Source organism: Camelus bactrianus, chromosome 13 (assembly GCF_048773025.1).
Source record: "Camelus bactrianus isolate YW-2024 breed Bactrian camel chromosome 13, ASM4877302v1, whole genome shotgun sequence".
NCBI lineage: Eukaryota > Metazoa > Chordata > Mammalia > Artiodactyla > Camelidae > Camelus > Camelus bactrianus.
In genome coordinates this window covers 64084765-64228943 of record NC_133551.1, presented here as the reverse complement: position 1 = coordinate 64228943, position 144179 = coordinate 64084765, and the positions used below count along the sequence as shown (strand labels likewise).

The 144179-nt window shown below is 45.8% G+C and overlaps 1 protein-coding gene and 1 long non-coding RNA gene across 7 annotated transcripts; one reads left to right on the top strand and one right to left on the bottom strand.

Moving 5' to 3' along the window:
• Nucleotides 1-27140: 27140 nt before the first annotated feature.
• On the bottom strand, nt 27141-46194 carry LOC123617531 (uncharacterized). Of its 2 annotated transcripts, none has more exons than XR_006725676.2 (4): nt 46085-46194; nt 43307-43393; nt 36940-37016; nt 27141-36849 (listed from the first exon to the last, which is right to left on the bottom strand). It is a non-coding gene; the product is annotated as an uncharacterized LOC123617531 (long non-coding RNA). The 2 variants fall into 2 exon arrangements; XR_012511405.1 differs by lacking the exon at nt 46085-46194 and adding an exon at nt 45165-45251.
• Nucleotides 45380-114850, top strand: ZBTB40 (zinc finger and BTB domain containing 40). Of its 5 annotated transcripts, XR_012511404.1 has the most exons (19): nt 45382-45576; nt 78864-79615; nt 80070-80203; nt 87823-88015; nt 88637-88779; nt 92407-92602; nt 94302-94438; nt 94851-95052; nt 95420-95553; nt 97171-97339; nt 97653-98120; nt 98809-99015; nt 102484-102648; nt 105335-105549; nt 106780-106942; nt 107598-107684; nt 108889-109115; nt 110836-113728; nt 113896-114850. XR_012511404.1 is itself a non-coding variant. In XM_010957400.3 (18 exons), exons 2-18 carry the CDS (start codon nt 78937-78939, stop codon nt 111028-111030), a joined length of 3669 nt encoding a protein of 1222 aa, XP_010955702.1. In that variant the 5' UTR covers nt 45382-45576; nt 78864-78936; the 3' UTR covers nt 111031-114850. The 5 variants fall into 5 exon arrangements, 3 of the variants coding, with proteins under 3 accessions (XP_010955702.1, XP_010955701.1, XP_010955703.1); XM_010957400.3 differs by having other exon boundaries at nt 108889-109070; nt 110836-114850; XM_010957399.3 differs by having other exon boundaries at nt 110836-114850.
• The last annotated feature ends 29329 nt before the right edge of the window (nt 114851-144179 follow it).

The following is a 144179-nucleotide window of genomic DNA, read 5'->3' as shown; positions in this document are numbered from 1 at the left end:
CCTGACCCCTAGGACTGGGTTAGGTCTCCTGTGCTGTGGCCCCCCGCCAGCAGCTCCCACCTCCCCTGTGCACACTGTGATGATTTCATTACTTGTTTACTTTCTGGTTTTCCCGTGAGACTGTAAGTTTTGTGTCCCCAGGTCCCAGCACAGTGTGGAGCACAGAGCGGAGCCTCAGTGAATGTTTGCTGAGTGACTAGTTAGGCCCTCAGGGAACGTCTGTGGAACAAACGAGGAAAAGAGTGATGAGTAGTTGGGTGGGTCTGGGGTGTTGTTGGCATGGAAAGAAAGGCATTGAACAAAAACTGAGCAGAGATCTAGGGAAAAGCCATGTGAACAAGGCTGGAGCCTGAGGGGCAGAAGGAATTAAGAAAAGAGACGAAGGTGGGCGAAGATGTTCTGTGATGCGAGATCAGCCCAGGCGAAGGCTTGGAGTTGACACGTCACAGCTCGCCAGGGGAGTCGAGGAGAGACTGGCAGCTCCAAACGAGGCTCAGACACTGTCAACGAGTATTTACCCAGTGCCAGTCACACACCCAGAGCCCAGGGGAAGTTGCGGGAACTTTGGGCTCTTCCCACTAGTCTCCACACCACGTTTCCCCGCCCCACACATTCTCTGTCTCTGCCTTGTAAAGATCGATTCTGTATAGACAGTTTGTGTCTGCACCCAAACAGGCAGTGCACACAGCCCTGCTGGGGGGACCCGACGGCAACTGGATTGATGACTGCAACTTGAAGAATCCAGGCGGCCAAAATGCATCAGCCCTCCTGTGACTCCCAGCTTCTCCGAGATACACAGCTCCTGGTTGGAAAAGCAAAGATGGGTCCAGGAGGATGGGATCTGTCCAGTAAAGCAACTTTTACCAATGTCCACCCCATGCCAGCCTCTGAGGATATGGAGAAAAGTAAAACATCGTTCCTGCCATGTGTAGCCCTTAGACCAGCCAACAAACATGACCAAATCCCTTCCATGTGTATTCGATCATGTTTGTGGAGTTTTCGTTATTTAACAAACACTTACATAGTGCTTACTATGTGCCAGGAAATGTTCTAAGTACTTTACAAAGATTAACTCAGTTAATCCTAGAAACAGCCATTCTTATTCCCATTTTACCAAGGAGGAGACTGAAGCAGAGAAAGATGCGGAAACTTGCTGAAAGTCCCAGAGCTGGGAAGTAGCTGAGCCAGAGGACGGGCGCCAGCAGTGGGCGGTAGAGCCTGTGCTCACACTCCTGATGCGGTGCTGCGTTTATTTTCGCAGCTATAGAGCTTCCTTCATTCACTCAGCAAACATGTAATGAGTTCCAACTACGTATCAGGCATGGAGTGAGATGCCTACTATGTGTCTCAAGGGCAGGACCCTGTCTTGCTCACCTCTGGGCCAGGCATAGGGTGCAATACATTGTAGGGGCTTGACTGTTTGTTGAGTGACTAAAAGGGCCAGGTGTTGGAAAGAGTGCTGAACTTGGAGCCTGAGAACTTGGATCCCTCCTGCCAGGAAGAAAAATGTTTTGACATGTTCATCCACATTCAGGTATGTTACACATCCCCAGGGGCTTATACTAAAAGGGTGGAACTCAGATAAGGCATTAATATCTTCCAAAAGAATGAAGTATTAATGGTGGAATTTCAGGCATCCACAAAGGAGATAATTTGGTGGGTGGGTGGCCCCCAATCACACCCTGTCATTGATCTCCTCTTCTAAGGGCCTGGGAATGGGACAAACATTGTCTGCTAGGAGGTGCCAAGCACTCCACTTGGGGCTGTGAGTCACTGGCTGGTCACACTGGACCCTGCCGGGGAGGCGGGAGAGCAGACAGATATGTCCTCGGGGACAAGGCAGGGTCTGTGGGAGCAGAACGAGGGCCAAGCCATCGGAGGAGAAAGCTGCCAGCAGCCCCAGTCTTGTGCCTGGGCTGGGACTGGTGTGTCTTCTCTCTCAGCCCTCTGAAGCCTGGAGGGGCTCTCGGAGGATCTGGGACTGGAGTTGGAATCTGTATCCCCTAAGGCACTCCCAGGGTCCACCTCTAGAGTTTGTCCCCAGGCCCCAAGGCACCAGGGCAGCTGGCAGGGGTAGGCTCTTCCCAAATCCACTTGGCTAAGCCCAGAGGTGGGGCAGAGATGGGCCTCCTGTCCTTGTGAAAATGACACCTGCCGATAGTGAACTGTGTCCAGGTGTCCCTGACAAGTGGCACTTATTAATCCTCGCCTCAGCTCTACCATGTGGGCTGCTCCTTTTCCCTTTTATGGAGGGAGAACTGAGGCCCAGAGAGTGCAATCTGATGCCCAGGGTAGCTCAGTAGGGAGTCGTGGCCAGCTATGAACTCGCTTCATCCAAGTCTGGAGTCTGATCACAGAGCCACGGTGCCCTACTACCACCCACCAGGGACAGGGCCCAGTCCTCGCCTTCAGGCTGCCCGTCCCGGCCCTGGGTCTGGACTCTGGCATCAGTGGTGGCGTCCACACTGAGCCAAGCTTTGGCTGTCATGTCTGGCACTAAAACCCCTGCTAAAAACTCTTGTTGGATCAGAACCTTTAAGTGCAGCCCATAACAGAAGTCAGTTAATCCCTGACTCACCCCAACACACACACACACACACACTCACACACTCACTCACACACTCACTCACACACACTCAGGGTCAACCCTGCCCTCTGCTGGGTCTTTCCAACCTCACCCATGTCAGTTGCACTCCCCTTACCCTGCCCTGCCTTCGGGTGAGAGGCACTCCCTGCCTGGGAGGGACCCAGGAGTTCCCATCCAACTGACTGGGACATCATTAAACATGCCCCAACCTTCTCCGAGGCAGGAAGAGTGGTGCTTGAACTTCCACCATCAGCAGGTACACTATTTAGAGTGAAGCACTGCCCTTTTTTTCTATGGTGCCCTTTGCTTTTCCCTGCACATCTGGCAATGGTGACGGAAACAACCTCTGGGACAGCTCTGTTCCCTAGAGTCGAGCGAACGCTAGGCAGTGGTGGTGAGGGAGCCCCTGTGAGGCCAACACGACTAAATCTCTCATTAACAAGTGAGGAAACAAGGCCCAGCGAGGGTCAGGGATTGGACCCAAGTCATACGGCGATGTCTACCTAGGGCTAGAACCCAGCTCTGTCCAACCCCGATCTGGCTGGCGTGCTGCTTCCTGAAGTTGAGTCTCCAGAAGCACTGAGAGACCTTCGGCGCCCTCCAGCGCAGATGCCCGCCTCTAGGATCCGTTCCCATCCCCCGTGGAGGGCAGCTCCTGACAGACGCTCCCCCCGACGCCTGTCACTGTTCCTGTTCCTGTTCTTGGATGCCCGCTCTCCACACCGCTTCCTCCTGGGCCCATAACCAAAACAAACATTTCATTTCATCACCAAACAATAAAAGCAGACTTTTTCTTCCTTAATGGAAGTGTTAATTTATTCTCTATCTTGCCGGCCAGCTCGAGGGAGGTGAGACCGCCAAGGCGAGCGTGGAGGCCGGGCGGACAGCAGCTTTCCTGAAAGCCGGGACTGAGGTGTCTTCACTTTCATCCTGTCCAGCCAAGGAGGCAGGAGAGGAGCAGCTCAAACCACTTCCCTGTCTGGGCTGCAGCCAGCCGGGCCCCTGTCCTGACAGTCCTCTGGCTGGAAGACTTGACTTCTCCATGGGGCTGGGGTGGGGCACCCACCACCCACCCCACGGCAACAAATTAGCAGTGATAAAAAGCCCAATGTTGAAAAAAAAAAACAAAAACCAAAAACCCTGGAGCAGGCCTGGCCCTGCCAGCTGGTCAGCATCCAGCCATCCAGGGGTTGGCTGTCTGTCTTGGGGGCTCCATCACACGTGGGCACGTCATAGAAACACAGACCCCAGTAGGGAATTCTCACAGCTCTAAGAGCTCCCTTGTGACTCCCAATCGTTAGTCATTTTGAATTCCTCTTTCTCTCACTCCTTCCCAACAAGCAGTCCATCAAGCCCACTAGCTGTACCTTCCAAATCTACCTGGGATCTGTCCACTTCTTACCGTATGTACTGTTACACCCCTGCTCCAAGCCACCATCGTCTCTCACTTGCATTATTGCAACAGCCTCTCCCTGGGCTCCCCTCTGGCATTCTTGCCTCCCTATGGTCCATGTTCCGTGTAGCAGCTAAGGGGATGTTTAAAATGGACATCAGATCTCTTTCCTACCCTGCTTACACCCTCCAATGGAGAACAACTTCAAGTCCTCACCGTGGCCTACAAGGCCCTACTCCATCTGGCCACCACCTGTCATTCTCACTGCATCTCCCCTGGCTCTCCGCCTCGCTCATTTCACACCAGCCACACCAGCCTCTTTGTTACTCCCCACGCTTGCCTGAGACACTGACGCCTCAGGACCTTAGCATTTGTCATCCTCTCAGGTATTTCTAGGGCTCACTCTTTCTCTTAATTCAGATCACTTTAAAACATCCCCATTTCTGGCTATCCTAAAATAGCCCTCCTTGCCCTGCCACTCTCTGTCCCTGTCCCTGCTGTATTTTCCCTCCAAACACTAATCACTTCCGGACATTGTGTTTTATAGCATTTGTTTATGGGACTCTGTCCCTCTGGAATGTGAGTACCCTGAGGACAGAGGCTCTGTCTTGTTCCATCTCTGTGTCCCTAGTGCCTAGACAAGCACGTGGGGCACAGCAGAGGCTCGGTCACTGTTTGTTGAGTGAATGGATCTCCTGTTTTTGCACACCTTGTATTTGTAATATAGCAATGCTTCCCACTTAGATGATGTTCTTACTGAAGAAAGGCATTGTCCAACCCAAAAGCAATTCCCAAAGAGCTGTCCCAATTGCCTCCAAAAATAATGTTGTTGGTTTCAGTCAGGAATGGCAAGTAACAGACTCTGCCCTTCTACTCCCAGGATGGACATTACTTATAGATCATGCTTATAATCAGGCTTTTCCCAAATGAGGGTTTGAAATCTTAACTGGTGATGTTATGGACTGCATGTTTGTGTGCCCCCTCCTCCAAATTCCTATGTTGAAATCCTAACCCCTCCCAGGGGCTGGTATGAGAAGGTGGGGCTTTGGGGTGACTAGGTTTAGATGAGGTCCTAAGGCTGGAGCCCTACAGTGGGATTAGTGCCCTTATAAGAAGAGAAAGAGATTGAAACACTCTCTCTCCACCAGGTAGGGATACAGCAAGACTAATGTCCCCAAACCAGGAAGAGGGTCCCCGCCTGATACCAGATGTGTAGGCACCTTGATCGGACTTCCCAGGCTCCAGAACTGTGAGAAACAAGCATCTGCTGTTTAAGTAGCCCGGTCTATGCCAGCTGGTTCTAGTAGCCCAAACCGACCAAGACAGGTGAGGTTCTGCCGGGGCAACCCTCAGCCCAGAAAACACCCTGGCCACGAAAGTCTAGATATTTCCTTTGACATGACTCACAGGTGAAAGAGACCACAAATGGGGCAGAGGACAGAATGCCCAAAGGGGCTGGACTACTCAGTTGAAATTGACATAATGAAGTTCAAGCAAGTTCAATGTTGTCCTTCATTTAACTTCCCGAATGTCAAGCATTGCCATTTATCCTAAAGAAAAAAAAAATAGAATGTAGGTTGAGATTTATGTCTGAAGCTGTTTATCATGATCTTATTTGCATTAGTGGAAAAACAAGAAACAACGTCATTTCCAACAAGAAGGGATTGGAGACGTCGACTCTCGTAGGTGTACGTGATGGACTAGTAGACAGCAGGGTTCTCAGCCTTGGCGCAATCAATGTTTTGGGCTGGATAATTCTTTGTTGTGGGAGCTGGCCTGTGCTTTGTGGGATGTTTAGCAGCCAGTAGCAATGCCCCTCACTCCCATCAGTTGTGACAACCAAAAATGTCTTCAGGCCTTACCAAATTCCCCTGAGGGGGCAGTCACCCTCTGTTGAGAACCACTGCTGTACATCCAAGTAAAACAATACTTCTTAATGCCATGGGAAATGCTTATGCTATTACACTGGTTTAAAAAGAAAAAGATGGAACAATGTGTCTTCAACTATATTCATATATAAAATAGAGAAAAAGCTTGGAAGGAAACATACCAAGGTGCTAACAAGAATCTCTGATTAGTGAAATTATAGAAGATTTCCCTTTACTGCTTTATTTTTGTGTTTAAACATTCATTCATTCATTCAATAGGCATTTATTGATTGCATTCCACATGCCAGGCATTATTTTAGGCCCCAGGCAAAGGCTGTGTACAAGACAGACATAGGTATTACACAGAGCTCTGCCTTTACATAGGTTAAGTTCTGGGGTGGGGTTTGGGGGCGGATAGGCATTAAATCCAGAACCTAGAAAGAACAATATTCTGAGATGGGAGCCTATGAGGTCTGATGGGAGTGAGGCAGAGGAGAGAGCGCAGGCCTGACCCTTAGTGCCCACTCAGTAAAAATTTCCTGAATGAATGAAGAGCCCTTAAAAGCTTTTAAGTAGGGGAGTTAAATTATCTGATTTCCATTTAAAAATAATTCGTGTCCAAAAACTTCATTTTGAAAAATAATACATGTTTGTTCTTATAAAAATTCAAGAAGCATCAAGGAAAATACATAAGGGAGAAAGTGAAAGTCACATGAAATGCGACCACGTACAGAACGGCCACAGCCAACACTTAGGGAGCGTCTTTTCAGGCACCCTGCTCAGTCTCTCTCTTTGTGCTCCTGTCTATCTCTGATCTGCCTCTTTATAATATATAAAAATGTTTTATGCAAGTGGACTCTGACCATTCATGCTGATTTGTAACCTGCTCTTTTCCTGCTCTTTGTAATTTTACGCTCATTGTAAACTTTCCACAGTGGGCATATATTACTTTCATAATCTGGAACATAAAAAAAAAGCAAAAGACCACAAAAAATAAAGTGAAACCCACAAATGCAGGATGAGGGATGTCTAGCTGAGCAATAAGGCTGTGAAGAAAGGCAGTGGGGTTTAGGTGACCACAAACTCAGCAGGAGTTGACGGCATAGTGTGGTTTCTAATTTCAGTTCATGTTATCAGACAATTCTCCAGTTCCTAGTATGGGAAAAGCAAAGGGCACTATGAACAGCTTCTTTGGGCTCAGCTCAAAGAAACTCATTATCTGCTTAGTCCCCTGGCTTCTAGCTTTCAAAGCACCTACTATGTGGGAAACCAACATGATAACAGCTCATGTTTAATGAGCACTTACTCCGTGCCAGGCACTGTTTTAAGAGCTTTCCATACATTAATTCATTTAATCCTCCCAGCAACCCTTGGACATATGTAAATACCATGATTCTCATCTTACAGATGAAGAAACTGAAGCCCAGAGGAGATATGTCATTTGCCTGAGGTCACACAGTTTAGTAAATCATCATGAGAAATACCAAGAGCAACAAGTTCTGGGTCTGCCCTCAAGGAGCTGACAGTCAAAAAGACAACTACAACAACCTCACATTAATTCTTTCCACAAACATCACTGTGCGAGGGGTCCTACAAACAGATTCTCTCAGTCCAGCCTCGGTGGGTATTCATGTATTCAGTCATCCAACAAAGTTTCACTTAGCACCTACTATGCACCAGGCACAGTGTGAGGCCCTGAGGAGACAGGGGTGAACAAGACAAAGTCCTCACAGTTCAGCTTACAGTGGAGCAGGAGATAGAAACACTAGCCAAGCAAATAAGTACATGATCTCATTTGAAGTGGAAGTAAGTCCTATGTGGAGGAAGAAAGCAGGGCAAGGGCTAGAATAGACTGGGGTGTGGGTCTGAGCAGGAGAGCCAGTGTAGATCATTCAGAGAAGGCTGTTGGGAAAGGCCTCTCAGATAAGGTAGGTTTGAAAAAGTGATCTGAACAAAGTGAGGGAGGAAGTCTTGGAAACGAGTGTGACAGTGCAATCCAGGCCTGAAGAATGCATGTGCAAAGGTCCTATGGCATGAACAAGCTTAGAAAGGCCAAGAACTCCCAGGAGACCAGTGTGTCAGAGTGAGTCAGTGAGGAGGAATTGTAGGAGATGTGGGCTGTGAGGCAGTCAGGAGTCATCACACACATAGGGATTTGGCTGTCAGGTGGGACTGTATTACATCTAGGCTTTAAGTTTTAAGTGGGGAAGTGACAAGATCTGATGTCCACTTTTGAAAGACCACTGGGCTGTGATGTAGCAGGGAAAGAGGAAAGCAAGGAGACAGTAGGAGGCTAGTTCAGTGATCAGGGCACAGGCTGATGGGACAAGACCAGGGTGGCAGTGGGGTGCGAATGAGAGTCAAGGTTCATTATTCAGTGAGCACTGACCAGACCTGTGGATGGATTGGATGCAGGATGTGAGGGACAGAGAGGGGGCAGGATGGTTTCAAGGGGCGTGAGCAACCAGCAGTACCATTTACCTAGAAGCAGAGGACTGAGGTGAGCGGGTTTTAGGAACTCCATCTGCTTTGAGGAGTGGTGGGACTTCTCCAATTGGGAAGAGGGATGTAAGAGAGTGGGGCTAAGGGACATGTCTGGCCCGGAGCTGGACCTCTGGGAGACGTCAGCGTGCAGAGATTCTATCCACAACCTCAGACTGTATGAGACCACCTAGGGGGCAGGTGGGGAGGATCCCTGAGTCCTCCAACATTTATGGATATGGAGACAGATCCCAGAAGGGAGCCTGAGAAACTCTGAGTAGGGAAGAAGGAGGAAAACCTAGAGTGTGTAGCCTTGGAAGCCAGGGTTTAAGGCAGGAGGGAGAAAGCAGCTTTGACAAGGGCTGCAGAGAGGGTGAGGAAGATGAGGCTGAGATCACTTTGGCAGCCAGTTGCCAAACTATGTGTGACTCTATGTGAGGCTTCTTCTCTTTGGCATCTGGAGACCCAGAGTTCCCAATTCCCTGTTCCAGCCTCAGACCCACCAGCCCCTCCAATGACCTCTCCTCTGCTCACACAGGTGTCTGGCAAAGGGTCCCAGTAAAATATTGGCCAGTGTCTGAGCACAACCCTCACAGACCCCACCAGGCAGAGACTACCCTGCCCAGGACAAGCTGACACAAGCACGATGTGACTTCCTGAGGACCTACCTGCCCATACTGTCTACTTCCTCCACGTACCCCCAACCCTGATACCTGAGATGACAGCCCTACACCTAGGAGGAACAGCACCCTCCTCCAAAGATCGCTGTGAGGGCTAAAGAACCTGGGAGGAATCCTTGTGCCCCCAAAGGGGAGGTCACGTACGTTCTGTAATGAACGCTCTGACCTTGGTCATCAGAAATGAACTCCTCCTTCCAACTGCCTTCCCCTCCTTCCTGCTCATCCAGAACCCATCACCATCCACCTCTGCTCCCCCTGCCCCACCCAACTTAGCCATCTCTTTCTTCAAGGGTCTCTTTTTTGGTCTTGCAATTCACAGTTCTTCCATGTCTGCTCAGCCCTTCTCCCGTTTTCCTCATTGTCTCCTTCCCTCTGCTGAGAAGAAAACAGGGAAGGAGTAACAGAAGTTAGAGTCAGAGCTGATGCTGGGGATGGTGATGATGACAACGATGATGATGACGAATGCCCGTATCCCTTACCGAGCATCTCTCCACACCTGACCTCGTGAGACTTCTCATCTCATCTTCCCTGCAGCCATCGAGGTAGGTGCTCTCGTGGGGTAGTGGCCGTCCCTGACTTCAGCAGGACAATGGCAAAACCTACTATTTATTAAGCACTTACTATGTGTCCGCTGTGGGATAAGCACCCTCAGCTCATTCTCCCTTCAGTCTAACATCAATGGTAGGAGATAAATATTCTTATTACATCCATTTTGCAGGTGAGAAAAGGCTGAGTTAATTAAAAGAATAAGTTGTGGATCAGAATTCAAAATTGGGTTGGAAGGGAGGAAACAGAGGCAGAGAGACTCTGGAAGTGCCTGCTAACCATTATGCCAAGCTGAAAAATGCAGGTGCAGGGGTGTATTGTGTGTTGGATGGGGAGCGGGGAAATATACAGCTCGGCTTCCCTGCGGGTCCTGTCCTAGAGGAGAGATCTGGGTCTGTAGCTTGTGGCACTGGGTGGGCTCCTGCAGCACAGTGACCGGTCTGGGCACCAAAGATCCCGGTGACTTAAATGTGTCCCAGCAGGACTGTGGCAGCTTTTACATTTTTGTGGCATGAGGTGGAAATTTGAAACAATAAAGAAAGGGAGAAAAAGTGGCAGAAACAAGAAAGAAAGAAAGAAAGAAAAAGCGAGGAAACAATAAAATGTTACCATCTTGAAAGGCGCCAGGCTGGGCGATGAAACCGCTAATGAGCCCAGGGTTCGCAGAGCCCAGCGTCTAATTCAAACCAGACAGATAACAGCCCTGGAATGCCCCTGTCAGAGCTCCACCGAGAAAGCATCCTTGAGGCAGAGCTGGGGTGGGAGTCCCCTGCCCCCCTCATGCTGCCCATCCATTCACCCAGCAGCAGGGTGGAGGGGAGAGGTGGAGAAGTGAGAATATGCCCACCTGGTCCAGGGAGCTGTCCTGCTGCCTCCTCACTGAGGAATGGTCCCGAGCATCCCTGGAGGCCAGCTCACTCGCAGCTCCGCTGGCTCCCCATTTCAATCAACATTGCACGTTGGGGGATGCGGATCCTGCTAAACTTTTAGAGAGCTTTCCCCCTATTTTGCTGACTTTTGAACATTTTAAGGGTTTTAGTTTTAGCTCACTTTTCCTACAAGCACTTGTTCATTTGAACAATCAACTATAGCTGCATTTTGATCGGTATACTGTGAGTTTACTCCATTCCAAGTACTCTGACTCCCTTTTAGGTACGTTACAAGCAGGATGACATAGGGATACTGGAAAAGGGCGACCTGGGTTTAAATCCCAGCTCTACCAGTATTAGCTGCATGATCTTGGGCAAATAACTGAGCTCTCTGTGCCTCAGTTTCCCATCTTTAAAGTAGAGACAATGATAGTCTGTACCTCCTGAGGCCGTAGTTAGCATTAGATGAGATGATACAGGTAGAACACTTGGCACTGGGTAAGCACTCAGTGAACTCAGCTGTTTTGTCTGCTTTGATGCATTTTATTTATTTGTTTACTCAGGTGTTACTTGAGCATCTCCTGGAGTCAAGTACTGGGGTCAGAACTAGAGAGACAAAAGTGAATGTGACAGACAGGTCCCGGCCCTCATGGTGCTCCCTGCCCAGTAGGGAAGGCAGAACAGCAAAGAGGCAATTGCAACACAGTGTACTGGGAGCAAGGGAGCAGAGAACATAACAAAGGCATCTAGTCAGTGATAAGCAATCTAAGAAGGCTTCCTGGAGGAGGTGACACCCCAGGTAAGACTTGAAGGACAAGCAGGCATTAGGCAGTATAGAGGGGGTGGGTATCCCAGGTAGAGGGAACAGGGTTTGCAAAGGCTGAGAAGCGTAAAACGGCCAGATGCGCTCAGAGAACTGCAAACAGCCCTGGAAAGTTGAATGTGAGGGGACGAGACAGCTGATGAGGCTGTAGAGGGAGGCAGGTGCCAGGCCACAAGGGGCCTCCTAAGCCTCAGATGCTGGGCTGGGGCGTTTGAGCACTGTTTCGAGGTTGGTTTGAACCTTATTTTTGAGCTTCTACTTCCTCATTTATAAAACTAGGATAGCTTGCAGAGCTGCAGGGATGAAATGAAGTGATGCAGGTTCTGTGCTTTGCACAGGGTCTGCCACTGCAGAATTCTTATGAGGCTATAAGAGATAATGTAGGCAAACTTCTCAGCACATAGTCAGAGAGCATGGTTATTAAGAATTTGAGTTCTGGAGCCAGACTGCTTGGGTTCATATTCTGGGTGTACCACCCAACAATGGGCAAGTTACCTCATCTTTCTGAGCCTCAGTTTCCTTGTCTGTTAAATGGGGGCATTAACCTCATCAGTGCTGTGAGGATGAAGAACGCATGTAAAGTGCCTAAATGTTCCTGGCAGATGATAAAAACTCAGTGAAATTAAAAATCTGGCAATTATTAGTGCTTACTCATTACAATTAATATCTTTGCTTCTGCCACCAATTACACATAAGACTATCTGAATAAATGGTTTATTAGATGCCAGTTTTTTTCCCAGCTGGTGGAATAAATCAAATTCAAATTCCACTGCTTTTTCAAATTGTGTGAGGATCACAAACCCCATAAGGTTAGCGTGGAGTTAGTAGGGAAACAAACCTCTGCTAAATGCCAGGTCCTTGACATTCAGTATCAATGGTCCATGTTATTAACAATAAGCACCTGTCCTGCACCACACATGTAACAATGGGCTTTTGTATCCATCAAGATTTGAGGTAGGGGAGCATCCCCACTTTGTATTATGGAGATGGAGGCCTGGAGAGGTCACACTGGCAGCCAGCACTCAAACCCAAAGCCTGTGTCCTGAGTCAGGCTGAGTCAGGCTGTGTTCTCTCAGCAGACACTTTTCTGACCTGAGCGCCGATGCCTTGGGGGGCACGGTCTTATCCGCGCCCAGACCCACTTACCAGCCTCCCTCTCCCCTGTGGGTCTCCTCCTCATAAGGAAGTTACATTTCTCTGGGCTTCGAAGAGCACAGTCTGTCTTCCAAATTCTTCTCAGAGCCTCCCTTTGGGGATGGATTGGGTATTGCCTCTCCCCAGGTTCCTGCAGAAGCCCCAGTGACCTGGAGATCATGCCACTGGGCAGGAAACATCACCTACTACTCGGCTTTGAAGGCCCCTGTGCACACCAGAATCAACTGGAAATATTCCTCCCAGTATGTGAGGCGGGTGCTTGAGTCCACAGTGTAATGAAAGTGACAAAAGAAAGTACCGGACCAGCGGTTAACTCCTGACCTGCCGTGAAAGGTCACTGCCCTGCTCTGAGCATCAGTCCCCCATCTGGGAAATCAGGACATTCATGGGCTGCTCCGCCTTCTTCATAGGGGCCATAGGATAGGGTGACATTGTGTGACTTATAATAAACCTCAACGTACAATGTGCTGAAAGTCACCCAGCCATCTGAACACAGATAATAAAGGTATCTATATACTTTGTTGGGATGAAATCACAAGAATTTCTTCAACACCGAGGGCTACAATTCCTCACATTTCCTGAGCCACCATTGATCCGATGCTCCAGTTTCATCGCATTCTTTTGATTGTAAGTGGCAAACAACGAGGACTGAAAAGAAGGGAGCCAGCCAGAGGCAGACAAACACAGAGAAAAGAAAAATGCTGCGGGGAAAATGACAAGACGGGAGGGAGACGGAGGAACAGAGAGGGGCTTATGACAATTAGAGGGACTGAAAAACTACGCGTAAAGAGCAAAAGATGCCAGGAGAGAGTGGGGAGTGGGAGAGACAGCGGTGGGGACAGGAGCAGCTGAGAGTCGGGAAGCCGGGGGTGAAGGTGGCAGTCAGAACCCGACCAGGGCTGGACCACAGGGGCTCCGAGACATGACCCTGAGTGACGGGGGAGAGTCAGAGGGGTGAGTGGCCACAGGACCACGGCTGCAAGACTCCTTCAGCTGCACGGCTCTCAGTTGGGTGGAAGACAGAGTGATCTCCAGGCTCCACTGGAGAGAAGACTGTTTGGTTCCTGATGCCAGAGTCTCTTTTTTACCACCAGTCCTGTCCATAAAATCAGCACCTGTAGACCACTCAGATATTGACCTTTGTGCATTAGATTGATGGTTTCTAGAAGGTCACGAGGGCACAGAACCTCGAGGCCAGCTTGTCCAGCCCCCCTTCTCTCACTGTCCAAGCTTATTCAAAGAACAGAAGGTGGGAGAACTGTTTAAATCTAAAGGGAGACGTGACTGGAGGACATCTGTCCTGGCCCTGGAGGAGAAGGGCAGAGAACAGATGGGGATGGAGGGGAAGGGGAGGTCTCAGAGCTGGGAGGCTGGGGCAAGAGGGAGGCTAGGGAGAGGAGGAGGCTGGGATTGAAAGGATAGAGGCTGGGGGGAAAGGAGGGAGGAGGGACGTGTCCCCTCTGCCAAGACAATGTTCATGTTCACAGAAGGGTCCCCAGCACCTAGAAGAAGACCCGGCACATGAGAGGTATTTAATAAATATTTGTTTCGGACCCCAAGGCAAAGGAAAGCCATCTGGTGACCTTTCTGCCCTTGACCAGAGCATATCCCTGGCCAGCAGTGGGGCTCAGGGAGAGCTGGGGCTGAGGTTAGTACCGGGCATGGCATTGCTGGGAGCAGGATTCTGGCCTGGCTTAGGGTTGAGTTTTCAGATGGTTGTAGCTGCAGTGTGTCTGAGGTCAGGCCTGGGGTTGGCTGAGCTTGAGCTGAGCTCGGGTTAGAACTGACATCTGGTTGAACCGTGGGCAGAGCTGGGGCCAGGGCACTTACAGAGGTGCTCAGAGCTGGGGCTGCTGCCAGGTCTGAATGAGGGCTGAATGGGATTTTGAGGTGGATGTTAATGTCCAGGAATAATTGAAGCTGGTTTGGGAATGGCCCTGAGATTTGGGCTAAGGCTGGTTCTGGGGCTGTTGGAGGAATAGGACCGGGCCCCCTTCCTTCCACTCCTGGTCCCATGCCTCTCTCCACCAAGCCTGCCTAATGGGTTCTTCCTGGAGTCTTGACTGCAGCCCACTGGAGCCCAAGCAAAACACCACATTCTGACTGAGTCCTGGGGCCTGTGACACAGAGACATGGAGGTGCCCCAGGGCTGTGGGGTGGGGCCCCAGCTCCAGCTGGGACAGAGCATCCTTATAGCTCTGCTGGACCAGCCGCTAGTAACTGAGCCCCGCCATTTACTGCATTTTCACCAATGAAATACACCAAATGAGACTTTTTTTTTGAGGCAACAGTAAATATTTATCAGTGCTGTGGCTTCCTCAGTCCCTGATTTATAGGGGACCTGGGCTGTGGGGCAGAATTCTTCCTAGGGGCTGCCTGAACCCCTGAGCTCCTGTGTTAATGTAGGCCTGGTTTCTACCACTCAGGGCTTGGCGTGGAGGTGCTGATGGAGCCGAGCACAGCAGTCAGAACTCTGCCAGCTGGGAAGAGGGGAGACCTACCACCTGAGTCTCTGTTTCTACCTATAGACAGGATTTGCAGTCAGGCAGCCTCATTTAATCTCAGTTCTAGGACCTGAAAATAAGTTACCTCATCTCCCTGAGCCTCATTTTCATGTCTCTAAATTAGGGATAATCTCTCCCTCATAAAGCTGTTGAGAGGGGATGCCCAGCTCAGCGTCGGGCTTGTAGAAAAGGTCTGCTGTCCTTTCCTTCTTACAGAGGTTGAGTGACTAGGCTCTGGACTCAGAAAGACCTGGGTTTAAATCTTGACTTTGCCACTCATTATCTGGGGGAACCTAAGTAAGTCATGTCACCTTTTTGGGCCTCAGTTCCTTCATCTGTGAAATGGGCAAAATAAGAGTATCTCACAGGGATATATTGGTTGGAGCAAGTGGTTGCAAACAACAGAACCTGACTCTGTCTCTCATGAGAGCAAAAGGGAATTTACTGGAAGGTTATTGGGAGCCCATGAACTCTACAGGAAGCTGAAAGACCAGGCTTAGAAAGTGGCCACAAAGCAAGGAGTGATGGAGAGCAGGGCACAGAGTCCAGGGCGAGGGGAGTGGCCCAGGTGCAGGCTGGTGCAGCCACCGTGATGACTCCAGCAGTCTCTGAGCCCTCACATCACTTGTTCAGTCAATGTTCATGGCCCAACCTAAGTGATATGACTATGGCCTGCCCACTTCTTTGTTTTCCATGGTGGAGGACCGTGACCTCCCACTAATGTATGTTCACCAGGGTCTCCCCAGGAATCAGCAGGTGCTCATGAGAAGGGGCTTTGGAGCTAAAAACAAAGGTTCATGGTTCATGACAGGAGTCTCTGAGAACAAAATAGGACAACACACATGGTTCCCCAATGCCTGGCACCAAGGAACACTCCTTGCATGGCAGCCGTAAACTGTTGTGGTCCCTGCCTGCAGGGACCCCTGTATTAAAGTGGCAAATATGACAGGGCCGCCAGTTTGGCTCACGAGGCAACTGCTGACTCCTCAGGCAGCTTGGTGTGAAGAAATGAGCCCTGGATCACGAGTCTGACTCTGCTTCTCGTCACCCCTCTGCCACTGGTTAGCAATGCCATCTGACAGGCCCTTCACCCACTCCGAGCTCCTGGTTTCTTAGCTGAAAAACAGCATTGACACTGCCTGCCCTGGTGGCTGTGTCACAGGAAGTTGGGAGGAGCATATGAGATAAGACATGGGAGTATTGTTTGACAATGTTTAAGGTTTTCTAATAACTTTTACATCTTTTAAAATGATTCACACACCATTAAATTCACCGTGTTAAAGTATACAATCTAGTGGTTTTATTATGTTCACGAGGTTGGGCAACCATCACTACTGATTTCAGAATATTTCATCACCCCCCTGAAAGAAACCCTGTGGTCATCAGCAGTCACTGTTCATTGCTTCTTCCCCTCATCCCCTGAAAACTACGACTCCGCTTGCTGTCTCTGTAGATTTGCCTCTTACAGACATTTCATATAGATGGAATCATGCAATATGGGTCTTTTATGTTCGACTTCTTTCACTCAGTGTAATGTTTTCAAGGTTCATCTATGTTGTAGAATGTATCGATACTTCATTACTTTTCATGGCTGAGTAATATTCCATTGAATGGATGTATTGCATTGTGTTTACTCATCCACATATGATTGCTTTTAGCTCCCACAGGCCCAGGGCTGGGCATTCTGGTGTTCTCAGAATGGGAGAGGCCAGTGCAGAACCAGGAGAGGGGGCCATGTCTGGATGGGGGTGTGTGTGCAGACTGAGCAGATCAGTCTCTGGCCTTATACACTCTTAAAGTGCCTGAAGGCATTTCACAAATTCCCTGGATTCTGAGCAAGAAGAATTATTGCTACCTTGGCTCTGAGCTTTCCATCACCTCTGCTTCAAACCCCAGGCTTTTGTGGGCATTAGTGGGGACTTCCTGGGGATGGAGAGATAGTGGACACAGTGCTGGACCAGGCACATGGTCAGTGCTCAACAAATACTTGGATGGATAAATGGATGGATAGAGATACATGGATGGTTGAATGGAAGGATGCAAATGTAGGTAAACAGACAGAAAGATGGATGATGGATGGAAGGTTGGACCGATAAATGGATTGGTGGGTGGAACTGGCACTATATTCTTGCCAAGACCTACTTTATGCAAAGGAGAGAGATCAACTTTATACCTACTGAGAAATCCTAGCCCAAGGTGTCCTTCACCCAGAGGACCTATCTTTTATGTACTAACTCCTGTTTAGGATGGATCAAATCTCAAACCTTTGGCATTTCAAATCAAAATAATCTTAGTTGTGCTTAGCACATAGTAGGTACTTAATACACTGCAAGCAAATGGATGAATGAGTGAATGGCTTCAACTACTGAGCAACCCTATTTCCCAACCATTGTATGAATTAGGAAAGTGACACTCAATTATAAACGGGTAAAATGACACCTAAGGTCACCCAGCAGACCAGAGGCAGACAGTGGTGTGGAATCTAGGCCAACTGGAAGTCCAACAATCTTTTCCCCAAACCTGGCAGTTTCCTGAGTCCTGATGGCTGGGGACATCTCATGTAAACCAGGCAAGTCTTTCCCAGCCTTGGAGTTTGTGTCCGTCTCCCTGTGACAAGGGGATCACTGAAATGACCACATCTGCTTGATGTTTGAGAGTGGGGTGTGTGTGCGTGCATGTGTGTGCAGACTCAAGAATGAAAAGGCAAATATGTCTTGTCAGCAACTTCCACCCTCCCTCTGTCCAGCTGTAGCACATCAGGTGTACCGGGCACTCAAGATAAGCTGGTTTTGACACACCGCAGATGCCTTCCTGCCTCCCAGGGAGGCTGTGACAGCCCCATGTGACAGGGACAATGACACTCAACATCTGGGTAGCAGCTTATATGAGCTAATGCCTCTGCCCGGCACAGGGTAACTGCTTAATGAATGCTGGCTGCTTTCACTAAATAATAACAATCTCCCGGGCCCAGGCCTCCTCCTCAGGCGTCACACTTTTCAGCACCATGGGACTGGGAATCAGGCGATGTGGTTCTAACCTCAGCCCTGCTACACACCCCCTGTGTGACTGTGGATGTCTAAACTTCCTGGGCCTCAGTCTTCTCGTCTGCAGAATGGAGCTCATCATACCCTCCTCACGGGGCTGCTGGGGACACAACACAACACAAAGGCTATGAGTGTACTTTGCGTGTGCAGACTAAGCAGGGGCAGCAAAGTACTCAGGGCCGAATCTGGCCCACAGCCTGCTTTTGTAAATAAAGCTTTATTGGAGCACAGCCACAGCCATTCACATGTGTGTTGTCTGTGGCTTCTTTCACATGACAGTAGCAGAGTTGAGTGGTTGCAACAGAGGCTGTAAGGTCTGCAAAGTCTAAAATATTTACTCTCTCTCCGTTTACAGAAAAGGTGGGCTGATTCGTACGATTGAGCAATTATCCCCAGGTCTTAGCGGCCCAGACCACCACCCCTTCCTTGGGAACTAGTTAAAAGGACCACTCCCAGGCCCATCCCAAGGTTCCGATTCAGTAGGTCTGGAGTGAGGCCTGGGTATCTCCTTTTGGACAAGTGTTCCCAGTGATTCTGATACTGGGAGGTTCTGAGTCCAGATCTGGAAACACCCTGGGATAGACAGAGCTGGGGACAGATCCCGACTCCTCCACCTCCTTCTGTGTGACTGTTGACAAGTGACTTAACCTCTCTGAGTCTCAGCATCTTCATCTACAAAATGAGGACAACGATGTCTGTCCCTTAGGGCTACTGGGAAGATTAAATGTGAGTTTCTACAAAGTGCTTGGTAGGGTCTGGGTAAATTGACAGTTTTCTTTCCTTCCTGTGCTCCTGGAAGTTCTTTCAGCCCCTGGGCAAGCTGCTTCCCAGTTCTTTCAGAACCCTCCTAGCTGTCCCCTCAGCCCGACTGCAGCTTCTCGGTGGGGGGAACCCGCACTGGGGGGACCCACCCCCTATCTTTGCTGACAGGTCCTACTTCCCCAGCATTTGGTAAGAGGCAGGTCAGGGGGCTGGTCTGGTAGAGCCTGGAGTCCTCGACCTACTTTGACACTGAAACTGTTGCCAGCTCCCTGTTGACACATTTACTCTCATAATATTTGCTTTCCGTGGCCATTATTTGCTTGACGTCAGATGAAGACGATCAACTCCCCACTAGAGCTTTCAAAAAGCAAAGTCAGCACCTCCCCACACCCCCTGCACTGTCCCATCTCCTTGTCTGAGTTTTCTAAACTAACCACACTCCAGGCAGCAAATGACTGAGCAAAATGTGTTGACATGAGACCAGGAGAGCAGATGGATTCTGGTCCCAGCCTGTCACTGACCTTGGGCTACCTTGGGCAAGTCTGGTTCTCTTCCTGAACCTCAGTGCCTCATCTCTGCCCTAAGAGGTCTGGCTTCCCTGGGCTGTAAGGCTCCTCCCAGCACCATGATTCTGTGACTCTGGGACCTTAAGAACCCCCCAGTTTGGGAGATTCATTCCAGAGTTCACCTGGCTGTTCCCCCTCCACCTTTCTGAAGCTGATGGAAGGATAGAGAACAGAAACTGTGAAAATGAAGCCACACGTCTGTTTATCTACAACCATGCAAACAGCACAATCTTTCTCTTATCAAGATAGAAAATAAAAATTGAGAAAAACTACAAGCCTTTCTGTTAGACTATCTCTTGGAACGATCCTCTACCACAGCAAATACCCTGCACCCCAAACATCTCGGGGAGCCTGTGGATGGACCATCTGCCAGTTACTCATACTGAGGGCTTGGTCAAGTTGCAGGTGAAGCCACCTGCACCCCTGGGCCAGTTCTGCTTCCCAGGGAGGAGGAAGAATCATGCACAAGTCCAAGGAAAGAGAAAATTGCAAATTCAGAGTCCCTGACCCGACTGAAATGTGCTCCCATCCCAAGGGCAGTGTTTGATGGGAAAGCTGTCAGGAAGGGAGCCCACACCTCCAAAGGACCAAATAAAGGACCAGCATCTGAAACCTCAGTCACTATAGGAAGACGTACAGAACCCGTCCTGCTGGGCGTGAAGTGGTGTGGGGTTGGGGCAGGGGCTGAAGCAAGTCTGTGGAGCCGGACAGACCTGGGTTTGAGTTCCACTAAGGCCACCCAGTGGCTGGGTGAGCCCGCAGAAGCCATGTCACCCCTCTGGGCCTGGGCTTTGCCAACTGTGATATGGAGATGGTGAGAATACATACCTTGTGGGGCCGCTGTGAGAATTTAAAGAAGGTGGTCTAGGGAGAGTGCCCAAGCCAACTCTAAGTTCACACAGGCTGTTACCAGATGTCCTTCTCCTCCCGAGAAGGGTTGTTGCAGGATTTATTGGAGGGCAGTAACGACAGATACTTGGGCACACAGAGCATCTGAGTTCTGGGAAGCACTGGCCCATGCGCTCTCATTACGGCATTTCTTACAACAGGCCACAAGGCAGACAGCATTATCTCCACTTTACAGCTGCTGAAACTGAGGTTCAAAGACGCAGAGCAATCTGTCTAGAGCTCATTGTGAGTCAGCAGCAGACTTATGCTCGGGGTCTCGTCCCCTGGTCAGTGCTCTTGCACGTCCCTTCACATGGTCAGTTTGGCCCCATGTGACCTGCGTGGGCCCAGCTTTGTTCAGAGGCCTCCCAGATGCTAGCCCCAGGTCTCCCCAGTTCTCTCCATCCTCAAGTCGATGTTCTGGGACATCAGAGGGAAGCTCACGGAGAACTGTGAGGACACAGCGCCCTCCAGTGGCATCTGTGCAGCAGCAAGGGAAGCAGTGAAGGAAACCTCAATTTTCACAAGGGCTGCTGCCCAGAGCAGAGGGTGCAGATCAGGTGCACAGTCCCGCTCCCACCTTCACCTGTTCAGCTGAGTGCCAGGGTCACTAGCTCCTTGACACCCCAATATTCCCTCTGTCCCATGGTTCTTAGAATTGTATCATTTTAATCTGGGAAGAAACTTCAACACCACCTAAACAAACGTTCTCTTTGCACAGAGAACCCAGAGTCAGACAGCACATCCAAAGTCACATGGGCAGTCAAGGCAGCATGGAGACCAGAGCCCAGATTGCCTGTCCTTCCCTTCAGCTTGGGCAGGAATTTCAGGGACGCTGGATCTACCATCTTTGCATCTGTCCCCACGCCACCAGCATTTCTTCCCTTTGCCCCCAGGGCGGCCAGACCCACCAGAGTAGGACAGGTTGAAAAGGCAGAGAGTGTCAGTGATGGGTACTCAAACTCTTGGTGGCTGTGTGGCCTTGTGCAGGTTACTTAACCTCTCTGTGCTCCAGTTTCCTCCTCTATGAAATAAGGAAAATAATAGCAACTGCATCACAGGGTTGCTGTGAGGACCAAATAAGGTGTCAAATAGAAAAGGCCTGTCACACAACACCTGGTAGGTGGTAGCCAGCCCCCAAACATGTAACTCTGGCTACAATTTTTATCATTATTTGTTTGCTGCCTCTCATTCACTGGCTCAATCCTGAAGGGCTACCAGCTCTCTCGAGCACATCTCCCCTCCTCCCTTCTCTCATTCATTTCTTCTCACCAAACCCCAAAGTGGCAAAGGAATCCCAGTACCTGCATTTCACAGCTCTCCCATGTGAGGTGCTGCAGAGGAGGTGGCCTGGCCAGCGACTGGAGAGTGGGTGCCCTGGACACTGCCCCTTCATGAGCCAGCAGGCTGCTCTGGCCCAGGGTGAGCCTGGCTGAGCCTAAAACCGCAGAGGGTTTCTCTGGGGCCAAAGGAAACTAGGTTGAAGGGCATGGTCAATACACTCCAGGGCTTCTAGAATGATTCTGAGGGCCAAGCTCTAACAATTGGAAACCACCAGGCTCCAGTTTCATGATGGGAGCCTTGAAAATCCCTCCTTGGCTTTTCTTTCCCATCAGGCTTGCATCCAGGCAGATGTGGGTTCAAATTCTGGCCCTATCACTCATGAGCTGTGTGATGTGGGGAAGAGACTTGACACCTCTGAGCCTCAGTCTCCTCATCTGTAAAGTGGAAATGATGACAGGATTGGACAGAGCTGTTGGATTCAGAATAAAGTGCACAGTGTGGTACATGGAATGTGGGCTGTTTGACTTGCTTATTAAATAGCAACTCAAAATAAATTCACCATTCTCCTCCCTTGCCCAATTTCTGCTCTCCCTCTTGGATTCCCTATCCCGGTAGGTGGCAGCATCCACCCAGTGATCCAAGGAGAAGTGGCCCATGTCCTCCCTTGTGTCAGCTCAGTGAGCAAGGGGGTCAACCTGTCAAACCTTCCTTGCTTGGCTGATCCTGTCCACACTCTTCGGCCCCTGCTCTTGTTCCAGGACTAGTTTTCGGCAAATTCCTCCTGGCTGGGTCCTCCTTCTGCCTCCACACTGCCTCCATGGTGGTTACATCACCTCCTCTCCATCCACATGCCTCTCTCTGTAACCGCATTCCCCTACAGCGTGGAGTCCAAACTGTTCAGTGGAGCAGGGACACCTAAGGACCTCCATGATCTGAGCCCCTTCTCCACCCACCTCCCCAGGTCATTCCTCCCAGCCCTGCTTCCTTATTCCAATCATCCCAAGCCCTGAAGACATCCTGTTACTTTGTGCCTCTAAGTCTCTGCCCACTGGCCCAACCACCCAAAGCATCTCTGTCTAAAACCTCCTCTGCAAGCCCTCCAACTGCCCCCCCATCCCCAACTCTCCCCTCATGAAGTCAAGCACTGCCTCTTCTGTTCCCCCGCCCCCACCTCCCCAGCCTCCCTCAGGCCTCTGTGACAGCCCTTCTCACCTGCGTTCCGCGCACTCACTTGACCAGTCAATCCCAGAAGACAGGAGACAACACTGGTGGAGACCAAGGCCTCTGGGGTCATGTCATTTGACCTGGACTTAACTCCTAGGTCTTTTTGAGGAGTCACTGAGAGGGTAAGTGTTAAGTCTAGTGCAGTGGCCATGGCATAGTAGCTGCTCAGGAAGTGGAAGTGATTCTTTTTCTTATTATCCCTTCAAGATGCAAATTCCTGGGGGGCAAGACTCATATCTGGCTTATCTTTGTATCCCCAGCAACTAGCATGGGATCTGGCTCACAGCAGTTTAATATATACTTTTAATCGAAGGATGAATGGATGTGACTAAGAGAGAAGGAAGAAATATGTAAGAGCTGCCATTTATCTGGTGACTAGGCCATGGGAGAAACATGCAGAGCGCGCCTCAGAGTGATGTCGTTTAATCCTCATCCCAACCATGGAGACAGATTCTATTTCCATCCCTAGTTCCTGGGAGGGGAAACTGGTTCAGAGAGGTGAAGACACCTGCCAGAATCTCACAGTGATGGTGCTGGTGACAGAGCCGATATTCAGAGCCATTTCTCTCTGGCTACACACCCCTTGCAATTTCCACTTCTCCGCACGGCTTCCTAAAAGGGGGGGAGGCAGAATAACAGCCAGAACCCGAAGGAAATAGTAACTGCATTTATTTAGAGTTTGCTTAAGTTTTCAGGCCCTTCACTGATTATTTCATTTAACCCTTACAAGGAGGGGGGCTGGTACCCATCACCCCCAGTATACAGATGAGGAAACTGAGGCACAGGAAGTTTGGGTAACTGCCAGCAGATGCCGGGCTCTTCACTCCTGCATCAGTCATTCTGCCCTCCAGATGCTGGTGGTACCTAACGCAGCACAGAAGGATAAACCTGGAAGGGGGGATCCTGGGTCTGAAAGTCGGAAGCAGTGGAGGCGAGGAGGCATAGATATCTCCATGGGTTCAGAACGGGCAGATTAGGGGGCCCAGGAAATGTCGCTGTCATTACTGTTATTACTAACTCTATTATTATAGATGCTATATAAGATTATATCGTAAAGTTACTTACATTGTTCTGGTGCTTTACAGTTGTCAGTGCACTTTGGCATGCACAACCAACTTCTCCCCCCAAAGTCCTTCATGACATGTAGGGAAGGAATTAGTATCACAACCTTACAAAGCAAGTAACTTCTAGGAGTTGGGCAAATACCCACAAGGTCATATAGCTGGGAAGTGGTCCCCCTGGGTTCTAACCTAGAGTTTTCTGGCTCCTGATTCATGCTGTTTCTCACATACTTGCAGCCTCTCCGAGACCCTCCACAGTGCAGCACAGTGTTGTTTAGTAGGTTGACAGGAGTGTCAGCAGAGGGAGATGGGAAGAGAGAAGGGAGGAAGGTTAGGGATCCAGGATGGCAGGCTCTGTTCTGCACTGCGGCAACAGGACGAGACAGGACAGGACAGGACAGGATGAGACCGTCCTGGCCTCTCCGGGCCTCTACCTGTGTCCCAGCCTCTGCTCAGAGCCACACACCAGGCCGGCAACCCAGATGCTGGCACAAGAGGGCGCCCTTGGCTAGGGAGCCGACTGGAGTAAGCCTAGCCAGGCCCGGGAGGGACTGTCAGGACTGCGGACAGGGTGGTCTGCAATTTCCACCTAGCGTCTGGCGAGGAGGGAATGCATTTCAGAAAGGCTCTTCCAAGCCTCCTCTACTGAAATCCTAGGTCAAGTCCACTCAAACCCACAGATCATCGAGCCCCATGGTTAATCAGGGGTTCACAGTGATGACTAGTCAGGTGCATCCAAACACGGGTGGACAGAGATTTTAACCACAGTCCAAGTCTCCTAAGAAAGGCCCCAGGAAATGCAAAGTAGTAGGTTTCAGCAGACATCTTTCTAAAGTTCACCAAGCACTTCCAAGGGGACAGGCAAGATGCTAAGTGCTTCCTCTGCAGGTAAGGTTGTCAGGTAAAATACAGGGCACCCCGTTAAATCTGAATGCCAGATAAACAGGGAAAAATTTATCAGACTAAGTATCTCCCATTTATTGCATGGGACATACCTATACTAAAAAAATTATTCCTTGCTTATCTGGAATTCAAACTTAACTGAGCATCCTGTATTTCTGTTTGTCATGTCTGTCAACCTTATCTGTATTATTTCATCTTTACAGTCACCGAGGAGGAAGATTCTGGAACCGCCTCCACTTTAACAGGCATCATAACCTAGGTTCCAAGAGGGAATGTGCCCCGATGTACAGCAAGTGAGCCGTGGGGTTGCAATTCCAATCCAGCTCTGCCCAAGGCCTGAATCTGCGTCCTCACCAGTTCCCTCCCTAATCAACAGGTTAGAGGCACTTCTCAGGGAAGTGGCTGGTTAAAATGGTCTCTGAAGGCAGCAAACGTAAACATCCTCAATGTGAGAACAGTAAAGTTTCCATTCCAAAATAGGAATGGGTCTTATAAATCATCCAGCTGAGAGGCAGTTCAGCTTTGGGGTTAAAATGTGGGTTCTGGAAACAGACTGATGGTTGGGTAAAAGCCCAGCTCCATCCATCCCTAGCTGGGAGATTTGGGGCAATTATTTAACTTTTCTGTGCTTTGGTTTTCCCCATTAAGAATATGAGGAAATCCTACCATGGTAGGGTTGTTGTAAGGATTAAATGAAGTAATACATACACCGTACTTTGAACAGCGCTGGGCACTTGCCAGCATCCAAAAATATAGATTCGCTGCGTATGTAGTCCACCCACTTTACTTCACGTAGGAGACCCCCGAAGCCCAGAGGGGGAATTGCCTTGCTCAGGGCCACACAGCATGTGAGTGGCAAAGCAGACTCAGAATCCCAGGTCTCCAAATGAAAGGATGGGACGTCCATCTCAAAAGAATAGCGAGAAATCTTCATTGTGTGTCAGTTCTTGATCTCCCGGTCCTGGTTGCTCCCATGACAGGTGGTACAAAGGAATCCTACTGCTTCTGAGGTTATTGACATAATTTAAATCTTCTGAATCTTTTTCAGCAATACAATAGTGTAAATTCATTTCATTGTCTCCACTAACGTTTACTGGGGAGTTGGCACATGCCAGACACTGTGTTAGGCACACAGGTTAGAAAAGCAAGTAGATACCAAGAGATGCTGGTGTGACTGGCACTAGGAGTGGGGAGCCCAGGGCCTGTGGAGGCCAGAGGAGGGACACCTGACAATTAGTGGGGAGTGACGAAGAGGCAAGGGATGTGGGTGAACCAAATATTCCCTACAATGCCCGGACAGGGGCAGGGTAGCAAGCCCCCTCCAGTAAGATGACTGTCCTATGGTTAAGAAGCAGCCAAGCCAAAGATGTTCTCATGTCATTAAAAAACCACTGCTCACCCAAACTGCCAAGCAGGACCCAGATTAATGACATTTAAGGAGAGACTCTGTCTTGGAGACAGGCTTGTGTTTGCCCTTTGTGCTGTCGTGAATATGAATTCAACCACCATCGGGTAACTGCACCTGAAATGGAGGCCAGGTGTCACATAGCATCCCGGGAGTCACCAGAATAAAAGCTGGGTGCGGATCTTCAGCAAATCTCCACCTGTTTCATCTTGGCGTGCTCGATGCAGAAGAATAATTCTAATTGCCACCAGTTCAGAGAGGCGGGCAGCCCTGCACTTTGAAGTCGGTGTGGCTACAGCCCCTGGGTTGGGGAGTTTCCTCCAATGGGCTTTATGCTCACCAGAACCTTCCTCTGAATGTCGTTACCACCAAGGTTATTGGCAGCACTGCATCTCGGGGCGGGGGGGAGGGGCAGGTGTATCTGCTGGTTATTGGGAGATAGTTCTTCCAGGGTCCTAAGGGAGCCTCAGGTGCGTGAATGCCAGGAAGTCTGAAATGCCTGCACTGCTAAAATCGTTGACTATGCCCAGCGGTCCCTCCACTGCGGGTTGTCTCCCGTCTGCTGCTGGGAGTCATCCCCGCCTCCGCTCCCTAGGACAAGATGGTGGTGGACTTGAAGGCGACATGAGTCTTTAGTCAGTGTCTTCTGGAGTCACCAGGGCAGCTCCAGGGCCATTCTCATGGGCTTGAGTTTTTATCTCTGGCTGCAAGCAGGCTACAGTGACAGCTACCAGGCCAGCTGTCCAAGGCAGAACCATGGAGAGCATCTTTGACTCTTGTCTGTCCCTCAGCCCCCCTGGCCATCAAGTCCTGGAGCTACTTCCCTCCCAAGCCTCTCCCTGCCCCCTTTCTCCACCACCCCTCACTACTACTCTGGTCAAAGGCACCATCATCCCAAGCCTGGGCACCGAATTAGCAGCCTAGCAGCCTGCCCAGCAGCCTGCAATCTCATCCCATTGTGATCTGTTTGCTGTTCTACAACTAGAGAGATCATTCTAAAATTAGAATATGATCTCCCTACTTAAAAGCCTCGTGATCATTCATCCAATTGGTCATTCACGTCTTCAATAAATAATATTCGGTCTCCCGTGTGCCAAACATTATTTATTATATTATATTAGGAATACATCAAGACAGACAAAGGCCCTGCCTTCATAGCATTTACCTCTACTGCATGTGTATTAAGAAATATACCACTAAACACGTAATAGATGTCAAGTAGTGATAAGTGCTAGGGAGAAAAACAAACCAGAGGAGGAGACAGTGATGGAGAGAATGGCCACTACGGTGGACAGGGAAGGCCTTTCTGCGGATGTTTGAGCGGAGACCTGATTTAAATAGTGGCCCAGAGCTACACAAGATGTCCTGGGCAAAAACTGGGTAAAAAGTGTAACAACTTGAGTGCAAAATATCATAGATAATGAAGCACAAGATCCTGCAGGAAACGGTATAACATTTTCTAAGTGTATAAAACTCAGCCAAAGAGAGTAGGTCGGCCATCCTTACAGAAACCTAGGAGATGTTTAGAAAAGTGTCTATTAGCTATATAACTTTCAGTAAAGGACTTAACCACTCTGTTTCTGTTTTTTTTTTTCCATCTATAAAATGGAGATTCTATCATTAGTACCTGCTAATCAGGTTGTTGTAAAGATGAAATGAGTTCACTCATGTAACATGCTTTAGCGTGACTCCAGGTCATGTCACCATGATTGGGATCACCATCATCATCATCACTTTTTAGTGGGGATCATGGATACCTTCGAGACTGATGGATAATGTGCACGTGCACACACACAGTTCAGCACACCATTGTGGATGTTCACAGGTTCCCTGAAGCCTGTCCATGACTCTCCCCAGTGATGGGGGAGGACCGCATGGACAGAGCTCGGAACCCCCAACCCCAGATTCAACTAGAGAAGCCCCCATCCACTTGTTTGACATATTTGCAGATTGTGTTTCTATATGTGATTTTGTTTGAAGAAAGGGGCTATTTTTCAAATATGAAAAATGCTCATCTTTCCCTTCTCATTTTGCAGATAAGGAAACCGAAGGTCAGACGGGGAAGACACACAGCCCAAGGTCACACAGTAAATAACGGGCAAAGTCAGAACTAGAATCCAGATCTCCTGTCTCCTCATTGAGTAAAAATGATCCCACAGGAGTGGGCACAGCTCAGTGGATGAGAACAGGGGTTTGGGAGACAGGCCTGGGTATGAATCCTGAATTGGTCACTTACTCACCTTGAGTAAGTTTCTTAACCTCTCTGACCATCAATTTCCTTGTCTCTAAAATGATGTAAAAAATACTAAAGTGTCTCAAAAGTGCTTTCTCATGAAGGGGCAGTGATGAGAGTGGGATGGAAAGGGCAATTTATGTAAATATGTTCGACATCATGTTCAAATATGTTTTAAAACCCTCCTGATCATGCATGAATGTTTCTTCTGGATAAAAGCCTAGAGTGATAAGATAGTCACTAAACAGATCTGTGACGTCGAAGGCAACGAGTGCTTGATGTGCAAAGAGCACCGAGGGCCCGCGGGGAACAGGCTTGGGGAGCAGGGGGATGGCCGCGGGGCTCTGCACCTGCTCCATGTAGTTGCGCCCTGTACACCACTCCCTGGAAACTTCTGTCCAGCTTTGACAAGACAGTTCTGTCGTTTTATTTATTGCTCATAAACTGCATGCTTACGGGGAAGAAAATTTGAGACACACTAATAATATTGACTTCACAGGACTGTTGTGGGGCTTGAAAAAGATAATGGATGTAATGAGGTCCACTCTTGCTTGGCATGGAGTAAACCTGTAATAAGCGCATGCCAGTTCTAGGGATGTGAGGTTACTGTCATTGTTGAAAGCAAAACCCCAAATTATGAGATGTGGTCTGTGTCATCTGTCACAGAATCCCTCAGCACCTGGCACAATGCCTGGCTCATAGTAGGAGCTCAATAATTTTGGAAGAATAAATATATAGACAGGGTAGAAAGATTAACAGCAACAGGGAGAAATCTTATTTGGCTTATTATTTAAAATACACTGGACTCAATAGGAGTATAATGAAGAGGTTTTTACAAAACTCCTGAGAAAATTCCTCATTCATGCAGTTAATGCACATCTAGTATGTGCTTTCTCTGTTCCAAGCACTGTTCCCAATGTAAGGATAGAGCGATGAATAAAGGAGACAGGGTCTCCATTCTCACAGAGCTCACATTCTAGTGTGGGGAGACAGATAATAAACGGATAAACATATAATATGATATAATAATAAGAGCCATGAAGAAAAATAAAGCAGAAGAAAGGATTTAGGGAGTAATGGAGATGCTGGTATCAATAGTGAAAACCTCTCCAAAAAATGACATTTGAGCAGACACATGAGTGAAGCTACGTGGATGTCTGATGGAAGAGCTTTCCACACTTGGAAACAGTTGAAAAGAGAATGAATGCATTTCATCCAGTACCTTGGCCTCATTTTCAATCGACTGAAACAAAATAAAAGACTCTTTGTAGTGCATCACCTGCAAGTTGAACAGAAATCTACTCCACATGAAAGGAAAACCTTTAGTTAATCTGTTTTTGTTGTTATTGAAATCTTAAGTACCTCCTTTATCACAGATGGCTCTAAACCTGCAGGGAAAGAGATGCTTCAGAATCACAATTCCAAATGAAAAACAAAAGAACCCAGCAACGATAATGGCCTCACAAGAAATAACTTGAAATTGTGAGTGCGCGGCTTGATGAGATTAAACAGTTGGAGGCAAATGATGCAAGCCCCAAAAAGGGAAATATTCATATGAATCATTACACAAATCCCATGTTAGAGTGCACCAGACGCAGCAATCTTCTGTTCGGGGAATAGTCAACCAGTCACTCAAGAAACATTATGGAGCACCCGACTGCTTATAAAACGGGGAGTTTCGTGGCTAGAAAGATTACCTGAATCCAGATCTAACTTAAGGAACTTCAATCTGGCCCCAGGTTAGCACATATTTACTATTTATTTTTACGCTATTTATTACTATTTCATTTTTCAATTTAATTTTTTTCTCCCATTTTCAGTCCATTCCCCTTTTCCCATATGCACTGTTCTCAGGTTCTTTGTCCATTTTATTTACACTTACAAATGCATTTTTATAAACATATGGTATTGCTATGTGTGCATATTTAATGTACATAGTGATCTATTGCTATATATCTCATTCTGCTTCTCTGAGATTTCTTTATGCTGATTAACATAGATCTAGTCTTCTTTTTGACTGCTGCATTATATTCCATCATTTACACATTATATTTTATTTAGTAATTCCTTAGTAAAGAACATTTATTTCCAATTCTGTTATGATAAAATAATGCTGCAATAAACATCCTTAAACATATATATCCCTTTACATACTTATGCAAGAATTTCTCTGGTATTTATACATGACACAGGATTTGCAGTATAAATGATATGCATTTTGTCTATATCACTAAGTACTCCCAAATTGCTATCCTAAATGACCGCACTAATTTGCACTGCCCCAGCAGTGCATAAAAGTTGCATTTCCTCCGCATCTTTGGCACTTTGATATATCTATCTTTGAATGTAAAATAGTAGCTATTTGTTGATTTATTTTACATTTCTCTGATCACTAAGGATAAATTTTTTTTTTTTTGGCCATTCTGATCTCTGGTTTTCTCTTCTGTGAATTGTTTGCCCATATCCTCTACTTTTCACATTTTTACAAAAAATTCTCCTTCTTTTTTCCTATGTTACACATTTCAGACATTAATTTCAGTCATACATGTTGAAAACATATTCTCCCAGTTAGTTAATTGCCAGTTAACTCTGTCTCTGATGCTCAACTTTTCTTTCTTTTAATTTATTTTTTTATTTGGTTGGGGGGAGGTAATTAGATTTATTTATTTTTGGAGGAGGTACTGGGGATTGAACCAAGGACCTCATGCATGCTAAGCATGTGCTCTACCACTGAGCTATACCCTTTCCTCCAACTTTTCTTTCTTAATTCAAACAAACTCTGATTTTTTAATCAGACACAAGTCTTCCTAGCGTAACAACTACTTGCAGGTGTAGCCACATGACTAAGTTCTGGCCAGTAGGATATATAAGAGAAAGTATTATGGGAAATTTGCAGGAAATAGTCTTAAAGAGATAGAGCTCCATTTTTTCCTCTTTTCCTCACCAGTTGGGGTATTGGATCTTGAGTTGGGAGCCATGTGCTGAGGATGGAGAAACCATGACAGAAGGACTGGGCTCCTGATGCCAATACTGTACTGCTTATTTCTAGATTGCTTATTTCTCACAGAGCTAAACCTAAATCTAACTGATACAAGCACAAGTCTGATTTTGAAGTAGTCAATTCATCTGTTTTCCCCTTTAAGAAATTCTTGCTGATCCCAAAGTCACAGTTACATTTGCCTACAATTTTCTTCTAATAGTTTTTATAGCATTGCTTTTTCAAGTTAAGTTTTTAATCCATCTGGAGGTATTTTGACCTGTTTTGTTTTAGGAGGCTACTTTAGGAGGTTACACTTTCTTTACATTATGAGCCAATCCTCCCCCCACCACTTATTAAATAGTAATTCATTCTTTCCTCACTGCGTTGTGATACCATCTCTACTGTATACCAGGTTCCCAGTACTACATTGAACAATGGTGGTATTGGGAAATATATGTGTGTGGTTTCCATATTAATTGGAAATCTATGTCTTTTTATTAAATATAATGTCTGCTATAAGTTTTTGATAGAGAATTTTTATCAGGTTAAGAAAGCTACTTTAATCACAAATAGATGTTTTGCTTGTATTTATTGAAATACTATATTTTTTTCCTTTAATCTGAAACACCGTTGACAGATTTATCTGATGCTAAATCATCTGTACTTTTCTAAACTAAATCCTACTTGGGGTTTTTTGAATTAGGAATGGGTCTATAATTACAAGCAAAACTGTCCTGTAATGATTTTTTCTCATACTGTTCATATCTGGTTATAATATCAAGATTTAACTAGACTCATTAATTGCTTGGGCAATTATCCCTCCCCTCTTCTCAGGGAAAACTTGAGGAATATAGAAACTTGCTGTTCTCTAAAAGTTTGTAGTATTTACCTACAAAACCATCCTGGTCTGGTGATTTTTAATTGGAGGTGGGGGTGGGGGAGGGTAAGCGGCAGTGGTGCTTACTATCACATTTTTCAACAGTGCCTAGCACTTAATAGCACTCCATAATTATTTATTGCATGAATAAATATTTTATTTAAATATTTTTCTTCTTCCTGTACCATTCTGGGCATTTCTTATTGTTCCAAGAACTTACACATTTTGCTTAGGTTTTCAAAATTTTGATATAAAGTTATTCATAAGGATAGCAGACACTGTTGACTGCCTGCCCAGCAGTCATTTCCCTACTTCTCCATTTTTTTCCCACTCAGTCATATACTTCGGTAGAGTACAATCCATTGGAACCTTAAAGAATGAGTTGGAGAGTGACCCAGATTTGGCCAAGCCAAACATTGTGGTCCCCTTTTCTTTGTCAGTGATTAGCCTAGATGTGAGTTTATGATGCAATGAGGCAGAAGAGTATACAGCAGGGAATGAGGGCACTTGGGGAAAGATTTTTTTCTCTGACAAAATGGGAAACACAGAAAGAAACACTCTGCCTATAATGTAGCTGTGACAGTGTGAAGCCTGGAGCTGCTACAGCTATCTGGTGTCCAGGAGGGGAGCTAGTTTGTGGATGAGTCTGACGCACAGAGGATGGAAAAGTAAAAAAAAATGAAAGACACTGGACTTTGATGACTTAATGAAGGTGCCATTAACCAGTCCCTGAATTACCCTACTTTGGGGCTTCTTGTTATATAAGATAATAAATTTCTTATTCTTAAAATTGGTTTAGAAAGGTTTCTTTATTATTATTTGCAGCCCAAAGCATCCTGATATAGCAAAAATCATCAACAGTTTTTTGGGGGTAGCTTTTTGGTTTTATTTTAATAGCTTTAAAGTTAAATTAAAATTTCTTCTTCTGCTGTAGCCACACTTATTTATTCCTATTTATTACGTATTTTGTTTATTTGCTGATATATTTGCTTATATATACTATTTCCTTTCCTCTTCTGGGAGATTTACTCTGTTATTTTTTTTAAGCTCCTTTAATATTTACCTCCTTTTATTTGCACTTCCTTGTTCTTAAAGCTATAATTTTCTCCATAAGAAATGCTCTAGCAGCAGCTCACTGATTTTTAAGTACCTTTGTCTTTAATATTAAGTATTTCTTAATTTCTCTTGTATCATCTCTACCCCATGGCTTGTTTAGAGATACGATTTTTAATTTTCAGACATATTTCAGTTCTCCCTTTTGTTATTGATTTCTGCTTCTATTGCATTTGATTTTACTGTTCAAAATGATGTCAATTCTTAGTAATTTATTAATCATTCCTTTGTAGCTTAGTATATGATCCATTTTCCCATGTTTCATGTGATTTTGAGAATAATTTGCATTCTGGCTTTGTGGATGCATTTATATAAATTATCTCAAACTCATTAATTGTTTAAAAGTTCTATATCCTTGCTTTTATTTTCTCTGCTTTATCAGTTTCTTAGAGGTATATGTTAATATCACCAACTACTGTTTTAAATTCACCCACTTTGCCTTGTAAGTCTATCAGTTTAAAATATTTCTAAGTTATATTATTAGGTGCATATGTGGTTGTAATTGTTACATGCCCTCAGTATAAAGTTCGTTTTACTGATATCTGTGACCCTTTTTGTCTGTATGGATGCTTTGATGTCCTAGCTTTCTTCTAATTTGTGTTGGCTTTGTATATATTTTTCATTTTCTTGTTTTTAACCTGTTGAGTAAGTAACATGTTTACATGATTCAAACTTGAAATGATGTTTAAAGGCATACACTGAAAAGTTTTGCTTTAACCCAGTTTCCATCCACCCTGTGCCAGTCATCAAATTATTGCCTCTCAGTTCTAAATTCACTCTTCTTTATGTTGCTTTGTAATATTGGAACTGGACCTTGTCACTATTTCTCCTTTGGCAGATGGCATACTGCTAGACCTTGTCAAATAGAGGGTGTTGAGGGAAACTACAAGAGGAAAGGGCTTATCTTCTGATTCTGGTGCTTTTCTTTCTGGCGTCTATAGTATGGCTGCTAGCAGATGGCTTCCTTGCTAGCAGGTGGCTCCTCTGTCAAAGGTGTGCTGGAAATCCAGTGGTACACACACTCCAGCATCCCATGGCTTATAGCCATACCTTCCCCAATGAGGTGTGAATCTCAGCTTTGCAGGAGAGGGGCTCTTTCAAGTTTGTTTCTCCTTGACTATACGCCCTCACTGTTAGAGGTAGCAGCTATTCCGCACGGCTGTGTCCAATGTGGTAGCCACTAGCCAAATGTAGCTACTTAGATTTAAATATAAATTAATTAAAATAAATTCAAATTAAAAATTCAGTTCCTCAGTCACACTAGCTATATTTCAAGTGTTTAATAGCCACGTGTGGCTAGTAACTACTGCATTGGGCAGTGCAGACATAGAACATGTCCATCACTGCAGAACATTCTATTGGACAGTGCTGCCTTAGCAGTGTCTATTCCTCTTAGGAGTCAGTCTCCTTTATTAATAAATAATTCTTTACATTGTACAAATTAACATTATACTAGTTACATTACTAGTGAATGTCTTTATGTTATTTCCTTTTCCAATTTCCCTGGTTTCTATCTCCTGATTGGCCCGTGGATAACACACACTCCATTTTTCATATGTATCTCTTCAATGTTTTTATGCAAATATAAGCAAATACATATATACATTCTTATCTCTACTCCCCCCAACACATACACTTATTTACACAAAAACAGCACACTATGTATACAAAGCAGAAGTCTGATGAACTACTGCCAGCAGGCCAAATTCAGCTAAATCTGGCCACACTCATTTGTATTGTCTGATTGCATTCATGCTACAATGGCAAGTTGAAAGTCAAGCAGTTGCAACAGAGATTGCGTGGCCTGCAAAGCTGAAAATATTAACCGTCTGGTCCTTTACAAAGAAAAAGTTTACTGATTCCTGTTCTACATCTTGCTTTTTAATTTAGCAATATATATTGGAGTTCTTTCCCTATAAGGACGTTAGAGCTTCCTCATTCTTTTATTTTGAAGCTGTATAATATTCCTTTGAGTGGACACATTGCAACATACTTAATCTTGTTCCTTTGGTTTAAATTCCATTTTTTCCTATTTCAAGGATTATTTCAGTGAAATATCAGTGAATTCAGTGAAATATCAGAATTTCAGTGTATATGCATCATTCTGTACACATGCAGGTATATATACAAAGTAAATACCCAGAAGTGAAATTATTGATCAAAGGGAAAAATGCATTTTAAAATTTCGATAAGAATTGTTAACCTAAAAGGAAAAAAACAACAGAAAAATTGTTAAGCTACATAGGGATTGTACTAATCTACATCCCAACCAGCAATGAGAGTGCCTGTTTACCATCTCATTGTCAAACTTCTAGAATTTTCCCCAATTTGATAGGCTAAAAAAAAGATATTTCAGAGTAGTTTTAATTTGTACTACTCACATCATGAATAGATTGAGAATATTTTTGTGTTTTTAGAGGCCATCTTCATGTCTTTTTATGTGTGTGTGAACTGCCTCTTTACATCTTTGCTCATTTTTCTTCAATTTTCAAAAGACTTTTGGTCTTGTTCTTATGAATTCCTAGAAGCTATTCATGTATTAAGAAAATTAGTCCTTTAACTATAATATGAGTGGCATATATATCCTCCCAGGTTGCCATTTATATTGAAACTTTATTTACGGGTTTTTAAAAAATACGGTTAAATTGATCAATCTTTCTTTTTAGGTTTTTGGATTTTGAGTCAATTAGAAAGTCCTTCACCACCTCAAGGTTACAAAGAAATTTGCCCATTTTTTTCCTAGTACTTTAATGTCTACAATTTTTTAGCTTTAGATCTTTGATCTATTTTTAGTTTATCCCAGCGAAAGATGTGAGGTATAGATAAAACTCCTTTTTCAAATGATTACCCAATTATCCCCAAACCATTAATTATAAAGTTTATCTTTACTCTCACACCTTTAGAATATATTAAATTTCTATATGTATTTTGGTCTATTCTCGGACTTTCTATATTGTTCCATTGGTTTGTCTGTTTATGAGCTAATTACTCACTATTTTCATTGTTGAAGCTTTAGAATATAGTTTGATATCTGGTAGGGCTGATTCTCTATATTCTTTGTTGTTAATTTTTCCATTTGAATCCTATAATCAGCTTCTCTAACCACAGAAAGTCTGTTGGTGTGTTTGCTGAGAATTAACATTTTTATGATGTTCATTCTTCTTGCTATTTAAGAAATGATATACCATATTCTTGGGTTACAATCAATATTGTTAAAATGACCACAGTACCCAAGGCAATCTACAGATTCAATGCAATCCCTATAAAATTACCAATGGCATTTTTCACAGAACTAGAACAAAAAAATTTTAAATTTATATGGAAACATAAAAGACCCCGAAAAACCAAAATAATCTTGAGAAAGGAGAGTGGAACTGGAGGAATCATGCTCCCTGACTTCAGACTATACTACAATACTATAGTAATCAAAAGAGTATGGTACTGGCACAAAAGCAGACACATAGATCAATGGAACAAGATAGAGAGCCTACAAATAAACCCACACACTTATAGTCAATTAATCTACAGCAGAGGAGGCAAGAATATGCAATGGAGAAAAGACAGTCTCTTCAATAAGTGGTGCTGGGAAAACTGGACAACTACCTGTAAAAAAATGAAATTAGAACATTCTCTAACACCATATTAAAAAAAAAACTCAAAATGGATTAAAGACCTAAATGTAAGACCACTTACCATAAAACTCCTAGAGGAAAACATAGACAGAACACTCTCTGACATAAATTGCAGCAATATTTTTTTGGATCCATATCCTACAGTAATGGAAACAAAAGCAAAAATAAACAAATGGGACCTAATTAAACTTGAAGGCTTTTGCACAGCAAAGGAAATTATAAACAAAATGAAAAGACAACATACCAAAAGGAAGAAAATATTTGCAAATGATGCGACTGACAAGGGATTAATTTCCAAAATATACAAGCAGCTCGTACAGCTCAATAGCAAAAAAACAAACAATCCAATAAAAAAATTCACAGAAGACCTAAACAGACATTTCTCAAAAGAAGACATACAGATGGCCAACAGGCACATGAAAAGATGCTTAACATTGGTAATTATTAGAGAAATGTAAATCAAAACTACTACAAGAGAGGTATCACCTCACACAGGTCAAAACGGCCATCATCAAAAAGTATACAAATAATAAATGCTGGAGAGGGTGTGGAGGCAAGGGAGCCCTCTTACACTGTTGGTAAGAATGTAAATTGGTGCAGCCACTATGTAAAACAGTATGGAGGTTCCTTAAAAAACTAAAATTAGAGTTACCATATGATCCAGCAATCCCACTCCTGGGCATATACCCAGAAAAGACGAAAACCCTAACTTGAAAAGGTACACGCACCCCAGTGTTCACAGCATCAGTATTTACAATAGCCAAGGCATGGAAGCAACCTAAATATCTATCAACAGATGAATGTATAAAGAAGATGGAATATTACTCAGCCATAAAAAGTGAAATAATGCCATTTGCAGCAACATGAATGGACCTAGAGATTATCATACTAAGTGAAGAGAAAGACAAATATATGATATTGCATAGGTGGAATCTAAAAGAGATACAAATGGTCTTATTTACAAAACAGAAATAGACTTACAGACATAGAAAATAAACTTATGGTTACCAAAGGGGATACATTAGGAGTCTGGGATTAACAGATACACACTACTACATGTAAAATTGACAAACAACAAGGATCTACTGTATAGCACAGGGAACTATATTCAGTATCTTGTAATAACCTACAGTGGAAAAGAATCTGGAAAAGAATATATATATACATAACTGAATCACTTTGCTATACTGAAACATTATAAATCAACTATACTTCAACTTAAAAATATATGTCTTTCCACTCAAGTTTTCTGTTGTATTTCGCACCAATATTTTAAGTTTATATTTAAAATGTATTAATAATTTATTTCTGTTGCTATTTATATTACATATGGTCTTTTCTTGCATTATCTCTTCTAGTTGTACAACGTTTCTGTGTAAAGTTTATACATTGGTGTATTAGTCAGTGTTCTCTAGAGAAACAGAACCAATAGGACACATATAGCTACAAAAGAGAAGATACATTATGGGAATTGGCTCTTGCAATTACAGACCGAGGTATGCTTTGATGTGCCATCTACAAGCTGAAGAACCAGGAAAGCTGATGGTATAATTCAGCCTGACTCCAAAGGTCTGAGAACTGGGGGAGCTGAGCTAGATCTCCCAGCCCACAGCCTACGGCCTTTCTCTTCTAACTGGTTTCTGCATATTTGTTTAATTCTCCAGCTTCACCTTACTTTACCACCTTCTCCTCCTTCTCCCCACCCCCACCATCTTTCTCCCTCTTCTTCTCATTCTTTCTTTCATAATAGGTTATTTGGTTGATTCTTTAGGGTTTTCCAGGTGTATATTCTATTCTCTCTCTTTTCTCTTATCTGATTGTGGTAAGTAATACGTCTAGCTTAATGTTAAAAATAAGTAGTGATAATCTAAAAAACAAAAACAAACAAACAAACAAACAAAAACAAAGCATAAATACAGGACAGAAAGAGACTCATAGACAGAGAATACAGACTTGTGGTTGTCAGGGGGGTGGAGGGTGGGAAGGGATAGACTGGGATTTCAAAATTGTAGAACAGATAAACAAGATTACACTGTATAGCACAGGGAAATATACACAAAATGTTATGATAACTCACAGAGAAAAAAATGTGACAATGAGTGTGTATATGTCCATGAATGACTGAAAAATTGTGCTGAACACTGGAATTTGACACAACATTGTAAAATGATTATAAATCAATAAAAAATGTTAAAAAAATAAGTAGTGATAGAAACCATGGTTGTGTTGTTCCTAACTTTGAGAGGAATGAACCAGGGTTTCCCCATTAAGTAGATGCACCATGCTAATAGTTTTCCTCTGAAAAACTAATAAATTGGATTTCATAAAATTCAAAGCTTCTGTGCTTTGAATGACACCATCAAGAAAATGAAACAAGACAAATTATACCAAGTATCTATAATCTCTTTCAAAGATAGAAGCAGAGGGAATACTTCCTAACTTGCTCTTTGAGACCAGTGTTAGATTAATACCAAAAACAATGACCTTACAAGAAAACTAGGGATCAATATCTCTCATGAACATAGATGCAAAAATACTTAACAAACTATTAGCAAATGAAATCCAACAATGTATTAAAATAATTATACACCACAACTGAGGGGGATTTATTCCAAGTATGCAGGGCTCATTCAGTATTTGAAAATCAATAAATGTAATCCATCATATCAACAGCTTAAAGAAGAAAACTCACACGATCATATCAATAGATGCAGGAAAAAGCATTTGACAAAATCCAACAACCATTTATGATTAAAAATTTCCAGTAAACTAGGAACAGAGGGGAAGAAATAATAAAACTAAATAAATGGAAGGCTATCCCATGTTTATGGATATGAAGACAATATTGTCAAGATATCAGTTCTTCCCAACTCAATCTATAGATTCTATGCAATCCCAATCAAAATCCCAGCAAATAATTTTTGTAGATTTTGACAAATTAATTCTAAAGTATTTATGGAGAGGCAAAAGACCCAATAGCCAACACAATATTGAAGAAGAACAAAGTTGGAGGACTGACACGACTCAACTTCAAGACTTACTATAAATCTGCAGTAATTAAGACTGTGGTATTGGTAAAAGAACAGATCAATAGAACAGAATAGAGAGCCCAGAAATAAACCCACACAAAGTCAATTGATATTTGACAAAAACAGCAAAGGTAATACAATGGAGTAAAGATAGCTTCAACATATAATGCTGGAACACCTGGACATCCACATGCAGACAAATGAATCTACACACAGACCTTACTCTTCACAAAATTGAATAAAAATGGATCGCAGACCTAAATGTAAAATGTAAAACTCCTAGAAAATAAATAGGGGGAAATCCAGATGACCCTGGGTATGGTGATGACTTTTTAGATACAACACCAAAGGTACAATCCATGAAAGAAAGAATCTATAAGCTGGGCTCAGGGGTAGGTATAACTCAGTGTTAGAAGCATGCTTAGCATATACCGAGATCCTGGGTTCAACCCCCAATACCCCCATTTAAGAGAGAGAGAGAAAGAAGCTGGGCTCATTAAAATTAAACTTTTCTGCTCTGTGAAACACAATGTCAAGAGAACGAGAAGACAAGCCACAGACTGGGAGAAAATATTTGCACAAGACATATCTGATAAAGGACTATTATCCAAATTATACAAAGAACCCTTAAAAGTCAACAACAAGAAAACAAAGAACCTGATATAAAAATGGGACAAGGACCTTAACAGACACCTCACCAAAGAGATACATGCATGGCTAGTAAGAATATCATAAGATGCTCCACATCATGTATCATCAGGGAAATGCAAATTAAAACAACAATGAGATACCACTATACATCTATTAGAACGGCCAACATCCAGAATACTGACAACACCAAATCCTGGTGAGGATGTGGAGCCATGGAAACTCTCATTCATTGTTGGTGGGAATGCGAAATGGTAGAGCACTTTGGAAAATAGTCTGGCCATTTCTTACAAAACTAAACATACTATTACCATATGATCCAATAATTTGCTCCTTGGTATTCACCCAAACAAATTGAAGTTATGCCCACACAAAAGCCTGCACACAGATGTTTATAGCATTTCTATTCATGACTATCAAAACTTGGAAGCAACCAAGATGTTTTTCAGCAGGTGAATGGATGAATGAACTGTGATACATCCAGATGATGGAAGATTACACAGTGCTAAAAAGAAATGAACTACCGAACCATGAAAAGACATGGAGGAAATGAACATGCATATTACTAAGTGAAAGAAGCCAATCTCAAAAGGCTACAGAATATATGACTCCAACTATGTGACATTCTGGAAAAGACAAAACTATAGAGACTGTCAAAAGGTCAATAATTTCCAGGGGTTTGGGGACAAGGAGGATGAAATGGCAGAACACAGAGGGCTTTTAGAGTAGTGAATTACTCTGTATAATATTATAATGGTGGATGCACATTATGCATTTGACCAAACCCATAGAAGGTACACCACCAAGAATGAACCCTAATATAAATTATGGACTTGGGTTATAAAGATCTGTTAATGGAGGTACATCAGTTGTAACGAATGTACCATTCTGTGGAAGGATGTTGATGGTAGGGAAGGCTATGCGTGTGTGGGGGCAGGGGAACATGCGAAATCTGTGTACCTCCCTCTCAGTTTTGCTGTGAACCTAAAACGACCCTAAAAAATAAAAATGTTCTATATCTTGATGTGGTGGTGATTACATAGGTGTATGTATTTGCCAAAACGCCAATTTAAATGAGTACATTTTCTCATATGTAAATTATACTTAATAAAGCTGATTCTAAATGAAATGAAAGATTACACTGGCTTGCTGTCTGCAGAGCAAAGCAAAGGATAGTAAAAGAGGCTGCAGGTGGAGGATACACAGTAGGTGAGAGGTAAAAGCCATTTGGACTTTGGTTGTGAAAATAAAAAGCATATATTTAGAGAGAAAATCAACAAAACTTGGTGACTAGTTGAGGGTAACTGACAGAAATGTCAAGGACAACTCCCAGCTGTCTAACCTGAGCAATGAGGCTGAGAGTGGTGGGTGGGCTGTCCTCTCTGAGCTGGGGAGCTGGCGAGGAGAAGCAGGCTTGGCTAGAAAATTACAGCTTCTGTTTTGGATTAGATGGATATGATGGGGCTGTGTGCCATGTCCAAAGATGTTGATTCTGTTACTCTGAATGCAACAGAGCCTTTTGTCTTGGGGGAAATTGAGGCAAGGGATTCATTCACAATATAAGATATGGGTAGGATCAGACCCACAGAAGGACTCTAGACTCTCACTGGCTGGGAGCCCCTTTGGAGTGAGGTAGTCTCTCCCTTCTCCTGGTCTTTTGTCATCTCGGATGGATGAACAAGCTGACCTTTCTGAGTCATTTGGCAAATTCCAACAGCATCCACATCTGAGACTCTCTGGTCTCCACAGGGGTAAGATCTGATGACTAAGCTTCATTTGGATTGGAGAAAAGTAGTGAAATTCTAACACTTAGAAAGCCAGGAAAAAGAATGCTAAGGCCCAGATACCTATTCTAGCAGATAAAAAGCATATGCTGAGCCTCTAGCAAACTTCACTTCTACAAATAACACCACCGCCTTGGGAAACAGCAGAGACATTTGACCAGGCGGCAGCTGTGCAGAGAGTGCTATTTAAAGACTCGGCTTTTGCAGCCCAAGGACTCTGGGCTTAGGATTTGATTGGAAGGCGGAGAGAAGACAGCAAAGACTGAGGAAAGAACCAGATTTGGGGAAAAACATCACCAGGTGGTTGGCTGCTGATATGAACCCTGAATATGTTAAATGAGCTCATTTTAATAAAATTATGTCTATCCATCTCTCTGAGTAAATTAAATGTGTTAATTCATGGAAAGTGCTTGGAACAGTGTCCACTTCATAGTGCTTATTGAAGGGAAACTGTCATTATTACCATTATTATCTCTCCATCTACCTACCAACATATATATTTGCCCAGAGATGGAGACATGCTCATCTGTAATGATATGTTACTGCTAAGTGGTAGGATTTAGAGTGATTCTGTTTTTAACTCTCTTTGTATTTTTTTGTAATCCTTGAATTCTTTATAATGAACACATATATTTTGTAAAAACCACAAGTCACTATTCTGGGGGAAAAAAGTTAAGCCCTTAGAGTCAGACTTCCAAAGTTTCAATACCAACTCCGCTGATGAATAGCTGTGTGACCTTGAGAAAATTATTTACTTCTCTGAGTCTGTTTTCTCCTGTATAGCAGGGGGTAATCATGTTACCTACTTCATTCGGTGGTTATGGGAACTAAATGAGACAGTCCAGGAAGAGCTTGGCATGGGGTCTGGCAGAGGGTAAGAAGAAGACAAATAATGACTTATTACTAGCCATAGAAGTGGTCCTGGCTGTGTTATTTCCTACTAGGGCAAGGATTATGTTCTGTTTACCTCAGTGTTCTTGGCATGTAGTAGTCACTCAGGAAACAGTTGGTAGTTTAGCTGGAGTCACCTCAAACATTGGCTTGGGAACATTCTCTGTTGAGGTAGAAAAAAAGGTGAAAAGATCTCAAGCACCTTCCCCTTATGGTCAAGGAATGAGTCCTTTTGATGATTGGGAAGCACAAGTTATTTCTCCAAAACTCTCGAGACTTTCCCAAGATGAGGTCCTTGGAGGGTCCACCATTGGTTTCTTATTCTCCCATATAATGGCCAGCCAGAAGCCAGGGCCACTGCTCTCCATCACCTTATGCTGCTCTTCATGGACTTGTAGGCAAGTCATTTCCATGAGAATTTCCAATAATGCAAAATGTCAAGTGAACAATTACAGGGAAACTGCAGCCATTTTCCATTGACTGTGTGTGAGTGTGTTGAGAGATGGCATTCTTTGTTATGTCTCAAACAATCCCTCAGAAGGAAACAGTCCTTCCTATATTTCCTAAACACTCTACAACCAACGTATATTCCTTTAAAATAAGAAATAAAAACTTTAAAACACCATCCTATTCTTTATAACCATGGTCCCAGGAATTCAGGGTAGCCTCATTTCCCTGCTTTCTCCTTGTCCCAATAGGATGCAGAATCTTGTTAAGTTAAACAGAGAGGACACGTTTCTGCACTTATTCCTATTGTTTGGGAACAATAAAGCCTCAAGCCATCCACATACACACACACTACATTGGTAATAATATTGATTTTTAAAAATCCACTGATTGGATAAATATTTCTCAAGCACCTATTAAGTACCAAGCGTCATTCTACAGGTTGGTTTGTTTGTTAAATCTGGCAACACTGTACTGAGGGCTCCCACTAAACGAGAATGTAGAAATGGTGGAAATTAATTAGGAGACACAATAGCTGTGACCGTGACTCTAGTGACTATAAAACTGATTGAATGTCCCCTGCTATATAAATCTGACCCTGAGCGTGACAGTGACATGAGTGTAATACTGAAAGTGACTAATTAGGCAGTAACAAGACGGTCCCGTACCCAGTAGGCGCCTACTAAATATTGGCTTGAGCATGCGGCAATGAAAATAGCTGAGTGACAATAATGGTGAAAACAACTGAAAGGGTGACAGCTGGGCACACATTCCAATTGCTACATTGTACAGAACCGTTTGGAGTTCGTGGTCGTGGTCGCATACTGGACAGTGACAGTAAAAAATGATAAACCGGATAACAGCAACAATGCAAATGACAGTTCTGCCCAGTAGAGTGATTTGTGATTAAAACGGTAATAGGTGTCAGTCCGACAATGACATCTCTCAGAACGACTGAATAGTGACACTATGGACGTAATCAGCTGTAACCAAAGTGAGAACTCGGCAATGCACTGAGACAACCGGATCTGAATGGCAGGACTGGCAGGGACAGAAAACTGGCTGCGTGTCAGTGACACAGTGACACTGGTGAGGATCAGTGAGCCAGAGCCGATGCGACTTAACTTGCCTGAAACTGTATGGAAATGACTTCATCTGCTTGGCGGTGTGAAGGCGGCAAGAGGAGCTCCAACATGGAACGCACAGTGTGCCACAAAACGTGTGACAGGAAAATAAGCACAAGAAAACTATGAACACTTTTACCCCCGGCCCCCTAAACTCTAAAATGAGGAGGAAGGAGAGGCGGGATCAAAAAGCCTTCAAAACGCCACGATTGGTTGGTACGGGTCTGTTAGCCTATTACGTCCAAGAGGCGCCAAGCCTCTCCACCAATGAAAATGCGTCTGGGGACGCATCCTAGGTCACGTCTCCGCCTTGCACGTGAACTTGTTGTTTCGGAAAAATGGAAAGAAATTTTTTATGCCTACCTGCCATTGCTTGAAATAAGATCTCAACTTTACTGCTGCCCGAGCGAGGGGCAGTGGAAATCCATTAGAAGTTTCCGAAGGGAGTGGGTGGGGGGAGTGGTCAAGGGTCAGAGGTCAGAGAAGTGGCAAGCAACCGGCTGGCCCTAGCGTCCTACCATTGGTGGAAAGCGCGCGCGTGACGCAGGCCCCGCCCCGACGAGGCCCGGCCCCAGCACGTGACTGTGGCGCGCCAGGCAAGCCGGGCCGCCCCCTCCCCGCTTATACCCCTCCGCGCCGGCCTCAAAATGGCCGCCTTCTGGCGTTTCTGGCGCTGTTGAATGGAGAAAGCTTTATTGTTCCCTTCGGGCAGGAGTGTTCGTGTCCTCTATGGCGCTGTCAATAAAGAACGGCAGTTTGAATCGGTGCTGAACAGGTAACCATAGAAACGGGGCTGGGACTCCGCGTTGAGACCCCTTTTGCAGCTGAGGCCTGAGAGGCGTCCCGAATGAGGGGCGCGCAGAGACCCTTCCGCGTGGCAAACCCCGCAGGGCTTGGCCAAGTCCAAGCCGCTTCCTCCCGCCCCGGGACGTGGACCCCCAGGGGCGGTCCACACTTCCGAGCGCAGGCTCCGCTCTATTCTCTGGCGGGGAGAGGCCCCGGGGCCGCGGCGGGGGCGCTCGGCAGGGCCTAGTCCCCACTTGGGGCCTGCCCTCGTCCCGCATCGCCAGCTACTCGGCCCGATTGGAGGCCTCTTTTCGCAGCTGTTTCTCGAAATCTCAGCCCCCGCCCCCCCCGCCAACTCCCGGTACCGGCCTGGGCAAAGTATGGCCTTGGGCAAAATCCGCCTTTCACTACCCCTCCCTTCCATTTTTGTCTGTTGGGAGCTAAGAAGGTTTTACTTTTTTTTTAATAGTTGAAGAAGAAAAGAATATTTCACAAACCTTGTGACAGTTTTATGAAATCAAATTCGGGTGTCCATAAACGAACTTTTCTTGGAACACAGCCATGTTCATTGTTTACGTATTGTCTGTTGCTGCTTTCCTGTTACAAGAGAGAAGTTGAGTAGTTGCAACACATATCGGATGGCTTTGACCCCTTGTCCCACAAAGCGAAAAGTACTTTTTACTTTTGCCTGGCTTTTCGCAGGAAGAGTGTGGCGGCCCCAGCTCTGGACACAAGTAGATTGGGTCAGTATTGTGCTGAATTGAGGGATTCCGCTGGTCCCATCTCAGAGTGGTGAACTCGAGTTATAGCTGCTCTGTGCACCCAGAGCTTTAATTGACCACTCTGGCTTTCATTACCTCTTCTGGTCTTACTGATTTATTATTCAGAGTGAAATTGTTTCTCCTACTTTGAATAACAAAAATACCATTCACCCAGTGTCTACAGTAAGCCAGATGCTTATTTATATTCATACACAGCGTTTTTGTACCAACAACTCTTTATGAGTGTCCATATGTCCATTTTGCATGAGGAGGACGCCCAGGTTCTGAGAGGTTAAGCTATTTCAAAATGTACTAGATTGTAGGTCTGGCAAATAGAGCTCTTCCCTGGGAGCCCCCTGCCTGGGGACCCACATCATACTGCTTGGACTTTATTCTTTCAGAGCTCTAAACCTGGAGTTATTGGTTCTTCCTTGAAGTCAAATCCAACTCTTTGTATCGTTTATGGAGATTTAATTACAACCTCAAAATGAAATTTTTCTCTACTTGCCTATATCATCAAACTTCTGCCACACCCCACTTTCTAACTTAGATGTTGCTCCTTTATAGCAGTTGGGGATCCCGAACCTAATTATTCCTCACTAGTTTAGTAACAATAGATAGAACACCCCATGCTTACATGCATGCATGTTAATCGTTCAACATTTGTCCAGCACCTACAATTTACTGGCGATGATTCAAATCCCTGGAAATATAGTGGTGAACAAGATCAACACGATCTCTACCCTCTCACAGAATTTAAATTCTGTAGGGGCTTGGACAGATGGCATACAGGTAAATAAAGATAATTTCATGTACAGCTATCATAGCATCATACTAGTAAAATCAGTAGTTAATCTTTACTGAGTGATTCCTGTGCAGCAAGGACTGCACTATGTGCTTCATTTCCATGGCTTATTTAATCCTCACACAAACACTATGATGTAGGTAGTATTAATATTCCCATTTCAAAGATAAGGAAACAGAGTCAGGAGAGATGTCCAAGGTTACATAGTTAGTGCCTAAGGGACCTGGGATCTGTCTGAACCTAAACTGATCACACTCAGCACCCTATATTATGCTGTCTGTTTATTATCTTTCCTGCTAATTTGGGAGGTCCCCAAGGGCAGGGACCACACCTTACCTGTTCTTGTGTCAGCTACCAGCCAGTGCCCACAACCTTACATTTGGTGAATATTAAATAAATCCAGGCCATTGGTTGAGCAAATATTTGTGTGCCTGCTGTGTATCAGGCACCACTGTGGTAGGCCCTGTGATTACTAGGGTGAAACATGGACCTAAAATCTGGTATCTCACACAGTAAGGCAGTAACAAAGTTATTCCAAATTGTGGCAGTGCTGCAATAGAGGAAACAACAGTGCCGACCTGGAGACTGCTGATAGCCCCCAAAGGCCTCTCTTCTGAGTAGTTGAAGCTGAAACTTGTTGAGTGACCAGATTCAGTCCAGCAGGAAGGGAAAAGGGAGAGGAATGGGGCAGAAGAACTTTTCAGTAAGTTCAGAGACTGAGCTGGCAAGAACTTGGAGTGTTCTCCAGAACAGAGCTGAAAGAAGCCGGTAATTGTGCTGTGGTTCAGTCCTGTGCTCCGAGACCCGGCCCTGCACCCAGCTTTACTGCACGCTCTTGGGCCAGTTAACAGATTATTGTCTAATCTGTCAAATGTGGATAAGGGTACCTTCTCAAAGGATTGTTATGTGGTTTCTTGTTGATACACATATTGCTGAATTCCAGTGAGAGAAAACTAACCAAATTTATCCCCAAATGGAAACTTATTTAAAGTGCTAAATAATAACAAAAATTCAGAAATATGTTACAGATGAATTTGACGGGTGTGTGTGTGTGTGTGTGTGTGTGTGTGTGTGTGTGTGTGTGTTTCTATCTTTAAGGGGAAGGGACCAGATTTTTTTTTTCAGTGTTTCTGTTAAGAGAGGAACTTTTCCAAATGGGATTTATTTTCTGAAACAAAAGTATACAACTATTTATGCAGAGCATTTTTCATCATTTTCGTGTTTTAAGCATGAAACCATTTGCGTTACTTCATTCTAAGAAAACCATAGGCTTCTTCTAGTTGGTAGTCATTTCAGAATTTGTTTGCAAATGATTTGGGGTTTCCTCTTAAAGTTTTCAGAATAATGATGCATACTTTAAGCAATACGTTGAATGCTTTAAAGCAGGTAGCAGATTTTTTGAATAGGTAAAAATAAGATAATATTTGGGCTCATAAACATGAAAAATTACAGAGGCAGTAATAAATTGAGCGAATTATATAGGAAGATCAGCAGTGTCAAGTTTTGCTTTAAACTGTATCCAGCAACCATATTGCACATGTCATCAGAAGATGTAATCCAGCCCAGCAAATGGAGCAGGGAACCAGACAGAGAGTGGCACGTTAATGCAATGTTAACCAACAAGCCCTGAATTAAATTGCTATTTTAGGTTTGGGTGGGACCTTCACATTTAAAGTATTGCAGTTTTACTCTGTGATTTGGGTCTGTTGGGTTCCAGTAAAGAGTAGGTGGTAACACTAGCTTTGAAGGATAATATAAAACTGCAGGAAGAGCCAGGGCATACCAATTTGTTTTTCAATCTATTTTATTTCAGTTCAAAGCATCGTTGCAGACAGGCAGTGCAGGGAAACGAGCCACACTTTGGCAATACTCACCTGCTTCTGGTGATTGAGGAAGACTGAGTATAACCAAAGTGTGGCTTGTTTTCATGGACTGTCTGTCTGCAAAGATGCTCTGAATGAAATAAAATAGATTGAAAACAAATTGGTATGCCCTGTTGCCTCTGCTGAGTATTTGCATTACCCTTCTGGAGTACCAGCACCCCAGGGAAGGCAGTGACCCTTCAGCCTCTTTCAACTCTTCAAGAGAGTGAGCTCTTTGATTTTCACAAGGAAATTGAATTGGGATATGTGGTTTTCTGGATCTCCAATAGCCTGCCTTCTAAAGCCATCATCCTGACAACATAGAGAAAGCAAGCTATAACCACATAAAGGAAAGAATTAAATATTAAGGGCATTTAAATTCAGAGATGAGATTGTCACTTTCTTTAAGTCATGCAGAGGGTGCAGTATTTCATTTGTACAGAGCATGTAGTTTTAAGACTCCTACAGTCCTTGAAGGAGGGAAGGGTGAAGGAAGGAAACTGTCTTTCCTTAAATTTCCTTCATGTTGTTAACTCCATATCCTCAAAATCATGACATCAAGTATTTCATTTCCATAGATAAAGTAAATATGTTTTTGCTGATCCACATCAGCTTGTTCATCTGGGGTAAATAAATGGTCAAGTTGCAAGGCATCCACGAATCCTTTGAATTTGTCTGCAAATTTGTGTGAATGCCATTTTTTTCTGGGAAGAGGGCCCATTTACAGGCCTTCCTCAAAGATACTGCGGGTTCAGTTCCAGACCACTGCAGTAAAGTAAATATGGCAATGAAGTGAGTCACATGAATGTTTTGGTCCAATCTATTTTGTACACTGTTGCCAGTAATCTTTCTAAAGCACAGATCTGAACATGTCACTCTCCATGCTAAAACTCCAGGATGCCTTGCCTGTCTTCAGGATAGCGCAGTTCCTTGGCTTGATTTGGGCTGCCCTCAAGCTCTGGCTGAGCCTGTCTCAAGCCTCAACTCTTAGCAGTCTCTCTACTCCCCTCTCAACCTGCTACTTGAGCACCAGTCATTGACACTCAGTGGGCCAAAAGGAACTTCACTCTTCCTGGACCAGTGGGCTAAGCTCTGGGACTTTTGGGCTGTTCCTTCTCTTTGGATTTCCCTGGCCATGTTATTAACTAGGCTGGTAGCAATGCTGTTATATGTACTGACCATTAGATTACTGAATGTTGTTTTAGTTTTCTGTGTGGTTCCTGTTGTCCTTAGAATGTATGCTATTTGAAATGTATGGTCAAACACTGTCCTAAAGTCTCCTGATGTAATTCTTTTCTCTGTGTGGTTATACCACCAACTTGATAAACAGTCTCATTTGTTTTAAATTTTGAGAATTGTTTTTAGAAATCAAATTTTGTTTTTAACTATAAAAACCATTTATGTGGTTCCAAAATCAAAACCATATAACAAGTTACATTCACAGAAGTTTTTATGTCATGCCTAACCCCTCTTCTCTTTCTCTTGAGTCTTGCTGCCAGGGTTTTGGGGTTTTGTCAATCTGTTAGGTAAGAAGTAACATTTCGTTATGGTTTAAATTTGTTTTCTCCTTTTATGAGATACAGAATATCTGCCCAATGTCTGTGGTATAAGTAGCAAAAGTATTTTTTTCCAATTTGTCACATGCCTGACTTTACATATGTTGTGTTACTGCTATACACAAGTTTTACATCTTTATATAGTCATAATTATCAGTCTTACAGTGTATTGCTTTAGATTTTGAGTCAGAGTTAGGAAGTTTGCACCACTCAATTTATGAGGAATTCATTAATGTTTTCCTCTAGTACATATATGGTTTCACTTTTTTTTCTTTTTAAATATCTAAGAGTGATCCATTTGAAATTTATCTTGGCATTTGGTGTGAGGAAGGATCCAATTTTATCTTTTTTCCAACAGCCAGCCAAGTGTCCCAACACTGCTTACTAAAAACTGTTATCTCTTCTCTATTGATTTGAGTAGATACTAAACTCTTACATGCATTTGGGTTTTTTACTGGATTTTCTATTTTGTTCCATTGGTTAATTGTCAATTCCTGCCATTACAAAACTACTTTAATTTTAGAGGCTTGTAATTTGTTTTAATATCTGGAAGGGCTGGTTTTTTCATATTGCTCCTTTTTGGGGTTTTCCTGGCTGTTGTGCATGTTTATTCTGCGTATGAGCTTTATAATTTGTCTAATTTTCAGATGAAACAACTTGATGATATTTTTATTGAGATTATGTTAAGTTTATAAATTAGCTTGGGGAGAACTGACATCTTTATGATGCTGAATCTTTCTTTTATGATGCTAGATCATGATCTATCTTTTCATTTGCTCAAGGCTACTTTTGTGATTTTTTAGGAGTATTTTATGTTTTCTCTTATATAAACTTTTTATGCTTCTTGTTCAGTTTATTAGACTTTCATTCTTAACTTATAAAAAAATTAAATTAATTCCTTTTAGAATCCCTCCAGAACTTCTCAGAGAAGTTGTGCACATCCACGTACTCAAAACTTTTTGCATACCATTTCTGATGGCTCATAAATACCCTTCTCCAAAAGCCCATCCCCATATATTGTCCCCTCAAAACCCCTTACTCCTTTCCCATTCTCAGTATCTAGCCTTGTGTCCTACATACTGTAGGCAGTCAGCACGTATCTGTTGAATGAAATGAATAAAGCATACGGGGAAGAGGAAAGTAAATGAAGGAGTGAGAAGCCTATAAGACCTCTCCTTGGGGAGGTTGTCCTTTTACAAATGTCAGATACTCCTAAGCCTGCAGCCTGTAGCCTTAATTCACTGATTCGTAGTATTTTGTTCTCCTCATCCCCATCCCAGAACTTTAAAGTAAATACCATGTTGATAATAATAATCGTTTACTGAACACCTAAAAGGTGGGTGTTTTACATAATTATTTCTTGTAATCCTCATAGCAAGTAAGCAATAGGTACTATTATCCCCATTTAAAAAACTATTATAATGTGACAATGAATATATATATGTTCATATATAACTGAAAAATTGTGCTGTACACTGGAATTTGACACAACACTGTAAAATGATTATAAATCAATAAAAAATATTAAAAAATTATTATGGAAATTTCAAACATGTGAAAGTGAGAATAGTGTTATGTGCTCCCGTATACATGTTCACTCCATTTTACACTTGAGAAAACAGGTTTTGTAAGGTTAAGTAACTCAAGGTTACAGAGCAAAAGTCAGATTTAAAGCCCATCTCTTTTTCGCTCCTTAAGGTTGTCTTTAAATTTTTAAACTCCAGCTGGCCAGGGTGAGGCAGAAGCAAGGGAGCCAGTGCAGAGCCACTCTTCTAAGCTCCAGCTGGTAGTAGTAGCAGTATATTCATCTTCCCTTCTAATCACATCACAGATATTTCCCTCACTTCTATTGTTGCAAACAGTAAGCCCTCCTGTCTCTCCCTCTTTACTGCTTCTCTTACGTTCTCTGCTCTCTCTCTGCCTTCTCTTTATCTAGTTTTATTAGTGCAATCCGATATTAGTTGGTTTTTAAAGGCCTGTCACTGTTTTGAGTACCCACCCCCTAGCATGATGTTGGGAACATAGTAAGTACTTACACATTTAAATAACAGTGAAACTTGCTGCTCTAATTTGCTTAGCCCATAGGTTTGGTGTGGTGCTATAACTTACGAATGCTGCTCAGAAGCCCTGGCAGTCATTAAACTTGACTACCTTGACACAGACTGCTCTCATAGCTGGCGCTCTACTGTCAGCTGTCCTCAGCTCCAGTCAGATTCAAACCCGAGGGAGACTTTCTAAGGTCACAGTCCAAGACAGCAGAATAATTGGCCCCTAGAGTTCTGGATTTTTTTTTTTTCCTGGACAGCAAAATGTTGAGGATGAAATTTTCCATGTCTTCCTTTGAACATTTTTGAGCAAATACTGTGGAATCCCATAGGCTCTTTCCAAAAGTTAAAGGCAGTAGAGAAGTTACCCTCTTCTGCCTTTTTTTGTTTTTTAATGTGTGTGTTAGCTCCTCAAGTTAACCCTCTTGTCATAATCCCTGGTGTTGGAGATGAAAGTAATTCCCACTTCTTCAAAGACAAAAGAAAAGGCTTTACAGCACCGAGAGGAGAGGAGAATGCATTTCATCTGTGCAGTGTACACAGAGGGGTCCTGAAGGGTGGGGGAGCTGAGTAGTGTAACAGGACAGTATTGCAGGGAGCTGGGGCTCCACAGTCTCTTCAGTGCTTCTGCTGCTTGACCACAAAGAATGAGAAGAGGCGTGTAAGCTTTGACCACAAAGAATGAGAAGAGGAGTGTAAGCTGGAAGGGGTCTCTTCTTCCCACCTGTGCCATAAACTCCTTGAGAGCAGGGAGTATGCTGGATTTCTTCTCTGTGTCATTCCAACCCAGGTAAGGGCATTTGGCTGAGCTCAGGAAAGATCTGCTGGGTAGACAAGTGCACTCTGCCTACTGACTAGGCTGGGAAACAGGGCCTTGCAGCTACTCTGGGGCTGCACGGGCTCCACACCCTCAGCGGCACTGTCACCAGCTGCGTGGCCTTGGACAAGTCAGGCGTTAAGAGTGATGTGGGCGGTGCCTCACGTAGCAAGGAATAGTAGACTCTAAGTAGAGATCTGCTCTTCCTTAAAAACCACCTGATTTACTGTGTACCTTTGCACTGCCTCTGAACAGAGAGTGATCAAAAGAGTAGGGGAAAGACTCAAGGATCAAGAGCTTCACTGCTTTTAAATTCCCAGTCTTGGGCAGTATCCGGTGGTAAAGGCTCTGGCTCTGGAGTCAGACAGCGTGGGCTCGTTTACTGACTCTACCGCTCACCGGCTTTGTGATTTGGGGCAAGTTTTTTAATCTCTCTAGGCCTCCACTTTCTCAGTTGAAAGTGGAGTTAATAATAGTAACTACCTCCCAGGTTTTGCAAAAATTACATAACACCACCCATGCAAAATGCTTGTCACAGTATCTAGGACGTAGTAAACCTTTGCAAAATGTTAGCTCCCATCGTTAGGTCGCTACCTTAACTCTTCCAAACTGTGTCTTTCTATTTTGCCTTTCCATAATGTCTTCTTCATTGCTTTCCACCTAGAGTTATCTGAGTCACAGGTAATGGAAGAGTCTTGTTCCTGTCATTAGTAAACCAAAGACCTTAAAACACTTCTCAAGGTCTCACTTTACGCATCTGCAAATGAGGGGGTTGAAACAGGTGATTTCTGAAATTCTTTGTATCTCCTACTAATTTTTAATGAATTTAAGGCTTTGTATGAAATCTCTCAGATTATAGTCCAGCACTGTGTTGTGAGAGGCCTAACCCTCTCCCTTTTCTAGTTGACTCTCAGCTGTATGAAACTAGCAATGCCTACAGACTTTTTAAATTTTTTTGGTAATATTTGACACACAGTATATAGAAGATACATATGTAACTTAAATAAGTGATGAGGCAGCATGACTAAATATAAGTACATGTGTGAACTGACCACATAACCAAAAACTGTAAAAACAAATATTTTAGGGGGAGCGTATAGCTCTGTGGTAGAATGCGTGCTTAGCATGCACAAGGTCCTGGGTTTAATCCCCAGTACCTCCACTAAAAGATAAGATAAGGTAAGATAAAGAAACCTTATTACCTCCCCCTAAAACAAAAAAACAAAAAAAAATCTTAGCAGCAGTATTTTTATGCTTGCTTTTCATGTTTAGTGAATGTTTATAATGTTATTAAAAATTGTCCTTTATGTGTATTGACTCATTTGCAGTGGCTTATTAATGCTTACAACTACCCCATGAGATAAGACTAATATTATCCCCATTTTATATATGAGGAAACTGAGGCCCAGAGAACTAAGCAACTTGCCTAAAGTCATACAGCTGGTAAGAGGGGCAGCTGTCTGTCTCTCTCCGTCTGTCTCTCTAGCCTGTGCTCTAAACCTTTACTGTTAAATACACTGCCTTTGGAGTCACAAGGCCTGTTTTGGTATTCTTTAGTTGTCTGAGCTCTTTGCTTTTTACATTAGATGGGTATCTTTGAATTTGGAATTTGCTACTGCATAGTCCAGATTTATTCCTTGCTGAAGAAAAGTATATTCTCATAATCAGATTGGTGAAAACTGAGAATTCATCCACATTTCCAGGTCAGGGCAAAAGTACCAGTACCAGTGACAAAGCCAAGGGTCTTTTGTAACACTTAAGAGGTTGAATGTGAAAGCACTGAAGTGATGATTGCTTGCTGAGACTCTTGACTCCAGGATGGAAGAGTCGGCATTAGGTGTAATGCAGTCACAATCCCTAGTCACTCATTAGATGAATGTGTTGTTCAGGAGATTTTGCAGTTTGACCTCTGAAGAGTCATCTTGGAAGAACTACTGGATCTGAGCAGCCTGGCCTGGAGAGGCAGATAAGTCTCTCAAAGCCTCCTTCCATTACAATAGCCTTGAAAAATCACTTGTTTCTATGAATTAGTCAAAAGATAAGAGGACACAAGCAGTTTGTTATGCCGAACATTTTGATGTTTTGCCTCATTGTATTTTATAGAATGCCTCAAAAGAAGAGTTTCATCAGAGATTGAGAGAATCTGGAAAAAGAAATTCATTGAATGTAATGGTTATTATAGGCTTATCAAGAATCAGGTGCTAGCTGCCAGTTTTGAGATGTGAAAAACAGCCTTTTTAGTGGTCCTTAATCTGCTGTGTCTCTACCTCCTTGAGAATATGGTGGCGAGGTGGTGGTAGAGGTGATGATGCTGCTGATGTTGATGGCAGCTAGCAGCTACTTAATGTGCTGACCCTTGAAATGTCCCTAGCATATAGCATTAACTCATTTAATCTTCTGGCAACCCAGTGAGAGAGGTGCCATTACTGCTCCTATTTTGTAGATGAGGAAACTGTGCCCCACAGAGCTTAGGTGATTTTCCCAAGATTTGTAATTGGCACTCAGTCTTCACACCCAGGTAGTCTGGTTCTAGCTTTAGCCTTTAACTGCTGAGCCCACTGCTGCTCATGACCTCTCCCAGAAACTGTACAGGTGAACAATATTGTGTGTCCAGTAATTTAAAGACATATAGACTCCTGTTCCCCTTCCCTGTCCATGAACTTGGGTTCAAACCCTAGACTTATGTAAATTCCTTGTGGACAGAGATTATATCTTATTTAAGTTTGCTTGGTGCATAGTAGGACCTAAATAAATGTCTAATGAGTATATAGTATGTTGGAAATGACACTAGCTTTGAAGCCAGACAAACCTACCTGAGTTTTTAAATTTTCTGGTTGTAAAAATAATGCATGTTTACCATAGAAATATTTGCAATGTATGAAAAAGAAAACAAGCCCAGCATAGCAACGCTACCTAGAGATAACCACTGTTAGCATTTTAATATATTTTCTGTCTTTTTTAATGCAAATGTATATATGCATGTACATATATTTTTAAACCAAGTTGGAATTATATATACAGTTGCATGCTGGTGTTTTCCTTTTAGTATATGAGAGCATTTCACCACATTATTAAAAATCTTCGAGAGCCTAATTTGAAAAAATTTATTTAGATATAATTCATATACCATACAATTTACTGTTTTAAAGTGTACAGTTTTCAAAATCTGTGTAACTATCACCACTTTCTAATTCTAGATCATTTTCATCACTCCAAAAAAAAACCCCCAAGCCTATTAACATTCACTCCCCAATCCCTCCTTCTCCCAGCCTCCAGCCATCACTAATCTACTTTCTGTCTCTATGGATTTGCCTATTCTGGACATTTTATATAAACTGAATCATACACGATGTAACCTTTTGTGTCTGGCTTCTTTAACTTAGCATAATGTTTTCAAGGTTCACCCATGTTGTAGCACTGTCAGTATTCCTTTCCTTTTTATGGCCAAATAATATTCCATTATATGGAGATACGCACACACACACAAACACACACTATTTTGTTTTCCATTTATCAGTTGATGGGCACTTCAGCTGTTTCTACTTTTTGGCTGTTATGAATAGTGCTGCAATGAACATTAGTGTACAAATTTTTGTGTAAATATATTTTTTCATTTCTCTTGAGTATATACCTAGGAGTGGAATTGCTGGGTCATACGGTAACACTGTATTTAACTTTGTGAGGAACTGCCAAACTATTTTTCACAGGGGAGGCATCATTTTACATTCCTACCAACAATGTAGAAGGTTTCCAATTTCTTCACCTCCTCAGCAATGCTTGTAATTTCTGTTTGTTTGCTGTTTGTTTGATTAATAGCATCTTAGTAGGTGTGGAGTGATGTTTCATTGTGGTTTTGATCTGCATTTCCCTAATGACTGCTGCTGTTGAGCATCTTTCCATGTGCTTATTTGACATTTTGTATATCTTTGGAGAGATAGACAGCTATTCAAATCCTTTGCCCCCTTTAACATTGGCTTATTTGTCCTCTTATGTTGAGTTTTAAGAGTTCTGGATATCTTAGTCTGATATACTGTATTTATATATTCTGGATACCAGACTCTTGTCAGATACGATTTGAGAATATTTTTTCCCATTTTGTGGACTGTCTTTTTACTTTCATGATAGTGTCCTTTGATACACAGAAGTTTTAAAATTTGATGAAGTCCAACTTACTTTCTTTTCTTTGGTTACTTGTATCATATAGAGACCCTGATTTGTAATGGCTGCATAAGAGTCCATAATATGCCTATATACCACATTTACCTAAAAATCTCCTATTATACATGTAAGTTTCCAGTTCTTTACCATGAAGTCTATTGCTCTGTGTACAGTGTGTATAAATATTTCATTATATCTCTTTCTTCGTAGGTAGATTCCTAGAAGTTGGTTTAAGGCATAAACATTAAAAATTTTTTTTTCTTCTACTATCATAGGATTCTCATTCTTTTTAAAAAATCTGTAATTATACAACTGATATATATTACAGATATATTCTGTAAAACATATCCTGGTAAAACACTCATACAATGCACATAAAGTGTATCTCCCCAATCCCCCCAAATTCCCATGTGTCTCTCCAGGGACATTTTTTATAGCTCTAGATGAGCATTACTTACTCAGTTACTTCCCTGGAAGATTTTCACCAGTCTGCACTTCCATCAGCATTGTGTGGGTACCTGTCTCATTGCTCCCTTCCCTGCGTTATTAATGCCAGTATTACTTTTATCAAAATAGCAGCTAACACTTATTGAGCATTGACTGTTGACAGGCACTTTGATAAAACAATTCAGATACATTATCTCATTTCATCTTCACAGCAAAACTGTAAAAACGTTAAGGCTAACAGTGATTAAAGTGACTTGCCCAAGGTCACTGAGTAAGTATACAAGTTAGGCTTCACAGCAAAGTCTGCGAAATCAGAGTCCATGGTCTAATAAAACTACTGCTTCCCAGTGAAATACTATCATCGCAAAACTTTTCCAATTTGATTACCCCTAATTTGTATTAATATTTTAATTTGCGTTTCTTTAATTATTCATGAGGGTGAATTTTTTTATTGTTTTATTGACTTTATTTCTTTTGTGAATTACCTGCTTTTCTTTGTCCACTTGAAAAATTTAAATGTTAATATCTTCCTTATTGATTTATATGATCATTCTATTCTAATATTAACTGCTCATTTTTCACTTCAGGTTTTCACTGGTTTATCATTTATCTTTTAATTTTGTTAGTGGTTTTTGGGGGGGAAGTTTACTTTTTATGTAGAAAAACTGTTGATCTTTTGTGAATTTCTTCTGTTTCCTTTATGCATTGAAAGGCCTTCTCCATCCTGACCTTTAAGTTATTCATTAATATATTTTTTAAATATCTTAAATAATCACTTAAGGTTTTTTTTGTTTGGTTTTTGTTGTTGTTGTTGTTGTTAAGTCATAAATCCACCTTATGGTTCTACTAATGACAGTGGATTGGGAAATTTACAACCATATATTCCCTGAGATACTTTTGGGAAGTTTTATGGCTTGAGGGTAATTATTGTCTCATTGAAAGAGCTATCAATGGTTGATATTTAATCAGTATTCAAAGAAAGAAATAGTAAACCATATAATATGCATAGTGCTAGTGGCTGCCAGTCTGTGAGATACATAGTAAACCATATAATATGCATAGTGCTAGTGGCTGCCAGTCTGTCCCCTCTGAGGGCCTGTTGTAGATACTTAGGAGTTTGGTATTTTGGTTCAAGTGCTGGTTTGAAAACCCAGAAACCTGGGTCCTGGGTCTGGCCCTACCATTATCTAGATATGTGACTTGGCAAGACACTGGATTTCTATCAATTTCTTCATCTGTAAAATGATAGGGTTGACTTACACAGTCTCTAAAGATAATTCTAATTGCAGAATTCTCAGATTTTTATTATCCTTCTGATCAGGAATCATTCATGTTTGTTTGTTATTGATAAATAATTTTTTTTTAAGTTTTCATTAGTGATTTGTGGCAGAGTGGCCTGAAGGAAGGCAGAGTAATAGGTGAAAGAAGTGCATGGGAGGAAGGAGGAGATGAGGGAACAGAGGGAGAGGGACTAAGGACTGATCTGGTATAGCTGGTGTAAGGTAGTTGACCCAGATGGAAGTTAGAAGGTGGACAAATTCGGAGTTGAGCACTTCATTGGGCTTAGGCTCCTTGAAGGAATAGTTCTGATCTGCTGTGGATAGATGTTTGGAGCACCAGAAGAAAAGCTTGTGAGCGAGAGCAACAGAATGGCACTCCTTACATTCGGGGCCGAAAAATCAGCACATGGTCAGTGCTATTAGATACTGCGCAAGGTTACCTCCTAGGCAAAGCTGAGTTCAATTGTATCAGAAGAGCAGCTGGAGCCACAGAAGAGTCCAGGAACTCAGTGCTGGAAGGGACAAGACAGGATGTCAGTTAACAGTGCCCATGCAGTGTACACTGACCCTCAGACTCTACCTGTCTGGTCTAGGGGCCAAGGGTTTACTTCTTCGGCAAAGACAGATACCCCAGGCTACCACTGAATGCTGAGAGATGCAGTCTCTTCTGTGATTCCTAAAAGTCTTTATGATTATACTTGACCTTGCTGCTTGAATTTTTTCACAGATGACTGCAAAGAGTAGGCATGTTTCACTAATAAACAAACTAATAAATTGACTTTCTGATTTATGTTTTTTCTCTTGTAAGTTTAGACAGTGTTATCCAAACTTCCGAAATCTGAGTGAGACTTTTACAGGATAGGTTGTTTGTATCTGCTGGGTTGATGACCAAACTAGACCTTTGGTAAATTAAGTTCAAGCCATCAAGGGAAGTTCCTTGCCAGCCAGTGAGCTGGCCTTTTCCAACAACACTTTTCCTCAGATACACATTTCCATCCAACTTTTAGCAGAGAACGGCATAAGACAAGGTACCTCACATGCAGGTGATCCTGCCAGGCCATCCAGCCACACATATCTGTCTGTGAAAGAGGTTGAGGAATGATAGCATTGAGCCCAGAAATCCTCTCAAGACCAAGATGGTAATTAAGAACAGGTAGCCAGGCAGATCTGCATTTGAACTCTGCTCAAACTGAATAGCTGTGTGGTCACGGGCAAGTTGCATAACATTGTTGGACATTAGTTTCCTCATCTGTGTATTAGGGATAATAATGGTATCTATCTCAAAGGGATGTTAGGGGAATTAAATGGGAAAGCGCATGGACAGTGCTTAGAACAAATGTTGGACATCATTACCATCATAGAGCAGGTGATGACCTTGCCAAAGGCATTTAAGAAATTCAAGGATAGGAAAAAGACCAGAGACCAGTGGATTGGGAAAAAAAAAAAATGTTCTAATCACCTCTTCTTTCTGTCATTGATGAGGGAAGGATTCCTATCCTAGGATTGTGGGGATGGCTGAGCACACAACACCGGACACTGGCAGGTGGGACTGATAGCAGTTTGTGAGTCACATATACTCACAGCCCCAGAGGAGGACAGGGGGGTGTACTTGGGAGCAGAGTGAACAACCAGGGGCTGTGGGAGGCAGGCTTGTAGTATCAAGGACGTGGGTGCCTTCTGGTTTATGCCAGAGGATGTGATTGGCTTGTTTGAATAATTTTGGCGGCTGACAGGGAACTGAAACCCACTACCCAGAAATAAACAGGAATAGTACCTGGCTCCTCTGATAAGGAGGATTGTTTGGCTAGGGGACCTTGTCCATGGGAGCAGAGTGGACAGTGGAATTCGTGGTTAGGCCATTTGAGGCCCTCCTGATTTTACCAGATGTGAAGACAGCACATAACATTAAGCCTTAATCTTTAGACTTTATACCACAAAAGAGAATCTAGGTCTTGAAATGCTGTTTAATACAGCTTTCAGGGACTGAGTAGAAGGCTGTGGGTGACAAGTTGAGTTGTCTGATTCTGTGGGGGAAGACAGATGGGTATAATGTGTAGAACAGAAATGTCACAGGAGGTCATATGTAGTGTCATGAGCCCAGGTCTCTTCACTGTATCCAGTTCAGCATACACTTGCTGATTGACTGTACCATCCTAGGCCCTTCCAAGACTTAACCAGGTTCAGTTGACCACTTCCCTCTAGATCAGGAGCAATCGGGCCTCCACTGACTTTGGCAGCAGCCAGGGAAGGTTATCTAGCCCTGGAAGACCAAGTTGCTGGAATGCATTCTACAGAGGTTTGGGTTGGTGCCAGGCCACAGAGCTATTCACCTAAGGCCTGGTGATAAGAATTCTTTGTATTTTTTAGGTTTTATTCCCAGAGCTATTCTGGAGTTTGTTTTTCTGGTTGGAGCAAGGCAAGGGCAAAAGGGAAGGATTTGAGGATGACTTGAGACTTTTTAGAAGCGAAGATTGTTTAAAACACATTTGATAGTAATTCGATGTAGAGAAAATGTGATTTGAGAATAGGCAATGTTGTATAGTGATTTGCTATTCAAAGAGGGTTCCTTGGACCAACAGCATCTGAATCAACCCAGAGCTTATTAGAAATGCAGAATTTAGATCCCACCCAAGACCTTCTGAATCAGAATCTTTTCTTTGACAAGATCTCCAGGCGATTCTTACACATGTTAAAGTTTGAGAAACTGTTCTAGTGGATAGAAGGTCATGAGCTTTAAAAGGCTCACGCAGCCTGGATTAAAATTTCAGTTCCTCTACTGATTTGCTATGTGATCTTGGGCCTGTTCCTTAACCTCTCCACTGTTGGGACTTATTTGTAAATTGAGTTTAACTATCTTGTTGGGTTATTAGTATGAAAGGAGGTAACATGCAAAAAGTGCTTAGAAACACAGTGAGGTACTTTATTAGTAGCCCTTATTTGTGGTTATTTGGTAAATAGTATCCTAGTATAACTTGATAAAATATGAAGAGAGAGAGCAGGATATCATTAGGGATAACTCTGTTCATGAGACATGAATTGGTAATTGAGAAAACTCTGATCTCCTGAGCAGATGGGCCAGTGGATGTGGTTGGCTCATTAACTAGTTCCCCTCAAGGTGAGGCTATAAGTGTACTTGTTACGTAACCAAGAGTTGACAGCTATACTTCTTAATGCCTGCTGAGCTCTTGGACGGGAGAATTATCTGTAGAAGTGGTAGCTAAGTCTTGGCATCCTTTGAGGCCTTCACATTACAGAAGAGAATTGAGACCTGGGCTCAGTTCTGCCCCTTGTTGGCTCTGTGGCCCTTAATGAGCCATTTAACATCTTTGAGCTTTAGTCTTCATCTGTGAAACAAAGATAAATGGAATGATGAGGTGTAAACCCCAATACATAGCAAGGTATTATCATCCCTACTTGATATGTACTGCAGAGCTCACTAGACAGCTTCCCAAATCCCCAGAGGTGAATCTTACGCCTGGTTCAGCTGCTTTGGAGTCTTCAGTACTGGAGTTCTTCAGAGCTGTTCTGACTACCTGGATTTCCCAGTGACCAGAATGTACCTTAGGAAAGCACACAGGCCATTCAGGTATTGCTCCGCATCTCAAAGATTGGAAAAGTAGCAGGCTAGCATTTGGGATGGAATGATGATCATAGTGACGATAATAACATTAGAAAAACAATGACAGTATATATTAAAAGATACTACCATGAACCCAGGAGTATCAAAATACAAAAATCTCCATCCCTTACACTGTATGTTGCTGCCTTTCAGGCCCTTGGTGTAAGAGACCAAATGACAACTGCTTTTGAACTTGAGAAATCTGGGCCCGCTAAAAGCTACAGTCACCCTTTTCTAACCTCACCAATCCTCCTTGCGTTCTCAGAAATAATTGCTAGTGGTTCTCTTTTAACTTAGCTGATTCCTTGGATACCTTACATTTTAAATCATATTTTTGTGTGTAGCAAATGCTCCATTTCTTGTCTCTGAATGTGTGATCTTTGCTCTAATTATGTTGAGAGTGCCTGTTATTTCACCTGACTCTGGTTGTTTGTGAGATACTAAATAGCCCTGGGGTGAAAGCCGACTTGGATCAAAGAGCAACTCAGCCTCTCAGGACCTCAGCTTCCTCCGTTTAAAAGGGGAGAGATTGGACTAAGGTCATTTGGTCATGCGACAAGAGTCCGTGATAGATAAAGTAATGACTTCTGTTTGCTGAAGTGTAAACCCCAATACATAGCAAGGTATTATAAAGCAATGAATAGGGCTCTCCAAGGTCCTTTCCAGCTCTCCAGTTCCAGCAGAGCCCAGAAATCGAGACAGAAGATTTTGTTCTGGAGATAGGGATTATCAGTAGCAACAGTAAAACACACATGCACACACACAATAACAACAACAACTTTACACAGATTCAGTTGCACTGAGCCAAACCTTAAGAGAGATGTCTCAGACCATGAGATAGATGTGCCCAAAGGAGAGTGCAGAATTGTTAGGAGAACGAGAAAAGAGGACCCTTCATCAAGTATTAGAATGGCTTTTCTTTCTCAGGTGTTGGGATACAGAAATCCAGGCAGATGTGGGTCCAACTTCTGCTCCATGGAACTTTAATTATTTACTATTAGACAAATATAGGATGCTTGTTCTTCCTTCCCATTGCTAGTTACTTTTCCCTGTTAGTCCCTGCCATCTGTCCCTGGAAAAGCTCTGCTTTAACTGTGCTATTTTTATTTCAGAAGCTCCTCTCTCAAAGCAGGTTAAATTCTCCTACTCATTTTCTGGCCTCCCTAACTTAGGCAGCCTAGTGCTCCACATTTCTTCTTACACGGGTGTTACTGGAGACCCGCCTAGCCAGCCCAGTGTCCCTAATAATGATGGTAGAGACTAATTGGAGGCCTTTCCAGTGGGTGCACTGTCAGTTGCACACATCTTTATTCCAGAGTCTTCTCCCTCCCTTTTCATCCTTGCCTGTTGACACTGTACCTAACGCGTTTACCAACTTCAGCCGTTTCCCTTTCCTTTCCGCTCACTGAGATCAATCTGTTTTTAACCTCCTCTCCTCTTCTTCCTTTCCCTCTTCTTGTCTCTTGTGGATTGAGTCCTTTTTAGAGATCTGTTTTTGATCATTCCAGTATTGAATCAACTTTATTACCAACTCCCTGGGGACAAGGACCTTGTTTTATATTTCACTTGGCTCCCACATAGCACCTAGCAGTGTGCTGAGCAAAGGGGAGACAGTTGACCCATAAGTAGTTACTGGTTGACATGTGTGTATTGCTGGCTGAAGACTTATGGGAGATAAGTACAGTAAATTGGGGGATGGCAGGTCCAGTTCCTGAGGCCCAGAAGAGTCTCTTACTCCCCAGTAGTGGCAGCAAAGGCCACTGATTGAGTGTCTTGCTGAGGGCATTGCCAGCAATTGTGGATTTCAGAACATCTACTTTATTTAATTAAGCAATGTATATCGAGACTGTCAGTCTTTAGTGTTATATTCCTTCTTGTTCATTAGAAGGATTCCACATGTTTCTTACCAATTCTGACTTAGTTCTCACTTATGCTTTTTCTGCCTTTTTTTTTCCCCTAGTGTGTGACTGTTGTTTCTTTGTAACTTAAAGAATCCTCGAATTTTCAAATCCTTTTTGGAAGTAGAGTAAAAATTTAAATAAATAAATAAATAGATAAATATTCTTTGTGCTCCTTTTAGAAAGCTGGCCTACTTTCCACCTTGTGTGGAATTCCCATTTGTGTTTTGGGTCATTATGCAGCACTTGGTTCAGCCAATTAAGTTTTTTCTAAGTATCTTTATTCTATATTAGTATAGTCTTTTCTTAAAGCTCTAATATTGTTCCTTTGAGGAACATCCATCTTTCTGGTGCTCTTTTGTTGCTTAAATGTTCTTCCCTTGGGACCTCTGACAATTTTCCCAAGCCTAGCAATTTCAGTAAGTGCTTAATAATGTAATTTAGGTTGCCTCTGTACGGGAATCTACAGGACTTCACTTAGAGATTCCAACATGCCATGTTCCACTATAGCTTCTTGGCTCTGAAAAGCATGCTATATTCTCTTCCCTCCATTTCACTTCCTTGCAAAGGGAGTTAGGGGAAAACAGTAAAATATATGTTTTTAGGCTTTTAACATTTTAGTTGTGAGATCTGCAGAGTATAGTTTAGCCTCTCTCTGTAGTACATTTCAGTAGCCCCCAAATCGCTAGTGTATCCCTTATGATTATGTACTAGATTTATTTAATAACAGTGTTCTGTACCTGAAAGTGGTCTACAAAGATTATATAGTTTAATTGTTTCTTTGCAGATAGATACTTTAGCTGTCATGTTGAATGGCTAGTTTAAAAACTAATGAAGAAAACTCACAGTCTCTCTTGGTAATAATAATAATACAGCTAACGCATGTGGTATTTACTATGTGCTAGACACTGTTTTCGGTGTAAACACACCCACACATTAATTCTCTTATAAGCAACATATGGCTGTTTTTTTTTTTTTCCAAAGGATCCAATCAGAGAATCTCTCTGCTACTTAACAAGAAAGTTTAATCGGCTTTATTGTGATTACTAATGCATTTGGACTTATTTCTACCAATTTAGGTTGTTTTCTATTTACCACACTTTCTTTCCCTTTCCCCCCTCTTTCCACTTGCTGTTGGATTAACCACATTTTCTTTATTCCCGTTTATACCTTTTGTTTGCAAACATTTGTTTAGCTTCTATTCTCTTACATCCTTACCTGTTAACGTACATACTTCACTCGGGCTGAAGGCTAAAGTTAGGCATTATTTTTGTCATCCCTTTGACTCTTAGAACATCCTAGCTCTGGTTTCCCTTCACTCATCTTCTATGTTCTTGTTGATTTTGAATTTCAGAGAGACAGTGGATTTTTAAGAATATAGGCCTCAGAGCCAAACTCCCTGAATTTGGACCTGAGGTCTGCCACACACTAGTTGTGTGACCCTAGATAAGTTATATAACCTCTCTGTGCCACAGTTTTCTTATATGTAAAATGGGGATGATAAGAGTACCTACTTCACAGGGTTGTTGAAAAGATTAAATGAGTTAATAGATGCAAAGCATTTAGAATAGTGCCTGGCACATAGTAAGCATTCAGTAAGGGGTAGCTGCTATGGTTGTCATCATTCTCCTTTGTTTTACCTCCCCTTCCCACATCCATGTTAAAATAGTCCATGTATTTTAGGTATACCAATGTATTTCTTAAGTTCTTTTTTATTAAGGTATAATTAACATACAGTACAGTGAGTTCTATTTGAAGAGTTTTGACAAATATCTAGTCTTTATCCACCACCCAAAATGAGTTGTAGAACATTTCCATTCCCTGAGGAAGTTTCCTTGTGTCTCTCTTCATTCAGTTCCTTCCCCTGCACCACCTCGACAGTCTCCACAACTATTATCTGATTTTTGTCACTGTAGATTAGTTTTGCCTGTATTTCTATTTCCTGTAAGTTGAGTCATATATATATGGGTATATATATATTTATACCCTTTTGTGCCTGGCTTCTTTGACTTAACATAGTATTTGTAGAGTTTACCCATGTTGTTGCATTTATCAGTGGTTAATCTCTTATTATAAGAAACCTCCGTGCAGTTATTCAAAGTAGTTGTACCATTTTGCACTTCCACCAGCAATGTGTGAGAGTTCTAGTCCTTCCACATCCTCACCAACATTTGCGTTATCAGCCTTTCTGACTTTATAAACTCTTCTGGTGGGTGTGTTTAGCAGTTTCCTTGCTTGCTACTTGCCATTTTTTCTTACATTCTATCCCTCCTTTCTGGTTCAGTTTCCTTCTTACAGTAATTCTTTCCATGACAGTCTCTGAGTCTCTTACCTTTATTTGAAGGTGATTTTATTTCAGCCTGTACGAGATACTTGGTTGATTGTGTTTTCCGTAATATTTGAAAACTGTTACTCCATTTTCTTCTGATACCTATTGTTATTAAGGAGAAGTCTGTATCAGTCCAGTTGTCATTCTCTTGCTAACTATGATTTTTTCTTTCGGTTTGCTTACAATTTCTTTTTCTCAGTGTTGTTGATATGTTGAAGTTTTTATTCTGAAGACTGATGTCTGACTTTAATTCTGGAACATTCTGAGAAATTATATCTTCAAATTGCTTCTCCCACATGTTCTTCACTATCTGGAAAGCCTATTTGGATGCATGTGAAACCTTCCCATTCTGTTATCCATGTTCTTTAACCTTTTTCATATTTCCTTGTTTGTTTGTTTTCAATGATAACAACACCTTGTATTTTCATGTTTATTTTTTTTAACTCTGATACCTTCTGAGTAATTTTATCAGACTTCTCTTCTTAGTCACTAATTTTCTATTTAGATAATCTGTTTAATTCATCAACAGGTGAATTTTCAGTGACAACTTTTATTCCTAGAAGTTCTTTTGGTTCTTTTTCACATCTGCCTACTCTTTTTTCATATTATCTTGTTCTTTCATTGTGGCTTCCCTTCATTTTGCCTGTTCATTAAAATGAAACAGTAAATTTATAGCATTCTTCTTAGTATTCTGTAATTTTTATGGTTTTCAAATCTTGGGGATACTGTTTGTGCTGTTTCCTGCATCTAGTGACCTTCCTTCATGGTGATTCATTTCCTCATGTGATTTTCTGTGTGTATGTTTGCCTTCTGGGTGGCACAGGAAGGCTCCCCATCTGTGGCACTCTGTCTTGGCAAGGCCCTTACTTGATATTTTTTTTCTCCAACCCCTTCCCCGACTCTAATGTATTTGATAAAATGTCTTTGGCTACAATGTAGCTTTATCTTATTATTATTGATTATATGTTTTTAACTTACACAAATGGTATTAACTCTAAATCTTATTCTGATTCTTATTTTTTCACTCAGCTGGCTGTTTAAGATCTATCCGTGTTTCTGTCTGAATAGCTGGTTGTTGCTTCTTTCTAATGCATTATATTCCATAGTGTACATTTTGCCTATTTACTTACGTTCTTTTAGTGATAGACATTTAAATTATCTCTCATTTCCTTGCTACAAAAATAATGCCCTCATGATCTTTCTGGCCATATTTCCTTACGGACCTATGTGAGAATTTTTCTAGGAAATGTACCCAGGAATATGATTCTTTGGCCCAAAGAAATTTTCACTAAATATTATCAGAATGTTTTTCCAGGATAGCTATATCAATTTATATACCACCAGTGATACCCTAGATTCAAATTCATGTTCTACCACATGTCACTATAAGATCTTAGAGAAGTTACTCTACCTTTAGGCCTTAGGCTACCCATCAGTAAAACAGAATGATAATAAGGGCATCTGCCTCATCAGGTTGTTAACAGGATAAAATAAGTTCATATATGTAAAGCATATTCCTGAATATAATAGATACCAAATAAATGTTAGCTGTTTTTATTGCTATTATAACAGCTACCATTACTTATTAGCCAACTAAGTAAGCTGCTTCTTCTCTGAATTCCCTAGTTATATCGTTTGCCCATTCTCTTGGATTTTTTTTCCTAAGGTTTCCAGGAATTTCTTATATATTCTAGGTGTTAATTCCTTGTTACCTTTAAACTTTGCATGAGTTGTCTCCTAGTTCTGCCATTTGTCCACTGTCTGTTAATCATGTCTGTAGACTCCAGAGTTCTCTGACGGAAACCTTTAATATCAATATAGCCGAATTCATCTTTTTTTTTTTTTTTTTTTTTTGGCTTTTGGGGCACTGTTTAAGAAGTTTCCCTACCCCTGCTTCAAAGATACCCTCTGACATTTTCTACTGTTAGCTTTTATAAATTTACCTTTCACATTCAGGTCTTCCTCGTATGGTCTGTAATAGTGAGCTCTTTTCTTTCTTCTGTGTTTTTTCTTTATCCCTATATAAGTCTCTGTGCCTTGGGTTATGAAAGTATTCTGGTTTGTTCCCCTGCATGTCAAAGACAAGTTTTTATGTTAATTTCTCAGCTCAGGATTCTTGTATGATACACTTTATGCATTTGGATCCTTCATCTCTGTATGTCATAGGCCTACATTTTAGATTTCTTGTGCGTGTCTTTTCCCCTACTCAAGGCCAAGGTAATTAGCAACTTTTATTGCTATTTCCCTGAGCCACTGAGCAGAGATTTTTCAGACTGCATATCAAGGAGGGATAGGTGTTTGAGGCTCTGGGCTTTGTGCAAGGGTCTCAATTCCAACCCCCGCTTCCACATGCCTGAAGCTTTATTTCCAGTCTCCATGTGAGCATTAATGCTTTCTCCTCCAAGCCTAGGGCCTGTATTGGAATTTGAAACCCTATGGGCCACCATGGTCTCAACTCCCACTTACTTTTCCAGCTTTGATTTTGATGTCACTTTCATTTCAGGTGCCTGGGGATTTCCTTTTTTTTTTTTTTTTTTTTTAGCTTGACTATGTATTTTAAAAGCATTTTTGGTATGTTTTATCCAGTGTTTCTATGTATGTGAAGTAGGAGGAAAAGGTCCATTTACATCAGTTCAGTGTGCCATTTTGCCAAGAGTGTGTGCTTTAAATTAGTATTCCTATTAATTTCAGCAAAATTACAACTTTCAGCATTACCAACTTAGATTCATTAAGTAGCCCTTGATCACCCTTGAATGTATTCTGCCTAAGCTACCCCCCTTCTCCTTTTGTTGCTCAACTTTATAACCACATTTTTAGTATCTGTATATTGGTAAGTCACATAATTTGGTTTAGTTTTTTTAACCTTGCTCGGTTGCTTATTCTGCTATAGTTACTCTGTTATTTTCTTATCTAATTTGTTGTTAACAAAAATATGAAATGGCTATGACCACAAAATCCTGCAGTTAGTGCTCAAAATACCTCCTTCTGGATCATTGGTAGATACTTGTATTTTTTAATCGATGTAAGATTGTCCAAAAATTGCCCCAAAGCAACATTTTAAGTAAGTTTTATTTTGTCCTGAAAATCTAATCCCAATAACTTGTTCATTATTAATAGGAATGTTTGAAAAGATTTATGTTCAGATAAGTCTTTTGATTTACTGTAATCCATAAGGCCTATGCCTTGTCTTAGGGAAAAAAAATCACATTCTCCAGGTATCATTTGTTCTCTAGAAAAATTACATCATTGCCTGTTTAGTAGTTTATGCTTTCTGTTATTTGCAAATTGAATTCTTTCTGATTTTTCATCAGATATTAAAATAGGTTAATTTACAAATTTTCAGAATTACCTAATTTTTTTGCTCTAAAGATAACTTCTACTTTTTCATTTTTTTTTTTTTTACTTTTGCCTGTTTTAAATCTTAAAAGAATTTTTTTTACTGTTTTCCACAAGAACCAGGAGATTTCCAATCGTGCTCCTATTGCTACTACTATTACAGTGAGTCAGTTAGCTCCTAGACCTCAATTTATCTGTTTTTTAAAAATGCATATAATACAGATATTAAAACAAGCTTTATTTAGATGGTAAGCATAGATGTTTTCAAAGATATTCTTTGAGTAAACTTTAAAAAAATTTAAATGAATCCATGATACTATGGTATAGATGGGAGTTGGGGTGATGTACTAAAAATTTTACATTTGCTTTAGGAAATATTTTTTAAATAAATGCACTTTAGTCTTTAGAGCAGTTTTAGGTTCACAGCAAAATTGAGAGTAAAGTACAGAGTTCCCATGTAACCCTGTCCCCAGGCAACTTCTCCCACTATCCCACAACAAAATGATATATTTGTTACAATCAGTGAACCTACATTGATACATAATTATCACCCAAAGTGCATAGTTTTCATTAGGGTACACTTCTGGTATCATACATTCTATGGATTTTGATGTAATAACATGAATCTAGCAGTGTAGTTTCATACAGAATAGTTTCACTGCCCTAGAAATCCTCTGTGCTTCACCTAGTCATCCCTCCCTGCCCCCAGCCACTGGCAATCACTGATCTTTTGTCTCCATCATTCTGCCTTTTCCAGGATGTCAAATGATTGTATTCATACAGTATATAGCCTTTTCATATTGGATTCTTTCACTTCCTAATATGCGTTTAAGTTTACTCCATGTCTTTCCATGGCTTGATAGCTCAGTTCTTTTTGCACTGAATAATATTCCATTGTCTGGATGTGCCACAGTTTGTCCATTTAGCTAGTGAAAGACATTTTGATCACTTCCAATTTTTGGCAATTATGAATAAGGCTGCTATAAACATCTGCATGCAGGTTTTTGTGCGGACGTGAGTTTTCAGTTTGGGTAAATAACAAGGAGCACAGTTACAGGATTGTATGATAAGGGTATGTTTAGTTTTATAAGAAACCTCTAATCTGTCTTCCAAAGTGCTGTACCATTTTGCATTCTCACTAGCAATGAATAGCAGTTCCTGCTGCTACACATCCTCACCTGCATTTAGTGTTGTCAGTGATTTGGATTTTGGCATTTATAATAGGTTTTATTTGCAATCCCTTATGACATATGATGTTGAATTTCTTTTTATATGCTAACTTGCCATCTGTATCTCTTCTTTAGTGGGATGTCTGTTAAGGTCTTTGGTCCATTTTTAAATCAGGTTGTTTTCTTATTGTTGAGTTTTAAGAATTCCTTGTATTTTGGGGATAATAGTCCTTTAAGGGTGTGTCTTTTGCCACAGAAGGATATTTTTCTCCCAGTCTGTGGCTTGTCTTCTCATTCTTTTGACATTATCTTTCACAGAGCAAAAGGTTTTTAAGTTTAATGAAGTCCAGCTTATCATTTATTTCTTTCAGGCATCATGCCTTTGGTGGTATAGTTAAAAAGTCATTGCCATACCCAAGTTCATCCAGGTTTTCTTCTATGTTATTTTCTAGGGGTTTTACAGTGTTGCACTTTTACATTTAGATTTGTGATTCATTTTGAGTTAAATTTGTGAAGGCTGTGAGGTCTGTGTCTAGATCCATTTTTTTACATGTAGATGTCCATTTATTCCAGCACCGTTTGTTGAAAATACTGTCCTTGCTCCACTGTACTGTCTTTAATTCACTGTCAAAGATCAGTTGACTGTATTTTTGTGGGTCTGTTTATCTTTTCTTTCACCAATACCACACTGCCTTGGTTACTGCAGCTTTGTAGATAAGTCTTGAAGTTGAGTGTAGAGTAATGTCAGTCCTACTTTGTTCTTCTACCCTGATATTGAGTTGGCTATTCTGGGTCTTTTGCCTCTCCATATAAACTTTAGAACAGTTTGTCAATAGCCACAAATAACTTGCTGGGATTTTGATTAGGATTGTGTTGACTTTATAGATCAAGTTGGGAAAAATTGAAATCTTGATACCACTGAGTCTTTCTATCCATGAACATGGAAATACCTCTCCACTTACTTAGTTGTTCTTTGATACCTTTCATCTGAGTTTTGTAGTTTTTCTCATGTACATTTTGTACATATTTCATTAGACTTATCCTTAAGTATTTCACTTTTTAAATTTCATTTTTTGGGGTCCTAATTAAATGTAATGTTTTAGTTTCAAATTCCATTGTTCATTGCTGATAGGAAAGTGATTAACTTTTTTATATTTACCTTGTATCCTGCAACCTTGCTATTGTTGCTTATTATTATTATTTTTGTCAGTTCTTTTGGATTTTCTACATATCTTCTCATCACAGACAGTCATATCATCTGTGAACAAAGACTGTTTTGTTCCTTCCTTCTGAATCCATATAGCTTTTATTTTCTCTTTTTGTTTCACTAGCCAGAACTTCCAGAACGATATTGAAAAGCAGTGGTGAAATGAGACATCCTTGCCTTGTTCCTGACCTTAGGTAGAAAGCTTTGACTATTATGTTAGCTACTGGCTTTTGTAGATGGTCTTTGTCCGGTTGAGGAAGTTCCCCTCTGTTCCTAGTTAGCTGAGAGTTTTTATCGTGAATTTTGTGGATTTTGTCAAATGCTTTTTCTATCTGTTGATGTGAACATGAGAGTTTTCTTTTTTAGCCTGTTGATATGATGGATTACATGTACTGATTTTCAAATGTTGAACCAGTCTTGGATACCTGGGATAAGTCCCAGTTGGTCATGGTGTGTAATTCTTTTTATCATTGTTGAATTTGATTTGCTAACATTTTGTTGAAGATTTTTATATTTTGGTCTGTAGTTTTCTTTTCTTATAATGTCTTTGTCTGGTTTTGGTATTAGTGTAATGCTGGCCTCACAGAATGAGTTAGGAAGTATTCCTTCTGCTTCTATTTTCTGGAAGAGATTGTGGATACTTGCTGTAATTTCTTCCTAAAATGTTTTGTAGAATTCACCAGTGAACCCTTCTGGGCCTGCTGCTTCCAGTGTTGGAAAATTATTCATTACTGATTCAGTATCTTTGATAGATAATAGGTCTATTCAGATGTCTAGTGCTTTCTTGTATGAGTTTTGGCAGACTGTGCGTTTCAAGTAAATGATCCATTTCACCAAAGTTATCAAGTGTTGTGGGCATAAAGTTGCTCATATTATCCCTTTTTTATCCTTTTATTGTGCAAGGGATCTGTACTGATGTCCCCTCTTTCATTTCTGATATTAGGAATCTGTGTTCTCTCTTTTTTCTTAGTTAACCTCTTTAGAGGCTTATTGATTTTGTTGATCTTTTCAAAGAACCAGCTTTTGGTTTTGTTGAATTTTTATTTTTTGATCTACTCTTTTCATTTTCATTTATTTGTCCTCTGATTTTTTTCCACTGCTTATTTTGGATTTACTTTGTTCTTCTTGTTTTAGTATCCCAAAGTGGAGGCTTAAATTCTTGGTTTTAGATCTTTCTTTGTTTCTAATATACGCATTCAGTGCTATAAATTTCCCTCTAAACATTACTTTTCCTGCATCCCACAAATTTAGACAAGTTGTATTTACATTTTCATTTAGTTTAGAATGTTTTTGAATTTGTCTTGAAATTTCTTCCTTGACTTACGTGTTACTTAGAAGTATGTTGGTAAACGCTTCCCAAGCGAATGAAGTTTCCATTTCCCCCAGTCCCGTGGGGCTCCCAGAGCCAAGCCTCGCTGGCCTTCAGAACCAGATGTCATGGGGTCTCCTTCTCCTCCCAATGCTGGAACCCAGGCTAGAGCCTGACGTGGGGCTCAGAACTGTCACTCCTGTGGGAGGGCCTCTGCAACTTAACTATTCTTCAGCTTGTGGGTCGCCCACCCGAGGGGTATGGGGCCCAATTATATCGTGAGCACACCCCTCCTACCATCCCGCTGTGGTTCCCTCTTTATGTTTCTAGTTGCAGAAGATCTTTTTTGCTAGGTTCCAGCCTTTTTTTCAATGGTTGTCTAGCATTCAGTTGTGGTTTCCTTGTAGTCTCAAGGAGAGGCAAGCTCATGGTCCCACCACTCTGCCATCTTGACCAGAAATCTCATTCTTTTGTGGTTTTAACTAAGCATTTGGCATGATTCCATGTTCACTTCTTTTTTACCATATCAGTTATATTTCTTTTTACATTTTTTTAGTAGTGTCCTATAGTTCACAGTACATTTACAACTAATCCACATCCACTTTCAAAAGATACTGTACCACTTCACAAGTGCAAGTACTTATAATAATAAAATAATCCTAATTCTTCTCTTCTTCTGTCCGCTGTATCATTGCTGTCATTCATTTCACTTACCCATAAGCATATAGAATTGACCGACCCTTGAACAATGCAGGGGTTATCCACTGACCCCTGGCACAGTCAAAAATCTGCACGTAACTTTACAGTGGGCCCTCCATGTCTACAGTTCTGCATCTGTGGGGAAGCTCTTAGTAATTATTGTTTCACATATTGCTTCTATTTTTTTCTTTCTTCTCCTTCAAATATTCCCATTGCACATATGTTTTACCTTTGTAATTGTCTCACAGTCCTTGGGTATTCTATTCTGTTTTTTTCAGACCTTTTTCACTTTGATTTTCAATTTTGTAAGTTTCTTATTGTCATATCCTTAAGCTCAGAGATTCTTTATTCAGCCATATCTGGTCTACTGATGAGTACATCAAAGGCATTCTTTATTTCTGTTACAGTGGTTTTTGCCCCTAGCTTTTCTTTTTCGTTCTCTGCTTACATTGCCATCTGTTCCTGCATGGTGTCTACTTTTTCCATTAAATCCCTTAGCATATTAATTATGGTTTTTTAAAAATTCCTGGTCTAATAATTCCTGACATATCTGACTGTGGTTCCGATGCTTATGCCATCTCTTCAAAGTGTTTTTGTCTTTTAGTATGCCTTGTACTTTCTCTTTGAAAGGTAGACATACAATACTGGGTAAAAGGAACTGTGGTAAGTATGCCTGTAGTGATGAGACGGTAAGGTGTGGAGGAAGGAAGTGTTTTATAGACCTTTTATTAGGTCTCAGTCTTTTGGTAAGTCTGTGCTCCTGGCCTGTGAACTTCACCAATGCTTTTCAGCCCCCCTCCCTGCACCCCCCTGCAAGTGGTACAGCATGGCAGGATGGCTACAGTGAGCTGAAATAGGGTATTTCCCTCCCTTCCTCCAATTAGGTTAGACTCTTGTAGAATAGTTTCTTCTGATTCTAGTCCTTGTTGAGAAAAACAGAATGTTCTGTCGTATTTAAAAATAGTTACTTTCTCCTTTCGCCTGCCAGAAGCAGAGAGGAATTTTTCTTCAGTGTTCACTGCAAGAACCCAGTAGAGCTCGTGGAGGTAAAACTCACAAAATTATGACTCAGTCCCTCTGGAGTTTTTAACACTCAGATTTGTCCACCCTGAGCCTCCAGCAGTTCATCAGCTTAAGTTTAGTTCTTTTATTCTGGCCCTGGTTCCTGTGCGTTTCTGTTGGTGGGTTTCTGCTTGAGCAGTTGTGAGTCTCTGTATCTGCCTGTCTCTCCAGTTTGGGGGGCAGCAGTTTTGCCCTGTGACCTCACTCCTCTGACAGATCTCAGAAGGGTTGTTGATTTTCCCATTTTCCTTTTTAAGCTCTTTACATACCAGACCAGAAACCTGGAAACCAGAACTTGGAAATATTTTCATTTTTATTTTTATTTGTCAGTTTCAAATCTGGGGAAATAAAGAAGTGGTGGAGTGGATAGGGAATCATAATCCTTCTAACGACGGCAAGCAGTGTTATTTTGATATATGTCTTTCCATCCTTGGTGTTTTTTTTTTTAATTTATACAAATGAGATTATGCAGTTTTGCTATCATCATAAGATCCTCAAACCCAAATGGAACGAGATATCTCCTCCCCTCGAATATCTTTTTCTTGTGTTATCTGTATCATTTCATCATCTACCCCCACTCACCAAACCAGGAACCTGGGAGCTGTCTCTGACTTCCCTCACATACATTTAGATCCTAAATCATGATAGTTAGCACTTTTCTAAATATTTTTATCTGTTTTCTTTCTCTCTTCTATTACCACTTCTCCTGGTCAAAGCCCTCATTGATTTTTTCCCTGAACTCCTGCAGTAATAGAGCCTGTCTCTAGCATTATCTCCTTTAAATTTTGTACAAATGTCACTTGGATGATATATTTAAAATGCGTATCTGACCATATGACTTTCCTGCTTAAAGTCCTTCAAACCCTTCATTGACTCCTCATTGCCTTTAGGATAAGTCCAAGCTCCTGAGCATGGTCTGTGGATCTCTCTGTGGCCAGAACCTCTGTCTGCCTCTCCAGATTCATCTCCTGACACTCCCTGTCCCCTTTTTTATGTTCCAGTATCATGGAACTTCTTATAATTCCCCCTCCTAAACCTCCTTCCCGTCACTACATGATACTTTCTTAACTATGTGCCTCACACAGGAATGCCTTTTCTCCCACTCTTCCCACCTCATTAGTGCCTACTCATTTGTTAAGGAGGTTAGCTGTTAGCTCCTCCTCAGAACTCACTCTAACCCTTGGATACCCCTACTCCCCAAACTGGGCTTCTAGGTACAAATCTCTGTCATTACATTTCCTCCCATTCATTTATTCATTCCAGCAACTAACCAGCAATGTTTGTGCTAGGCAGAATTTGGGGCACTGGGATACAACAGATGATAAAGAAAAAAAAATTTCCTTTCCTAATAGAGTTTATATTCTAGTGAAGGGAGATACATAATATGTAAAAATATATGTCCATAGGCTCTGATGAAAAATGGAATGAGAGGGATGGAATGTTCTGGGTTGGAGGGGAGGCTGCTATTTAAAGAACATGATCAGGGATCATGTTGATAATGTGGCCTTTGAGCAGAGCCCTGGCGGGAGTGAGAGTGAACCCCACACACACACGTGAAGAAACCTGCGGGTGAGTGTGCTTGGTGTGCTCCAGGATCAGCAAGGAAGGTGCGGTGCTTACAGCAGAATGAGTGAGAGGGGGTGAAGCCGAAGATGAGATTTGAGAGCTAATGGCAGACTGTGTAAGAATTTTGACTGGCTTTTACCCTGCGATCAGAAACCATGGAGGCTTTTGTGCAAAGTGACAGTATCTGGCTATGTGTTTTTTAAAAAGATCACTTTGACTGCTGGGTTACAGATAGGTGGGGTAGGGGTAGTGCTGGGAAGGGGCAGAGGCTTGGAGACCAGTTAGGTGATTGCTGCAGTCATCCAGATAAAAGGTGATGGTGGCTTGGGCTGACCAGAGTAGAGCCAGTGGAAGTGGTGATACGTGATTGGATTTTGGATAGACTTTGAAGGTAGAGCCAATTGGATTTATAAAGAATTGGATAAGGAGTATGAGAAAAAACAGGAATCAAGGGTAATTTCTGGGTTTTTGGCCTGAACAACTGGAAAGGACAGAATTGCTGTGAAATGGGAAAGGTGGCAGGAGAGTTTGGATTTAAGTTTAAGAAACCTGTCAGGCTTCCCGCTGAAGATGTTCAGTAGGTAGTTAGAAGTATGCATTTGGAGCTCAGAGGAAAGGTCTGAACTGGAGATATAAATCTGAAAGCTTTCAGCATTTAGATATTTCAAAACTATGGAATCAGATGAGAGGGAAGATAAGAAGTGAGATGACAGTTTTGGAGCACTGCAAACTTTGGAGGCCAAAGTGATGCGGAGGACCAGCAAAGGAAACCGCGTGGCTGGTGAGATAGTAGGAGACCCAAGGAGCACAGGAGCAAGTGAGAAACGCATTCTAAGAGGGAGGGAATGACGGCCTGCATGCAGTGCTGCAGAGAGCCCGAGTAAGATGAGGACATTGTATTATAAATCTCCGTTTATATATATGTCTCCTTCAGTTGGCTGGGAACTCGGGAGCAGGAATGCATATAGCGATGTAGTTATTTACAGCCTTGAAATCAGTAACAGGAATGCCATTCGATGGCTGTTTGTCCTTAGGCTGGTTCTCTCAGTCCCTTTGAGCTTCAGTCTCATCTGTAAAATGGGGAGAATATAGTATCTCTTCCATTGAGAGGTTGTGCAGACCAAATGGGAGCATCCAGGTGAAACACTAAGCATAGTCTCTTTCATGCAGTTAAACACATGGCAGTTATTATCATTATTAGTAATTTAGTCTCCCTGGCACAGTGCCTCTTCCTGTTCAGCAACATTTGATGAATGAACCAGTGAATTGCTTGTTCATTTTAACATTTCATTTGGGGCGTTGCCCTGTGTGCTTGTGAAGTATTAATATGGCATTTTTGGGGTTTCTCCAGGATCTAATACTGATCCTCACAAAGCGATTCTGAAAGAAGAGAGGAAGAAAAGTCCTCGGGCAGAGCTGATGCGATGGAGCTCCCCAACTACAGCCGGCAGCTGCTGCAGCAGCTCTACACCCTGTGCAAGGAGCAGCAGTTCTGTGACTGCACCATTTCCATTGGTACCATTTACTTCAGGGCCCACAAGCTTGTCCTGGCCGCTGCCAGCCTGCTGTTCAAAACCCTGCTGGACAACACAGACACCATCTCCATTGATGCCTCTGTCGTGAGCCCTGAGGAGTTTGCCCTCTTGTTAGAAATGATGTACACAGGCAAGCTACCTGTGGGCAAGCACAACTTCTCCAAAATCATCTCTTTAGCCGACAGCCTGCAGATGTTCGATGTGGCTGTCAGTTGTAAAAATCTTCTGACTAGCCTTGTAAACTGCTCTGTTCAGGGTCAGGTGGTGAGGGATGCCTCCACACCATCCCTGGAGTCATCCAAGAAGGAGTCGGAGAAGCCCGAAGTAGAAATCCTTTCCTCCGAGGATGCTGGAGAGCTTCATTCTACTCTGGAGGTTTCCACCCCTCCAGGGGGCCCTGTGAAAGCTGAGATGGAGGAGGCAATCCAGACGGTTGCACAAGAGTTGAGTGTGGATCCCTCCACTGCCCAGGAGATTCAGGGCAATGCAGACACCCCAGCTGAAGTTTGTTCCCCCTCCCCTGTTGTGCAGACCTTTAGTGGGGCAAAGGAAGCCAGCACAGAACCAGGTGATACTCATTTCATAGTTGTTCTGTAATCTGTCCTTCTGTTGTCAGTTACTAGATTCAGTGATCTTTATGAGTTCTTTTGTTTCATTGATAAATTTACCAAAGACCACTGCTAGGTGGGAAACCAGAATCCAATATAATAGTCATATTAGGGCATTCTTCTTTTAAAAGAAGTGGTTTTGAGTGTTGGAAGCCTGAAGATGAGCCACAGAGCAGAAAAGCAGTATTGAAATAATGATGTACCATTTTTGATGCTTACCCATTATTTTAACCAGGATGAGGGAGGCACAAAAGAGGAAGCTGTTAGAGAAGCGGTTTTCTGTTACTTGTAATTGATACGTTAGATGTCAGTTATAAGTGTAGTATATGACCTAAAGGTTCTCAGCTTAAACTTTTAAAAAATCATTCCAAGTAGTCACTGATTTTTTAAAATTTTGTTTTGTTTTACATTCAGAGTATGAGGGGAAACATTGCCAGCTGAATTTTCTTCTAGAAAATGAAAATATCTTCTCAGATGCACTCTTGATTACCCAGGATGTTTTAAAAAGACTAGAAGAATGTTCAGAAATTAAAGGCACACAGAAGGAGGTAGGTACCATGAGTTTTGTTTGCTGGTTTAGTGTCTCAGGATAGCAAATCAACTTCCCATATGGGACAGAAACACAAAAATGCAAAATACTCCAAAATACTCTCAATTTTGTTCAACCTTAAAAAAAAAATTTATTCACTAAAGGACAGTCTTGCAAAAGTGCTAGAGAAGATACTTTCAAAATGAAGTTATATTTTGATCACTAGGTGAATCCCAGTATACAGCCAGTTTTGATCCAGGATACTTAGCTGAGCATACTGTTTCCTTCTGCTTAATCAGGGATAAAATGAGGCAGAAGGTAGTCATGGATAACCCCAAATCAGGCATTAAATAATAAAAACAAAAAACAAAACAACAATAAATACTCAAAACATGGTACCAAAAACACTATAAACTTACTAGTGAATTGCATCGATGTTTAGGAACACAGTGGCCATTTTCAGACGTGAAGACAATGGCGGTGAACACTGGTTGAATACTTACTGTGCTGCTCTTGGTACATATGTTATCTCACTTAATCCTCACAGAAATCATTGAGGTGGATACTATTTTGGTTTTTAGCCTTGTTTCATGGGTGAGAAGCTCTTTCTCAAAGAACTGATGTAACTTGGCCAAGGTTGCAGAGCTCATCAAACTAAACTCTGAGCAAGACTTCAAACCTAAGCATTCTGACTTCAGAGCTCTTCTCTTACCATTGAGTTCCTGCCTCCCAATAGGGTGAGAAATGGTACATGTATTTCATGTCTGTATAAATGTTTAGGTAACTGCCCAGTGGTTATCATGTTCTGCTTCCGAGCTGAAGCTTTCGCCTTTTCACAGTCTCAGTGAGACACGTCCCCACCTGTGGGCTCCCTCCCTGCCTGCTTCCTCACACCTGGCCCTGCAAGGCCCCTTCGGAGCTCCCCTTGCTTCCCCTTTCTCCCAGCCACGCCTCCCATTCTGAGAGGTGCAGGCACTGTCCCTGCAGCCTGCTCATCGGATCCGAGGGGTCACGTGGGGCATTCTCCAATGTTGCTGCAGACAGTTTAGTGTCTGCTAGTTACTATTAATCCAAGCAATAAATGCCTTCTACTATTTAGATATTTCCCTGATTCATAGCAAGTTACTTTTTTAAAAAAACAAATTTAAGGTCAAGCGTTTTTTTAGCCATGGCTAATCAGTTGTTGGCTCTAAATTGTTTTCTTGAGAGCTAAGCTGTTTACAAGACTGGGCTAACCCTGGTGACTTCCTTAGGGGAGGTTTCAACTTGTAAATCGTTTTTGTACTAATTATGCTGAAGGACATTATGGTTTTATATTTTTGCACTTGGATGTTCTCTTAACTGTTCAATCCATCATTTTTGTCACTAGTTTGTTACCATGGTAGCTTATAGACACTCCTCTTCATTTTCTCTCTCAAGACTTCCTCTCCACTTAACTTTGGTTGCAGAGGAACAATACTCAAACTATTAAATCAGCAGTACTGGAATTATTAGTGTCACCTCTGTACTTCCTTAAACTGTGTCTTATGCGTTTTTTTCCTCACACTGGTACCAAAAAGTGTCTGGCAGATAACAGATGCTCAAGAAATGTTTGCTGTACATGGATTCATTCAACATTTTGCCCCCAGATTGTGTCCTAATCTTTTGATGGCAATAACATTAATAGTACTTTGCAATAGCACTGATTCACTGTTGGTGATCATTATAGGCTTATGTTATTTCTTCCTCGGTTTTAGAGGTCATTGTAAGAGCTCTACAAATCACTTGATGGCTGTATTTAAAACTGATTGTTTTATTCCATAATATATCGTTCAGCTACAGAAAGAAAAAGGGAAAAAATACCTTGAGAATATAAGATTAAATTAAATAAAATACAGAGTTGGGGAGGTACTGCTTTGTACTTAGTTCTTGTCCTTCTCTCTCACTTTCTTTTAGACAGCTTTATTGAGGTATGATTGACATACAGAAAACTGTGCCTGTTTAAAGTTGTACAGTTCGATAAATTGTGAAACCTGAAATCAGCACCACAATCAAGATAGTGAACATATCCCTCACCCCTTAAATTTTCCTTACATTCCTTTGTAATCCCTCCATCCTCCCCTTTCCACTCGCCCTTCCCCAGGTAGCACTGGTCTGCTTTCTCTGTGTATAGATTAATGTGCATTTTCTAGAGTGTGATATGAATGGAATCATATAGTCTGTATTCTTTTTGGCCTGGCTTCTTGCATTCAGCATAACTGTTTTGAGGGTTATCCATGTTGTTGCATGTTCATTACTTTTAATTGCTGAGCAGGGTTCCATTGTACGGATATATCATTTATTTATCCAGCTCTACCATTCACTAGCATTGTGACCTGCAGAAGCTTAATCTCTGTAATGCTTAATTTTCTAATTTGTAAAATTTGGAAATGTTATCACCTATATCACAGGGTCATTGTGAAATTAATTAAGATTTATGTAAAACTTATACTAAAATGCCAGGCACATAGAAGGAGCCCAGTAGGCGATGACTGCTATCGTTTGCCTACACATTAACTCAGGACTTTCAGACTTAGCCTTGAAACCCTTTTTTGCATGATGCCTTATAAATATTCGAGAGCATGATCACTTACTCTGACACAAGAAGGTTTGTTGTTTCTCTTAATGTTAAACATGTTAGTGTTTAAGCTTAATTTGCAAATCATGCTTTCAAATAGGTACCATGACACTTAGAAGTAGCTTCCTGCACGGCAGGATTGGTGTCTCCTACAAAACCATCAGTCTCCAGAACAACAGTTCAGTGTACATAAAAATGATCTGGTGCCATCATTAAAATGCACATCTCCAGACAGCATTTCCCAAGAGTCTGATTCTTCGGTTGTGACCTGGGAATCTCCATCTTTAACAACTTCCCCATGGACTGCTGTTGTGGTGTCTCTAGACTATACTTTGAGAAGCATTGCTGGAAAAGTTAATGGCTTACAAAATTCTTAATGTATGATGGCAGATGTCACGATGTCTATGCTGACAGCTCTCAATGTTTTAAGGAGCTGCTAAATACCCATTTTTCCCAAGCATTACTCTTTGCTTTCCTTTTGATTCAGCAAATATTTACTGAGCAACTGGTTTGTGCCAGGCATTGAGCTGATTGCTAGGAAAATAAACATAAATAAGACTGGCTCCCTATCCTTATGGAATGTCTTGAGAGGAAAGAAATCCTGCCACACGTGTAATTTGGGGGAAAGTATGCACAGAAGTCACCCGATTGCAGGAATCCCCAAAAGACTTCAGTGCTGAATGTATTTAAAAACTGTTCACTTGGAACATCATTCTGCATTTCAGCTACAATTGTAAAGGTTGTTTGGGGATTTTGTCTGTTGTTATTGCTGTTCTGTTTACATATTTTTAGCTCCCAGAGAGCTTTGAATTTTTTTGTTGCTGTTGGTTGTTATTTGGTTAATTATCATAATATTAAAAAGACAGCTCAACATTAAAAATAACCTACACTTAGATGTGTAATTTTGAAGCCTATTAAGGCTTGTGAGTGATGTTCTGATTGAGATGGACCAGCCTGTTCCTTTTCTGAAAAACAGACATGAGATATGCAGCTGGCCGGGATTGAGTTTAGGGAGGACACCATGAACCAGTGTCCTGATTATTTTATTTCCTGAGATGAATGATGAAAGGTGGCAAAGCCATTCCCTGAGCAGTGATTGCAGCAACATGAGAAGAGGCTGGGCTGCTTGAATTGTGTGAAACCAAAGCCAAAACTGATTAAGGAGAAATCTCTTGGGTGCTGGGGTGGGAGAGTGTCTTCCGCCTGTCTTTATCTCAGTGTGATATCCCTTACCCATTAGAAAAATCAGGTACTGACCTAAGAGGCTTTGTGACTGAGCTGAGTAAAACTTATACTTAAAGGCAGACTTACACTTCTTTTCAGCTTTTGTGCTAGAACTTTTAATTGTCTGTTCTCTTTATTCCTAGCCATGTCCCAGCTTTTAATTAATTGTGTATATAGCAAAGTGAGTCTTTGACTAGAATAAGGAGATAACTTTTTCTGCTATTGATTTCCTTGCTGTTTGATCCACTTTCTACCTAAAGTTCTAGAAAGACTCCCAAAGCTGAAGACCTGGTAGCATCTTTTTTTCCCCTTCAACTTTGTTTCAAAGGCAAACAAAATTGAAGGCTCTTACTGAATCTGATATTTTCAACTGTGCCATTGCTTCGGAGGTTTGTCAAGAAGTGCGGGTCTGTTTTGTGGACTGTGTTCACTGACAGTATAGGGTAATCTTGAGAAGTGAGTTGATAGGATTCACTTGTCAGGTCTATGAGAGATGAAATAAATTGTTGGTTTTTCAGATCCCCTCTCTGCTAATTACTAAGTCCAAGATATGCAGCTGTAGCTAGAAGAGCTAGTGGTTGTATGGGAAGGGAATTTCATTCAGTTAAATGAACATTTATTAAGCACCTATTGTATACCAGTCTCTACACTAATCACTGAGACCAGGAGGAATCGTACAGATTTTTTAGATTGTCTATGTTGAACAGAGATTGAACCCAGTGTTCAGTGTGACGTTGATTCCAGTAAGTCCAATACAATCCAGTGAAATGGATTTGGTTACACTAAAAGTAACTGGAACTGGATGAAGGGGGTGCCAGCTCAGTGTTTGATGGAATAAGTGGAATAAGCTCAGTGTTTGATCCGGGTACTCTGCTCACTAGCCATGCAACCTTGGGCGAGTTACTTCACCTCTCTGACTCTCCTTCAAGTAGTCATAGTAATGCCTCCAAGGTCTGATATGGAGAGTAAAGTAGATGGCACGTATACACAGTATCTAGGATGGTGTGGAGCTGCTGTGGTGTCATTCTTGCCATTGTCTGGTCCTCGACATTCAGGGAAGGCATGAGCAAACAAGAACACAATGTAATCTAGACAAATCCGAAGGCAGTAAGCAAACAAACAGTTGGGAAAATAAGTAAATTCAATTAGAAGACTGAGTGTAAAGGAAAGATTAAATGGTTTTTCACATATAATGGAAAGAAAACTGTCCCATCTTTAAATATATTGACCTGTATTTAATTCATAGATAAGAGTTCTTTGAGTCCTTGTGTGACCATGATTTGATATGAATTTATTAAAGTACCTTTAACTCTAAGAGTTAAAAGAGTTTCAAATTATGGTTAAAGCACAGAACTCTGTTTTGGTCCATTTCTTAGAGTTCTGTTACGTGATAGCAATCAGTGAATTCCAGGCTGTTGCAATATGTGACACTCTTCTGTTTAGGCAGATAACACTGTTTCAGAAAAGGGCTCACTCCAGTGTAGAGCCCCAGGCATCTTAGGGGACTGACAGAGTAACAGTTACAGTGCTGGCTCTGGTGCAGGTCCCCAGTAGGTTCTGAAAGAAAGAGCAGAGAGCAGGGCTGTCCAGGCAGCCGACTGCTCCCTCCTGGCCCTTTCATCAGCCCACCCCTGCTTCTCTTCCCAGATGGTCACCCTGGTGGCACTGCTGAGCAGTGAAGTTAACAAATGTTTTAATTTCACTGCTGAGCAGTTCTGCAGAGGAGGAGACAGCAGAGGGGATAATGAGAAGTGCATCAGATGCCGCCACTGATGAAAGCTTCTCTTCCCCACTGGCTCAAATGATAATGCCAGACAAATGGGAAACTGAGAGAGGTGGTTGTGGGATACTCGGAGAGCTTCGGGTGAACAAAAACTGGCCTAAGAATGAGATAGCTGTATGCTGTATCGACTAAGATCCACAGAAGGAAGGAAGGAGGGAAAGGAAAAATAAAGGGGAAGAACCAGGTTTAAAACTTAGGGCATTAGCAATAGTGGGTCTTTATGAATGAACTATTGCTGTGTTAAGCAAATTACCCTTAAAATTTAGCGACTTAAAAGAACAAACATTTATGACCTCGTAGTTTCTATGGGTCAGAAATTCAGGCATAGCTTCGCTGAGTCCCTGGCTTAGGGTCCCTCACAGGGCTGCAGTCAGGGTGTCAGCCTGGCTGCAGACATGTCAAGGCTCAGCTGCGGAGTGTCTCTTTCTAAGCTCACTCACTGACTGTTGGCCGGGGACGTGAGTTCCTTGCCACGTGGACCTCTCTGGAGGGCACCTCACAACATGGCAGCTTGCATCCCCCAGAGCAAAGACACTCAGAGAGCTCACACGTAGGCAAGATGGAAATCTCAGTAACCTAGCCTAACTGGTGGTTCCCATTACTTTTGCCATATAGGAGCAAGGCATTAGGTTCAGCCCAACGGCATGGAAACCTGGAGGCAGGCATGCTGGGAAGCAGCCACTATGGAGGCTGCCTACCTCAGGTCCCTACAGCTGTCAGGGAAAAGGCATTCTAAAGAGATTTTAGGCCAACTAAGGAGAGTATGAAAGGTTGAATAAATGTGGCCAAAAGGAAATAAGCATTCAACTGAAATCTTTATCTCATTTGTTTATTACTTTAAAAATAGAGACAAGATGAATTATTTTATGTTCATAAAAGTTATTTATTCCAGTAAAATCTTAATGTGGATTATTAAATTGTGTTTTACTATGTTTACTTTGGGAGATGACCAAAAAACATAGAAACTTTTTTGTTTTCAGTTTAACTTAGCTTTAGCAGTCCTCTCTGATCAGAAAACAAGCTAGAGCAAATTCAAGAAACAAAGTCTAACTCATTATAATCCTCTGTATTTGGGAAGAGCGTAGAAGATAAAATCTCTCTAAACAACAATTGTAAACATGTAATTACTGTCAGAATTTATAATAGCTGTCTAGGTGAACTTCGCCAGTGTACATATTCATGAGATCCTTTTGTGTTGTATATGTGACTGTGTGTGCATGTTTGTGTGTGTCTAGAAAACCTGAACTTTTTGCTCTCTAAATACTCCCATGAGAAAACAGTTTTCTTTTATAGTATCAACACTACAAAACATCAAAAGTAGGTGGTAGATTTGCCAAGTAGGGATATAAAGACTATACATAAGACATTCCACTTGAAATTAAGTTTTGATTCCCAGATTTTTTTCGAATACATTCGTTACCGCTGAAATAGAAATATTAATTCTGCCTTCCAGTTGGCCTTCCTCCCATTTGTGAGAGAGATGCTCTGTCAGACCAAAGAAAGGAATGCTAATTTTGCTTATTTTACCCCATGGAGTTGTTGATATTTTAGTGCTCTAGGTTTCAAAGAGTCAAGATGGTGAGTTTGGTTTTAGGCATGTGGTGCTGAGACCCTTGGAGGATAAGGCGTATCTAACAGAAACTGTGGCTCTGGAGTTCAGGATTAGAGAGCTAGTTTTCAGGGTTATCTTCATAGAGGTGATGGTTAAAGCTGTACATGTGAGAGCTTTTCAAAAGGGAGCATATATAAAGTGGAGGGGGGAATAGTTGAAACCAGAGCTGCTTTTGGTTATGGATTTGGAAGAAGAACCAGTGAGGAAGGCAGAAGAAGAGTCATTAGAAAGGCAAGTTCTGGTCTAAAATGCTTCAGTGTTAAGAAGTCAGAGAATTGTGGTGCAGAGGCAACAGGAATATCAAATGCCATGGAAAGGTCAAGTAGGCGGGGACTGAATTGTTGAGGGCCTCCTTGCAAATCCAAGGAGCACGGGGTTCCTGTGGCTGGCTGATCTCTCTTTCTGGGCACTTGTGTTTCACAGACCCTAATGGGATGTCTTGAGGGGGAAGAAGGACAATCAGCATTCCAGAGAATCCTGGATAAAGTAAGAAATGAGAGCCTGGATGTTCAGACTGTTGTGTCCCTGTTGAGGCTGTACCAAGATTCTAATCCTGCAGTAAAGTCAGCCCTGCAAGACAGAAAGCCCGCAGACGCAGAAGCAGCACAGCCAAAAGGTAGGAGAAACCTTATCCACCTGAGGGGCTGAGTTTTATTCTGGGAAGATGCTGTAAAGTTTGCTCCAGTGATGCATTTCTTCAGTGGCTTAGCTATTGTTAAGTGATTTTCGCATAAATCCTACCTGTAGTTTCAGAGGCTGCATGTTAAATATATACAAACTAATAAGAGTCTTCATTTCTTCTACCCACTAGTTAACTAATCTGACACCTTGAAGTTGGAGAATACCATCAGTGTGTTCTCCTGCCCTTCAAAAAGCCACACATCCAAATCAATGTTTTGAGTGCCCAGGGTGAACTGGTTTGCTGACAGCACTTAAAGACTGAAGTTTTCTCTCATTTGGGTTCGGTACAAAGCAGTGGCCTTGCCAACCAGAAGTTAACCTCTGGCTGGCTCTACAGCTTTGTGCTTCGACAGATAAATGAAACATTTTTTCTTTCATAGAGTTTAAACAGAATAATAAAGTATTTTCCTCTCCAAAAAGAGATTCTGCATTCTAGTGCTCAGAACAGACTGGGAATCACTTTACTATTCTGTTAGATCTCTCCTGACAAACCATGCTGTCATTTCCTTCAAATTGACTAGCTTCTCTTGTTCCTCTCTAACTCTTTCTCCCCCAGGGAGCACAGAGGAGGGAAAGACCTTGTCTGTTCTGTTACTAGAACACAAAGAGGACCTGATCCAGTGCGTAACACAGCTGAGACCTATCATGGAGTTCCTGGAAACAGCCAAGGAGGAATACCTGACTGGCACTGAGAAAAGGGTAACTGTGTCAAGTGTCTCTTCCTCCCTTCTGAATTCATATAGCACTTTTTTTTAAACCTCTTTTGTGGCCCAGAGCACTTTTAATCTTGCAGGGTTTTTCACAGACTACATAGTAAGCACCTGCAATTTCAGGTTCTTGCTTCATGCCTCTGTGTGTCCATCCCCTGCAGCAGCTTGCTGAGCACCCTGCACATGGTAGTCAGACATTAAAGCTTTAGATGCGTGGATGGATGGAAGGCTATTCCTGCTCTGACTCAATGAGATTTTAATATAAAACATTTGCCCCAAGAATTAAAGTATTTAGGCACATTTGTAACTGTTTTCACATTTTTTCCCTCTTAACAGAAATGATACACTGTTCATCTTTAAAAAATTGGGAAAACAAGTAGAAAGAGAAAAACCGGAATCTCCCACCATCTCACCACTCACAGCTGATCACTGCTAACATTTTGGAGCATGTGCTCTCACTTTTTCTCATTTGAGTCATCCTGGGATGGGGTTATCATTAGTTTTATAACTTTATTTTTTAATTTAGTACATGTGAATACATTTCCACACCTACAATACAGATTTTGGTAGCTATATTGTCTTCTGTCTAATGGATATACTAAAATTCATTAATTCTTTATTCTTGGGCATTTTTTCCTAAGTTTTTGCTATTCCAATATTTTGCTGTTATAAATGATGTTGCAGGGAGCATTTTGCACACAAATTTCTGCATACTTCTCAGATTATTTCTTCAGAATAATTTCTAAGAAGTGAGATTTTGGAATAGAGAGTATAAATTTTTTCAAGTGTTTGAGATATATTGCCAAATTGCCCTTCAGGAAGGTTGTACTGATTTACTCTGCCACCAGCCAGCTGCTAAAATCCTCATAAAACTGCTAGCATGACTTCTCAAGTCAACTAGATAACTGTATTTGTTGGTGTTATTGATTTCAACTTTGTGCTAAAAATATTTTTATATCTGGAAGGAAGAAATAGGGACAGAGAACTTTTGTGGCATCGAACTGTGGGAAGTGACTTCAATGTTCAGGAGAGAAAACGTTTGGAAACCGCTGGTGTGATGGCTAAGCACTAGGTGGATAGTGAGGGCCGGACCCTAGATTTCCTTCTTCTCAATGATCTTATATTGCTACTTTTTCATATAACATGGGAATAGCCTTTAATCTCAAAATTATATTTTGCAGATTATGTTTTTAAAAGTTTACCTTCCTTGAACTTCTTAGAGAAAGATAATATACGCACAGAATAAAATTAAAGCCCTGTTTTCTCCTTAGTCTTCAAATTAAGTGGAAACTTAGGCACTCAGTTTAAGTAAGTTGCTTATAGCTCTAGAAGTACCTAATTCCTTATTTAGTGATTCCCTTCAATTACTCATTCAAACTTTTTCCTTATTAGCTAGATTGAATCTGTCCTTTGAACTGTTTCATTATCTTGCTAAAACAGCATTTATAGGTAGAGCCAAACTCAGCCTTATTCTCTGCAGCAAGACAGACCACACTGTCATTTTCTTCTGTCACTTTCAGTTTACTTGACAGAAAGGGCTGAAGCAGAAAGAACTTAAATTAGTTATAAGTCACAAAAACACTTCTTAAGATTGGGGATCCACCAGAGCTTCATTAAGCTACTCTTTCTCACGAAAATTGAAGCAAAATAATAAAGCAGGAGTGTAGAGGTGAATGTTGATCAAATAGTCACAGTGTTTTGACATCATGTGGAACGTGCTCCCAGGCCATTGGGAACTTTTTCTCTTATGGAGTGTTGCTAATGCTAGCTAGGTACCCTGACCCTTGTGTATACACACTGTGGGTTCTGTAAGAAGTGGTAAATAGGAATTTCTCTGCTTCAGGACTGGGAGCAGATACAAAAATAGTAATTGCTATAGCTGCCATTAATTTATTGTTTATTGTGTGCCAAGCACTGTGCTCAGGACCTTTTAAGCATTACCAAATTCTACCCTCACAGCAACTTTATGAAGTCATGGATATTATCGTGATTTTAAAGATGAAGAAACAGAAGCTTAAGAAGGGTAAGCAGCTCACCCAAAGGCACAGCTGCTTGGTATCAGCACTGGAATTCAGAGTTCTAAACAAAGCACATTTTCTTAACCACTGTGCATCCGGCTTCCTAATAATATCAGTAACCATTGTCACTTATTAACAATCACATACGTCCTGGGAGTTACACTTGGCTCTATAAACAGCAACCTCATTTTAGAGAATCCTCAGAACAACTGTGCAAGAGTTGATATTGTTACCTTCTTTTCAAAGAATTTAATAACTTTCCCAAGGTTATACAGGCCATAGATTTTAGAACTGGGATTCAAACTAGGCCTGCGTGGCTTTAAAGCCCATGCTCACTGTCTGGCTGCCTCATTTTGTATCAGATGATGGTTTAGGAAATAAGAGATAGCACAGAAATCAGTATGGTTTTTAGACACAAGCTCTTGAGTTTTAAATTATGATTCATTTAGTAGAAATCTAATACATATTATACTTTAGACAAAGAGAATGGCTGTGCTCTGCACTGACGACGAATATGACAAGTTAATTTGTAATATACATATTCCTTCCATATTTATGTAGTATAGATATTCCTTCCCCATATATAAAACCAATTTTGTTTTGTGGCTCAATTTATTATTTTTAAATGGGAGTTAATTTGATAATGGTGTCCTCTGGCATGCTACCATGACTGATCTGCTTGACTCTTTCTCCTGAGAACTGGCATCTTCCCAAAGGAAAGCTCAAAATTCAGTTACTGTGAATCTATAGATTACATGTATTGAAGTAATCCCCTCCCTTATCCATAAGAGCCAAGTTATGCATAGTAAATTACAATTCATTAAGAAATAGTTTGATTATAATAGGAAAATATCTATAAAGTAACTGTCATGTGTTTTATTTTCAACCTTTTGCTAGAGGCCTGTGCCCTCTTGACTCAGAAAGCCCTCTAGCACAGCAAGGAAGAACAAGGGAGTAGAACTCTGGGAAGATGACTAGAGCTGGTACATGTGGCCACTGGGAGGGAGAAGGATAGATAATACAGAGTCTGCAGGAAAAAATAATCCAGAAATGCACTTTAAATCTATTATTTTGGAGGCCACAGACAAGCGTATGAAGTATCTGGGTATTCAAATTGCTATGTAAATAAAGTAAAAGAAAGTAAAATAATAGAATTGCTTTGAACTTGCAACCTCTACCACTGTCATGTACTTTACCGAACGAACAAAGATTGAAAAACATTGTAACTGTGTTTATTAATTGCCAGGCTGTTTCTCAATCTTCTTGTCTGAACAAACTCAATCTAAAGAACCAGGTTAGATGTAAGCTACTCACTGTGTCATACTGGCCAGCCTAAGAATATTTTCACAAAATGCAAAATGTTGGAGGCAACCTGCAATTGAGAAGGGAAGATTTTCATAGAGCTGTTTGGAGAATGTTTTGGATTTTTATTGAAACAGAATAAGGAAAAGACTATGACAAAAGTGGCACTAGAGACCAGCAGAAGAGGACCTGGAGGCAGGCGTCTTGTAATGCTGTCTTGCTGGGTTTCCAGTGGTGCGTCAGATACATTTAGAATTGCCAGTAACTGGTGTCGGGTTGATTGCTTGCCACTGCAGGTGATTCTGAATTGCTGTGAGGGCGGAACAACACCCAAGGAGACAATAGAAAACTTGTTGTACAGAATGTCTGAAGAGAAGACCCTGAGTGCTGAGAGTTTGGTAAAACTCCTTCAGGCAGTGAAGATGACATTCCCAAACTTGGGCCTTCTGCTGGAGAATTTGCAGAAATTAGCCACTTTGCCGAGCACCACAGGTATTAGTTAATTATTGACTCTCTGGACTGGAACTACCCCTCCAAAAAATTGCAGCTTGAAACACCCTCTGGTTCCTTGCTGGGGAGATAAGACAGTGTTAAGAAAAGCCATTACGAAAGAGAAACTAGCTCACAAATCAGTGAGGCTCAGTGTTTCTGGAGTTAAGTTCTGAAACCTGAGAACTGCTCTTCTCCATTAAGCTCCCTCACAGTGTTCCCATGGTTCAGGGTTTATTAATGTGTGGCTTTCCCACGCTGTCCCATGTCACCTGCCCATGGAGTGGACGGAAGCTCACACCTTGATGTCCCCATTCCCACTTGAGTGCTGTGGTTCCAGCACCAGCATTCCCCGAATTAACTGCCCCTCGTGTCAATCCAGTCTGCGGAAATGAGCCCGTGTCCCACTTCTTAGAAAAACAGCCCAACTCCAGCCAACCCTCTCCCATCTCGGTGCATTGGAGACTCAGGTGGTTTTCAGAAAAAGGGTATTTGGGAAATGAGAGAACTTATTTACTGGCTTATAAAAATAATGTATACTTACACAACCTTGAACAATCTGAAAAATAAAGAAGAAAACAACCTCAAATCCCACCACTTGATTATTTCAATATTAATACGTTGATGTATGGTATCTATCACATTATTTTTACAATGTTGAGACACTACCATGTTTTATAATTTCCCCCATTCAACAGTGTGACATAAACATTCTCCACATTTCAGAATACTCCCTAGCATTCTATTTTTTAAGGCCATGCAGTTTTCCATCATAAGGACACGTATGCTGTATCACTCTTACCCTCGTCCGGGGCACATGTGGCATGACGCTTAAGACTGTCGTGACTATCAGGATTTGCACCCTGACTCCTTTGGTAGCTGTGTGACCTGGACTAAGTGACTTAACCCTTCTGAACTTCATTCTCTCCTCTGTGAGACAGGGATAAGAATGATACCTATCACATTCATTTTTATGGCTACTGTGAGATAATATATGTAAATATTTAGCACAGTGCTCTGCACATAGTAAGCACTCACTCAGTGAACATTAGCTGTTATCTTCATCATCACAATCACAAATTATACACAGGCAAATATCTTTGTACACAGATTTTTTTTTTAACCTTTAGATCATTTCTTAAGGCTAGATTCCCAGAAGTGAAGTTACTGGGCCAAAGAGGAGAATAAATTTTTAAATATCTGCAGAGCTAAGGGGAATGCCTGATAGTTTTGACTTAACTTTCAAATAAATATGACCTTTTAAAAGATCGGCTCAGAGGGCATATAAACAGAAGAGCAGTAGGTCAGCAGTCCTGACTCATGCCTGCCTGTATTTTGGATCGCCACATGCATCCTTTACCTCAGGCCTGACGGATAATATCCCTTGAATCTGTACATCTGAATCTCTTACAAGTGCAGCCTTCTAATTACCCCCCTGTTGAGCAATCACTAGCTTCTACCACCGGGCACTAACTTTCAAAGTGGTAGTGGTTTTGTGACCCTGAAGCGCTGAGTGATTAAGTGTAGACCAAAGGAGATGTGAACACATGTGTGTGAGGCCCCAAGCCAGGAGCTGCACTTGCTCTCCAGAGGAGACAGCGCTCTCCTGCCTTCATTTGTAACTCCTCTCGTTTTCTGTAGGAGAAGCCCTTAAGGAGGTTTTGCTGTATCAAACATTATTGTTTTGCTAATATCCTTACAGTCCAAGCAAGCCCTGATGATTATGGGATTGAGCTGTTGAGACGGTATCATGAAAACCTCTCTGAGATTTTCACAGACAACCAGATGTTACTAAAAATGATCCCACACGTGAAGAGTTTAGCCCCTGGAGAAAGAGAGGTAAGAGAGAGGGAGGGAGGGAGGGTGGGTAAAATGAAAGAAGGAAAAGAGATGAACACATATTTAAAAAATATATGTTTATGTTTTATGTAAACATACGCCGAAACCAGCCATGTTGAGAAATGTTAAGGAATCAGCAGCGGAGGAGAAATAGGTGATCTAACTTCTAAGGCAGAGTGACAAGTAGGATTAGTTGTTATCTCCGCAGTGGTAAGGAAACACATTCAAAAGGAGGCACGAAGAACTTTGCCTTTGTCATGTATGAAAATCTCTTCGGTTGAAAGAGGTGAAGGATGTTGAAAAACTCCTCCCCAGATACATTCACTAAAATCCAGTGCTCAGACTTGCAGCTCAGCAACTGGGCCAGTGACTAGAAAGTCCCTTACTTGTATGTTTGTGCTGCGTCTTAAAGGTCATGGAGAAGCTCGTGAAACGTGACTCTGGTTCGGGTGGTTTCAGTGCTCTGATGTCAGCAGCTCTAGAAAAGCAGGCTCTCTCTGCAACAGCCATTTGGCAACTGCTGCTGGTGGCTCAGGAGACAAAGACCTGCCCATTGAACCTGCTCCTGGAGGAAATACGAAGGGAGCCTGGCGCCGACGCTTTCTTCCGGGCAGGTAGGCTCCCTGACCTCTGTGGTGGCTTTGCCCCCACCGGAGATTATCGTCAGTCTTCCCAGAAAACAGAGGGAGCTTTCTTACGGTGGCCTTCCACATCCCGACCATTAGAAGTAAGGACTGGCGATTTTGTTCAGGGACATGAGGTTTGTAAACCTTTTAAAGTAAAATATGCAGCAGTCATTCTAAGCTTACGTTAGCAATTATACTCCAGTTACAGCACTCCTTGCCACTTTCCTCACTGCAGCCCCAGGTGGCAGATAGATGAGGTATATTCTCAGTATGAAGAACTGAGTTGAGAAAAAGCGAAAGGAAAAAAATGGCGCTCTTAGTTTCACTAATGACTTTTCAATCCCTCCTTTTTCAGTGGCCACACCAGAAAGTGCTGCCTTTGAAACCATCCTGAGGCATCACAGACTGATCCTAGAGGCCGCCCAGCGAAGGGCTGAGCTCAGGTGCTTGACCTCAGAGGAGGAGCAGCTGGCAGAGACAGTGAAAGAGGTGTGGTGGGAATAAAGATGCAGCGTTTGGGGGAGTTTGATGACGCTGATGCCTGGAACTGTCTTCACTCCTGAGGGAGGAGCCAGCTTCCGCGGGGCGGCTGCTGTGGGCCAAGCCCTGGGCTAGGTGATGCTTTGTGATACTTCAGCTCTTTTAATCCTCCCAGCTTTAAGTGGCCTGTGATATCGTCCACAGTTTACTGATAAGGGCGCTCAGGCATCAAGGGGTTCAGCAACATACCTAGGACGCGCCAGCTAGACGGGGAAGCAGCCAGGATTTGAACTCGGGTTTATGTGACTCAAACCCAGATTTACTGCATTTGTCTCAACCTAGGAAACTCAGAGGGAACCGTGACACTGCCCTCTCCCATGTTCTAAGAAGCAACTTTTTCCAGAGGAAGAAAAGTAAAATTGGTCTTATTACATGCTCTGTTCTGACTTCCAGAAAGAGCCAGAATAAACATAGAAAGAACAAAGCCTTTGCCCATATGGGGTAGCAAATTGTGCCAATTCACTTTCTGTAAGGCTTCTCACAGTGTGGCCAGCATCCCAGAAAAACCAGGTGGGGACTGGGGGGGGGGGGGGATTCACGAATTCATCCCAGGATTATGTGCATCTTGAGTGGGAAAGAATCATAAAGGAACATAAAATTAAACTAAGTTCACCTGTCGTGCTTCTTGATCCAAGTAGACACGGATGGTGTATGGAAGGTCTGGTTTCTAACTCGATCCACAGGTGACAGCCCAGCCTTGGTCTGACTCTCAGATGGGAGGACGATGGTGCACTCTTCTGGGGGCTTCAGAGGAGAGATTAATCTGCTAGACTCTCTCCAGCGTGCCTCGTACTTCAGAGATGGGGCTTCAGCAGTTGATCAGTTTTAGCCTCACTAATTAGTCTCATGCCTGCCTCCAGGGACATCGGGTTTATTTAGATAGACTTGAAAAGAGCAGAAATAAAATATCTTCCAAAATGAAAATTCCATGTGGCCATCTGTGGATGGTTTAGCTTTATTTTCTCAGTGTTCTGACTCTTTCTGCTGATCGCTCTAACATTCTGAGAGGATGGCTTTGAAATAATATTCTTGGCCTCTTTAAAGCCCCTATTTGAACCTTCTTTAAAAAGCTGAGTTTCTTTATGAAAGAAAATGATGTTTAAAGGGTACATCTAAGTATCTAAAAATGTGAAGCCACTGATCGTGCTGAATTACTTCCCGACGTTGAGACAGTTATATATTATGAAAAATTATCTTGATCTTCAAAACAGAAATGCCAACAACCAAATCCTATAGCTTTTTAAGCTTTTAATATTAAGATCTAGGAAAGGTCTTTGGAAGACTCCTGGCTTCTGGGAAGATACTTGCAGAAAACCCTCAGTGCTACCTCGCTTGCACCTTCTTTGTGTTTGCACATTTGTCTTCACGTGTGCCTCCTCGTTTAAATTTTGTTAATTTCCCTGTTCTTGGAGAAGGAGTGTTCTCCACTATATTTATCACAAGAAATCCATCCTTGTTATAGCTGGAGCAATGCATCCCTAAAATTAGCTTTGTTTTCTAATTGAAAACCATGGAAGAAATCTGCTGATATTAACCATAAACCTTTGTCTCATGGTATTCATTTAGATTCTGAGCATTTCCTCTGAGACAACCAGCCCTGAAGCTTCCCTGAGAGCATTGCTGAGCAGAGCCATGGAAAAATCCATCTCAGCCATTGAAATATGTCAGCTTCTGTGCAGCGTCCACAGGTCTTTCCCAGGCCTACAGCCTGTCATGAAGGAGTTAGCAAACACTGGTAAGAAACAGAGCGGGTGGGGTCCTGTTAGGTCCCCCAGTTGTTTCCTTATTGGGGAGAAGAGGCAGCAGTTCATGGAAGAGTTCATTGTCGCTACCTTATTTATTTTATGTTCTCTCAATACTTAGAAAAGTCAGACATGGATGTAAACTGATGCTGTTTGTGTTTATCAGAGACTAAAGATGACAGTGATACTACTTCAGAGTTTTATAAGGATCCCAGGTAGTCTCCATTCTCCCCTAAGAAGGAAAGTTAGAAAGCAAAGTAGAAACTTCGAGAATTCCCAGAGCCATGAAATCTCTCTCCTATGCAGGTTTCCTTACTCAGGAAAAGGGAGAGAAGGAAACGTGGGCGGTGAGTAGTAAATTTCACCTTGAAGCCAAGGACAAAGCAGACGAAAAGACAGCTGAGCCAGCTGAAGAAGACTGCCAGCCTGGGAAGCAGAACAGTCAAGGAGAGACAGGTTCCTTGCCAGAGCAACAAGAGAAAGACACTTCTGCCTCCCCAGACTCTGCCAAGAAGAGCTTCATCTGTAAGGCCTGTGACAAAAGCTTCCATTTCTACTGCCGCCTCAAGGTGCACATGAAGCGCTGTCGGGTGGCCAAGAGCAAACAGGTGCAGTGTAAGGAGTGTAATGAGACCAAGGATTCTAAGAAGGAGCTGGAGAAGCATCAGCTGGAGGCTCATGGTGCAGGTGGAGAGCCTGACGTCCCCAAGAAGAAGAAGAAGAGGCTCCCGGTGACATGTGACCTCTGTGGAAGAGAATTTGCTCATGCCTCAGGTACATTCAAGAAGGTGAAGTGATAGAGGATGATAATTCTGGAGACTGTGGTTTGGATTCCAGGCCTTGCCTCCAGTTGTATGCAGTAAGGAGAGTGGAAGGGCTTAGAAGGTAGAGCAGGTTCCCACAGAGGCTCGGTAGTGTTTCGGAATCAGCTCTCTGAGCTTTAATTGCCCCTCTGTTAAATAGGCTCCCTGATTGTTAGGAAGATGTGAGCTAAAACAGCTAGAACACCTAGTACAGTGCCTTCAATAGAGTTAGTCCTCAGTAAATTGCGGCTATTATTATTCATAATAATGACGAGCTATTTAATACTTCTTAGGTTTCCACTTGTTTCTTGATGGTAAATAAGAGTCAGAGGAACCAGGGGATGTAGAGTCAGAATTGTTTTTCCTTGCCCTAGATGTTGGATAAACCTAATGAAACAGAAAAATGAGTTCTGTTTCACTCTTTCTGGGTGACTGGGTCCTATATAAGAGAGAGAGAGAGGATAGAAAAGATAAGCCCAGAGCACTGCACGCCCGATCCGGCCAGTGGGGAGTCCGGGGTGCCCTGGCATGCTGGCGTCCTGTCCTTCCCGCTGTGCTTCCTCTTGAGGCCTGGCCTGAGACGGTGCTCTGGTGTGTCGTCTTGCTGGATTCATGTCACTGATCACTGGTATCTCTGGTCCTTGGCACGGCTTCCCTAGGCATGCAGTACCACAAACTGACAGAGCACTTTGATGAGAAGCCATTCTCCTGTGAAGAGTGTGGGGCCAAGTTTGCGGCCAATTCTACCCTGAAGAACCACCTTCGCCTTCACACTGGGGACCGCCCGTTCATGTGCAAGCACTGCCTCATGACCTTCACCCAGGCCTCTGCCCTCGCCTACCACACCAAGAAGAAGCACTCAGAAGGTGAGGCCAGGGGAATTGCTTCATTTTTCCTGCAGACTTTTCACAATGTGAGTTACCTGGCAGCCCATTTCATGGAAACAGAGCAGAGCCTCTCTGGGTGCACATGTGATGAGAGTACATGTGTGCACAGACATGTAAGATGCTGAGAGTTTCTGAAGAGAGGCTGGTTCACCTAACATCATGACTTTATAGTTAGAGAATTGCATGAAGCCAGGAATGCCTTGGGCTTTGGGGTGTAGTTCAAGCACAGGAAAACCCTTAGTTGAGCACCTGCTGTGGATCGGGCAGTGGCAGATGCTCAGTGACAAAGCTGGAATCCCGTGCTCGCAGAGCTGACGGTCTAGGGTGTCTCTAGACAGAGACAGTTACAGAGCAGAGTCATCAGTGGTGTGGTGTGGAATAGCACCATTACGAGGAGATGTGGAAGAATGAAGTAGGGGCCTCCAGTGCAGTCGGAAGGAGGATGCACAGCGTCAGGACAGGCTTCTCGGAGGACTCTGTGTGTTGTTTGGAGCATTTATGTGTAAGGACTAATGCCACCATCTTCTTGCCTACTTGGTGGTTGTCGCCCCCTACTGGTCTCCTCCTCTCACCCTTTCCTGACCAATATTCTTAATACACAGGTCCACGTGGTCCTTCTGAACCATATCAGGTCACTTCTCTGCTCAAAACCCTGCGAAGGCTTTTTATCTCGCTCAGTGTAAAATGTGAACGGCAGCCTGCCAGGCCGCACGTGATCAACCCCCATACCTCTCTGAGCTCACCTCTCACTGCCCTCCCCTCACTCGCCCTCTCCTACCTATTGCAGCCTCTTTGCGAGGCCCCAGACCTGCAGGGTGCCTGCCTTAGGAATTGTGTTCTTGCTGTTTCCTCTGCTTGGATGCCTTCCCTGCAGATGCCCCACGCCTCACCTCCTCACCTCCTTCAGCTCTTTACTCACACTTCACTGTCGCCGTGAGGCCTCTCCTGACCACCCTGTGTAAAATCCTAGCGCCCTAGCCCTAGTTCCCTTGCATTACTGTTCTCCATATTGCTTATCATATGATCTGTAATCTACTGCAGTAATTTATTTTGTTCATAGTCTCTCCCTGTTAGAATGCAAGTTCCATGAGGGTAGAGCTCTTGGTCTTTTCTTTCCCCCTTCCCACTGCGATATCTGTGGAACTTCGAACAGTACTTAGCAATTGCAGGCCCTCAATAAACATTTACTGAGTGAATAAATTTTTTGAGCATTCTTCCAGGCACTACTTACATTCCAGTGGATAAACAGACCACATATAAACGTGTGGTGCTAATTTAGACAGCAGTCATGCAGTGAAGACAAGTAGATGAGTGAGCAGGGGCGGGGGTGGGCGCCGTTTATTTGTATCATCAGAGGAGGCGGGTGAGACTTGAGTGGAAACCTGAATGCAGTGAGAGGTGGAACCCGTGAAAGATCCGGGAGACCATCACAAGTGCGAAGGCCCTTCCCCAGGTGGGAACGAGCCTCGGCTATTTGAGAGGCCAGAGACAACTAGAAGGGGCTAAAGCACAGTAAACGAGGGGAAGTGTTGAGCAATGCAGTTAGAGAGGTCACCGAAGGCCTCGCAGGTAAGGACTTTGGTTTTTATGTAAGGTGTGTTAGTTTCTGTTGCTGCTGTAAAAAATTACCCGGAACGGTGGCTTAAAAAATGCAAATGTATTATCTTACCACTTTGGAGGTTACAAGTCCAAAATGGGTCTTATGAAGCTAAAACCAAAGTTTTGGTGGAATGTATCCTTTCTAGGGGCTCTAGGGGAGAACTTGTTCCTTGCCTCTTCCAGAATCGAGAGGTTGTTTCGTTTCTGGGCTGGTGGTCACACTACTCCAGTCCCGGCTTCGTCATCATGCCTCCCCCTTGACTCTCCTTCCTGCCTCTTAGAAGGACCCTTGAGGTTCCCTCGGGCCCACTGGTGTAATCCAGGATAAGCTTCCCATCTCAGGATCCTCAGTCACATCTGCAGAGTCCCTTTTGCCATGTGAGGTGACATATTCACCAGTGTCAGGGATTAGGATGTGGACATCTGAGGGGCCATTATTCTGTCTGCCACAGAAAGCTGAGGGACAGTTTTGAGCAGAGGAGTGATAAGATCTGATTTATATTTTTTAAAGTTAATTCTGGCTGCTCTGGACAATAAACCTTAATAGGATAAGAGTATAGTGTAAACAGGGAGCTAGGAGGCATTGCAGTGGTCTAGTGTGGAGGTGACAGACTTTTCAACTAGAGCTGTGTTGGAGGGGTTGTAAAAAATGTTCATGTTTGAGGATATATTGTTGAAAGTGGAAGTGACAGGATTAATAATAGATTGGATGTGGAATGTGAGGGAAAGTGAGAAATTAAGGATGGCTTTGGGGTTTTTGGTATGAGCAACTGGGTAAAGGATGCTGCCATTTACCGAAGTGGAGAAAGCATGTGTGTGGGGGCGGGGGGGGGGGCGGTTGTAGGGGAGGTGGGGCCAGAGAATCAGGGGCTCTGGTTTGGACAGGATCGATTTGAGATACCTGTCAGACCTCCAAGTGGGGAAGTAGAGTAGCAGGCAGTTGGATGTGTAAGTCGAGTTCTGGGAGAAGCTGGGAGCTGTTAGTGTACAGATGGGACATGAGGCTCTGAGATAAGAGCAGTGGGGCTAGGGAAGGCTGAGGGCTGGGTCCTGGCTTCTCAGTCACTTCAACTCTTGGTTCAAGAAGCTCTCTGTTTTCCCTAACAAAATCTTACTCCAAAGTGTGGCCTGTGAAAAATGAAAATGAGGTCGATTGCTCTTGTTGAGGCCAGCCCTAGGATCTGGGGGTTCTGGACCCTCACCTTATTGATCTCCCCACTTCTCTATTGGCCCATGAGGGAGATTAGAGGTACAGTTGGTCTGGCATTTTTTTCCACAAATGCTAGTTTTCCAGACTAGCTCTTTACCTATATTTTTAAACAGTATTTAGCAGTCTGATCATTATATTTTCATTATGTGCATGAGAAAATAGGGAAGCCAAGAGAATCCTTATAGCAAGTCACTGGGAAAGGCTTGCTTTCTTCTCTAAATCCATGTCTCTCATTTTTATGTGCAGTTGCATCTCTGCCCTGTATGTTTTTCAACAGATCCAGACTCCACTATTTCTGGGCACAAGGATGTATCTGCTTCCTGGGAATGGAACGAGCTCTTCCATACTTATGGTGGCCAGGCTAACAGATGGGTAGTCTTGTGTGATGAGAACTCTGTCCTTATCCCTCAGGGTAGGAAGACCACACTGATACCCTCTCTGTGTGATCAGCTGTGTTTGTGAAGTGCCATCTGACAGGATAGCTCAGACCTCTCACCCAGTGTATTACAAATTGCCTGATGTTTTAACAGCATCTCCCAGATTATATTTCTCTCCCCTGTGCCTTAGGATGTGATTTTGTTTTTAGGAGAGCCATAAATGTTTAGTTCTGGCTCTAGTAAACTCATGTATATTTCCAGGAAAAATGTATGCGTGCCAGTACTGTGATGCGGTGTTTGCTCAGTCCATCGAGCTGTCCCGCCACGTGAGGACCCACACCGGGGACAAGCCGTATGTCTGCAGGGATTGTGGCAAGGGCTTCCGGCAAGCCAATGGCCTCTCCATCCACCTGCACACCTTTCACAGTACGTACTGAGATTGTGGATGTCAGGCATTCAGCACCAGCCTGGCCCTGGGAAGGCATGCAGCTGTCATAACAGAGGCTGTCACTCCACCAGAGCTGGGCCCCATACAGTGCCGTCCCCTCCCCTTACCCCTGCAAGGGCCAGTCTCATTCTTATTTCAAGAAGAATCTCACTTTAACGTGTCATTGTGTGATGCCTGTTTCTCTGTCCAGGCTATTTCCTTGTCTTCCTTTTTAGCCCACCTGGCTCTTTTTGGCTGACAGAGACCAATTATGTTTGAAGGAAAGAGCCTTTGTAACAGACAGGCTCGTAGAACACCAGAATATTTCCATTTGTCTGTGAGCTTCTTTTTTCAACGCCAACTCCGCCTCTCCCACTTTTCATCTTGTGGTCATAACCTGCCTTTCCCCACTGGAGCAGCCCGGACACTTTCTGAGTTAATGTGTACCATTGTGAGTGGTCCCTCGTCATACTCCCTTAAAAGCCTTCTTTTTTCTTTTTTCTTTTCTTTTCTTTTCTTTTTTTTTTTTTAAAAATATGGGAGGAGATGATTAAGTTTATTTATTTATTTAATAGAGGTACTGAGACTTGAATCCAGGACCTCATGCATGCTAGGCATGCACTCTGCCACTGAGCTGTGCCCTGCCCAGCATTCTCTTCCAAATGCCATGGTGTTCACTCAGTAGGGTCTGCTCCCTTCTTTGTCCACTCCTACTAAAGCTTATACAGAAACATGCTTCTGTTCAACACACACACAGGGGAGGAAAAGATTTTGTGATTCCTCGTGAAGTCATCAGGAAGTCGCCAGGGTGGCATCTGGCTGGTCACATCACATCTTCTCCAGCTGTTCTTGTTACAGAGCAGGTGTGTGGCCAGCACAGCACAGCAGCAGGGGCTAAGAGCGTGGGCTCTGAAATCACACGGGCCTGGACTTGAATCTTGACTCGGCCATTTACTTCCCTGAGGCCTCAAACAGATGTCTTTACCTTTCTAAGCCTCTTGTGCTCCTTCTGTAAACTAGAGAACATAGTAATGCTACCACTTAGATTGTTTCACTAAAACAGATATCACACGTGAAGCATGAAGCTCTGTGCCTGACACCTAGAAAATGCTCGATCAATGCCAGATAGTTGTGGTGACAAGAGCAGCTCTCTCCAGGGCCATCTGTCACCGTCAGAACCTATCTTTTTTTCATGCCATGCACCTTGCATACACTTCTCCCCTCCCTCCCTCTGCTCCCCACGCACCAGTTTCTAGTGTCGGTGAATACAGTGTCTCACCAGCATGTGCTTTCTGTCAGCACATTCAAGCTTGTTGTCATCCCACCAGCAAGGGACTTGGCGAAAGCTTCTATGTGCCCAGCACGTGGCTGGACACTGGGCAACACAGGAGAAACATAAAGTGCTGCCCCTCCCTGCAAGGAGTTTGCGAGGTTGTCCAAAAAATCCAGTTGCAGTAGACTTCCGGATGAGTGAGATTTGGCTTGGGTCCAGTGCCACAACTTTGATACCCCCTCGGCCTCTTTCAGTGATATTCTGCTTCAGTTTCCTTCTCCCAGTAGCATTGCATGGAGTCAGGAGAGAGAAGACATTGCCAGTTTTCAGAATGGAGAGGACCTGAAATGCTTTGCCTTACCTTAGAGTGCATCATCTGAAGCAGGCCCAGCTCCCAGGGCCTCTCCTGCTGACTGACAGTCCCTCGCCCGTTTCACAGGAGCTCATCATTGCTTACGGAGAACTGCATCAGAGGATCTTACAAGACAGTGCAAAACCGGGATTTCAAGAACTGGTGTCCACAGGGAAACTAGTTAATGATGCCAAGTGCTTTTGTATGTCAGAACTCCTGAATTAACCTGAGTCGGTGCATACATGAGATTGGCTTGTGGGCTGAGCCTCTTCTGTGGGCAAAGGATTTTATTATTAAAACATTTCAGTTTCTGTTGCTTTCAGATAAAGACGGAAGTCTCCTGCCACAGGGATGGCAACTGTATTCTTCATCAGTGCTAGTTCTTGTTTCTGAGGTCCCACTGACGAGTTGCTTTGTCCAGTTAAGCCTGCAGCTCAGAACATAGCCCTGGGAGTGAACGCTGGGATTGTTACCAGCGCAGCAACACCGTACTTGTGACACTGGGCATTCTCTAAGCCTTGATTTTTCTAATCTATGAAACAGGACTGGCAGGAGTAAGTGAGTTAATATATGTACTGTCGTATAGCACTTACTAAACATTACTTAGGAAAAGTTCTTGTTCAATCTAAAGTGGGATCAAGGAGGCACTCCTCCTCTGAGTTGTACTACTGACCACTCAGTAGTCATGCTGAAGCTCTGGGGAGTAGGCTGGAAATCTCTATAGAGAATTAGAATACTCCAGAGCGCCCATTGCAAGCAGGAGAAGAGCAAGGGTGATGCTCCGTGGGAAGCAGTGAAATAGAATGTAACTCGTAAGATTTGTAAAATGGGGGATTGAGGGAAACTATCTGATGCTGCAGAAGTGGTTAATCCAGAAGCCTCAGAGGAGTCCCACCTCCCAGGAGGAAGGTGGGGGTAGTTAGCCATGGATGCAGTCCTGGGAGTCTGTGGCCCTACCTGACCTCTAAACTGCCTTGCTTCTGGAGCTGTACCCAACAAACCACTTCTCACTGACTGACTCTTGTGGTGTCCCCCCTCCCCTTTCCTCTCGTGGAACCAGACATAGAAGATCCCTATGACTGCAAGAAGTGCAGGATGAGCTTCCCAACGCTGCAGGACCACCGCAAGCACATCCACGAGGTGCACTCCAAGGAGTACCACCCCTGCCCCACGTGCGGGAAGATCTTCAGCGCCCCCTCCATGCTGGAGCGGCACATGGTGACCCATGTGGGAGGGAAGCCTTTCAGCTGCGGGATCTGCAACAAGGCCTACCAGGTGAGCGAGCTCAGGTTCTGCGGGAGCTCCTCCCCCAGCTGGGTCCTTGACCCACTCTCCCTTTGGTCTTCCTTGGCCTCCATGTGTGTGGCTTGCAGGGCACATCTTGTCTCCAGGATTTGACCATTTGGCTGGTTCTCATGAAGAATGCAGCTTGTAAGTTACTCAGATGCTCTGCGGTGACCCGGTCAGAGTGACGCAGTGGCAGAGCTTTGATTGGAGTGGACAGGTCTTGCAATTCTCTTAGAGCTCAGCCTTGTCCTGGACTGAAGCTGCTTGTCCCCTTGGGTACTCACATTCTTTAGAACCTATTGATCCATGTGTCAAAGGATGTGGGAATGACAATGGGGTGTATAACACTGCCTGGAATTAATCTTGTTCAGCACAATTATTGGTGTTTTGTGAGTTTTTTTAACTCCTGGGGAAGAACTCTGCTTTTTTTTCCCATAGAGTTTGGTATGTAAATAAAGTGAAACCCCATATAGATCTAAAAAGAAATCACTTCTGTGAAAAACTCTAAAACCACAGAGAAGAGAAGGGCTCTTGCTGGGATCTCTAACATTCAGGCACAGACAGAGAAGCCCAGCACCTAACTTCAGTTCAACAAAAACAGAGCTAACTTTGCACCAAGCCTTGTGCTGTGACATTAGGGTTACAGAGCTGAGTAAGACCTGGGCTTGGTCTCTAGGAAACCGTGGACTTGTAGGGAGAGTGTATCAGTGCTGCTGTGGAATCGGGAGGAGGGGGACATTTGCTTACAGAGCAGGGACAGCACATGCCCCTCTCAGCAGGTTCCTCTGCTGCGCCCTGGGCCTCTGAGAGGCAGTGAGACAGCTCGGTGGCAAAAGAGAGATTTTCATTGGAAGGCCAGGGTTTGAATCCTGGTCCTACTGTTTACTAATCGCGTGACCTTGGGCAAGTCATTTAACCCCTCTGTGCCTTGGCTTCCACCTCACTGGGAAGATCCTAACACCTCCCTCCTAGGCTGCTCGTGAGGAGTGGGTTTCTGGAGGACTCAGCCCTGCTCGGTAGTGGCTTCAGTAGGGACATGGGTGCCTTGTTCCCGTGAACACCCACCCCCCGTCTCGTGTCAGCACTCACTGTGGTAGGTAAGAGTGTGGTTCCAGATCCATAAGCTCCCCTGGGAATGCTCTTCTGGCTCATGAGGTCTTGCCCACTCTCCGACTCACTGGAGCATCTGAGACCTAACCTTTGGCACATTCCTTTCAGCAATTGTCTGGTCTGTGGTACCACAATCGGACCCACCACCCTGATGTGTTTGCTGCTCAGAACCATCGGTCTTCCAAGTTCTCATCATTGCAGTGCAGCTCCTGTGACAAAACCTTTTCCAATACCATCGAACACAAGAAGCACATCAAAGCAGAGCACGCAGGTGAAGTTGGGGAGCCCTGGACAGGGAGTGGGAGCTGATAAGTGGGAGGGGTTTGGTGACATAGCATCCTAGATTCTGTCCCCAAGTCCTGGCTTCCAGTGCTACAGTCGATGTGCAGTGGTAAGTACCTGTTCCACCCAGCACACCTGAGAACGCCACATCAGCCCACCAGTAACACTAGCTTGACTGGCACTGGTTCTGACCTGGAGACCTGGAGCCGTGGGACTCCCACCAGCCCTGGGTCGTGGCACAGGGAAGGGTGGCACAGGCCAGGGCGGAAATCCTGACTCCACAGCTTGTTTCCTTCTCTTCGGAAAGTCAATTATTCATTTACTTGCAGGTAAATTGGGGGATAATCACAACAGCTTGCAGTTAGGAAGCGCTTCCCCAGTGCAAGGCGCTACACTAAGCACCACATGAGTGTTTTCTCATTTAATTCTCACGACAGTCCTCTTTGCATCCAGGCATTCTGGATCCAGATCTGTGCTCTTTACCGCAGATTGCGCTACTGTGTTGTGGGTATGAGGCTCCTGGCACTTGGCAGATGCTTGCTAGGTGTGAGCCACCGTCCTGCCCCCTAGCCCTGTTACTCCCCAGACTCAGAGAGCCTTCCTTTTGTTCTTTCCCACCACTTCTGTCCTCATGTGCTTCGCAGATACGAAGTTCCACGAGTGCGACCAGTGTAAGGAGCTCTTCCCCACGCCGGCTCTGCTGCAGGTCCACATCAAGTGCCAGCATTCAGGTCAGTGCCCTTCCCAGACGCCCAGGCTGGGGCGCCCAGCAGTGGCTCTCATCTGCACTGCTGCCAGCTCTGCAACCCAGGCTAAGTAACAACTAACTCCTGCCTCGGTTTCCTCATCTGCAAATCAGGGACAGCTGTGTCTACTTCCTAGGGTAACGCACGTTACTGGGCACGTTACTGCACAGGAAACGCTTGCGGCCAGGCGCCAGTGAGCACCTCTTGCCTGTGATGATCATCACTCCTGTTACAGCTCATCAAGTCTAAAGTGCCGCCCACGAGAGGCACCATTTTAATGAACCTTTAAGAAGAAAACCTGCTGCCAGTTAAACTGTGCTTTCTTATTACCTAGAATTTGCAGGTTATCCTAAGTGCTGTTTTGGACTTAATTTGACATAGATTTTACACACTGTTGTATGCATTCAGAAAAGGGGGAATAAGTTGATTAAGGTTAGAATCCGGCTCCTCAGAGTAGCTCTCAGTTCAGATCGTTGGCATGCGTGTTATTCCACACGGTGTTGTGCTCAGGCATCAACAGCGCTGGTGATGGAGCGCGTAGTGAGGCCAGTGGGTTTGGTCGCCTGAGCATCATGTAAAACTGGTCTACTTCTGCTTCCCACTTAGGGAAAGTACTGAGCAGCCAACCCTTGCCTCCTCCCCCCTAAGCCATTTAGTTCCTGTGAGTTATAAACATGCACCGCTCCTGTCTCAGGGCTTTTCTTTAGAGCTGTGGACTTGCATCCTGCAAGTCGTAGTGCTGCCCCTTTAGGTGTTCACGCACGTGCAGTGTTGACAACTACACCCAGACTCCACCTGGCCCGTAGCAGTAGTAAGACGCCATTGATCCCATTTCAGAGATGTTAAAATGTGCTTTTCTTAGAAATAGGCATTGTCAGCATCATTACACTTGAATGAAAAATGGGCTTCGGTAGAGCCAGATTTAGCCTGAATCTGATGCTGATGAAGCTGTGGCTTTGGGGCCTCTCACTTGGTAGGACCCTTCCAAAGCTCTACCCCTAATCCTGTGTGTGTAATTTAGTATTATTTTTCCTAAGGCAGGCTCCCCAAATTATGCAAGCTTCAGGCCCCACAGAAGCTGAAGCTCTGGCTCCGGATCTTCCCGAATGCCTCAGTCCTCTTGGCTCCCTCCTCTCCCTGCCCTGCTCTCATTTCTTTCAGTGAGTCCCGTCTGTGTCCCCTCCACCAGGGTCGCAGCCGTTCCGCTGCTTGTACTGTGCAGCTACTTTCCGCTTCCCGGGAGCACTGCAGCACCACGTCACCACCGAGCACTTCAAGCAGTCGGAGAGCACCTTCCCCTGTGAGCTCTGTGGGGAGCTCTTCACCTCCCAGGCCCAGCTGGACTGCCACTTGGAATCTGAACACCCAAAGGTGACGGGCACTGAAACCCGAGCAGCCGCCTCACAGGTGGTGCAGGTGATTCTGGGACTGTCAGATAGGAGAGTGCTAACACGGGGCTCCTAGAGGCAGCTCTGCCACAACATCCAGCCTTTCTCTCCGGGGCTCTCAAAGGTCCTGTGAGTGATGCACTCGTGACCGAGAGAGTCTTGCGGAAGAGTCTTTCTGGACCTCTTACCAAACAGAACAGAAAATCCTGGCCTCCTGGTGGTCACATGGTGGCCCCTGGGTAGAGGGAGGCTGGAATAAGAATTTCCAAAAGCAGAATGACCTTGGCTTCTCCTCCCAATTCTCATGCTTCCCCACCTGCGAAACATTATGGGGTGTAGTGAGAGTTGCAGGGAACCTCGGAGACGGGTGGATGAGCTCTTTGTTGGGACCACCTTCAGTGGAAACATTCTGATAGCTCCTCTGGGCTGGGCTGGGCACATTTGAGTGTCAGGGCCTCTCCCCTTTACCTGGATGAAAGGCCCACCTCTTCTGATGTTTAACAGCTATGCTTGCTCTAGCCCCTCTTTGTGTCTCTGGTTCTCTGGCTCCTTTTCCTATCTTCTCCAGAGTGAGTGGGCAGGAGAGGATAAGAAATTCAGTTCTGTCGATTAATAGAAACTTGTGGGTGGACTAGAGAGGGACCATAACTGACTGGGCCGCCCCACTGCCCTGTCCCACGGAGCTGTCCCTTACAGCCGTGTTCTTACAGGCCTCTGGGTACTACTCCTGCTGCCATGTCAGTGAGAACAGCTCTGCTTTCATCTTTTTTATGTATCAGAATTCTTGGTAAGCTGTCCTTTGGGGGAATAAAAAAGATTCTATTGCTACAAGAAAAACAGTTCCAAAAACTGCTATCCTAGACAACATTTGATTGAACATCACAACTGGCCTCTTCGCTCCCGCAGCACAGACATGGCTGAGCCTGGCATCCCCACGCCTGCCTACCCAGGTCTAGTGGAGCACACTCTCCACTCTCGGCCGGTTCGCAGGAGCCAGGGTGGCCACACCCACCGTGGGCTCTCTGGTTGACAGCATCCAGCTGTCCTGAGTTCCATGGCTCAGAAGCATCAGCTTGGAGGTTCAGGCAGGAACTGAGTGCACTTAACCATGGACTAGTTCTCCCTGATGGGAGATGGGAAGGTCATCTTTAACAGATGACGCAGATTCAGAGGAGAGAAGCCGGTGCCTGCCCTCCAGCCTGGTGAGCCGCATGAGTGAGCTGATAGACGCCACGTCCTGCCCACATTCTTCCTCCCATGGCCATTAGCTCTGTAGCCATGTAGCCCCCCCAGGTAAGGCTCTTAGCCTAATCGAGGTCCAGACATGCCACCTTTGGCAGGCTGAAGCTTCTGGTAAACCATTGGTTCAAGCAGGAGACTCACCACTTTCAGTGGCATTCCTTTCACACAGCACTTCCCTCTGCGTTGTAATCCTCAAGACAAGAAAACCCAGTGTGAGAAACTGAGCCCGCGTTCACCGGTGTGTAATCATAGAGTCCAGGTGCCCTGAGACAGCGTACTGAGCTAAATTATAGCAATTTAGCACACAGTTATTTAAATTGTTTGCCTGCCTTCTCTTTTGCATCACTGGTGTGTTAGGCTTGCCTCTTCCCATTAGGCACATGTAATTGCTCTCCTCAGGTGGGAACATAAATACCATCATTACAGCATGAGATGAAAACCATGTAAATTCTGGGGAGCCAGCTGTGGACACTGCCCAGAGCAGCCTCACGGTCTTTCTCTTTCAGGTGATCGAAACCCCAGAGCCAGTGGCCCCAGCGGAGCAGGTGATCACTTTGGAGGAGACCCAGCTTGCTGGTTCACAGGTGTTTGTGACATTGCCAGATTCACAGACATCTCAGACCAGCTCTGAGCTGGTGGCGGTGACCGTGGAGGACTTGCTGGACGGTACGGTGACCCTGATCTGCGGGGAGGCCAAGTGAGTGGCTGCTCATTGTGGAGGGTCCTGTGTTTGCAGCAGAGAGAACAGCTCCACAGCTTGCCCTTCACCCTTCCTCCCTGGCTGACCTGAGCATCTCAGCCTAGCACCAACCAGAATGGTCTCACTTGGAAAACAGAAGCATCATTGTTATAAAACCCACATCTGCATCAACATCAACACGACTGCCCTCCAAAGCAGGCAGATCTATTCCCCACAGGCCAGCTGCTGCGGCCTCTGACTGTCCATCTCCAAGTGGAGTGTAGCCTCTGAAATAGGGTCTGAAAGAGCAAAGGGATAGGAGCTGGTGACCAGAGTAACCAGAGAGGTGTGAGCTGCCGGCAGCCCTCAGGGTGCAGACCGTGGCCACAGAGCGAGGCTGCAGACGCTGCCGGTGCCTTCTGGCCATTTTTTAAAATGAGAGAAAAGCACCGACAGACCATCCTGGGACCCCCAGGCTTGAGCACACTTGGCCTTTCCTCACTTCTATCATCCTTCCAGCACCCGCCCCCCATGTTGGCAGTAGGACAAGTGGCAGCATGTTAGCACAGGAGGGCTTCATCTACATGCTGAGTCCCCTTCCCACAGCGAAGCCTTTGGAGTATTCCTGCTGAAAGTGTTCAGTGTGAGGCCATCTAGCTGCAAACCATCTCTGCCTTTCCAGGAAATTCCTCATGGTGTTCTGCACCTGAGGCTGGTTCCCACAGCTTTTCCATGTTGTCCTCATCCCCTGTCCCTAATCAAAGCCTGAAACTTCTACCCAGCCTGGAGGCCTCGCCTCCTCCCTCTGGCGCATGTAATACATGTAACATAGCCAGTGAACCAGCGCCGGCTGGAGTGGGGAGGGGGGCGCCCGTGATGGCCCCTGGCTCTTCTCCTGCCGCGATCTTCCATGCCTTGTGAGTGGTCTGCTGTCTGAGCTCTTCCAGGCTCCACTGTTACTGCAGGTCAGTGATCCTCTGGAGTCTGAATTTCACAAAGCTTTTTTATCTTCAGTTCCTAAAATATAATCTGATAATTAATGGTTTATGGAATCCATTATGAAGTGCAATTAGAGGGATGTAGGTTCCCACCGTTCGGAGGGAATGACTAGCATTTATCTTCCTTTCCTTGATGCCAGAAGGTTGAAGTCTGCTAGTGCAGTGTTCACACACCAAGCACGGCTCCCTGCCACATTGTATGGTTGACCCCTACAGAGCGCAATGCCCGTTTGACCAGTCACCCTCAGAATACAGGCTGGCAGAAGACAAGCCCACCCCTTCTTTCCAAGCACACCTCACATCACCAGGTCCAAGCAGGGGAGGGAGTTGATCTGGGTCGTGGTCGGTATTTTTATTACCACCACACTCTGCTGGAAGTTGGGGGGGTGGATCCTTGACTCTGGCAGTATGTCCTCTGGCTGGCCCTCCTGCTTCCTGTAGGCAGCAGGCCAGCTCTCCCAGCAGCTGCTCCTGCTCCAGTAGTGTGCTTGTTCTGATATGCACATCACTAGAGCTTGTCAGCTCAGGGCTCTTCCCATTCGAAATAAATGAAGTTTTCAGAGGCAAATTGGCCTCAAAAGCCAATAACTGACCAGAAGATGGTGCTCAAACCTTTAAGACTTCGCCTCCCTGTGAGGCCCTCACTGCTTCTGCCAAGGCTGTCTCTGTCTTACGATTCTTCAGTCCTGGGAGCTGTCAGACCAGGAGAGCTGCTGATCTGCAAGTGATGCAGTGGCACTGAATCTCCCCTTGGCACCAGATAAGACCCACAGAAAGAGGGTGGCGTGGCCATGCTCGCAGGGCGTGGAGGCCAAGCCCAGCAGGTGAGGGTGCAGCTCCACACAGGCCATGGGTGGCTGGGAATCGCAGCGCCGTCAGAGCTTCTTCCGCCAAGAAACAAAATACACTTAAGAATTAGTTGCTGAGGTCCTATGGGGGAAAGTGATTTTTCTTTTTCAAGAGTCTTCTGAATAAAGAAGTCTATAAGCTTTAAACCCAACTTTCAGATTCTTTCAAGTACTGAGAAACCCTTCTCAGGTTTCCCACGGAGACCCAGATTGTGGCGGGACACTCGTTTTCTTCACAGTCACCAGACTCACAAGTCGCTTTGCCGAGAGCACAGAGAGGGGGCGGCTGCCAGCTACGCTCTCCCCCCTCCCCCCGGGCACAGCCGGCGGGAGGCACAAGCCCTGGGCTGGGTCTAGTCCACAGTGAGGGAGAGGTCTGTCCTGAGTTTAGCTTTGCTCCCAGCGGACCTCTGCAAGATGCCGCACTGGCCATGATTTCACAGTGTCGCTCCCTAGAGATGCCCACACCTGGTTTTTATTGTAGAAGGACTTTTTCTAGCTCCGCTTGGTCATTTTATTCTTTTCTCCCACTTCTGCCCAAGAGACCTGAACTGCTGCCACAGAGGGCATTGTTTATCATGGTCCCCTTGTCCGTGTCGCTTGCTTTCATGTGGCAGTGGCGGTCTCTTTGCCTCATTGCCATGGGTGCTGCCATTCTGGCCTCAGGACTGAACCCGGGGGCACTTGCAGTGGCGTGGAGGAGTCTGTGGGCTTCTTGTAACAGCTGGACTTGTTCAGTGGGGCCCCAATCCTTCTCTGCCCCAGAGCTTATGAAGCAGCTGGTGAGGAGGAAAAGGCAGGCAGATTCCAAGCTGGAGTTTCATTCCATGAGAATAATAGAGACCACTTATGAAACAGCATTTGCCCATCCCAGGTAAGTCAGACAGACAGCAAACAGATGACTCAACAGCAAGGATTGCCGTGGGAGGACAGGGCTGTCCAAGGATGTGAGCAGAACACCTGGAACTAGATGGGCGGCAAAGGGGCAGAGACAAGGGTCTTTACTCATTTATTTTATAAAGCCTTACTCTTCTGTTTCAGAAGCTTTATGTTTGGAAAACACTGAACCCAGGGAGTACCACGGTCTGCAGTGTGAATACTCGGCTCCCCTGGTCGTTCAGGTCCCCTCTGAGTCTCCCCTCCCACATCCTAGGAACGCACGTCAGCCCCATGCCCCCGGGAAGGAGCCCTGGTAGTCAGGGGCTGAGGATGAAACAGACCCAGTCCAACAAGTGTGATTGGAGGGACGAGGACTCTGTTCTCTGCTCAGGGTCTAAATTGTGGAGAAGGATGTGATGGGCCCGAAGAGTTTCCCTCAGCCCAGGAGACATTGTGGTCCCCATAGGCTGATGACTTACTGATGTGGGGGGGGGGGTAGGGGGTGCCTTTACATTTCATGTGCCTGAGATCTGAACTGACCAAGGGATGGAGGAACTGCCAGCCTTACATAGAATGGTTCTAGGGGACAAGCAATATTTCTGTTAAATTGGGACAAGAAAGTTGGACGATGGAGAAAATAATGCTCCCAAAGGTAGAATTCAGCAGCCCCAGCCCTGCTGCACTTGGCCCAGTGCATTGCAGGCTTACTTGGGAGGTGGGGAGACAAAGGGAGTGAAAGAAAGATTTGCAGTTGAAGGGAGTGTTTTGGTGCCATGGAAAGCCTTGGAGCTGGTGGCACTTGGGCCAGGAGCTCAGAAGCACAGCCAGATCTCAGGCACTTGCTGCTCCTATGACTCAGCCTGTGAGATGGGGAAGCTGCTGTGCTATGGGGATTACATTGGAGGGGAGGGCGGATTATCCATAAAGCTAATTTAGATGCTTCCAGATGGTAGAAATGTTTTATCGTTTCCCTTAACAAAGGCCAGCCACACCTGCTGCCACCCATGGTCAGGGCAGCTAGCCAGCACACGGTGCTGTGTAAACTGGACTACAGACCATTCTTCGTGTTCAACTTGCACTACTCTGTATAAATAAAATATGTACTTTGCAAAAACTAGTGCTACATGAGTTTCAAATGGACTGATGACATAGACCGTTTTCTCTTTGGTTCTGGGCAGCTGTCGGATGGGACCAGGCTTGAGAGGCCTGATTTCCTAGGGGCTACTGTATACCCTTGGGCCATACTAGCATGGCCTGGGGAGGACAAAAAGCTCTCCTGTCATGTGAAGTCTCATTTTCTAAACCCTCGTTCCCAGGCAACGAACGTGCTGCAGGTTTTCAGAGACAGTCCTTGGTGTCCAACCCGGGTACATCCCAGCTATGCCACTTTGTGACTGTGTGACCTTGGTGAGATACTTACCCTCTCTGAGTGCCTTCCTCCCAGCTCCCATCCACAAATAGACGAAATTATTGTATTTACCACACACAATTGTGGTACTAACTAAAAGCCCGGATTTAATGAATCTGGTGTTGAACATTTTAGTTGTTATCAATAAAGCCCTTCATATACAGGTCAGCCATTCCCTGCACTGTCTAGTACTGGGGAGAGTGTTCATTCCTGTGCCTTTACTTGTCTCTCCTCTTCCTCCCTCTCTCTGAAACCATAGGGATCTTTATAACACTGACCACTTTTCATTTATCCCCTGAATCTCAACTGCCCCCAGAGCACAAAGTGCTGAGTAGATAACTATAAAATAAGGAGAAACCTTTCGTGGTAAACAGCTGAAAATGTCATGTTGCTGGCAGCCAACAAGGAAACAAGAGAGGCAGACACACGGATAGGATGTACATAATTTCTGCAATGAGAGTCCCGCGTGTGAGGCGGCGGGGGTGGGAGGATCATCATACCCTGCAGCCCCCTAAGCTCAGGTCTGCCCTGAGGTTGGGAAAGCAGGGGTGGAGGTGGTTCTGCGCTCACTTCACCTGGGACAGTCCTGGAGTAGCACGAATTGACCTCTGCCCGGAGCCCACAGGGTCTTTTGAAGCAGTGCCCTTCTGCCTAAGCAGTGCCTTTGGAGAGAAGCTAGAGTTGTCTGTCATATCTGGGACAGTAATCCTGAGAGTCCCAGGCAGCTGCAAGGGGTAATTCTAACATGCGGCTGGGCTCCAGCCATGAAGGTGAATGTGCACAGAGGTGAAGTGCTGCTCCGGGTCAGGAGTGGTTGAGCAGAGTAGCAAATGGGCCGAGTGATTCCCTGGTGGTGTAGTTATCTCAGGCCGGGGGCCTGGGCAGGGTTCTGCAAGAGGCAGAGCAGCACAGTGGAAAGGCCATGGACTCGGGAGCTTCCCAGCCCCACCTCTGAGTGGACTGTGATCTTGGGCTGTCATTCCTAACAATGACTATGAGGAGGAAAGTCAACATTAGTGACATGTCTAACAGACTATGAATGCTTTGTAAATGGTGCCTGTTAATGTTTCTTATACTTTAAAAGAACCTGGGGGAGAGGGCAGATGTGGGCAGGAAAGGAGGGTGCCTGATGTATCTGAGATAGAGGGTCTGGAGTGGAGGGCAGGGGAGCCCCTGACCGAGGTAAGATGGAGCTCATACAGTGAACCCAAGCCTCTGCCCCAGACCAGGGTGAACAGTGACAGCAAAGGGACCGACCTCCCGGGTTGGATCCCAGACTCTCAGAGTTGGTTCCTCGGCAACACAGTCGAGGGGTTGTGTCTGAGCAACAGCACAGACCGGGTGTCAGGTGGGAGCACATCCAGTGAGAGCGAGGGAGACAGAAACACTGAGTATGTGGCGACTTCCCGCCTTCCCACCCTGCCTCTGGAGCTTTCGTGTTATTCATGGTTTATCTCACCCTCCAAGAGCTTGTACTTGGGTGTGTGTTTGGTGAAAAAAGAGAAGTACCTATGGCTCCACATGGACTTGTCCTAGACCACGAGTCTCCTCCCTTTGTTGGGAAACACCCCAGGGCTCCAGGTTCCACTGAGAAGAGAGGATCTAGGACATGAGCATAGAGGCCGAGCTCATCTTGTGAGTGTCCTCCAGGCTTTTTGTGTCCTTTCTTCTGTCCTGTCACACAGGGCTGCCAGAGCGTAGGGCCCATGTTCACTGAGACGCTTGTTATCTCCTCCCCAGACTTGGCACCAGACACTGAGCTCAGGTGCTCAGGAGATGGTGTTGCTCGGCCGGGAGCCAGCAGTGCCCCTCGTGTGGACCCTCGTGCGGCTGGGGCTGAACCCATCTTCCACCTCCCCCGACCCCGCCAGCGAGCCTTCCCCAAGTTACCTATGGGCTGGGCTGTCAGAACATCCTCCTTTCTTTGTCCTCCGAGGAGAGATTAGCAGAAGGCTAACTGCAGCTAGCCCGGCCCAGAGCTCCCCAGCTGCTCTGATCAAACACCACTCCTGCCGGCTCCTCTTGCACTGGTTCCCCCAGCGCAGGCCAGAAACAGCTGATCAAACACATCAGGACAAGGTCAGTCCAGGGACCCATGGTCCCCTCCAGGGGAGATTTCATAGACCTGCCATCAGGAGGGTCTGATAAAAATGGGCGGGGGGTAGGGTGGGGAAAGGGGCCCATGGGGCTGGCACAGGACCGAACAGCTTTTCACTCCATTTAAGGTTGAAACCTCTGTGCTACACACAGGGTCCAGACCAGAGCCAGCATTTCCAGAGAGGCCAGGGCTAAAGCTGCCTGTGAGCCAGGGAACTGAAGCGAAGTGTGCATGCAGGCATGACTGTGGGGGTGAGCGAGATGTCAGGTGAGAGCACGTGCGGGTTTGGGAGCATGGGATTATTAGATTGTCACAGGATGACTTAAGATCCTCCCTCACTAAACTGTGACCCTTTCAAGGACAAGAACTGTGTGTTATCCTTCTTGTTTGCGCACACACACACACACACAGTTAGCCTGGCACATCAGGTGTCTTTTAGACCAGAAGTTCTGGAGTTTCCGAGGTCCTAATGATGCTTTGTTCCATGCGATGCTGTAGAGGTTGGGGCCATCTCAGTCTAAAATAGTGTGTGATGCCTGCTCCTCGGGGACTGTTAGCCCGGTTGGCCAAGCAAGGATTACATATGAGAAACGGGTACCAACATCCTGCCAGTCCAAACACAAGACCTAAATACCTACAAATGCTATTTTTTTTATTTTTGTCTTTTTCGTGGGGTTGGCGGGGGTTAATGTTTTTAAGAAGTAGCCTCATAATTAATAACCAGTGTTATTAAGTGCTTACCACGTGTTGGACACCGGTCGAAGAGTTTTATGTAATTCTTACTTCACCAACACCTTGGTCACTTGCTGTCACCCCAAGTCACAGGCAAGGAGACCTACCCCAGAGGAGCCACTTGACGAGTCCCGTGGCCAGTGAGCAGCACAGCTGGGTGACATCCCCGGCTGCCTGACTCCAGAGTTGGCTCTTAAACCCCAAGCCACATTCAAGCATTTAATAACCCAGTTAGCCAGAAGGGGCGACCTGGTCAGCCATACTTCCCAGTCCCTAAGCCGCCTGGTCTGTGCCCCCTGGACTGTTGTCACAGACCTTCTCTCACCTTTCTCTTCTCCTCTGTCCATCCTGCCTGAGACAGACAGCCAGGCCTAAAACCCTGCTTTTATCAGCTGGAAATGTGTCCAGTAGCAGCAAGAGTTGTGTCCTTTGCCTGTTTTGGGGACTAGATTGTGGCCTAGGAACTGTCACTTTTGGGGACCCGTGATGGCCCTCACAGTTTCACCTGTCCTTGGTCGACCCTTGTCAGCTCAATCTGGGCTCTTCCTTAGCATGCAGAGGACAGCCGCAGGTCCTGCCTGAGCACCCGTGGGGCAGCTGAGCCCGGCGCGGCACCTGACACGGGTGTGCAAGGGTGGTCCCCCACCCGTGCAGCTCTGGGAAGCATGGTGGCCTCTCCAACTTCCCCATCTCCCCTTATCCTGGGCTCCTGAAGGAAAAGACGTTTTCTAGAATAACAGCAATTTTATTGGAGAGTATCAGATCAGGAGACAATATAAAATGGAATGGTTGAGAGCCCGGCTTTAGAGTTACTCAGATCTGTGTTCAAACCCCTGCTCTGTCCCTTGTTAGGTGTGTGTTTGGGGCATGTTAACTTTCTTTACCTTGATTTTGTTTTTTGTCTCTAAAGGAGGTAATAAAAACTCTTAGGGTAATTGTGGAGATTAAAAGTGATGCATATAAGATTCTGGTATAGGTGATGGCCCGCCCGGTCTTAGCCGTCTCTCTAGCCCTCATTTCCCTGGCGTCCAGGGAACACCTGCTGTATGACTTCGTGAGCAGCAAAGCAGCAGGGCTGGGGTCTGGATGCTGGGGGCCGTGCTCCTCATGCTGCTCTCTGCTGCACTGAGGAGCCACCTAGAGCCAGATCCTACAGCCCAGGGGGCATGTCACAGAAGCACTTCCTGGAAGTGACAGTGCCCTAAGGTCCTGGCTGTGTGGCCCCAGTGGGTTTGGTGTCTTGTTCTGGCATCAGAACAGGTTGTCTTGACCCATTTGGTGACCCCGTTTCTGCCCCAACCTCATCCCTTGGCTTGGAGCAGGAGAGGCCTGACCTGGTGGGAGCAAGGCTCTTAGGCAGGCAGAGCACAGAAAGGAGAGGAGGTGGCCTGTGCTTGGCTCAACTTGGCCTCCCTCGTTTTGGACAGAGCAGCACTCCCATGATGCCTCACTCTGGAGCAGCACTCTGCTACTTTTAGATCACTTCCATATGCATCGTTGATCCTCACAGTAACATGAGAGTTTAGAGCAAGTATCTTCATTGTTACCCTTTTACAGTGAAGGAGTTTGGATGCAGCCTCCTCTGAGGACTTAGGGATCTTCAGCTAAGGAGAGGGGGAATTGCAGTCTGCTTTTGACACCGGATGTAGGCTTTCCCCCGTCACTCTGCTGTCCCTGTAACTCTGTGGTCCCCACATTTCAGAGCACTTACGATCGTTTACTTGCTCAACTCTGGCAGCATTGCCCTGAGGCTGGAGGGGCATGAGTTATTAATTTACAAATGAAGAAATTGAGGTTGCAGGAGGTGACGTCACTGGCACACTGGTAAGTCAGCAGCAGAACTGCAGTCTGAGCAGCTGGACCCAGCATCACATCCGCTTTGCAAGGGAGACCAGGTGAGCGAGGGGACTCAGGGCTCAGCCGGAGTCTCACAGCAGGGACAGACTGAGCGCTCCCCTCGTCACCCTCTGCCCTGGCCAGGCCACATGTGTGCAGCGTCCCAAGTGCAGGCACCACGTCCACATTCGGGTCGCAGCTGAGCTCCATCCAGCAGGACTCTGTGATGAGGGAAGTGATCTATTCCGCATTGTCCCACGTGGGAGCCACTAGTCAGATGTGGCTGTGAGCACCTGAAACGTAGTGTGAGAAGCCAAATTTTAAATGCTAATTTAAGTAGTTGCCCATGGCTGGTGGTTATCGGTTTGGATGGCACAGAACTAGATGGAGGCTCAGGGATGAGCATCATACAGGAAGTGGCTGAGCTTAAATTCAAACCTAGATCTGTCAGATTCCGAACCCCACAACATTTCCGCTGATGCCCAGTGTCAGGAGGGAAATGCACCTGCGTGGTAAACATTGGCTGCAAGGTTCAGAACACTTAGTTTCATTCAATAAGGCCATCCCTTGCTTTATGCTCGTACGGTTAGTACCATCACTGCTGTCCCTCCTCCATCTTCACCCTCGTCATCGTTGGTACCATTTATTGTGCCGGGGGCTCCACGTCCATTGTGGCTGATCCTCATAATTACTCTTCAGTGAGTAATAATTACCTTACAGATGAGTACGTTTACTCTCTAAAGGGTTGAGAAACTTGTCCAAGCTGGGTGATCTTTTGCTGGAAGAATCACACTGGTGCAAATACAAAATTCCCAGTTCCTTTTTTTTTTAATTGAAGTACAGTTGATTTACAGTGTTGTGTTAGTTTCTGGTGTACAGCATATTGATTCAGTTACACATTTTTTTTATATTCTTTATCATTATACATTATTATAAGATACTGAATATAGTTCCCTATGCCAAAAGGCCCAATTCTTGCTCCTGTTTCTCTTCAGCTCCAGACCAGAGCTAAACTGAAATTAGAAGGTGCCACAGGGGCAGCCGGAAGCCCTGTGCCTTCCCTGTCCTTGAGAAGACATGACACTGAGTGTGCAGCCAGGGCACCAGCCGCTGTCCACGTAGAAGGCAGGCAGGCTCACCTTCGTGTGTCTGTGGCTTTCTGACAACTATTGTAGTAGAAGGCACTTGCCTCAATTAAACACATTTTTAAAAATCCTGCCACAACCTTAAATGCAAGTTTTGTTTATCTTGGAAATGACAAGATTTGTGGTAACCTGCTGGCACATTTATAATGGGAGTCATGGGAATACTAAATTCATTGTCGCACATGAGCTGTGTGACCTTGGACAGGTCTCTCCCGCCCCACCTGGGCGAGTGAATTAGATAACCCCTAAGAACCCTCTCCAGTATTCTGTGATTCCGTATGTAGCACAGGTAGCAGAGAAATCAGGATTCTGGGCCTGACCCTGCTACTTTCATGCTGATGTGTGTGACGGATCTCTGAGCCTCTGGTTCCTCGTCTGTAATGGTGCTGCCCCCAGTGTCGTGAGGACTGAGCCCGGCACAGGGCTGCCGCATGGCGAGTGCACGGGGAGGCCCTGATGGGCTTCTGTGCTGCAGGCACAACACCCAGTGGTACCTTGTCACCCTACTCTCTCTCTCGGGTGGTACCTTGTCACCCTGCTCTCGCTCTCGGGTGGGAGGGGAGCACGGCCGAGATGCTGAGATGCCAGCACAAGTGCTGAGAGCTGTACCAGAGAGCCTCCTGAGGCAGCTTCCATCTGGTGCGGCCCTGCCTCCCTCACCTCAGTAGGGGCTGGGGCCTCGGGGCCCACCTGGCACAGCTGGAGGAGCTGGCAGGGACAGGTGACATGTGACCAAAGCATCTAGGCCTGGAAGAGGGCAGCTTCCTGGAACTTGTGGGGAAGAGCTGCCCCAGGAGGAGGGAGGGGCATGAGGACAGTGTCTCTGCCGTCCCTGGGAGCCCTGAAACAAGCCTAGAGCCCGGGGCAGCCCAAGGGCTGAGAGTCAGGGCTGGGGAGTCAGACGGTCTAATGTCACCCCTGCCACTGCCCAGCGCTCTGGCTTTGGGCAAACCACTTAACCTCTCTGGGCCTTATTTTCTTTATCTATGAAATGGGGAGGATAATAGTCCTTGCCTGCTTCTTAGGATTATAACATAATACCCATGAAGGCCCTTATGTGCCAGGCAGAGAAGGGCCTCAGTAAATGGTTATTGCTAGCTCCGCTGGGCCTGACCTCAGGAAGGCCAGCTGGTGCAGGAGGAGGCTGTGCTTCGTATCTGGACTCTGGTGGCATAGGGTAGCAGGAAGAGAGCGTCCGTGCTAGGAGCCCAGCCCTGACCAGCAGAGAGGAGAGGCTTGAAGGCCGGTGCTTCTATGCCCTGTGTCTTCCAGGCCTGGCTGGCTGGCTGGGCAATCGAGACCAGAACCCCGGGCATATGGGGGCCTTCCTCAACCCACCACTCAGGAGGCCTGAAGAGACAGGATCCCCTGGGCTCCACAGCTGCCCCCTATCCCCTGGTCAGAAGCTTCCCCACAAGCCTTCCTGAGGGCTGACACCCAGGCTGCCTTGGGGCAGGGTTTCAGTTTCCCAGCATTGGGCCCTGTGTACCCCAACAAGCGTACATACTCAGGGCCAAACCTACCTCCAGGCCTTGGCCCAAGTGGTCCCTGTCGTCCACTCTGCTCGCCGTTTCTGCCCAGCTTCTCCCCATCCATCGCAGCCCAGTCCAAATGTCTCCCACTCCAGAAAGTCACCCCAGCCAAAAGTGTCTTCCCCTGGACTTTTCTGACACCTTGTATGACCCACAATATCGAGCATGTGGTAATATGTGTTCATGTCTTTTTTTTTTTTAATGTTTTTGTGGCAAAATATACATGACATAAAATTTACCATTTTAGCCATTTTTAAGTGTAAAGTTCAGTGGCATTAACTACATTCACGTAGTTGTGCAGCCATCACCGCTGTCCATCTCCAGAACTCTCTCATCATTGCATTTGGAAACCCTGCACCCATTGAACATTTTCATCACCCCTGAAAGAAGCCCCGTTGCTGTTAGCATCACTCCCATCCCCCCGTCCTCCTGGAAACCACCGTTCTGCTCCCTGTCTCCGAACTCGGCTAGGCTTCTCATGGAAGTGCAGCTACACTGTATTTGTATGTGTTTGTGTGTTTGTGTCTTAACCCTCCATAGAGCCCTATGCTCCTACTGAGTGCCTGAGTGAAAGGGGCAAACGAAGGAGCCAAAGAACAAAGGTAATGCCCGAGGCTTCCTGGGCAGGCCTGGTCCCCTGCCATGCCCCCTCACAGCACTGGCCTCCTACAATTGTTCATTCCACGGGCATCTATTGAGCACTCAGGGTGGCCTAGGCAGGGCTCTAGGTGCTGGAGACACACAGTGAACAGAGCAGAATAAAATCCCTGCTCTCATTGGACTCATTTTAGTAGGAAAGACAGGTAATAAATGAGTATATATTATGCTAGATAATGCTAAGCATCAAAGAGAAAAATTAAATTGGCAGGGGGGCGTGGTGGAGGTTTAGATAGGGTGGCTAGGAAAGGCCTCAGTTATTAAACGACTCGAGCAAAGACTTGATGGCTTTGAGGGCCTGGCCATGTGACTGACTACAGGAGAGCATCCCCAGCAGCGGGAACCGCCCATGCAAGGGCCCCGGGGCGAGTGCACGTGGCCTGTGTGAGGAGTTCAGAAGGAGGCCAGTGTTGCTGGAGCAGAGTGGACAAGGGAGAGAGCAGTAGGAGATGAAGGCAGAGAAGTAATCAGGCCCAGATTACAGAGGACCTTCTGGGGCACTGCAGGATCTGGCCAGTGGAGGGGTTTGAGCAAGTGCTGCAGCCACTGTGCAGAGAACAAACACAGGGAGAAAGGGTGGATGCTGGGAGATTACTTAAGGGTTATTGCAATGTCTCATCACAGAAGACTTTCATAAAGATTAAAAATTAAAATGAGGCTGCAACCTAAATAAGTTTCTGAGTGGCTCATTTGTTAGCTAAGCAAGGAAAATGATGATGGCTTGGACCAGGATGCTGGTGAGGAGTGGTCAGATGCTGAAAGCTGAGTAGACAGAGTTTGCTGATGGATTAGGTGTGGGAGCTGAGAAAAAAAGAGAGGACTCAGGGATGATCCCCAAGATTTTGGTCTGAAAGTAGGGGCATGAAGTTGCCATATGCTGTGGTGGGGAGCAGAGTGAGGGGCAGATTCTGGAGGAAAACAGGAGTTCAGTGGGGGGCATGTTAAGTTTGACATGTCAGTCGAACACCCAAGGAGAGATGTGGAGTAGGCAGTTGAAGCGTAAGTCTAGAGTCAGGGATGTCAGAGATCACCCTGTCCAGCATTCCTATTTTGTTTTCTGAGGCCCTGCTGGCACCTGGCATCACCAGAGCTTTTCAGAGACCTAGGTGTCACAATCTGCCCTTCCTTTGTCCATCTATCCGTCTGTTCATCCATCCACCCATCATCCATCCATCCATCTGTTTATCTGATTATCCACCATGCCCTGCATGTCTAACCTGTGTCAGACACAGTGTCAGGTGCCGGGGATACAGAAATTAGCAAGACACATCCTCCCCTTAACAGGCTCACAGTCTCATTACAAACTCTCTAGGTCTCCCACTCTCCATGCCTCCCTTGGCCTCAATCCCTCCATTGGTAAAATCAGTTTGGACCAGACAATCTTGAAGGGCCCTACCAACTCAGACCTCTTATAACCTCATGAGGCCAACGTGCCGTCACCCTCCTCTGAGCTGGGCCCCCACAGCTGGGGTGCATGGAGCTGGGGTTGGGGTCCATGTTGGTATCCTGGTCCCAAAACACCCATCTGACCAACACATGTGTCCTAACCTAAATTTTGCTGTGTTTGTGTTCCTCCAAGAAGTGTTGAACTGTGGTGAAGCAATTAAGTTAACCTAGAAAGTGTGGTTTGCAGTCCACAGGACTCATGAATGACTTGGGTTAAAATTAAGGGGAGTGATAATTGGCAATCGGAGGGCAAAAAAAATCTTACTCTTTTTATGTATAAAGTACAGATAGGTGTACGGTACATACAGAAATATACAGTAAATCTACAGTATTAACATTTCACACGTGTGGAGATGAGGGGAGAAAATGTCTTGAAAGTTTCCTTGAGGAGCAATCCTGAAAAAAAGAGTGAGAAGCACCAGGTTAAGAGAGGGAGGGGAGGGTCAGGGCTGGGAGCACATGCTCATTTGGCCACACAGTAACAGGGCTCAGTCCTGGTGCTGGGGACAGAGGTGGCCAAGCTCACAGGCACTGCCCTTAAGCTACGATCTAGTGAGGGGCAGGCAAGACCTTAGGCAATCATTATACCCAATGATGAGAGCTGGGGCCAGGGATGGGAGAGGGGTGGGGCTTGAGCATCAGGAAGGCTCCAGAGACTGGCCAAGCAGGGCCGGACGGGTGACTAGGTAGCTCTGGGTGAGGAGGCCAGCCTACTGGACCCCAGCTCGCTGTCTGGGGGCAGAGTGAGCAGATGCCTACATAGTGATTCCTCTGGATAAATGGGGTACAGAGTGGGTTGAGGGGAGGCTAAGAATTTCCTTCTTTCATATTCTTAGCTCAAAAATAGCATCTCTCCTCTGGAGGATGCCTGGAATCTTCCCATTAGAGCTTCATCCCTCAACCTGAAATATTGCTCATGATGGCAACCTGATTGAGTGGAAAGAATTCCAGACCAGGTGCCAAAATACCTGAATCCTGGTGCCAGCAGTGCCCCTGATGTACTGAGTCAGCATCCTTGGACAAGCCACCTCCCTCTCAGTCTCAGCTTCCCTATCTCTAAAATGGGAGAGAAGCGTGATCTCCTCCTGGGCCTACTTCACAAGGGTGTTGGACGGGGGAGGCACATAAGAGCCATCAGTCACAACCTGCAGACATGAGCTCATTTGCTCACTCACACACGTGCACCCTGTGATGAGGCAGTTCCCCCCCCCCCATTTTATAGGTGAGGAGACTGAGGCACAGAGAAGCTAGTCACTTCCCCAAGGCCACACGGTAAGTGGAGGAGCCAAGATTTGAACCCACTGGCTGAAAGCAGGCATGGGTTGGGTGAGAAGATACAGACAGGGGTGGGTTTAGGGAGGGGCAGATGCACAAGGCCCCCAGGTCCTCTGTGCTCAACTTTCCCGTGGGTAGCCTGGGCTGTCCATCTGAGAGCCACGACCCCTCACTCTTCTGGGAGCCATTTACAAGCAGAGCACACACTGAAGAGATGGGCTCGGGGGCGGCTGGAGGCCCTGGAGATCCCAGGCCAGAAAAGGGAAGGCCCACAGGGCCCCAGAGCTGTCTTCACAGACCTTTCAGCTGTCAGAGGGATCTGCTTAGGGCACGGAGGGGATCACGTTGTGCCCTGGCTCCAGCCCCCCTGCTACACACACATACCACCCAAGATGAAGTCCTGGCAGCTCAGCCGGCCGGACGGGGCTCTCCGCGATCTGGCCTTGGCCGGCCTCACCGGCCCCGTCACTCACGACTTCTGGCCTCAGACCTCACTCTCCTGGTTATCAAACTGCCAGTAGCCCCCATACATTGTGCCTGGCCCATTTCTGGGGCCAGAAGGAAGAGGGGGCCCCTGCTCCCTGAGCCTCTGCTGTCCCTGTGCTGTCCCTCAGGCCAGCATGCTGGTGCCCCCTTTTCCCAGGCAACTCTGCTTCTGCTTGAGGACATTGTGAGCTGTGAAGCTGATGTCAGCTTTTTTAGGAAGTCCTCCTTCGTGCCTCTGTTGCACCCTATCCTTTCCTTGACCCTGGGGCTCGGGCCATAAGGCAGCCGTCTCCAGGTCTGCATTGCCAGCAAAGGGCCGGGCCAGAGTCCACATCTATGGGTGGACTTACTGCCCAATTAGCCCTCGCAAGAGGCCAGCACAGCTTCATTCTGTGTTATTATCCCCATTGCACAGGTGAAGAAATAGAGTCTTGGAGAAGCAAAGGAACTTAGCCAAGGTCACACGGCCACTAGGAGGTGGAACTAGGGTTGGAACCCAGAAGTCGAATGTCAGAGCTGACATCTCCGCTCTCCTGGAAGCACACGCCTGGAGGGGCCCCGGGAGGCGGATGGCTGTGTGATCTGTGGTCTTTGTGGTCTTCGTAGACCTCCCCAGCGCCAGGGCTCTCAGATTCTAATCATTTTAATAACAGGTCAGATGTCACCTTCTCAGAGAGCCTCCCCTGCCCACACTGCCCAAACTGTCCCTGCCGCTCTCTGTCCTTTCGCCTCCTTCAGTAGTTTTCAGAGCACTTGTCACCGTCTAAATCTGTATAAAGGTCTCTACTCGCTGGTCTGTGTCCTCACCTACACTGTAGGCGCCGCAGGGGTGGAACCTGGTCTGTCTGCTTCACTCCAGGATCCCCAGTACCTAGGACAGTGCAGGTGCCCAGAAGATATTTGCTAAACAAATGAATACTTCCTGTGCCCAAGTGCCCAGAGGGCCTAAGCCCTTCACATCTGTCGTCCACCCACCCTCCCATCAATCCTTGGGGGTAGGATTTAGGCATGTTTTTTTTCAAATGAGCAAGAGGGGCCCCAGAGAGATTAAGAACTTGCTCGGGGCCATTGGTAGGTGGCAGAGCCAGCGGCCAGGGTCACCTGATTCTAAAGCCTGCACTCTTAGATACTAGGCCACAGACGAGGAAGCTGGCGCCAGAGAGGCGAACGGACAGGCCCCAGGTCCCCTACCCAGCTTTGCCTGAAGACGGGGGCTTGGTTCTTGGCACAGCCCTCTGCTGGGCCCCTGGGGGCCTTAGGCCCAGGCAGGTCCTCTTTGCAGTCCTCCTGTGATGCCTCCCATCAAGTATGTATGGGCTGCAGCCTTCACAATTGTCCACAATTCAATTTGGCCTTTTTTTTTTCTTTTCCTTTTCAAATTCCTTCAGCGGCTGTGGCATCATTAATTCTCTGGCCCCCAGCCGTGGTGAGGGCCTCAAGCCTGAGGTCAGGATCCTCTGACAGCCCTGGTAGGAGCCTTTTTTAAGCTCCTAATCCACCTTGCAGTTGTTAGAATTCTTAAAAATTATGTCTTCTCACCCTGTGCTAATGAGCTAGTGGCTTGGGTAATGCCAGAGGAGACTGGTGTTTGTCTTCCCAACTGTGTCCCTGAGACCTAAGTTCCATCTTCTGCACACTGCTGTCTGGCTGTGTGACCTGGAGCAAGTCCCTTCGCTCCTGGGCCTCAACCTCCCCACCTGCGCCACAGAGGTTCGGAGTACGGGATGTCTAATGGTTCTTCCAACTCAGATGTCCTGAGACCAATAGAAATACAACAGGAGTCACATGTGTCATTTAAAATTTACTAATAGCCACATTAACAGGATAAGACAACAACAGGTGAAATTAACTTAACAATATATTTTATTTAACCTAATACCTCCAAATTATTTTCATCTTAACATGTAAATCAATATAAAAATACTAAATGAGATATTTGACATTTTTTTCTTACTAAGTCATCTCATTTCAGACTACCTACTTATCAAGTGCTCAACGGCCACGTGTGGCTGGTGGCTGTCGTATCAGACCGCGCTGTGCTTGAGTTTAAACCCTGTCCTGTCTCCCAGCCTCTGCTCTCGGGCACCCAGGAGAGCTGTGGCCGCTGCCCAGGCCTGTGGGCTGCCCTCTCTCTCCTCTTCCCTCCCTACCTGGCCGAGGGCCAGTCTGGATGGCAGCTGCAGGGCCCGTGACACCAAGCGCTCAGCTCTGAGGCTGGGGGAGTCCTATGTGGCCTTGAAGGTGTGTGAGTGCCGTAAGGCTCCCCTTCCCCGCTGAGCCTGGGAGGAGAGGACCGAGGGGAGAAGGGCCCTGCCTTCCTCTTCCACAGGAAGGGTGATGACATCATGGGAATATATATCTCAGAACCAGGGTTCCGTTTTTGGGAACGTGTCCCTTCAGCTCAGATTCAATTGAGCCAAGTGCTGGGCTCCACCCTTTACATAAATCATGTTTTATCCTCCCAGGAGCCCAGTGAGATGTGTGATATTCTGATCCCGATTTCTTACAGAGGAGGAACCTGACGCTCAGAGAGATGAAGTGACCCTTCCTCACTCCTCCTTCGCTCTTTCATGCTGCCCCTCCGTTTCTCTACCCTTCCCAGCCATCGTGCATGTGCGTGTGTGTGTGTCTGCGTGTTTGTGTGTGTGTGTGTGCGCGCACGTGTGTGGTGGAGGGCTATGGGACCCCACCACGGCCTTGGTACTGGATATTATCATTCCTGCTTGCAAGCTGCCCCGTTGCTGGGGGTCACGGCAGCTGGTGGGGGATGGTTCAGAGTGGGACTCTGGAATCAGGAGACACAGGACTTCACCTCCCTGCCTCAGCTAAGGTGGGAGGGGGAAGGGAGGCTGGGAGACGGAACTTTCTTCTCCTGCCCCACCCAGTGCCCTGAGCCAGGCCCCCTCCCCACCCCAGGGATCTACCTGACTTGTTCACTGGGATCCCAGGGCCCTTAGGCCTGGCCTGAGGGTGCTTAGTGAATAAGCATATTTCTCGGGGCTCCTCGCCCCCTCCCATTGTCCTCCCAGCCGTCCCTCCTGCCCTCCCCTATGGTCTCTACCTCCACCCCATCCTCAGGCTCTTTATGAGCCTCTGATTCCCTCCCTCCCTCAGCCTAGCTCCTGGCCTGTCCGCCTGCTCTCGGTCCCTTTCTCTCTCTTTCTCTCTCTCTTTCTCTCTTTCTCTCTCTCTCTCTCTCTCTTCTCTCTCTCTCTCTCTCTCTCTCTCTCTCTCTCTCTCTCTCTGTCTCTCTCTCTCTCTCTCCCCCCTCTACTCCCCTCCTCTCCCCTTTCCCCCTCTGGGTTGACTTATCTTTCCCCTCATTTCTGGGTTGCTCTCTGGGATGCTGTCTCTCCCGGGGTCTCTAACCTCACCCTCATCCTCCTACTTGCTTTCCCTCCTCCTCCCCACTGTGTGCTCCTGTCCCTGCTCTCAGCCCCCTCCCTCTCACTCCCCTCTCTTCCTGTCACTTGTTTATTCCCCTCTTCCCTGAGCTTCAGTAGAGCCCCGGCTCCTCTCAGCCACCAGATTCTCCTCCCCGGGAAGGTGGGTGGCGGCGGCGGTGGCAGCCAGCGAGAGGCCCCACTGGATGACAGCTGAGCCCAAGCCTCCCTCGGAGCTGTCACCGAGGAAATCACACACCAGCGCCTGAAATTCAAATTAGAGTTTTGCTGAAGCTGCTAAAACTCATCAAATACTATCTTTGAAGTCCCCTAGCAAGCTGGTCATTGGTCTTAAATGAGTCTCTGTTGGAAATGAGGGCTGGGCAGAGGGTTTGGGCAGGGCCACCATCTCAGGGCCTGGGCATGGGGGGCCTCCCCCAGGGCCACCCCCAGACAGGCCCTGCCACATGGTCCCCCCTGGGGGCTCCCTAGGTCAGCCACCTGCCTCACTCAGCTGAGGGCCCGCAGCCCCACAGGCCCCCCACCTCTCCCCCCGGATATCACCCAACCCTGGACTTGTGCGGAGGCAGCAAGAATCAGAGGCAGGAACCCTGGACGGGGAGCCTGGGGCCCTGAGGGGAGGTCTGACTGGGGCTCTCCACTCTCCACAGACTCTGCTGCCAGGCCCGTCCCTCTGCTGCTCCCTCGCTGTGTGACCCCAGAAAGCTGGCCTCAGGCCTCAAGCCTCCTCCACAAGCCGGGGTGGGAGTATTTACCCCTGAGGTGTACTGAAGAGTGAGTCATCCCATGACTGGTGCCTGGATGCTGCTCTGTAAATGACCATCGCTCTACAGCAGTGAAAGCCAGGATAGGACGTGGATGGTCAGCCAGCATCCCTATAGCGGCAAACTCACATGTCAGGCACGGTTCCACCAGCTGCACCATGCGACTCATCTCCTCCTCAGAGCCACCCTGTGAGGAGCTGCTGGGATCACCCCCACTTCACAGAGGAGGAAAGGGGGCCAGAGAAGCTGAGCAGCTCGCTCAGGCTCTCCCCTGCCCTCCTCGGCTGGCACTCCAGTGTCCCCAACCCCAGGGTCTGTCCTGAGCCTGCCCTTCGCCAACGGCCTGCAACCTTCCGCCTGCCTTCTGATGAGTGTCTGGCTGGACGAGGCGGGTCTCCATTCCCTATGCCTGCCTGGCCTGCCTGCTTTTCCACCATGACTGTCCCCCACTACCCAAGTCTGACCTTTTCTACTGTAGATAATCCTTCGAGTTTGGTCTTGTCACAGGCCACCACCGGCAAGGACGGGCAGTTTTCTGCTCAGGAGCTTTAAAATAAAAATGCTTGGACTCTGCTTCCCATTATCTCTGAAAGACGACCCCTGCAAAGAGCAAAAGTCACGAGGCTGAGATGGGAAGATTGGGTCCGAGGCCTTTGGGAACGTGAGCGAGGGGCCAGCTGCATTTGGAAAAGGCACCCAGGAGAGAATGGCGGGCATCCATGCACCAGCCCTGTGCCTGGCGCTTTGGAAGGACGGTCCCCAGCTGAGAGGGCCTGTGGCACAAAGGGTGGAGCCCACTGGCCCTCTGGTGCCTGAAGAACCAAGTAGACGCTAAGATCGTGAGGTGGGAACCAGTGGGGCCACGGGAGTGCAAGGCAGAACCAGCCAACCCTGCGTTTCCCTTGGAGAAGACACCACCCCAACTCCCTCAAGGTGCCTGGAGGAGGCACACCCGGCAGGGACATGTCAGCGTCGTACGTTCTGTGACAGCAGACATTCAGGAGGAAGAGCAGCCTGGGGACACACCCAACCCAGATGTGGGGAACCAGGGAAGGCTTTTTCAACATCTAAGGCTCGAGTAGTTTGAAGTTGTGTCCACTAGGCAGAGGGACAGGGCACAGGGAAGAGGAGCGTGCCAGCCGACGGACGGGGGGGAGACCCCAGCAGGCCGGGGAAACAAAGTTCAGAATGGTTACTGCTTAGCGCAGGGAAGCAGGAGTGGTGAGTCCCATGGCTGAAGAGGTAAGCAAGGGCCAGGACACAGAACTCCCTGGTGGGGAACTGACATGGAAGAAGGGATTTCCAAACACTTCCTGAAAATTCACTCTTACAAGATTTGGTGGCTGAGTTCAGACTAATCACACTTCCCTGAGTATCTACTGTGTGCTGCGGGCTTAGTGCGAGAAGAACAAAAATCGTCAGCAGAGGAAACACCCCTAACAGCACCTCCTCAGCCCTGAGGGCCTATAGGCTCTGAGCTCCCACAGCTTCGGGGCCAGCATCCCTGGCCAGGCTGCAGGGACCACAGGCCGGCCAGCATTCACCACAGGACTCAGACAGCCATCATGGATGCTCCGAGGACCAGGCTAGGACAAAGGCTTTTCAGATAGGGGAACTGACAGCAAGAAGGGGGACGCCTTGGTCACACAGGAGGCCAAAGACACACAGGAGTTAGTGTCAAGGCCAAACTCAAAGCCCAGACTCCCCGTCCAGGGCTTTCAACTCAACCAAGTGTGCCTCAGACAAAACACAAGGGTCTTGGGTAGGAATTTCCTTGATGGCTGCTGCAACTGAATGTATTCAGCTAACACACCCCTCCCGGTGCCTGCTGCGTGCCGGGCACCGTGCTGCACGTTTGGAGGCTATGCTGCAGGACAAGGGGAGGGGAAGATATCAGATCGCATCAGACCCACATCAAAGCCGTTTCAGAAGGATGCAGGGGATGAGTGAGTGCTATGCAAATACAAAGTACAATCTGAAAGAGGAAGAGGCCACGAGGGATGCAGACTGGAAGGATGCCTGGGCCCCCACCCTGGACCCCACTCTCCCCATCCTGAGGCCAAGGAGACTGCTGGAACCATCTGCTGGGGTTCCCTATCCTACACTTCTGTGCTGCTCGTTGAGCCTGTGCATGCATGCATATGTTTGCATGCGTGTGCATGGCTCGCGTGTGCACGTGTGATGAGCAGGAGCTGCTGACAAGTGCCTCAGGTGTATTTCGGGGGCCGTTGAAGCTCCGTGTTTAATGGCTGGAGCCACAGTGGTCACGGCTGTCATAGGGGATTTCACGGTCTCGTTTACATCTTTAGCTTCTTCCTTCGGAGACGACTTCATCATCCCCAGCCCCCCAGCCCCTCAGCAGCGGTGGGGAAAGGAGGCGGGGCCAGAGCGCTGAGCTCCCACAATGGGGTTCAAAGCTCTGGTGGGAGAACAGGCTGACAGAACAAGCCCAGAGCCCAGACTGATGATGGGGCAGGGCCGAGGGCAGGGTCCAGGGTCAGGCTTATCCCCAGCTGCAGACATAGAACCAGCAGGCTGGAGGTGGGGTGGGGCCGGAGGCTGATCTGAGGGAGGAGATGGGGATGGGGTGCAAGCAGGAGGTGAGGTCGGAAGCCAGGAGGTCACAACTGGGTGAGTCAGGAACTCCAGAGTCAGCCGAGGGACTGCAGAAATGGAGCCAAGTCAGAGGAGAGGCCTGGGAATTCCTGGCGGCACTGGGAGGAGCAGCCTCTCCATGCCCCCAACAGGAAGCTGCTCAGCGCTGTCAGGGCCCCAGAGGCCCAGGGATGCTGGGGGAGGGGGGACCTGGCTGAAGTCTGACTTACCAGAGCTGCTTTCAGCCAGGACTGGGGACCGGCCCCCAGAAGCCGAGGTATCAAGGGCAGGATGTGAGACAGAACATAGGTAATCAGGATCCCTGAATTCGTGGCTCACGTCAGCCGCTCACCTGCTGGTGCCTTTGAGCACACCGCTCCCCCTGGGAGCCCCACTTCCTCCTTTATAAAGTGGGTGATCATAAGGCATTCAAGGTAATCATAAGGTGGGTGAGGTGGACAAACAGGCATTTACCACACTCCGGTCAGTGCAGGGTGGAATGAGGCAACGTGGACACACCACTTAGCACACGCCCTGCACACCTTGAGAATCTATCACAGCGAGCTGTTAGGATGACGAGGATGCTCAAGGGGTAAGTGCCGGGGACACTGTGGGGCACCGGACCCAGACTTCCGGGCTTCAGTTCCAGGAAGGCTTCAAGGAGGAGGTGATGTCCAAGCTGAGACCTGCAGGAGAAGTAGAAGTTAGGCCCCACGGGGATGTGGCAGGGAGAAGGGAGGAGGTTAGGGGAGCGGCACGTGCAAAGGCCCAGAGCAGACAGGAGAAGAGTACAGGGTGTGACTATAAGAACGGAAGCCAGACCATGAAGCGCTTCGCTTCTCGGGCTAAGCAGCCGGGGCTTTCTCCTGGGACAGCGGGGTCGCTGCGAGTGGTAAGCCGCGGAGTGTTGTGCTTTGGCAAGATTACCCTGCCTGCAGGATTAGAGATGAGGCACCTGGTGGCAGAGAGACCCGCCAGGAGGCTGTGGCAAGGAGAGAGGGAGGTGATGGAGTTAAAGAGGGGGACAGTCACTGGATGGTCCCAAACCAGAACAGGGCTGGCGGCCGGGTAATTCCTCAGGCTTCTCGGGAGGAGGCATCAGAGAAGCTGAGCCCCTGCCCATCGCTATCTCCAGGCAAGGGGCCAGCCTGTCTCCACCTCATCAGCACTCCCTCCGCAGCCCGGGCCTGTCACCAGCAGCCCCAGGAAACATCCCCTCCGAGAGGCGAGGCGCCTGATGGACCTGTCACCACGGTGCCACCCGCCCAGCCGGCCCCTCACTGGGTAATCTGCTTTCCCCAGAATCATCGTCCTTCAGCCTCCCCCAGCTCCCAGCTCAGAGCAGGGAGGGCGGGGCGCACAGGGCTGAGAAGCTGCCTTTCTTCCCCGAACAAATGACCTTGGGCCAGGGCCGGGATCAGCTTGGCCGGAATTCAAGCAGCCTGGGCCCCGGCAGCCCTGGGCTCTCACCCCCTCTTGCAGGCGCATCCCAGGGAGTCAGTCTGCACTGGGGACTATTCCAAATTAAACTAGACTCTTGGGAGCTCCTTCTAGGTGACCCCAGCCACTGATGGTATCCAGCTTCTGAGTTACACTCTGCCTCCTTCCCAAGACCCCCGCCCCAGGGAGTTGCCTGGCCCAGAGTTTGAGATGTACATGGGTTTTGAGAGTCAGATAACCCTGGGTTCACATCTCAGTTCTGCTGCTTCCTGGCTGGGTGACCTTGGATGGTTTGCTCTCCCTCTCTGAGCCTCCAGGGAGCCTCCTGTAAACAGTATGATACTCATGCAGCCTTGGTGTGGGGTTACTGGAGAGGGGAATTGCAAAGCATTCAGCCCCCAGCGTGCACCTCACGACTGACTATCCCTCCTGGCTGCTCATTTCCCCTGCCCTGCTGGGAAGCAGCTCACAGACCCATCTCACCTCTCCCTGCAGCTGACATGTGAGCAAATCCATGGCCTCATGTTGCGGAGATAGCACTGGACAAGGAGCCAGGAGATTGGGTTCTGTTCTCAGATTTGCTGCTGGCTGTGTGACCTTGGGGAAATCACCTGCCCTCTCTGGGCCCATGATGCCCCACATGTACACTATCAACACCCTGTTTAGACTGTTTAGCACTCCCTTCTTTGGGCCCTTCAGTAGCTTGTTGGCGTTCCCACCCCATGGCCATAAAATGATCTATTCTAGATCTATCTGTACCATCAGACAAGCAGTTCCCAAAGGGCAGTTGATGTGTTTCCCACAGCCAGCTTAGCACCCCCATCCTCATGCTTTTGGGCCTCAGAAAATGTGGATGGATAGAATGGGATGGAGGTGAGACAGGGTTCTTTGCCCGTATGACAGAGGAGCAGATGAGCCCAGGGGGCAGGCAGAGGGGGATGTGCCAAGTGGAGCACGGGAGGCATCCCTTGGTTTGTAGCAGCAGTGACTGAGGCTGCCCAGCAACCAAGAAACGTACGGCCAGGGCTTCCCTAGCACTGTGGTGATGGTGGTGACGGTAGCGGCTGTGGCAGCAGGGAAGGTGGCAGCAGTGGTGTGGGTGGGAGTGGCCTCGGTGCTGGTCATGACCCTGGCTCCAGCTTCTGTAATCAGACCTTCCCAGGCAGTGAGGGAGCCACTGCCCCTCCCATCACACCCTCTGCCTCAGCGGCTTTAATGAAAATCAGACACAGATCTTTAGAGCTGCTTAGCATTTCAATACATTCAATATTGGGTATTACCAAGTCACCCTTCTAAAGCTATTCCCTGCTCTGGAGAGGTGCCATCACCCACCCACCCCCACACACCCCCGGCAAGTCACATCACCCAGGCTCGCTCTCTCTCTCTCTCATAATCACACAGACACACACACATGCACGTACGCGCACACACTGTCTCTCTTTCTCTCTCTTTCTGTCTCTCTGCATCTCTCCCTCCCTCCTTCTCTGACTCTCCCGCAAACACCCGCAAACACAGAGAGCTGCTCCCATCTGTCAGAATGCTGATGTGGGCTCATCTCCTCCCGACAAAGCAGAATGAAGATAAGGTTATTTTTTAATATCAGGGATATTAACGCTCCTCTTTCAGATAATGAGCCACAGCCCAAGCCCTCCTGCTCCCAAGGAAGGTCTTAGGGCTGGGCGGGGAGCAGTGGGCAAAGGGCTGTGATGCACAAGGGCCCATGGTGGGCCAGGCACACACAGTGCACACATGGAGCAGGTGGTGGTGTCCCATTTACCACACTGAGGCCTGAGGCTCAGAGAGGTGAAGTGACCTCCTAAAGACACACAGCTCAGGAAAGGGGAACCCACAAATCATTGCCCAGTGTGGCGTCGGCTCTCCCTCGCCCCCAACCAACCCCGAGTCCAGACTTCCCACTCAGCCGAGTGCTTGCTGCTCTCCCCTCTCCCAGCTGCCTCGGGACCAAGCGCGTGGGCTCTGGGACCACGGATCTGGGGTTGAATCCCAGGTCTGCCACTTCGTAGTTGTGGCATCTTGGAAAAAAATTGCCCCCACCTGATTCTCCCCATTTATAAAGGGTAGATAATAATAGAACTTACTTCAAAGGGCTGTTATTAAGATTAACAAGAATAGTGAATATTCTGCCACATCATCCCAGGTGTTGAGAGCCCTCAGAAGCCTCCCCCATGCTGAGCAGCGTCCCAGAAAGGTAACGTCATTTGCCTGGAGTCACAAAGGCAGGTAGTAGCAACGAGAATCTAGCCCCCGTTCCAGGACTGAGCCAGGCTTCAAAAGGGTGCTGGGGCCAAGGCAAAAAGTCCTCATGGAGGCTGCCTACGTGCCAGATATTGAGGATTTGGTGCCCTGCAAGAGAGAGGTGGTCACTGCTCTCACAGGAAGGTGCAGGTTGGATTCCAAACTGAGCCAAGTGCTGAAGGTTCTGCAAGAGAGCTAACTCAGGCCAAGGCTCAGGGATGGTTTCTCCAAGGACAAGCAGGGGTTACTGGAGGTGGCGGGTGTCCCAAAGAGAGCTGCAGTGGCAAAGGCTGCGTGTGGGAGGGGGCACCGGGCACTGGAGAAAGTACAGAGAGGGAGAGGGTGGTGCCTGGAGAGGTGACAGGGTCCAGACCACCTGGACAGGGCCTTGCAGGCATGGTATAGATTTGGGTCTTTATCCAGAGAGAACAGTAGAAGGCTCTGGAAAGTTTCCAATCAAGGGAGGGGAGGGCATAGGGACAGGACCTGAGCACGATATTTTGCACTGAATGGTCTTTCTGGCTGCAGTGACGGGGGCTCAGAGAGTGCACGGAGGACAGTGACGTGGCCACCGCAGTTGTCCCCATTGGAGTTGATGGGGGCTTGACCCAGCTGCTGGCAGTGAGAAGTGGATGGGGTGAAGATATGTTTTGGTGGTAAAATCAGAGGTCTTGGGATGTCCTGTCTACACGGCTGATGGAGAAGGAGGAAGGGGGATAAAGTTCTGATTCCTGACTTGGACATCCGAGTGGAGGACCAGGCGCAGGATAAAGAATCATGGAGTGTGGGTCTAGGCAGGTGGTGTTTGGGGGGCTGTGGAGGTGATCATGGATGAGGAGGGACAGAGAGAGGAAAAAATGGAGTCCCTGAGAACAGATGATTCCTTCAAGAAGTTAGCCGGGAGCGGGAGGAGAGAGGGGTGGGCAAGCAGGCTGAGGGATAGAGGGATGGCTGGTTTTGTTTTTTCAGGACAGGAAAGACTTGAGCAGGGCGGGTGGAGCAGCCCAGACCTTTGACGCCCATCCCAATCTAGCCACCTTCCCACTCCATTCTGCTGCTTGCCAGCGGTTCCAAACTGTGGAAGTGATTGATTATATGTAAACAGGAGGAAGCAATTAGTCTGTGCATGCCTGGTCATTAATAAGCCTCTTCTATATTTATAACAACACCTCATTTACCCTCCAACCTGAGAACAAATATCCTGAGACCAGCCAGGAATAAACAGAAGGGACCTCAGAACAGCCACAACCATTGACACTAAACTCGTATTCTTTACTCACTTAGAACCCATTGACTCTTACTTTACATACAATGCTAATTAGCATTTCTTTTTTTTTTTTTAAGTCTGCAACAGATTAGAAGCAGCAACTTAGAAGGCAGTTGTGAACTTTTCAGAGGCAAGAGCCCTACAGCAGAGAGAAGAGGCAGCTGATACAGCCCCAGCCCGAGAGAGAGCGAGGGAGGAGCTAGGAACACTGTTAATCAGAGAAGCCCAAGGTCATTTAGTGGATAAGGGAAAAAAGTCCACCTATCTCTGTGGCCCTGAAGGCACCTCTGTTTCCTACTGTCCCACAAGCAACGGCTTGACTAACTCACCCCTAGGTCCTTTCCCACATCAAGATTCAGTGACTCTTTGTTCACAGGGATGACTCTGAGCCCCCGAGGAAGGGCTAAACGGCATTCAGTATTTTTTGTTTAAAGAGGACTTCAAATACATATATTTTTTAAATCGTAAATTTTAAGTTTTGGTGCCTACGGTTTCTGAAATATTCTCTTATGTGGAAGGGGATTTTGTAATCACCTATTTAATGATCTGCTTCCCTGTGAGACTGAAGTCCTGTGCGGCACACGGCCTTATACCCAGCACCTGACCCAGCACCACAGCAGGGCTCAACACAGAGCTGTTGAATTAGTGACTCGATTAATATGTTAATATTACATACCAGGCAACATGCACTCAACAAATTTATTATTATACTTAACTCCACCTATTTTTACTTTTTTAATATGGCTACTACAAAAAAATTAAATTATATATTTGACACACACTATATTTCTATCTGATAACGCTGTCTTAGGCACTCCTGTGCCAGCTCACAAAGTTTAAACACATTCCCAGTGGTCCGGGTGAATCTCTCCTGTGGAGAGTAAGCTACTTCCTCACTCGTTCCTGGGGGGCTGCCTCCCCTCCAGCCTGGGGGCCCTTCACGGGCAGGGTCATATCTTATGAGCTGGGAACCCCAGCACCAGCCCAGGAGCACCAGTGCCACATTCTCTTCATGCACGTTAAAAACAGGGAGAGCAGGCATGTCACAGAAGGGAAGACTGAGACCCGAAGTGAGGAAACACATGGGCCTCATGTTAGGAATCCACTCTCCCTACGATCTTCAGTGGCTCCCCAACAGCAAGGGGAAAGGAGCCATTTCTATGCACCTGCAAGGAGCACCCGCCCCTCCAGTCCCCTCACAAACCAGCGGAGGGTGAGAGGGGCTGCGGGGTGGGGGCTTCTCTGCCAGAGTCTAGGCCCTGAGTAAGACAGCCTGGGGCAATAAGACGCCCAGGGCAGAGGTTAGGGTGACTCAAGGATGAGTGAGGTTTAACCACTAGCCATTGCCCCACACCCTGCACACTCACCATACCTACCTCCAGCCAGGACACCTCTTCCACCTGTGCCCAAAGAGGCACCCTGCTCAGCTCTCATACCTCAGGATGCAGGGCAGCCCTACTCCAGCCCCTCCTTTAACATACAGAAATGCCCTGAATCTTAGCTCTCTTCGCAGGTATTCAAGCATGTTTGCACTCACCTGAGCCTCACAGCAGCCCTCTGAGTTGGTGGCACATCCTCAGTATGCACTCTCCTTTTTCGTCTCCTATAGGTGGGGGAAACTGAGGCTCAGAAGGTGAAGTGAGAAGAAATACTCTTGGGAGGGTATTTCTCCCTGGAAATGGAGAACATAATGGGGGCTTGTCTGATGTTCCTGCTGCTCCCCTTCCCATTCCCAGAAGGAAAAGACAAGGGTTGGAGAAGGGCTTAAGGTGGGAAAGGACTGGCTCAGAGGCCACCCCTCTTGGCCAAGTCCAGCCCTGCCCGCCCCACCCCAACCTTGCTCCGCACAGCAAGGTCCCGAGGTGCAGGTGTGCTGATGGGAGGGGGTGAGCGCTATTCACATGCACCCCCGGAGAGTTGAGGTCAAGCTCACGTAGCAGGTCCAGCCAGCACAGCTGTGCAGCAATCCAGAAATCAAGCTGTCCTGTAACTGAGTAATGGCTTTCCAGCAATGATAGTCTCAGAGCTGGCTCAGCAGGCTGTGGGCCCCTGGACGTCTGCTCGTCACTTGCTCAATCATTCAGCGAATGTTCCCGGAGCAGCAAGTACTGTGCACCAGGAGGACCCAGCGGCACCCAGCCAGGACCTTGCCGTGGACCTTCAGAATCCAGTCAGGAGAAGAGACAAACTCCACCACCATCACGGGCCCTACTCATACACCTCACAGAGTTTCCCACTCCATCAGTCAGTCCTCACAAACTCACTCTCCTTGTCTTTAAAATGAAGTGAAAGTTCAGGGATTGAATCCCGAGTTGCAGGGATTCCTTGAGAGAGGGATGCAGAGTCCAGCCTGGGAGGTGCACAGTGAGTGACAGCTACAGGTGGAGTGAAGTTGGGGGAGCCTCACCTCCGGCCCACCGAAAGCCTTCCTCAGCTGCCCGCCGCCGCTTGACCACTCAAGGGAGGACAGGAGGCACCATCTCCCCAGAGCTCCTGGAGAGATGCCCATTTCTCTAAGAGCAGGGGCTAATGGCTTCTTGGCAGATTGGCAACTTGGTACTTTGAAACACAGGAAACACAGGACAGGCAGAGGGGAAGTTGTGGGAGAACTCTCTCTCCTGGATAGATTCAGGGGAGAGCAAACACCTGGGCTGGGGCCCTGGGCGTTTCAGAGGCGTCAGGAGACAACTAAAAGCAAGCTGCTTTTAGCCTGTGGGACATTTGGTGAAATGAATTTCTTATTTTGTTCAAGAGGATTGGGATATGGAGCAGGTCTCTGACAGAGAACCACCCCTCATACTCATCAAGTCCTTCAAGGATTCCCCAAGCTTCCTCACCTGCAAAGTGGACAAAACCCAGGTTTGGTTGGCTCCACCTCCACCTGGGGATACAGAACCCCAGGCCCCAGCAAAGACATCTCCACCAGCAAACATTTCTGGGAGCCCTGGCCAGGGCAGGGGACGCCCATGAGTGCCGTGCCTGCATCCTGCATTGTCTGCATCTTTCTGCCCTGCTCTGCCCACTCCCGCAGTGGTCCAGGAACACAGTGCCAGCCAAGGAGTCTTCCATCTAAAGGAAGGTCGAGAGTCCTGTGAGCTGTGGCGACCTCTCCATAGGTTTGCACACACTTGTTATTAAAATGTTTACACTAGCTGCCAAGTTTAAATTTATTAGGAGACATCACATAAAAATTCCAGATATACAGATTCTCTTGAAAACACAGAAAATTGGGCTTACACCCCCAGGGCAATGTTGACCAGAGCTAGGAACACTTCCCCTGGCAGGTTTCATCAGGGTGCCTGCCTGTCTCATGTGGGCATTTGAGTTTGCCTCTCTGGGTCTAGTCCAATCTGCTCCCTTGACCCACAGCCCTCTTCACAGCATCCCTGAGCAGTCTCTAGCTAGTGTCTGTTTGAATGCCTCTGGTAACAGGGGGCTTATTACATCTTTGAGGCAGTTGGTCTGAGCTATTAGAAAAGGACTCCTAATATGAGCCGCCTTCTCCTGTCTGTAACAAAGAAAGATGCACAGGGAAGAAGTGGGCTTTAGAGTCCAGTGGATCTGGATCTAAGCTACTCTCTAGCATTTAACCAGCTGTGTGATCTAAGGCAAATGATGGCCTTTCCACACTTCAGTTTCCTTAGCTGTACCTCCCCTGCAGGGCTGTGTGAGGCTTAAAGCAGAGCAAGTTTATAAAGCGCCTGGAGTGGGGTCTGGTACGTGGCATGCACTCCCCGAATGGCCTTTATCATCCTATGTAACCTCCAGCCATGGGTCCAACTCTTCCCCAGTGAGCACAGGCATGGGAGCGTAGTCAGAGGGCACTGAGCAGTGGTCTGCACCAGCTGGAAGGCAGAGGCAGAGGCAGGACTTGCCTTAGCCTGCACACACTTGAGGACCAGCCCCCAGGAGCTACAGATCTCTTATCTGCTTCCCAGACAGTTTGGCCCACTGGGTGCTCAGCTGGCTTGAGGGTGGTAGGTCGGGCCGCAGGAGGGAGCCCCACATCCCTGTCCCCTCACAGCCCGAAGCCTCCCCAGGATGAGATCCCAAATCCTGGAAATGAAACTGGAGTGGGGAAAGCCAGGGGAAGGGAAAGCAGGGAATGACAGCCACCATCATCCAAGCTGGCCACCTGGCTGCGTGCCTGGCAGTGTGCCTTACCTGGGTCCTTGACTATAGTTCTCACGGGTATAGGACATAGATACCCTTACAGCTATGGAAGTTGAGGTTCAGGGAGGTTAGAACTTACCTGAGACCTCCAAGGCCTCCCTAACCCCCAGGTACCCAGTCCTTGGGGTTGGGGGAGGGGAGAGAATTTTTAACTAAAGTGCTTCTGAGTTTGTCTCACCGTCTCTGAGCCTCTGTGAACTAATGTGTATGCATCACCGCGCGAGGCACCTTGTGGGGGCGCGTGTGCCCGAGGGTCATGTGTGTAAGAGTGAGTGTGCAGGCGAACGTCTCGCCCACGTGTCCGCACGGGGCCTCCCCGCAGTGGGTCTGTGTGTCCTGGTGTAGCGGGGCGTCCTGACCAAGGCTCGGTGCGCGACGGCTGAGTCCACGTGCGAACGTGGGGCGCCGGGCGCGCGCCGCCCCCGAAGGTGCGGGCGGGCGAGGGCGAGCGTGCGCACGTGCGGCGGGCGGCGGTGTCCGCGGGTCGGTGTCCGCGGTGCGGGCTCCGTGTCCACCCCCCCCCCCGCAACCCCCGCCTCGGTGCTGATTGGCTCGGCGCCGTGACGGGCCGGCCCTCGCCCGGGGCGGCGGCGGCGGCGGCGGGCGCGGGTAACCGCGTGTGCGCTGCGAGCCGGCGTGTGCGCCGGTGTGTGCGCCCGGCCGCCGGGTGTGCGGGAGAGCAGGGAGCGCGCCGACGCGCGGGCCGCCGCGGCCGAGCCCCGGGTGCGCGGCGCCCCCGCCCGCCCGGCCCGGCCATGGCCCCCGCCCGGGGCCGCCTGCCCCCCGCGCTCTGGGTCGTCACGGCCGCGGCGGCGGCGGCCACCTGCGTGTCCGCGGCGCGCGGCGAAGGTGAGCTGCGGCGGCGGAGCGGCGGGTCGGCGGGGTGGGGGCGGCAGAAGGGCTGGGGGCGCGGCGTGCGCTGCTCCAGCGAGGTTCAACTTCCTTCTCCTCGACCCCTGAATGCCAAAGGGGCTGGGATCCCTGGGCCTGGGGGGCAGAGGGTGGCACCGCCAGAGAGACCTGGGGTCAAGGGACAGAGCGATGGTGATGGGGACCAGACTTGGGGAGATGGCTTGAGGATGACGGACAGAGGCATGGGGGACAGGGGGACAGGACTGACAGATTCCGAGCTGGGGACAGGGAACTGAGGATCAGACACTGGGGACGAGGGGACAGGACAGGGGACAGAAGGAAGAGATATAAAGGAGAGAGGAAACAGGGCAGGGGACAGGGGTGGGGACAGAGGACAGAGAGCAGAGGGACACAAGGATACAAGATGAGGTTCAGAGGATTGAAGAAAAGGGGGCTGGGGATGGTGTTGAGAGATGGGGACCAGGAACTGAGCAACGAGGACCAGAGATCAGGACTGGGTTTGAGGGAAGACAAGAATGAGGGACAGGGAATGAGTGTCTTGGAAGTAGGACGGCTGGAGGGCTGGAGGACTAGGGGAGACAGAGGGACAGCAGCCAGGGAGTGACAGCCGGAGGGGAGGCAGCTTTGGTGGGCACTGGGGAGAGGGTGCCAGTGAGGAGAGGGCTGAGGGGCTGCAGAGGGACTGAGGCAGACAAGGCCCTGGAGAGCTGAGTCTTGTCCAGGGATGAGGCTGAGACAGTCCCGGTCACTCAGGGGACAGAGGAGTGGGGTATGCGCTGAGCAGCCAGGACCAAGAGGATCTGGAAGGAGACAAAGAAAGCTGGGAGGGGGCACCCAACTCCCAGGGTCGCATACCTGCACACACACGTACGTGCCTTAACCCCACCGGATACATCCAGGTCCCACTCAGGATGCCACCCTGGATTCTGCATCTCACCCCAACCCCTGCCCTGGACCTCCTCTGCTCTTGCAGCTCTGCCTCGAGGAGGCCTGACCTGATGCCCTGGGCAGCGTCCTGGGGCTGACATCCTGGGTTCAGAGCTGCATTCTCACCTTGGC

Bases quoted from the DNA above. Each gene is read 5' to 3' on its own strand.
- ZBTB40 (XM_010957399.3), top strand. From the start codon at position 78,937: ATGGAGCTCCCCAACTACAGCCGGCAGCTGCTGCAGCAGCTCTACACC. The intron at 102,649-105,334 runs GTACGTACTGAG...TCGTGGAACCAG, and splicing joins CCACCTGCACACCTTTCACA to ACATAGAAGATCCCTATGAC. The intron at 106,943-107,597 runs GTGAAGTTGGGG...TGTGCTTCGCAG, and splicing joins CATCAAAGCAGAGCACGCAG to ATACGAAGTTCCACGAGTGC.